Raw genomic sequence first — 118,609 nt, forward strand, 5'->3', positions numbered from 1 at the left:
GTACAAATACATTGAATGTACACTTCTGTAGAGTGAATTTTAGTAATGAATGGAAACAGTTTGCTGAAAGTGAGAAGCATAAGATTGTAAAGTCTTGGCCAAAGGGACTAGGTAGCCTTCTTTATAAATATTCTAAAGTTATTTCTCTAATAAATTTATTATGTCTAACGTGGCACATCTAAGAGGATAATGCAGTTTAATTTCCTTTATCCCCTCCCTACCCACTTTCAGGAGGTCCTATACTCACCCTTCTACTTTTAAGAAAGTGATTTTCAAAGTGTTATTTGTGGAATGCCTGAGGAGTACTTGAGACAATTTCAGATAGCCTACAGGTCAAAATTATTTTCATAATAATAAAGCAGATGTCTTTGATTCTTAAAGGCCTCTTAGACATTTGTAGTGAGGGTGCAAAAGCGAGGACAGTAAACTGCGGGTTCTTAAAAGCAATCGAAGAACGGCACGGCACAGACCTGTACTAGTAGTCATTGTATTCTTAACCACTGCACTCCCAGTTACACATCTTTATAATATTCAACATGAATATTAAAACTTTGAAGTGAGCATAAAATAATTCTGCTATATCCTAAGATTTTATAGTTCTCTTGACATGAAGGACTTGTGTAATTGAGTTGCAAGCAGCACTAGCTGATAATGGAACATCATTTTCACTTAAAATAATGTTTTGCTTGGGAGGCCAAGGTGGGCGGATCACGAGGTCAGGAGATTGAGACCATCTCTCTACTAAAAATACAAAAAATTAGCCAGGTGTGGTGGCAGGTGTCTGTAGTCCCAGCTACTTGGGAGGTTGAGGCAGGAGAATGGCATGAACCCGGGAGGCGGAGCTTGCAGTGATCTGAGATCTTGCCACTGAACTCCAGCCTGGGCAACAGAGCAAGACTGTCTCAAACAAACAAACGAACAAATTAATAATAATAATAATAATTTTTGCAGACAAGCTCTGGTTATAAAGACTTGCTTATTTAGTGGATTTTTGTGAATGAAGTGAGACTGTTACTCAAAAATAGCCAATTAATAGTAGTTGTTTGTAATGATACAATTCAACCTCTCAAAAGAAAATTAGAAATTTGGAAGACTTGTGTCTGCAACCATAAGCTTAGGAGTTTCACAGGACATAAAAACTCTTAAAATAATATCTGTGGTTATATTAATGAGTATGATTTTTGATACTACATATTAACATACCAGCATAACTCAATGGACAAATATTTTCCAATGATCAATATATGATGTCACAAAATAATGCATGGACTAAAGATTAATTCAAAGTGCCTGAGATCTCAATGTACTTTAAAGTAACAGAATATAAAAAGCGCATTGTTGTGATTTTAGATTCCACACTGCAACTAGCCTTTCAAAACCAATCATTTGTTAAGTTTTGGTGTGGTACCAAAGACTATCTAAAACTACCTAAAAAGGTCTACTATAATAATTCCTTTTTTTCCAACTATATATCTGTGTAAGGCTGAAAGTTCTTCATATCCTTTACTAAAACAACCTATTGTAAAAGACTGATGCAAAAATAGACACGAGAATTCAGCTCTTTTCTGTGAAGTCAGATAGCAAAGACATTTGCAAAACTGTAAAACAATCAATGCCACATAAATTTTGTTTTGAAACATATAGTTATTTTTCATAAAAATACAATTTAGTTTTATTTTAAATAACTAATATATACTTTTTCTATTTCTCATTTTAAATTTTGATTATAGTAAACATAGACATAGGCCATATAAGTAAAAGCTCTTTTAGATCCTCAATAATTTTTAAGAGTGATAGGATCCTGAAATCAGAAAATGAGAATCACTATTTTAAGGCCACTTTCTTAAAAGACTTTTTAGATGAAACTTTCCTAATTTCTTTTTTATTTCAATTGAAATAATTTAATGAGTTTTCCACAAATCTCATACTCTGGCATTAAGACAATTAATATTCATGAACAGCTACTATGTAACATAAACACAGCACTGCAATATGAACAGGAGGAAGATGACTAACCAAAGGCCTTAAACTCCAACACCTGCGCATCCTAGGCACGCGACATAAATAGGTAAAATAATCTCCAAGAACTAAGCCCTTTCCACTTTCTTTTTTTTTTTTTTTTTTTTGAGATGGAGTCTCGATGTGTCGCCCAGGCTGGAGTGCAGTGGCGCGATCTCGGCTCACTGCAAGCTCCGCCTCCCGGGTTCACTCCAGTCTCCTGCCTCACCCTTCCGAATAGCTGGGACTACGGGTGCCCACCACCACACTCGGCTAATTTTTTGTATTTTTAGTAGAGGCGGGGTTTCACCGTGGTCTCGATGTCCTGACCTTGTGATCCGCCCGCCTCGGCCTCCCAAAGTGCTGGGATTACAGGCGTGAGCCACCACGCCCAGCCACCCTTTCCACTTTCTTAAAACCTACCACATTATTTTTCATGTTATCATTTTTGATAGAGACTTGAATTCCAAGAATAATATTTTCATCTTGAGGCAACCATAAGTAAACAATAGAACAAGTTTCATAAATGGTCAGCTGCAGTACTGCCTTTTGGCTTTCACCCTGAGCGCAGAAGAACACTTTCTGGCCCTCCTCCAGCTCCGCCTCTCCGCACAGTGAAGAAGCTGCAGAGTCCAGGGGACGTGCCATTGGCAGCCTGCTCCCAAACCCCGTTTCACAAGCCTTGAACTCCAAAGTTCTCCCCCAAATGGGTTTGAAGTGCTTCGATGACTTGCGTGAGCCTCTTTTCTAGATTTGTCCTCCTGAGGCTGGGGACTGCACCCCCTTCCCACATGATGATCCCCAGACCTGAGAAGTAGGCACGAGGTCTTTGATGGCAGTGGACAGGACTTGTACAAGTAGACTGGGGTTTCTGGAACAAGCAGGAGTGCAAACCACAGTGTGAAGATGGGCTCTTCCTCTGGCACCACGTGCCACCCCAGAACTTTGAGAATCACAAATTTGAACTTAGCCTTCTGGGTAGTTCAAGGTAGAAGGATAAAACATATTTTATATAACAGTTTGTTGGCTTGGTTTATAACTTAATTATTTAAATATATAAAATGTGGATGTGTATTTGAAGTCCTTCTCCAAATCACAAATATTAAAGGATTAGCCCGGCTTTTGATGCTTGGCTTAGAAATGGGAAGAGCTGGCCACCTGCAGTGGCCCATGCCTGCAATGGCAGAACTTTGGGAGGCCAAGATGGGTGGGTCACCTGAGGTCAGGAGTTCGAGACCAGCCTGGACAACATGGCAAAACACAGTCTCTATTAAAAATATAAAAATATTAGCTGGATGTGGTGACAGGCACCTGTAATCCCAGCTACTTGGGAGACTGAGACAGGAGAATCACTTGAACCCGGGAGGTGGAGGTTGCAGTGAACCGAGATCACACCATTGCACTCCAGCCTGGGCAACTGGGCCATGAAGTGAGACTCTGTCTCAAAAAAAGAGGAAAAAAAATAAAAAGGACTGGGGGAAGAGGGAGGGAAGATGGCCATTATACTGGTATATTCTGTCTAAAGACTAAAGACTATAGACATTCTCAGATTCAGCTGAAGTGTGCCAGACATTCTGATTTTTAAAGGGGTATTAGGGATCCAAATTTTAACGCAGAAAATTATCATTTTAAAATCTTGACAACTAATTTTAAAAATTAACAGCTGGTAGCAAACACTGACTAGTCCAAATAATGTATTCCGTAGCTGAGAGCTGGCCAGAGGCCCACTAGCTTATAATGGTTTGGGCTTGAAGAAAATTTGTAATATCATGGAGTTTCCAATGCTCTTCTTTCAGTATCCTTACCAGCATCATGATTAATAATAATGGCTACCCATCATTACATGCCACGCGTTATATTAAGATTTTTGAACATGCTATTTCAACAGCATTCATACTTCCCAATGCTTTTTGTTTGTTTGTTTTCATCCATGGGAAAGCTTAGGAGCTCAACCATCCACTTTCACTTGTCCAGTCTCTTTTATAATAATTTGTAACAAGAAATCTGTTTATCCTTTTGCTCAGGAAGTACAGTAAGGATAAAGTATATGGTCATGGATTAGAACATTTACCTGGTCTGTGAAGAGATTAAACATTGGTGTGAATTGTAATTGAGTTAATCTGCTTCCCATATTGATTCCAAGTCTGTAATTCAATAATAGGTTCTGGGCAAGTGAAACTTGAACCTTCTAAGCAATATGGGCATTGGGTATAAAACTCTCCTGCTTCTGTGTTAGTAAAGTGTCATCTCTCGATTACAACTTCTTTTATAGCTTTTCCATAACTCCTTCAAATGGCCTTCTAGATGGGCTATAAAGTAATCAGAGTAAATTAAAATTTGTACTTAGTACTAAAATGTAAATTAATTATATGCTTTCCCCCAAATCTAACCATTGGAAACATCTGGTATGGATATTTTAGTGCTTCATTCACTCTAATGGTGATAATTTTAGCAAGTTATTAAAACTACGTCTCACTTCCCCAACATAGTAGTCCAAAGGATGCAGTTAATGTTTCAGCATCTCTTACAAACTCATTAGAGAAACAACTGGTCCTCTTTGGTTCGTCATAAAGCAAAATAGAACAGAATGTTATCATCTGTCCACTGCCCACCAAACAATGAAACCACTGTCCTTACTGTGAAAAAAGTTTAAAGTTTTCAAGAATCAAGGGCATTAAGTACAAACAATTAATCTTTTCACTGCCAAGTTTTATACTTTTGCATATCAATTTCCCCTAGCTGTGATAGTTTCTTTTATAACATCTGCTGGAGAGGAGGGAAGCAATGTGATTGTATTTAAGTACAGCAATAGTTTTTTGATGATTAAGGCCAACAGAATTATGGGAATTTTGTGACATGTAAATGGTATACATTATATAAAAACTAAAAATGCTCATTACTTTTAAATAAGTCAGGAAAGATTTTTCTGATGTTCTGAATAATGTGCATTACAAGTGACAGATAATAATTCATGCAAAGAGGATCACATATTGCATTCAGAATGTTCATATTTCACTTTTACTACAAAGCTATTTCTATTCAGTTTTCTTTCTCTTACTACTTCACTATCTCTATTTAGTATTATGTAGCTAAAATGACTAATTTTTCTCCCCAGAATTATTCAGTGTTCTACTCAATTATCTTTCTGGTTTGGTTTCTTAGACAGGGGAGACTTAAATGTTAATCCCTGTAATCCTGAAGATGGGGAGACGTAGTCTAGACAGATCCAGATAGGTCTACATTCAAACCACTAAATGTTCCATTTTCATAAATTCTTTTCTCTGGACTTTATTGAACTTGCCATTTGTTTCAGTTTCATATAGTCATGGTCTAGTCAATGACATAAAAACCAGCATTTTAAAAAAGTGGACAAATACACAGAATTAGAAATTCAGTAGTCAACAAATAGCCCCAATCTCTTTTGACCACAGCAATACATTAAAAGGACTGAATCAAACTTTTCCCCTTTTACTCTCTTTCACAGGGCTCGATGCTGCCTGTCTGGTTTCTAGCTCTGACTGATGTAGAGGGTAATGCAAACACCATAAAGAAGCCATAGGGAAGTTCATATAAGGCTGAAAATAAAGTATCTAAATACACATGCTAACTATTCTCCAGTGACTCAATTTACTCAGAGAAAAGAATGTAATACTGTCACTGTGTCAAAAGTTCTACCCCGCCCCCCCCCCACCCATCACACACAAATCTATTTGCCCCTAAAGCTTTTATTTTTTCTTTTTTTTTTTGTTTGGAGGCACACGGACTTTCACTCATGTGGTTGCAAGTGCTCAGCCCTTGGAGACTCATGATGGCAATAGAAGATAAGACACATGCCTTCTGGCATCTTCAAGTTTAGAGGACAAACCAGGAGAGACACATGCAAAATGGTAGACCATTAGCAAATAACTAGATGGGGATGTACTTATTAAACCAAGCTTTAAGTGTTTGATGTCTCATTGCCTTGCACTTGCTAAGATTCTACCCTCACCTATTCTGAATGTATCATCCCTCTGGGGCTTTTTAAACATTTTATAGCAACTGTATATCTAAATCTAAACATACAAATCTCCTTAAATGACAACTTTCACTGGGATTTATAGAATTAGAATTTTGTCTGAGTTGTCCTTTTCTTTATCTGGAAAACTTCTAAATCGGTTGGTGACCCCTAGCAACTAAGACATATGTTGAATGAATTCTAACTCCCTTACAACTGCAAGAGCATAGGCTCTGCTTTGTAACCCAGAACTCTGGGTTGTTTTCAGACCACTTTCTAAAAGAAATGCACCCCATTACAAACTGTAAAAGCAGGTGGGGTGCAGTGGCTCATGCCTATAATCCCATCACTTTGGGAGGCCAAAGTGGGTAGATGATTTGAAGTGGGAGTTTGAGACCAGCCTGGCCAACATGGTGAAACCCTCTCTGTATTTTTTTTTTATTATTATACTTTAAGTTTTAGGGTACATGTGCACAATGTGCAGGTTAGTTACATATGTATACATGTGCCATGCTGGTGTGCTGCACCCATTAACTCGACATTTAGTATTAGGTATATCTCCTAATGCTATCCCTCCTCCCTCCTCCCACCCCACAACAGTCCCCAGAGTGTGATGTTCCCCTTCCTGTGTCCGTGTGTTCTCATTGTTCAATTTCCATCTATGAGTGAGAACATGCGGTGTTTGTTTTTTTGTCCTTGGGATAGTTTACTGAGAATGATGATTTCCAATTTCATCCATGTCCCTACAAAGGATATGAACTCATCATTTTTTATGGCTGCATAATTAACCAGGTGTGGTGTCACACACCTGTAATCCCAGGTATTTGGGATGCTGAGGCAGGAGAATCACTTGAATTCAGGAGGCAGAGGTTGTAGTGAGCCGAGATGGTGCCATTGCACTCCAGCCTGGGCAACAAGCTCAAAACTTCGTCTCAAAAAAAAAAAAAAAAAAAAAAAAAAAAAAGAAAGCATAAGGAGTTGTTGAACTTTAATTTAGACCATTAGTTATTAAAATACATCTTTTCATTTTACATTCAGAGACTCAAAGTCAGTGAAGGAAGGTGACCTATGTAGTGGAAATAGCATTAGACTGAGAATCAGGGAACCAATGTTTAGTCATTAATAACAGTACAACCCAAGAAAGATACATTCAAGTCCTCAGTTTCTCATATGTAAGATGAAGGGTGTATGATTCATGCATTTGGAGCATGAAATGGGAAATCAAAACTTAATAAGGGTTAAATTATGGTGGCTAATCCTTTCTTACATATATAAGACATCTTATTGCAAATGGAAGTCCTTTAACAGTAAAATTTTATTTCCTTTTTTCTTAAATTATACTTAAAATATGTAAACAGAATATATATAATTAGTCTGTGTGGTGACTCCTAGAATAATTAAGGCAATGTTCTTGCCCTGTTTTGAAATTATTATATGTTAAATATATCTGCTGCTTACTACAAAATGGGCAAGAAGATCAAAGCCTTTTGTTTTTAGCATGAGTGTTAATCTATAGGCTTTTTTTCCTTAAAAACAGCTGTTAGTCTAATGGAGTCAGAATTGAGTTGCATATCTTTCAACACAGCAATCTACCAACACAATGCTTTTTAGTGCCTTTTTGTTTGAAGAAAAATGTATACCTACTTGTTAGAAATCTTGGCACCAACTCTTCCCTGTATGTAGAAGTTATAATAGCTTGACATTGAAAGAACCTAGCTTTGATGAAATATACCCATTATGTGTCACAGTTAAATTCTTGTTGGCAAAGGAAAAATGCATAAAAAAGAAAAGTGTGATTTCATAAGAAGAACTCAAATTAAGCCTTTTAAAATTCCTTTGGTCTTACTACCTATGTTTCATCAACCGTTCAGTAACAGACATTCATTATACCCTTTTATGATTCATTGCTACACATTTTTTAAATTTTAAATGTGTGTCAATTTTATCCTCCTAACTTGCACATGGAATGCTTTAGACCATTACAATATTTTAAGAGAAAACATCACCTTGTATGTTTTGAAGATGTACTTCAAAATTTGTGCTTAAAATATACTATGACAAAAAATTAAAATGTCTGCCACTTCTGCAGCTTGTGAAAAGTTTAGTATAAACCTCAATATAAAAATAAATATATTTTATCTTGAAAGGGTAGAAAGATAATTTTCTGAGCAAAAATAAATATTTTTTATTTTGAAAATGAAGGAAACATTTTGTTAATTTTTTGGGTAACTACATGGTGGATCTGTTCAGGTTCTGGTGTAGCATTTCACTTCGACCTTACAGAGGCATAATGAGTAGAGTTAGGGGCTACAGTAAGCTTGTTGGAGATGATAGGTATTTAGTTTCTGCTTTAGGGCATGCAGATGGACTCCCCAGAGCCCTGCGACACTGAGTCTTGTTCTACCTGCAGGCATTAAAGCAGGTGTGTGCGGCTGATGGGGCTGCTCCAAATGGAACAAACCACAGGTGATGCTAATTAAGGAAGCTCAGGGACTCTAACGGAGCACACAGTTTATTGCTGATGGTAGCGTGCCAAAGGTTAGTGAAAAGCAGGATTGTCTGCTGGCCTGGGGAAGATAAGAACACAAAGGGCACGGAAAAGGATTTGAATATAGGCACTTATCAGTGTGCCTTTTAAACTACATAATGGTGCATACATTGCTGTGCTTTTAGCAGTAAAATTGGGAGTTCTTTTATGAATGTACTAATTTATTAACATCAATTTGTGTTACCATTTAAGTAGTTACACTCTCATTTTTATTTTGTCTTAAAAAAGGAGCATCAAGAAAACATTAGGCCAACCTCAAATAAGCTATGATTAAAATAAATACCAGATGTACCATGCCATTACAAATAGTTTTATACAGTGCAATTTCACTTCCACATTAAGAATAAAAAAATTTTAATTTTAACAGTATACGAATTACTTTTTCATCTTTCCCTAATGTACTTGCTATTTTAAAAAATATTTATTTAGAGAAGTGAACACTACATTCCACAGAACAACAGAATTGAATTTTTATTGGCATTACAATCATATGGCTAATTCTAATAATTATAAACCAGAATTAATTTATGTTAAATTTATTGGAGATTTAAAATTTTTATATATGCTACTTCATTATTAATTGTATTTTACTTTGAATAAATTAGATTAATCCACAAGAAAGATGATCTAAAGAACAATGAATGTGAAAAACAAGGAAGGCATATAGTGTGAACATTACAGATTTCAGCATGGTTTACCACAGAGCAGCTAGTTGATGATATGCCATGCGTAGATCACCTAAAGTACATGTGGTATAATTGATCATTCTGAATTTAATTAGTGTCGTGTTTGTTTTTGTTATCTATTGTGGCTCAACAGACTAACCCACCATTTGATGGCTTTAAACCAGAACCATTTCATTTGCTTAAGATTCTGCGGGTCAGGAGTTTAGGGGGTGGGTGTGCTTGCCTGAGCATTTCCTCCATTCCTTGTCGTATTTCCTTACTCATTTGGCTGCATTCAGCTGGGTTATGAGCTGGAGGACAAGCTCAGTTGGAACACAGGGCTGGCTGGTGAATGAATTCAGCCACCTCTATGATATCTCAGCTTGAATGGCTAGAACAGCTCAGGGCTAGGTGGGCCCCTTACTCTCTATGCCTCTCCAGTAGAAGATGGATGAGAACTCCAAAAAACTGAATTGCAAGCTGCAGATAAGACTTGGCCTCGGGGGTCACACGCTGTCATCTCTACTGCGTTCTACTGGTCAAAGCCAGTCACTAGTAAGCCCAGATTCAAGAGGAATGGGATAATACATTCCAAAGCTTGATGTTGGAGTGGAATGGGAGATATTATTGTAGCCATCTTTAGAAACACAATCTAAATAAGTTGAATATTTTTTGTTTGCTACCAGAAAATGCCATATATTTCCTAGAATTAGCATTAATAATTATATTAGACCTTACAAATATTAAATCTTGAAACACAGGAAATATCCTGGAATACTTCCTTATTAAATATATAAATTTGAAACCATACTAAAAAATATTTAATAGGAAGTCAGAGTCTACACCCCCATTGCCCTGAAGCAGTGCAGCAAGGGCTGTTTCAACAGGGAACACATGTTCACCATTACAAAGCCAAACCTCAGTGCGCCTGGCCTCTCAAAGAAGTCTAAACTAGAATGAATGAGAAAAACTGTTACGGGTAAGAATTTTCGCCCACAATTTAGGAATGGCTGTCACTTAGAAACAAACTACTGGCATCTTGCCAGGCCATATTGCGACCTTACCTCATTGCACTTGAGCGCAGTCATTTCAGGGACTTTCTGGGACAGTATCACTGAAATCACAGTGGCACCAATTTCCCAAAGGGCCTAAAATAAGTAACTTCAACACCCACAGGGTGAAACATATTTTTGTCTAAGATTATTATAAATAATTGAACTAAAACAGTAACACTAATAAAGTAACTAAAAGTGACTGTAAGAAGAGAATTTGATGTTTATTTATTTTAACATTCTCACTTCATTGGTTAAAACAGTGAAGCTTTGAGAAATGGAAGAACCCACCAGTTGTCAAGCCAAGACACTTGACCTGATTCCTTTCTACCATCATATTGACTCATGCGACTTGTCTGTGTCTCTACATCTGGGATTGGCAAACTGTGGCCTGTTTTGTAGAGTTGTCATCTTAGGATGTTTATTTCTCTCATTTTTCAATAGCTAAAAAAAGGGAAAAGAAGAAAAATATTTTGTGACATGTTTTGTGACATACAAAACTTAAATATTAATGTTTATGAATAAAGTTTTATGGGAACGTTGTCACACTAATTTATGTATTTCTTGTGGCTGCTTTCAGACTACAAAGGCAGAGTTGAGCAGTTTGACAGGGCTCCCTTTTGGTTCAGAAAGCCTAAAATATTTACTATCTGGTCATTTGGAGAAAAGTTTCCCTATCCCTGCTCCAGGCTCTTCTTTCTTTTGATCTATTAATCTATTTGTTCTCTCCTTCCCTGCCCTTTCTTTCTTTTCTCTCTTTTGCAATTTCTCTTTCTCTCTCTCTCCCTTTTTTCCTTTCTTCATTTCTTCCTTTTGTTTCTCTCAGGCTTTACCTTTTTTATGGTAACAAGCTGCTCCCCAACTTTTCCCCTGACTTTTGCATATGCTTTTGTCCTATGCAGTGTTCTTTACATCTATTATACCCAAATGAAGACTTTGTCTGTGATTTTTCAAAATGGCACTCAACCTCTGAAGCAGACATTTGTTGCCATATTATATATATATGGAGCAATGCAATCAGCAGTCTCTTCCACATTGGAAAATTCACCTGAATCAGAAACATGTTAGGCTATGTCATGTTAACCAAAACAGAACAGTACTCACTCTTGGGCTTTAAGAACGTGTATGGCACAGTTCTTCACCTTCCCCAGCTCTTTGCTGAATGTATCCCTTTCAGCAACATCTTTCTTCACTACTTTATTGAAAGGTGCACAGGCCCCATTCTCTTTCTCCTTCCTTGTTTAAATTTCCTCCACTGTGCATATATCTGAAACATGAAACTAATTTACTTATTTATTTTCTTTCTTCCCCGCTAGAATGTGAGAGCTTCACAAGGTTAGGTATTTGGATCCGTTTTGCTAAATGTTATGACCCATTGCCTGGAACCAAACAAGCCCTCAATCAGTGTTTCCTTAATGAATAAAATAATTAATCTTCAGCTTATATGCAAATATAACAGTCTTAATAAATTTAAAAAATACATTACTTACTTGACTTGTCAAAACTAATAATTTTTAAATTTTAGAATAAAGCCCTTTCTAAAACTGAAAAATAAAATTACAAGAGTTAAGCCCAAAAAGCCTCTATATCTTCTAACTACACTTACATTTCCATTTCCTCAAGTAAAATAAAATAATACTGTATTATTTTGCTATATATTAAAATACTTAATGTGTTCAGGTGACAAGACAATCAATGCTTTCACATTTGCTCACTCATTTTAAATGTCAAGAAATAGCAAGAGAGGCCAGGCACGGTGGCTCAAGCTTGAAATGTCAGCACTTTGGGAGGCTGAGACGGGCAGATAGCTTGGGCCCAGGTGTTCAAGACCAGCCTGGGCAACATGGAGAAACTCTGTCTCTATAAAAAATATGTGTATTAGCTAGGCATGGTAGCGCACGCCTGTAGTCCCAGCTATTCAGGAGGCTGAGGTGGGAAGATCACCGAAGCCCAGGGAGGTCGAGGCTGCAGTGAGCCGTAATTGTGCTACTTACTGCACTCCAGCCTGGGCAACAGAGCAAGATCCTGTCAGAAAGAAAGAGAGAAAGAGAGAAAGGAAGGAAGGAAGGGAGGGAAGGAGGAAAGGAAGGAAGGAAGGAAGGAAAGGAAGGAAGGAAGGAAAGAAAGAAAGAAAGAGAAAGAAAGGAGAAAGAAAGAAAGAGAAAAGAAAAGAAAGTTAATGGATGAGAAGAGACTTGTATGATCTCAAACTTATAGAAAAACTAAAAGTACAGTGAAAATCAGTTTTTTTTTCTGATCTACGGCCCTAAAAATGTCTTTACAGCCAACATCAATTTCAGAGTCAGACATTGCATTTTGTTGTCTTACTTTGCTTCCTGGAACAACCTATACATTTTTATTTAATTTCTTACCTTGATAACTTTGAAGTTTACAGACCAGTTATTTTGCACAATGTTCCTCTTTTGGATGTGTCTAATGTATTTTTTTCATTTTCAAAATCATGTTATGTGCAGAAATGTCATATAAATGATGTTATTTTCTTTTCATTGCGTTCCATCAGGTGTCACCTGATTTCAATTTTCCCCCTTGTTGCGAAAGATAAATTTTGTTCACTTGTTTAAGGTGACATCTGCCAGCTTCTCCATTGTAAAACTGCACATACATTTTTTCTGATAGGTAAGAGTTTGGGGAGGGGGTTACTGTGAAAGCTATGCAAATATCTCATATTCATATTCCTTATCAAAGTTTTTAATTAGCTCATTTATTTAATCTATCAGTATGGATTTGTAGATTACTAATATAGTCATTGGGCTATAATCTATTAGTAACATTATTTGTTTTGATACCTAATGTGTTGCGTATTTGTGCAGTGAGAGCCCTTCAGGTTGGCTTTTGTACAGTTTTGATGTTTCCATCATCCTTTGAGCATGTCATTGCCTTCTGGCATAATAGACTACAGCAGGCTCATCTTGAATGTTCCCTATCCAAACCCTGGTATAATTTCTATCATTTCCATTGGGTTATCACTGTTTCCAGTTTCTCTCAGCAGACAGATCTAGGTAACATGTGTGTAGGTGGATATATACAAAATCCATGTTACCGTGGCTTTTCTTTCCACATGAGACTCTGCGTGTCCAACAAATGTGTGTTACTCCATAATTTGGTAACTATTTGTTCTTTTAGAGCTCTCAGAAATGCGATTAGTCACTATCACTTGCTCTTTCAGTAAAAGAAGTGAGTGGCCAATTTCACCTTCAATTAACAAATTACTGCATGGTTTCATTTGCCATGCTTGAGCCCATGTATTTTTAAACATTATTTGTACTGCATTCAAAACATCTAGAGGAATGTCAGGGACAATTTTTAGACCATAAATTAATGAATGTGAGGCAGCATATATCTTCTTGTAGAAAAGAAACTGAAAATTTAGAAATAAAAATAACAGCATATATACACATATATATTCTATATATTCTATATATATGTATATATATGTGTATATATAGTCTATATATGTGTGTGTGTTTGTATGTGTGTGTATATATATATGTATATATGCAGAATTGCAGAGTGGAGTATCAATGTCAACGCCTATAAAGCTCATTGGCTTCTGCAAGGGCTCTCATTTCATGGACCATTTATTGCAGTGTCTCCACTAAGTCAGCAGATTTTAAGAAATGAATATCAGTGCCCCATTTTCTTTTCTTTTTTATTTTTAAATATAGGTATACATGACCATTAGATAGATGATAGATAGATAGATAGATAGATAGATAGATAGATAGATAGATACATAGAAAAAGATGATCGCTAGGTTTTTAAAAATATTTTTTCCTGATAAATTTAACCCACAATTACAGTATTTCATTTTCAGTGAAAATCCCACCTCACCTGTACAATTGAAACAACTTATTTTATATTTAATATAGAAAGAAAGAATAATTGTTTTGCGGTTCCTCTTTGTTCTCATCCCTGTGTCCACCATGACCAAACCTAATTTCTAGCCTACAGGGTAGCCCATCTCAGTTATAAGATTTAGATTCTCTCATTCCAGTAACTTCTATAACGAAAGTGAGGGCATGATGCTATAAATGGTTAATTGTGCAAGGTAATGCTTGGACATTGCTGCCTTACAGTTTAAAGAGCAGCTTTGCTCATTTGCCATGTGATGAAATTTCCTTCATATGAGAAAAATGGGATTTGATCCACTGTTCCAGGAAAGTATGTGACGGCATGTCTTGGGATTGTCCATTCATTTCTCAAAGGGAAATTTTAAACATTACAGCAAAGGAGAGACGAAAGCACGAGATATTCTTCAAAGTCTTCATATTTAGCTCTATTTAACAAGAATTAGGGAACATTAAGACTTTGGCTGAAAGTATTCAAAAGCATTAAATTATTTTTTAAAAACGTATTTTTATCTTACATTTTATAAAATTACCAGCAATTCACTTTTTAACCGCAAAGGGTAGAAGAGTCTTTAGAATTTGCCTGATGAAGTCATGTTTGTTTGTTTGTTTGTTTGTTTTGAGACTGAGTCTCACTCTGTCACCCAGGCTGGAGTGCCCGGCGCCATCTCGGCTCACTGCAAGCTCTGCCTCCCGGGTTCATGCCATTCTCCTGCCTCAGCCTCCCAAGTAGCTGGGACCACAGGCGCCTGCCACGACACCCGGCTAATTTTTTGTATTTTTAGTAGAGACGACATTTCACTATGTTAGCCGGGATGGTCTTGATCTCGTGACCTTGTGATCCTCCCGCTCGGCCTCCCAAAGTGCTGGGATTACAGGCGTGAGCCACCAAGCCTGGCCAGAATCCATTTTTCCTCCCACACCAAAGCACCTGCCCTATGGGTGAAGCAGCCTGGAGCCCGGCTGCATAAGCTTGCACAGCAGGAGGGTCGAGGTGCCACTGCCTGGGTCCAGCTGAGAGGCTGCCAGGGAGGCCCGGGTCTGGCTCCCTGGTGCTGGTAGTGTCCTGTTCCCAAGATCTGCACATGGGGGTGCCTTTCTGCATCTCCCCATCAGTGGTAGGTGCTCCTCCAAGCCCCCTCTTGCCGGACTGGAGACAGTGGCATGCACCTCCACGCTATTGCATGCCAGTGAAGTGGAGCCCCCTGGGCCAAAAGCTCCACAGATGTTGACCCTGGCTTGACACCAGGCAGGGGGCACCGGGGCAGGAGCTGGCCGCCCAGCCCCGATTCTGTGGACCCGAGTGGCCCGTCGCTGATGGCCGCGTGCTCTGAGTGCCGACCAAGGAGGAGCAGGTGTAATGAAGGTGGGCGTCTTGTGCTCCGCGATTTTGAGGCCATTTGCATCCAGCTCCGCCGACCGGAGCTCCGAGCTGCAGCGCGACCACCCGCAACAGCACCACCACGAGTGTCTTGGGAGCTTTCTTCAGAGGAGGCTGTCAGCATCCTCAAGTTCCAGGCGTTCTAGCCCCAGTCCTGCTTCAAAAGGCTTTTTCCCACTGGAGGCCTCTCCTCAATGGCCCGAAGTCTTGGCCAACTCCCATGAAGTTTGCCGGGAACGCAAGGCTGTCACTGACATTTGTGGCGCCAAGACTTGCGCAGGCGGGTTGCACACATCGGCCACTGTCTGTGCCACGTGCAATGACACCGTGCACGCTGCCCTCCACCCGCGCCTGCCCGCCGCACGCGCATAACGGCTTGGCTTGCCTGTAACCGCTAGGCTTGGCTTTGCGTTCCTCGCTTGGCTTGGCGTTAGTCGCTTTGCCTGGTGTTTCTCGCTTGGATTGGCGTTTCTTCCCTCGCATTCTTTTACTGGACTTGACCTTTTCTCTGCTGGGTTTGGCATTCCCTTGGGTGGTCTGGGTGTTTCCTTGCGGGGGGGGGGGGGCTTGGCCTTTCCTGGGGTGGGAGTGGGGTCGCCCCGGGTGGGCGTGGGCTTTCCCCAGCTGGGTGTGGGTTTTTCCTGGGTGGGGTGGGCTGGGCTCCCCTGCTGGGGTTGGCAGGTTTTGGCTGGGATTGACCTTTCTCTTCAAACAGGTTGGAAACCCAGAGTTTCCTGCTAGTTGGTAAGACCGGTTGGTAGACGCGATCTGCTCGCTACTACCGGCCTCCCCTGGCTGTTAAAAGCAGATGGCGGCTGAGGTTTGTTCAAGGTCGGCTGCCTCCACTGTGAAGAAGCCATTTGGTCTCAGAAGCAAAATGGGCAAGTGTTGCCACCACTGCTTCCCCTGCTGCAGGGGGAGTGGCAAGAGCAACGTGGGCACTTCTAGAGACCACGACGGCTCTGCTGTGAAGACACTCAGGAGCAAGATAGGCAAGTGGTGCCGCCGCTGCTTCCCCTGCTGCGGGGGGAGCGGCAAGAGCAACGTGGGCGCTTGGGGAGACTACGACGACAGCGCCTTCATGGAGCCGAGGTACCACGTCCGTCGAGAAGATCTGGACAAGCTCCACAGAGCTGCCTGGTGGGGTAAAGTCCCCAGAAAGGATCTCATCGTCATGCTCAGGGACACTGACGTGAACAAGAGGGACAAGCAAAAGAGGTAACCGGGCCTGGCTGGGAGGAGGTCGGACGTGGGGGGATGATGGGGACATGCCCTCATGGCGCGAGGAGGGAGGAGCCTGGCTTTCTTGCCTCCGCAGGTGCCACACCACCCTGGATGTGGAAACCTCAGAGAGGTCAGGGCACAGGCCCTTTATGAACAGCAACACAAAAACAAAACTTTAGCTGATTTCCAATCCAATTATAATTTCCCTTATAGAAAACTAATCGACTGTTTTAAAGTGATTAAGTCGAAGCAGCAGATTATTTTTAATGTACACATTTTAAAACAATGTTCTATACATTATAGAATGGCGTATATTGAGAACTAAGTCCTATAATATATCAACTTCTGGGATAAATAGTCTTCAAATAAAATCCAGTATGGATTTTATATCAATGTACCCTATGTAAATATGTTCTTTACTGAGGAACCTTAGAAGGAAACTGAAATGGGAATGCAGTTCATGTCCTTGAATAGGAAGATTCATTTTTCTTAAGATGTGAGCTTTTTCTGTGTTTATCACTTTTATGTAAGCCAAATAAAAATAGCAAAGTTTTACCGATTGCACATGCTGTATTTTATTATTGTGATAAATTAATTTTTTAACCAAATGGAAAAAGACTTGCTTTTCCAGATATCAAAATGTGCATGTGCTATTTCCACAAATTGTTTACTAATAGCTGAAAAGACATCAATTAATAGAACAGAATAGGAAATCCAGAAATACCCAAATATATGTAAGAATTTAGCACTTGAAAATGGTGATGTTTCATATTGGTAAAACAAGATGAATTATTCATAAATGAAATGCATGCTGTTTGGAGAAAACTAGCCAGATTTTTATGTCACAAAAATAAGTTCCTGGAGTATATATTAAAATTTTTAAATATACAAAGGAAGAAAAGTACCAAAGGAAACACAAATGCCTATTTATATGCACAGATATATATATATATGTATATATATTTTTTTTTTTTTTGAGACAGAGTCTCACTCTGTTGCCCAGGCGGGAGTGCAGTGGCGGGATCTCGGCTCACTGCAACCTCTGTCGCCTCCTAGGTTCAAGCAATTCTCTGCCTTAGCCTACCAATAGCTGGGATTACAAGTGCCTGCCACCAGGCCCAGCTAATTTTTTTGTACTTTTAGTAGAGATGGGGTTTCACCATCTTGGCTAGACTGGTCTTGAACTCCCGTCTTCGTGATCCACCCACCTCAGCCTCCCAAAGTGCTGGGTTTATGGGCGTGAGCCACTGCACCCGGTCTATATATGCAGATATAATAAAATAAGCTCAATTTAAAATTGGGCAAAGTACTTTTTTGCATATCTACCAGTGACCTATGCACATAGGAAAACAGAGTGTTCCTGGTAAGAGAAGGAATTTAAGTTAGAAGAGGAATGAAATAGTGTTTTCTATTTAAGTTAGAAGAGGAATAATAGGCCGGCTGCCCGTGGCTAATGCCTGTAATCCCAGCACTTTGGGAGGCCAAGGCAGGTGGATCCCTAGGTCAGGAGTTTGAGACCAGCCTGGCCAGTGATGAAACCCTTTCTCTACTAAAAATACAAAAAAATTAGCTGGGCATGGTGACACACACCTGTAATCCCAGCTACTCAGTAGGCTGAGATAAGAGAATTACTTGAACCAGGGAGGTGGAGGTTGCAGTGAGCCGAGATCGTGACACTACACTCCAGCCTGGGCATTGGAGTGAGACTCCACCTCAAAAAAAAAAAAAAAAAAAAAAGGAATGAAATACTGTTTTCTATCCACAAAGTTTGTGAGGATGAAGAACAGTGGTACTTATATAGTTGTCTAAAGTTTAAGTTGCTGCAACTTTTTAAATAGACACTTTGGTGGTAAGAACCACATTTTAAAAAATATATATCATCAATTCCATTACACTGAAATATCTTTACGAAATAGATACATCTGTTTTTCTTACTATTGCCTAAAATAGCAGTGTATTGAGAAGAACTCATCTACAGATTTTATGAACAAATTTTAGTGCATCCATAGGATGGAATAACATGTAACCATTGAGGGTGTCAGTAAATACAGAGATATTTTGACATGCAAAGATGTACTTTGGTATATCAAGTGAGAAAAAAATCAGTTTGTTATACATATAGACAAACAGAATCTGCTCGTGTTAGCTGAAAATATGTAGAAAATATAATCAAACTTATTTCTGGGGATTTGTAAGTGAAGTTTTTCCCTTTCTCTTATCTGTGATTTCTGCAATGAACATCTGAAATGTTTTAGTTAAGATTCATTAGTAGTGAAATAATCCTTGGAAAGAGAAGGAATATGCTACTTGCATAGATACAAATAATTTCTCACATTCTATTATTTATTTTTATTTCTGTGGTTGGCTATCTTCTTTGAACTTTTACCCTCTTCATAAGTAGAGGGATTCTGTTTACCTGTTCCTGTAGATTTTATTGTATATACATTTTATTATATAATTATCTTTTCATTATATATAGATTAACATGTGTAAAAAGTATGGATTAATCATTTTAGTTTAGTTATATACTTATGAAAATTTAAAAAGAAAATATAAACGATTATTACTATTGTAAATGTATTGCCCTACTCTACAGAAGTTTTGTTTAAAATTATTGAGCTCCTAAGCTGTATTTTTCCATTCTTTCAATCCATTTAGTCATCAGACATAAGCCAGACACCTATTATGTGGCAGGCATATTCTACTATCTCTCAGGATCCTTCCATCTTTGAAAACTTCATGTTTACCTGCTGGGCTTGAGCAAGCTGAGAGATTTAAAATTGGGGCATTAGGACTTAATCTCAATTGAAGCTTTTCCTCCCTCATTTCAAACAAAACCATTTCTGAAGGTAGAATACGTAAAAGATAACATTTAACTGCCCTTTTGGAAATTTATAATTCTTGGATATAGACTGTTTCAGTTCTTTTAAGAACTAAAATGTGGTACATAAACAGCATGGAATACTACGCAGCCATTAAAAAAAGAATGAGAGCATGTCCTTTGCAGGGACATGGATGGTGTTGAAGGCCATTATCCTTAGCAAACTAACATAAGAACAGAAAACCAAATACCACATGTTCTCACTTATAGGTGGGAGCTAAATGATGAGAACACACAGATACCTAGACGGAAGCAACACACAATGGGGCCTCTCAGAGGGTGGAGGGTGGGAGGAGGGAAAGAAGCAGGAAGTAGAAGGAATGGAGACTGGGCTTAACAACTGGGTGATTAAATAATCTGTACAACCAACCCCTTTGGCAGATGTTTACCTATGTAACAAACCTGCACATCCTGCATGTTTCCCTGAATGTAAAAGTTGAAAAAAGCTCCACGAATAGTTTCATAAATCCAGTTTCAAAAGAGAAAATTTACAACAGTCTTAACTCCTAATATGAATGATTGCAAATATCTATGTACAGACATTGCATAAATCGAAGCATTGAAAAAAATGAGCTCATGCTATTAATTTGAATTCCAAGTTTTCTTTGGCTTAAAGCTTTTTGGAAACCAAAGTAATAATTAGTTTATTTTAGAAATTTGTTTTTGTTTTCACCTCAGCTCTCTTATTCCATAGTTCTTTTAAGAACTAAAATTTATCTAAATGCTGGTCATCTGACTGGAACCGCCCCAGACTTGTTATATTATAACATATTCTACTTAATGTAAGGCACCAGGCATTGTATGATGCCCCATTATTTTATGTCTCAATAAGAGAATTATTTAAATGCCACCAATTATAGTAAATCATGAATTGTAAGTGATATTTCAGTGGAGACAACATGGAGACAAGGATCATCTTACAATCACTAAAATACAATGTTACCTGTAATCTTTAAAACATACCTGCAAGTGTAGGTATAATTGTATCATCTCACTTAATTGAAATGTTGTCTTTAGTGGTATTAATAAAAATTATAATATCTAACAATTATTGAGCTGTTATTTGTGTTAGGAACTATTCTATATCTTTTGTGTAGAGTCTCATTTAAGCATTACAGTGGTTTCCTGTGAGAAAGCTACTATTTTCATTCCCATTTTATTGATGAGGAAATTGAGACCCAAAAAGGCTAAGCAACAGCTAGGAAGTGACAGAGCTTCAAGTAGGATTCCAGCCCAGGTTGAATGTCATCCAAGGGCTATGCCCTTTCTATTCAAATAGGCTGCTCTTTCATTAATACAGTGAGCAATGAGAGGTAATAAATGGTGTGCTTTTTTCATGGGAAAATTAAATGTCTTTTTGAAGGCAGAGTAATAGCAGGCTATTCAGTGTTTGCAATTACATGAATCATTGATGTGGCTGTAGCTAGTGCACTACAATTTCCTAAAAAGTCTTCTCACTCTCATAGGACTGCTCTACATCTGGCCTCTGCCAATGGGAATTCAGAAGTAGTAAAACTCCTGCTGGACAGACAATGTCAACTTCATGTCCTTGACAACAAACAGAGGACACCCCTGATAAAGGTATGCAGTAGTCAACTATATCAGCGTGAGGTGGGTTTGATTTCAATACATAGCATGAAAATGAGTTTTCTCATTTAAATATAACTAGTTGGTGAAAGCTGTGGAATGTTTATTTTGAACTCCTAGGATTTATAATTTGTTTTTGGTCTAATACTGACAGGCTGTACAATGCCAAGAAGATGAATGTGCGTTAATGTTGCTGGAACATGGCACTGATCCAAATATTCCAGATGAGTATGGAAATACCGCTCTACACTATGCTATCTACAATGAAGATAAATTAATGGCCAAAGCACTGCTCTTATACGGTGCTGATATTGAATCAAAAAACAAGGTATAGATCTAGCAATTTTATTTTCAAAATACTGAAATGCATTCGTTTTAACATTGACCTGTGTAAGGGCCAGTTTTCCGTATTTGGAAGCTCAAGCATAACCTGAATGAAAATATTTTGAAATGACTTAATTATCTAAGACTTTATTTTAAATATTGTTAGTTTCGAAGTAGCATTACAGGGTACTGTTTTTTTTTTAATGCACTTGTGGTAAATACATTTTTTGAAAACACTGAATTTGTAAAAGGTAATACTATTTTTCAATTTTTTCCTCCTAGGTTTTTTCCCCTAATGAATATAAAATGGCAAAATTTGCCCTGAAATAGGGTTTACATGAAAACTCAAGAAAACTTAGACCTGTTTCAGTGAATAGAAATCCTGATGCTTTGGCAAGTTCCTAAAATACAGTAACAGATATAAGGTGATGCACCTCTCAGTGGCAAGGCTTAAGATATTTCTGATTGCTCATGAGGCAGAAATGGAAAGGGAAAAAGAGAGCAACCAGAAATATCAAAGCCAATTTGGAAATTATGTAATAGAGGGAAAAGACCATGAAGAGGTTTTGTGTGTCTGTGTGTGTGTGTGTGTTGTTGTTGTTGTTGTTCATTCATTTGTTTCCTTTGTATGGTGAGCAAGATTCTCTTCAATTTTAGAGAATGACAGTTTTTAGTTTGGGAGAGGGAGTTAGTGAGTTGTAAACTGCCTAGAGATCAATTTTAGGAGACCTCTGAGGAATCAGATTGGCAGTGAATAGGTGGTAATGTAATGGGAAACCCTTGAGCAGAAGGACTAACAAGTAATTATCTGACTTAATATCCTATTCTGGTAGAAATGGCCAATTAGAGTGTCAAATTTGCTTTCAAATCTAGAGTGTCTGGATGGGAAGGTGGGAGATAAGGAGCTTATAAGTAAAAAGATCAAGTTGGATTTTGAGTTCACTAGACCCTGTTCTACTCTTACCAGGGAAAATTATGTGGTGTTTTCAGCAAATGGGTCTCTCTCCTACTCTTTCCTCTTTTTTGCCAAATCTTCAAATGAGAAAGGGAATTGGTCATGTGGGTGAGAAATGAGACTGAAGTAATTGTCTATTGCACTATAGCTTCAGCTAGAATTGTGCATCCCAGTAACCTGAGGAAAATTTTTAAATAATCAACAGGTCTAGGCTTTCCTCTGAAGATTTTGGTAGAGTAAGTCTAATAAAGCCTGAATATGTATGTTTAAAAATATTTCCTTGAAGTCAGGCATGGTGGTGCATGACTGTAGTCCCAGCTGCTAGGGAGGCTGAAGTGGGAGGATTGCTTGAGCTCAGGAGTTCTAGTCTAGCCTGGTCAACATAATGAGACCCTATCTTTAAAACAACAACAACAAATTTCTCAAAATCTGGATACACTCCTGCTTAAGAACCACTGAATACAAAAGTATAATAAGTAAATTTTTATATCTCAGAAACTTATGATATCACTAGAGGAGTTGGAGTTTGATATGTAACTCCTTTAAATCTTTTCTTTCCAATAACGTTAATCTGACTTTTTTTTTGAGATGAGGTCTCACTCTGTTTCCCAGGCTGGAGTGCAGTAGTGTGATCACAGCTCACTGCAGCCTTGACCGGCCCAAGCTCAGATGGTCCTCCAACCTCAGTTTTTGTATTTTTTTTTTTTTTTTTTTTTTTAAGTAGAGATGAAGTTTTTGCCATGTTTCTCAGGCTGGTCTTGAACTCCTGGGCTCAAGCAATTCACCCACCTCAGCCTCCCAAAATGCTAGGATTACAGGTGTGAACCACCATTCCTGGCCTAGACTGACGTTTATCTCTGTGGTTGAGACATTAAAATGAATATTATTGGCACTATCTATCAGCTTACAAAATAGTACCTTTTCCTTCCTACCATCAGTTATTCACTGCCATTCAGAATGTCTTTAGAAATTTGCAGTGAGTAGTCTTTCAATAAGTAGAGGATGGTCCTCTCAGGACTTTGTGTCTCTTTGTTATCACTCAAGTGCTTAGGTCAGTAAGTCATTGTTAAGAGCAGAGTTTTCTCAATTAGAATTCTAGCAAATTCTAAACCTGTTTTGTCAATCAAAGCTGTATTATGGACTATCCAGTGTGTCTTTTAAGTATGTAGAGCTTTGGCATAATCAGCATGGCAGTTTTAAACACTTAAAACCATGGAGTTATTAAGAATACAGATAGGAATTCTGTTAATTTTGTTTCAGTAGTCCTATGAACTGATTATCTATTTAGTTAACAATCTGGGAAAATTAAATACAAGTAAATTTTAAATAAATAAATGTTGGAAAAAATTTTGAAATGGGAAGTATGAGTCTTAATAGCAATTTTTGTTGCACATTGGAGGTTGAACTTTTGGTAAAACATGTGAAACTAAAGAAATATTTTACATGCAAATTCTTGCTTTATACACAACAATTTGTCTTAGGTTTGAGGATATAGAGACAAAAGATACAGCCCCTGCCCTCAAGAAGCTCTTTGTTTAGATGGGAAAATATTATCATCCAATAATACCATGCCAAATGCTAGGTTAGAAGCAAAGAGTCTTAGAACCAGTAAACATTTAAAGTGAGTTTTTGAGATAGTCAGAGTTAATGTGGTGAGGCAGAGAAGGGGTGTTTCCAAGGGAAGGAGCAGCATGTGGGAAAGCACAGAAGAGTGAGAAGGAAGCGACTAAATTTATTTACTTTCTATGTGTGTAAGTCCATAGGATCTTATATAAAGTTTCCACTTCAGTTGAGGAATATGTACTTTTTTGAATTACATACATTTTTGCTTTATATTGTTTTACAGCATGGCCTCACACCACTGTTACTTGGCGTACATGAACAAAAACAGCATGTGGTGAAATTTTTAATCAAGAAAAAAGCTAATTTAAATGCACTTGATAGATATGGAAGGTATAGTTATTTCTTTTAATCTGTGTGTTGTTCTAGATTGATAGCAGTCACTCAAGTCATAAATATTAAATTAATAAGATTAATGTATACTTACTGGGACATAGTCATCAGTATCAATACAAATCAGTTAGGTAGAAAAACAATTATTTGGACTGGGCAACATAAAAAACAGTTTTAGTAGAATTCATCTTCTCTTATTATATTAACTGATGTTGTTTGTTATGTGATGTTTTTGGTTGCAGGATCTTATGTTAGCTAAAGGGATTTCATATTAATTTTATGAAGTGTGAACTTTACCTTTTAGTTTGTGACTCAGTATTGAACTTCTTAACCCTTTCTAGTAGTTTTTAACCTCTGTGTCTTATATGATTTTCCACTAAATATTCTGTATTATACATAAATAGGAGTTGAAAATCCTTTTGTCTTTTCAATGACTCGGCTTTAAGTTGCTTTCTTTGAAGAATATTAATGTTAGCTTATCCCTACATGACAAATAATTGCTATTCCCACATACCGTGGGTTCAACAGCTTTTTTCCTTTTTATTTCCAGTGTATTTTGATATTTTTATTTTTAATTGGTATGGAGAGAGAGAGTGAAGATAGTTTTAAGTGGATACACTTTTCCTTTAATGAAGGCAAGCCATAGGTGGGTGATAAAGAGAAAAGATCTAGGCTTTGGATTCACACAAAACTGGGTTTAATTCCTAACTTTCTTACTTGCTAGGTGTGTGACCTTGGGAATGTTATTTACCACCAAATATGTTGTCATATGTGAAAACTAGGAGAATATATCCTTCAAAGTTGGCTGTGCATAAGTAAGATATAGATGGCATTTAATTCTGTGCCTAGCACATGCTTACTGGCATCATTAACTGAAACTCCTATGACTACTATTCTTACCATTATTATTAATATTACTACTTTCAGCATGCAGAGAGCTCCTATTTATTTGACACCCTAGCTGATTTTCTATTACAGCATATCAGTCTAGGGAAGCTGTGATGAAATCTTCACTTAAATCTTTGTCCACTTCAGATAAGTGGCCCTAGCATTGTTTCTTGTCCATCAAAGGACTTTAAATTAGTAGCTTCTGCTATGCAATACCCCACTGAGATAAGAGGTTTCCTGTTTGTCCCTTCCTTTTAACCTTGGTGGTATTTTACAAAGATGAACACTTGAGTACCCAAGATACTTATGTCTTTTAGTGCATGTAAATGTTTAATTCTGCATGGACAGGCAAGATGTTAAATTGGTAAAGTATATCAAATTAGCTTTTAAAGTAACTTTATTACAGTTCCTAAGGGAGAAACTATCTCTATCATTTTAGAACTGCCCTCATACTTGCTGTATGTGGTGGATCAGCAAGTATAGTCAGCCTTCTACTTGAGCAAAATATTGATGTATCTTCTCAAGATCTATCTGGACAGATGGCCAGACAGTATGCTGTTTCTAGTCATCATAATGTGTAAGTGTTTACATTAAAAGGCTAGCTAATGCTAAATTCAGGTTTAAAATAATTATAGCGATTGCATTTTATGTATCAGGTGAGATGTCATAGTTTGGTTCAGGTAGTTTTAGAGTAGCAGTGAGTTAGTCCGCTGCATTAGCCAGAAATCAGACAAAAGCAAGACAAGTTAGAAGTACCAATGGGTGCAGGATTCTTTATCTCAGGACTTTTAAGACCTTTATCCTTAGAGATCCCAACATTGTTCATTTCATCCAAGTATAACACCTATGCATGGGATAAAAAATGTGTCACATCTTTGATTTTTCTGATTAGTTATTTGGGTCTTGAAATGTCGTTTAGCAGAAAGTCTTGTACTGTCTTCTGGGGACCATCTCCTACATACTCCTTGAATTTTTCAAGAACTGAAGGGGTTCACTAAATCCAAAGAAGACAATCCCTTTTATCAAGTCAGAAGGAGAAAAAAGGACATTCCAATCATTCTGTTGTTTCCGTTGCTTCTGTTGCTGCATTGTTGCCACTCAAACTGGGCCTGCTGCCTGGTAATTGTTGGTTGACCTTTGACACCAAGATGCCCTTACTGATTCAGATCCCTCAAGTCTTCATGATGATTCATACAGTGACATTGAAATTACAACGGTTTTTAGTTCCCATACCTATGCTTTTATGCCATTGTTCCCAAAGCACCAGCACCCAGCTCTGGCCACTGGGCATCCTGACTTTATCTGCACACAAAGTGAGCAAACTGACCCTTCTCCCCATATTCAGAACCTAATGTGGAACCCTCATCTTAGCCAAGAATTAGCTGAGACCTTCATGGTAAGAGATCCTTTGAGGCCATTGTTGGTCTTTTCTCTAGCCGATATTAATTGGGCTTGTTCTAAAGGATCAGAGAAAGAGATCAGTGTTTGTTTCTTTTTCTTTGCTACCAGATCTGTACTGTGAGGCAACTTTATGTCCTATATAGAACCTTAGGCAGTAGAAAGTCCCATAGGAACCTTCCGGCAGCAGTGGCTCCCAGTTGTCCTTGGCCCCTTGAGTGATCTGATTTACATGATAATGAAAATCATCCAAGCTACTTCCATCTCTAGCTCAAGATTTTAAAATATTTTCAAACTCTAACTCACAGGAAGCCATTGAAGAGAATTCTCAGAATCTCAAGTAGGTTAGTTGGACTTAACAGAGCCAAGCCTTGTCCATGTGTAAAAGGAGGGCTTTGTGCTTGCTTCAGTGGCACATATCCTAAAATTGGTACAATACAGAGAAAATTAGCATGGCTTCTGCATAAGGAGGAGCACCAATTTTTGAAGCATTCCATATTTTGTGCAGTCACTGGAAGGTCATTTGACTATCTGCTGACTAGCTCTAAGGAAACAGTGTAAATCAAAGCAAAATGGGTGCCACCAAAATATTGAAATTGTGATTTATGCTGCAAAAATAGTCATGTAAGATGGTCTATGAGGTGACTTAGGGCTGAATAACATGTTCGGTGCAAGATATATTGTTAGTATGTTTGTCAAAAATTAGAGAATGTCAACTTGCAACTTCTTCATGGAAACTAAAAAAAATAAAAGTAGAGTTTTGGTCTCCCATGTCAGCTGGAATTGAACATCAATATAAAGCATTATCCTAACAAACATCTGCTGGCTGAGAGTTTGAGTCTGTAGAGAAAGATCATTGGTCCAAGCCAGGTCTTAACATCCATTGGTTTTTCTGCCCTTGGTGTGATTGTTCAACTCCATAGTAGTGGACAATCATATTATCTACTTTAATGAGATATTTATGAATAAATTTAGTTACAAACTATGACATAGTTGAGATGCCCTGAATTATAAGCCATAAGGAGTAGGACAACTAAGAAGAAAAATTAGTACTTAATAACATTTTCTGAAAACTACAACATTTGCATATTAGAACCTATGAACAAAATACACATTGGGTTTTATTTAGGACTCCAAGATAATTTTAGTCATAAAGTTTAGGAACAGACTATTCCATTGTTTTACTATTTCTCTGAGCATTTAAAAAATGTTATCTTGTTAAATCTTTATAACAACCTAGTGAAATAAGGCAGCAAAGTCCTCACTTTGTTGAAGAAGATGTTAAGCCTAAGAGAAGCAAGTTGTCCAAGAACAAAAAGCTGTTCATTATGGAGCTACAACTTATGCAGAGTTGGGACGCTTTCTGTTATGTCATGCTAATGCAAGTTAATTTACTGGGTCACAGTGCCCTCAATTTATGAGCATTTCACCTTACATTTTTTTCTTCTTTAACTAGAAGCTGAAAGAGAAGTTTGTAGAATGTACCCGTAAGTTGATGGGATAATACTGTTAAGTTCTGATACTATGATATTGTTTGAAATACTCTAAGAATTTTACATTTGGTAAATATTTTTTATATCAGTATTAAAATAGTAATTTGATTTATTATATTTTTATACATAGAATTTGCCAATTACTTTCTGACTACAAAGAAAAACAGATGCTAGAAATCTCTTCTGAAAACAGCAATCCAGGTAAGACTTGTGACAGTGAATTACTTTAGGTCAGTTGTCCCCAACCTTTTTGGCACCAGGGACTGGTTTTGTGGAAGACAATCTTTCCATGGGCTGGGGGAAGGTGGGGATGGTTTCAGGATTATTCAATTATGTTTCATTTATTGTGCTACTGTATTTATATTATTATTACATTGTAATATATAATGAAATAATTATACAACTTACCATAAAGTAGAATCCGTGGAAGCACTGAGCTTATTTTTCTGCAACTAGACGGTCTCATCTTGGGGCCAAGTGAAACAGTGACAGATCATCAGGCATTAGATTCTCATACGAAGCACACAACCTAGATCCCTGGATGGGCAGTTCACAACAGGGTTCATGCTCCAATGAGTATCTAATGTTATCACTGATCTGACTGGAGGCAGAGTTCACGTGGTAATAGGAGCCATGGGTTTGGCTGTAAGTACAGGTGAACCTTCTCTGGCTTGCCTGCTGCTCACCTCCTCCTATGTGGTGTGGTTTATAATAGTCCATGGACCGGTACCAGTCTGTGGCATGGGAGTTGTGGACCCCTGCTCTGGGAGGTCCTACCATAGATGAAAAAGTAAAAGTAAGGAATTTTTGATCACAAAAGAACACTGAAGCACAAGTCATGTTACATATGCTTGTCCCAACAAGGTCTCACTATTACTGACTTCATTCCTCCTCATTTGAAGTTAGAAAGACATACAGTTACTTTGTTGGAACAAGATGTGTTCTTCCACCTGCTGGTTAATTGTCATGATAACAGTACTTTTGTTAGAACAAGATGCTTGGCTACCATTTGCCAAAAGATTGTCATAATAAATATACAAATTGCCCAACTCTAGGCTCAGCAGATTATAATAAAAGAAGAAAAATGTTTCACACTAACAAAAATGCTAGTATGCTGCCTGGTCGTGGACACCTAATACATTGTATAATCCAAACTGCATGAGGACAACTTTAATTTAGCCATCTATTTATCAAAGAGCTTCTGTAAGTTAGGTTTTATAAGTTGCAGGAGAAAAAGATGGAATAAATGTGGTTTTCATCTTTAAGGTGCTCATAAAAGAGCTGTCTCTATAACAGAGACATAAAAGAGCTGTGCTTTTTCAACAGAATTTACAAAGAAAACATTTCTATTTATGTTTTCACTTGTCCACTTAACAAATAACTAACAAATGTCTTTTAGATACTAAGCATTTTTCTAATGCTGCAGAACACAAACAATTAAAAATAAAGACAGGAGCTTGTTATTATCATTATCATTTTTATTATTTTGCTACTTTATTCAGTGCTTACTGTGTGCTAGATGCCCACTGGAAGCTTATAATTATAATTTATTATATATTGATTATGCACCAGACATGTGATAAGGAATGAAAGTTTTGAAAAAAAGTAGGTATGATTTAAGGTAAGCATGCAGGGTGAGAAGAATTTTTCTAGGTAAAGAAGCAGAAGAATAAAGTTTGGCAGAAGGAACATGCAACGAGGTTGTGTGTTTGCCAGAAGGAACATCTAATGAAATTGCCTGTTTGGCAGGAAGAGCAACAACTGCAAAAGACAAGATGCTTGAGTGAACTTCTGAGCAGTTCACTTTTGCTAGTACCAAAAGTGTGAGACACAAGAGGTTGGGAATGAGGTGAATACTTAGCTAAGGCAAGTTTATGATGGACTTTTTAATACTATAGAAATGAGTAGGTCTTATCCTGTGGGCCATGGGAAATTAACCAGGTAGAATGCTTTGGACTGCAAATACTAGATGAACAGTGGCTAAAAGAGTAGGAACCAGAGTTGTTTTGTTTGTTCAGTGATACCCTAAGGATCCCACTTGTCCCTCTTTCAGCTGTGCCATTGGCAGTGTTTTATTCATGTCTCCTTTCATGGTTGGCTAATCCGCAGCAGCTCCAAACATCTTGTTCTCACAACACATCTCAAGGGCTGCTTTTCTTCACATGTGTCTTTTAAACAGGGAGAAAACTTAGAAGCATGCAAGGGGCTTCCCGTAACATTTCATTCACTGGGTCACACCGCACGCTCATTCCCAAAGCAGGCACTGGGAAGGCAAATATATGACTAGCTTAGAATAAACATTTATCTTTCTGAGGCTGAGGAGGGAGATTGGGGTAATAAATATCCCAATAGACTTGTGTTTCTTCTGCAAGAAAGAATAAGGAATGGCTATTGGTAGGGAGCCAACAATGTGTGCCGCAGGGGCTCATTGCAGAAATTTGAGCAGGGGAGTCACAAGATTAAACTTGAGAATTAAGGCATATTCTGGTTATGGTGTAAAATGGGTTAACAAGTTTTTTCTGTAAAGGAGAAGGTGGGAAATATTTTAGACTATGTGGTCTCTGTCATAGCTACTTAACCCTGCTGTCGTCTGCTGTTGTAGTGTGAAAGCCACCATAATGATATGTAAGCAAACAGGCATGACTGAGCTCCTATAAAACTTGATTTACAAAGGCATAAGGCAGATTGGATTTGGCCTGTGGCCTGTAGTTTGCTGGGATTGATGGAAGGTAACCATGTAGAGAAACCAGGAGACAAAGGAAGCTTTTGCAGTGGTCAGCTACAGTTTCCATGTCACACATCCTTGCACTAGTATCAATGTATTATAAGGTTTTCACCCATCCATGGTGAAATAAATAAAGTTAGGAATCTCAGTTACTCATTTTAATATATTGGCCATTTTTTTTTTGGTGTTAGGCTTTTTTCATTTGTTTTGCTTAATTTTCTTTCATTTAAGAAATAACATTAATAGTTGGCACTTTTTTAAAAATAAAAGCCATTTCATAAATGTTTATGTTCCCAGTGGCAGTGGAAATATAAAGCAGAGGCGGAAGAGAGGTGTAGTCAGTATGATTTAGCAATAATTGATTGAGAAAGGCTTGGGGGACAGAGAGAAATGTCAGATAATTTACAGGTTTCCACGTTGTACACTAGTATTTAACCTGGACATGAGGAAGGACTAGGAATTTTTGTGGTGAATACAGAAGGGCAAAGAGCAGCAGGTCAATGGGAATGACTAATTTTTTTCTATGCACGTTTAATGGAATATTTATGTAGGATATTTTGAGTAGGTAACTGGATAACCAGCATTTATAACTTGCATCCTACTAGTTTGACTCCATAATAAGACTTGTCAAAGATCCAAGAATCTGAAAGTTGATGATAAATGTCCATGTGTATCACCATCAATGATAGAAAGTCAGCATCCACAGAACACAGAATTGGGACAGATTAACCTAATAGATAAAGATTAATATCAGAGGTGTGTTCCTCTTAGGGAATGATAGTCTGCATGACCTCTGTGAGTCACAGCTGCCAGAAAAGAAAGAGAACAAGGAGCATATTAAAGAGGCACAGCAAATTCAGTCCTAGAGTTCCCTGCTTGACATCATGTCATAATTCTGACTTCTAAAATATCATTTTCTGCAAAATGTGCTTTGTTTTTCCCCCTCTTGCAGCCTGCAACCAAACAGAATCCCTTTAGCAGGGCATTTCTGTGTTCTTCATTTAAACAAAGCAACATATAAATAACAAAAAGAAGTAAGAGAAAGAGTGTTTTTTTGTATAGGCTAGTATTTAACATAAACTTGAGAGTGAGTACCAGGATTATACTTAGAATTTATGAACTTGGTAGGAAGACTAGATAGAAATCTAAAGATTGCTGACTCAAACACAATGTGGCTTCTTTGCTTTATTGTCACAGCTCTGAATTCACAACTATTAGTTATATTCATATGCGCTATAACTTTACAAAGCACCTTCCCAAACCAAATATTAAGTGATGTATTATAATGTCTATGACTTATTATAGAATTGACTTTCCAAGTATTCATGAGAATTATTATGAATTTGCTACATAGTATCATCTCAGCTGTGTCCACATGAGCTATCTGTCACCTTGTCTTAATGAATCATGGCTCACTAGGAATATTGGTTTTTGGCATTAAAATGATCTACATCTAAATGCAGATAGAACCAGGGACCACGCTTGAACATTAATGTCCAAGCTTCTTAATATTACACATAAGGATTTCATAACCTGACTTCTGCCCCACTCTTCATCTTTAGCCCTTTTGTCCCTGTGCGCCCTTTCTCTGGTGTTACTGAGCTGCTGGTAATGCCCTACTCACTTATCCTTCTATTGTAGGCAAATACTTTCACTCTTTCAGGCCTTGCTCATGCTCTTGCTGCTGCGTGGCATGCTGTCACCCTTTCCTGCCCTCTACCCCTTTTAATCTGGCTAGCCACAATACTTAAGTCTCTGCTTGGGCAGGTGTTCTAGAAAAGCCATCCCTGACATGCTTTATTTTCACTCTTTTTAAACCCTAACACCTAGCATGTATGTAGCAGGACTCAATAAGAAATTTCTGAGTAAAATAAAGACTGTTTTTACAAAGACGATGTTCAAGACTGTCCTCTGCAGTCTTGGAGCAGAGGGGACAGACATGTGCAGCAATAAAGTACAGTTCAGGTGGTAAAGGTACAGTAGAAAAATCAGTGAAGTACTAAGGCAGCCTCAAGGAATTGGGTACCTGTTTATCTGGGGAAAGACATGCAGAATCAAGGAAGACTTCACATAGCTTTGTTTTAAAAGATGAAAATAAGGCTGAGTGTGGTGGCTCCCACCTGTATTCCCAGGATTTTGGCAGGCTGGGGCGGGCGGATCACAAGGTGAAAAGATCAGGACCATCTTGTCCAATGCTGAAACCCCATCTCTACTAAAAATACAAAAATTAGCTGGGCATGATGGTGTGTGCCTGTAATCCCAGCTTCTCAGGAGACTGAGACAGGAGAATCACTTAAACCAGGGAGTTGGAGGTTGCAGTCAGCTGAGTTTGTACCACTGCACTCCAGGCTGATGACAGAGCAAGACCCCAGCTCAAAAAGAAAAGAAAAATGAAAATAAATTTGTCAGAATAGTGGAGGGAAACATTTTAGATATTAGGAAGGCATTGTACACTAATGTGTCAGTAATAATTTTGGAAACCATTTATAAGGTACTATTGTTGCAGAAAACAGGAGGCAGGAGAGACCCAGTGGGTGAAACAGGAGGATTTTATTTAGATGTGCACCAGCTCAGCGGATTTGCATCCAAAGCCTGAGCCTTGAACAAAGACAGGGCTTGACTTACATGGGGAAGCTTACAAAAGCAGAACAAAGGCAGTTAATCATATAGTGACAGTTTTGCAATCTCAGCATAGCTTGTTACCTTGCAGCTACATTGAAGGAAAACAGGAACTTGCAAAATATATGCATTTGTAAAAATAGCTATGAGTAAATGCTGAGGGAAAGGGGAGATAGTAAAGGAATTTGTTTTCTTAACCTTGCTCTGGGATGTCTGGAGCCCATATCTGTGGGCTCTGGCTTCTCAGAGAGGGTCACCACGACCTTTCCTGGGCCCTGCCTGTTGTTATCCTTAAAGTCAGAGTTGCTAAGTGCAGGAAAACTTGTTTCTGTTTAAAACTGAATTTCCTTTTCTTTACATTTACTGCTTCACTATTAGGAAGTGGAGAACAACATACTGTGTTACCTTATAAGTTTCTACTGTATTTTAAAGTTGTGTTTCTCGTGATTTTGTTCATTTATGTTGGGTGGATGAATTTGTGAGTGAATCACATCAGGTGTCTCCCCAAGTGATTTGTTGAAGTTTTGGAGAATTATTTCCTAAGTAACAATTTCATGAAAGACTAAACACTCAATTTATGAAATAAAATAAAATGTTGTCTTAAATCTATTTTTATAAAGGCACTAGTTTTTAACAGTTCTAAGTGGTTCATTTTAACTTAATATATGGATTTCTCAACAGAACAAGACTTAAAACTGACATCAGAGGAAGAGTCACAAAGGCTTAAAGGCAGTGAAAATAGCCAGCCAGAGGCATGGAAAATTTTAAATTTAAATTTTTGATTTAATGTTTTCTTTGATTTAATAATATTAGTCCAAATAAAATTACCTTTCAGACTAGGTTTTGAGAATCAATAGATTCTTTTTTTTCAGAATTTTTTAATAGATTCTTAAAATTTATTTTAATAAATTCAGCAATCTCATTAACAGAAGAATCAATGAATTCTAATTTACATTCGATATTTAACTTAAAAACATAACTACTATAAAATGTAAAATACTCTTATTTTACGTTATTTTATTTAAAATATTCTTATCTGTCTTTTTGATTAGCTTATAACTAATCTTTCCTTTTGGAATAGAGGAAAAACAAATTCCAGAACTTTGTTTGTTCTTTTATTTTTACAACACCCTAACATGATAAGGAAAGTAACATCAATTATTGGATTATATTATTAAGCAATAGAATTATGAACAATGTAACACTGACGGTCCCTGAGCTAGATTCATGGTTAAAGGGTAATCATGGCTAGTGGTTGAAAATCTACAGTTTTATATTGTCAGTCACTGATACCAAGGCTAAAGATATATTCTGCCTTGTGGTCTCTCAGTAACCTCAGCGTTTCTGTTCAGGGAGGGAACCAGGTCATAAAAGCAACCCAACTCCCTCTTAAAAGAATCATATCTTGCAGAACGGGATCTTTGGTGTTAGTGCACAAACACAATAACATTCTAACTTATTTTGGTTGCAGAAAATCAGTACATATTATTAAAAATTTTTATCCACTGTAATTAGTACACATTAGAATATATTAGAATTGGACTTAAGCAGATAATCTAGATACATAACACTATCATATTACAGCATTAATTTCAATTAAAATTTAAGAATTTGCATTTCTTTCTATTTGGTGTGGATTTTGGCTCCTAATAACTTAAAGTGTCCAGTTAATAATCTTTTATAAAAGCACTTCAGTGCACTGTAGGGGCTCACTACTTAGGGTTTCATGAGGTAAACTCTTTTCAAGTGAGGAAGCCTGTGGAATGCTACAAATCATCTGCTAATTCATTTTTGGTAGATTTAACACATAACAAATTAACTTCAGTCTAAACAAATGGTGAAAAAGTTAAGTTTGCTGGTTCAGGTTTTTCTTCTCCCTTTGGCTAAGGTTAATTATTTTTCACATGTTAGTCAGAAGCCAGTGATGTGGCAGTAGCTAAATGTAGATTAAAAAGTTAATTCTTAATTTTAATTATTTACTTAATTATTTTAACAGTTAAATTTTAATTTTAATTATTTTCTAATTTTTCATTGTCCATATTTGATTACTTAAGAATATAATTATTTTAAAAACATGCGTTCCAAAAGAGGAGACTTCCTGGAAATACAACAAGCAAATTAACCTTCTATTTTTCATCTGCAGAAAATGTCTCAAGAACCAGAAATAAATAAGGATTGTGATAGAGAAGTATACCTTTATATTCAAATGATTCTGTTGAATTAGATTTTTACGTTATGTTGTTTAACAAAGCGTAGTAAGTTTAGGCATACATGATCCTATCATGTAAGTTGCATACATCATCAGCAAAAAATTTAATACTTAACTCGGAAAGAATTCCATACGTTGAGTTTTAAAGAGATACAAACTGGAGATATTCTTTCATTATTATGGAATAATCCTGAATGGTGCCATAAAATGCTAGGTAATGCCACTTTAGGAGCTTTGGATCAATAATTTTATCTTTCTTGGTTTTAGTCTGATTATCAATAGATAATGTGGCTAAAGAAGATAACTTCTTATTCTGTTTATCTTCAAGCTAGAAAATTGTATAGCTATTGAATGTGAAACTTGGGGAGCATCTCATTTTCTGGAATTCCATGCTTGCACCTCAGTAGTTTCACTCTGCTCCTTGTGTTGTGGCAAACTTTGGTTCCCAGGTTTCAGTGAGCATCATCATGTTTTTGATATCCCAGGAACCAAATGAAAAAAGAACGATCAAAGGCAGTGGGGGAGAAGAATATCTTAGTGCAGAAAGGGAAAATCTTCCTTTCTATTCCTGAGGCCCCATCATGTCTCATCCTCTAAATCTGACTGTTTAATGTAAAATCTCGGTGGTAAAGACAGAAGAAGACTCATTTTGCATCTTTGTCTTTTTATTTGTGTGTTCCCATGAGTCAAATGGTGTAAGTACACATAAGATGCTGAAGAGTGGTTGGGAATAAAAGCACAAAATGAAGGAGGGACCTTTTTGAATTTTGGAAAATTCTGTTTTATTTACTCAAACAGAAATCAAGCAAACTTTACAAAAATTTCAATGATATACTAATGACAGGATAATTACATCTTAAAATTATATAGTAGTTCTGTATATATGATCAAATTTAAGTGTGAAATATTTCAATGACTAAAATAATGACAAACTGAGTCAATTGATAAAATCAATTAAAAAGGTTCTTTTTATTCAATAAAGTGATAACCATCCTTAATATCAAACTTCCACTCAAGGTTGAAGAAGAAATGGAAGTAATCATGTGGGATTCCCAGAAAACCTGACTAATGGTGCCACTGCTGGCAATGGTGATGATGGATTAATTCCACAAAGGAAGAACAGAACACCTGAAAATCAGCAATTTCCTGACCCTGAGAATGTAGACTATCACAGGTAAGCCTATGGCAACATTTAACAGGAGATGACTATGTGCTGTCAAACTAATCCTAATTTGGGCTAATATTCATGAGGAACAAATTTTATACTTTTGCTAGGATATTCAGCCTTGCCTGGCAATCAGAAAAATGAAAATCAGCAAACAATGAGTTACCATTTTTCCAGTCATTAATTTATTTGAAAAATAACCAGTATTGGCAAATGTGAGGGAAAAGGCATTTTCTTTTCTTTTTAGTGAACTTTTATTTTAGCTTCAGGGGTACATGTGCAGGTTTGTTATATAGGTAAACTGTATCATGGAAGTTTGGGCTACAGATTATTTCATCAGTCACATAATAAGCAAAATACTCAAAAGGTAGTTTTTTGGTCGTCTCCCTCCTGCCACGCTCCACCCTTAAGTAGACCTTGGTGTCTGTTATTCTCCTTTTTGTGTCCATGAGTTCTCATTGTTTAGTTCCCGCTAATAAGTAAGAATATGTGGCATTTGATTTTCTGTTCCTGCATTAGTTTGCTTAGCATAATGGCCTCCAGCTCCTTCTGTGTTGCTGCAAAGAAATGGTCTCATTGAAAAAGACATTTCATACACTGTTGGTAAATACATTTTGAACATTAATTTAGTAGCATATTCACACACATATATATAACATAGTAAGGATATATAATATATGTATGTTAAGGATATTTGTATAGATGTGTTACATATATACTTATGTATAAGGACATTTATTACAGCATTATTATATCAAAAAATGGATCCTTATCAATAGGAAATCATCATTATCAAAAGTAAATCCTTACCAATAGGAAGTATCTCAATTTTCATACCCAGAAAATAATGTAGTATGCAACCATTTTTTACATATGAAGTTAGATCTAGAGTATACTGATTATTTCACAATTAAAATGTATTTAAAGCATTTAGCTTGATAACACATCTTAAGATAATTTTGTTAGAATTCTTGTAATATCTACTGTGTTGCAAATGGAAGCTACATGCTACATTGACACTGTACCTTGTTAGCCACAAGATTGCTAGTTATTAAATTTTTCTTGTCAGTGCCTGAGTGCTGAAATATTGGACCCTGAATCTGAATATTGCCAGGGGATTGTACATGGGGATCTACATTTAATATAAACATTTCAGTATATTGGGTAAAACTGTTATTAAAATATATCAAAGGATCTTTCATCTACTAAACCAGGAGTTGGCCAGCTTTTTCTGCAAAGAGCCAGTTAGTAAATATTTTAGGCTTTGTGGACTATATATATTTATTTTTTTTTGAGACAGGGTCTCTGTCGCCCAGGCTGGAGTGCAGTTGTGTGATCACAGCTCACTGCAGCCTCAACTTTCTGGGCTCTAGTGATCCTCCCACCTCAGCCTGTCTACTAGCTGGGACCACAAGTGTGCGACAGTCACACCCAGCTAATTGACACTATAGACTGTAAAGTGAATAAGCATGGCTGTGTTCCAAGATTCTTTACTTATGAAAACAGGCAGTGGGCTGGATTTGGCCCACAGGTGCTAATTTGCTGACCCTTGTGCTAAAAGGAAGGTGCTGCTAATGCAGTAACTCTTATTTGTGAAAGTGCCCTGCATGTGTGACATTATCTTCCTTTGAGAAAAGGATATATTTCAGTATTCACCTCACCATGTTTTTCCACAGTGACTTCATATAATTTTTTAAATTTCATTTATAAAATAAGATTATTTTCTGCATTTCTCCCACTTTATTGCTGTTAATAGAACTCAATATTTTACTGTGATCACTTACTTTGCATATTTGATAAGTATCAACTATCCTAGAATTGGCTGATTTTTATCAAGTAAGAAATACTCTCCTTAAAACTTTTAGTATTTCTTGGTCTTTATGTATAAGCATGAACAAAATGATAATCAGCTTATGTAATCTACAAATGTTCAAGGTGACTTTTAGTTCTATAGTTTTAAGAATTTAACACCTCAGTCTGGCACTTTTAATGCCATATGTGTATAATTTTTATAACCTTTAAAATACATAATTGTTATATAAAATTTGAAAACTACACCTGTTATATAAAATGTGAAACTATTTGTCTATTATTTTTCTGAGACTGTGGAAGAAAATTACAATATTCTCAGTCATGACTCCTAAGTATGATGTCCTTAAAAGAACTAACTACACTCATGAACTCAAATTTTCTTTTCATTCACTCTTGATCTCATGCCAGTAAATCTTCAATTTCAGCACTCTTCCAACGTTGTTTTTCCTCAAGATTATCACTAATTTTTTTCTGTAATAAATCTAGGCATTTTTCTTCCACCTCATTTTATTTAATCTGTCAGCAATATTTGAGCCAATGGTGGACATCTCCTCCCTAATGGCATCTTCACTTGGCTTTCAGGACCTCACTCCCTCAGGCTTTTCCTCCTGCCTTTCTAGTCCGTTCTTCATGGTCTGTTTTGCTTGCTGCTCCTCATCTTTCTCCTTTTGGACATTGTTGTTTCCCAGGGCTCAGTCCTCAATCTTCTTTCTTGTGAACTTTTCTTTTTCTTTTTTTGAGACAGAGTTTCGCTCTGTCACCCAAGCTGGAGTTCAGTGGTCTGATCTCGGCTCACTACAACCTCCACCTCCTGGGTTCAAGCGATTCTCCTGCCTCAGCCTCCTGAGTAGCTGGCATTACAGGTGCACACCACCATGCCTGGCTAATATTTGTATTTTTAGTAGAGACAGTATTTCCCCATTTTGACCAGCCTGGTCTCAAACTCCTGACCTCAGGTGATCTCTCTGCTTTTGCCTCACAAAGTGTTGGGATTACAGGTGTGAACCACTGCACCCGGCCCCTTGTGACTTTTTCTGCTGTGTATATGCTAGTGATTTCCAAATATATGTCTCCAGCTCAGATCTGTCTCCTTAATTTCAGATTTCTATATCAGCCTGCCTACTTGACGTCTCTATTTGGTTAGCTATTGGGTGTCACACACTTGTCAGATCCGAAATTGGGCTACTGATGGCCTTCCTGAAATCTACACCTCATGTAGTCTTTCCTACTTTGGTTAAGGGCCACTCTTCCAGTTGCTCTGCCAAAAATCTCGGTGTCATTCTTGACTCATCTCTCTCTGTCTCTCTCTGACACCTCACAACTAATCTCTCTAAATCTTGTCAGGTCTACCTGAAGAATACGTCCAGAAGCCAATCATATCTTGTACATCTGAGCCACCCTCCTCTGTAGTCTAGATGAGTGTCATAGACTGAGAATTGATAGTCCTGGCTTTTAAAAACTTCAATTTTCATCAATTCTTAACTCAGTGGATGTATTTAAATCATAAGTCAAATTGTGTCATTCCCCTGCCCCAGCCCTTCTTATTGTCTCCCATTTCACTCTGAGTGCATGTCAAAGTTCCTCCTAATTATCTCCTTTGCTCTGCTTCAGCCACACTGAATTCTTGCTGTCACTTATCTACCCCTAGTGCTTAAAGACTCCAGGCACACCTCTGTACTTGGCAGTTCCCTGTGTCTGCAATGCTTTTTCCCCAGATATCCTCCTAGCTTAGTCTTTCCATTCCTCCAGTTCTTCATTTAAAACCCCCTTTCTAAGAAAAAGAAGAAAAAGGGTAAAAAGAAACACATTAAGGAACAACCACTTTCTGAGGAAGAACCATGTACTACCCAGACGCGTCATGCTTAAGATTCAACTGGGAGACTACCAGGGATGATCTCTAACGTAATCAAGGGAAGGTTCAATGAAACAAAGTGGTTTATCATCTCTAACTTCAAACCCATTTGTATCTTGACATCAATGCTGTTAACCTTATGTCATCATTTCTTAGAGTCTTTGATTTACAAATAAAAGGTTTTTTGTATTTAAAAAAATTCCCTTTCTCTTCAGTGACTTTTCTGACCATTCCATCTTTCCCACCACCCTCCCCATCAAACACATAAACATTGCATTTTCCTGCTTTAGTTTTTCTCCTTTAACTTACTGTATATTTTGCCTTATCTGTCTGTTGTTATTGTGTGTTTTTCTCACTCTCATGAATAGGGTTTTTATTTTTCACTACTATATCCTCACTGCCTAGAAAAAGGCCTAGCATATTGGACGTAGCTACCTAATAAATACTTATTAAATGAGTGAATGGAGCTTATCCTGGGTATACTGTTTGATTGATTCTCACTTTAAAAATGTTTGACATGGTTCACTCTAACACTTTTGCCTGGTAATTATATGCATTTTTAAAATTGTTTTGGCTCTTTATAATAAGCTACATTGTTTATATTAATTTTTTTTGTTTTGGGAGAAAAGCCCAATATTGTGGTTATTCACTATTTATTCTTTTACTAGTAATCATAATTGTAATTATGGTAAACTGAGTCAGAGGAATTGCAAACTTTACTGGTATTTTATTTTATTTTATTTTATTTATTTTTTTGAGATGGAGTCTCGCTCTATCGCCAAGGCTGGAGTGCAGTGGTGCGATCTCAGTTCACTGCAACCTCTGCCTAGTGGGTTCATCCATTTCTCCTGCCTCAGCCTCCTGAGGAGCTGGCCCTTGCATAAGGTGGCCACACACATTTTGGAAGCATTCCATATTTCGTGCAGTCACTGGAAGGTCATTTGACTGTTCGCTGACTAGCTCTAAGGAAACTGTGAATCAAAGCAAAATGGGTGCCACCAAAATATTGAAATTGTGATTTGCACTACAAAAATAGTCATGTAAGGTGGTCTGTGAGATGACACCAGAGCCAAATAATGTGTGGGGTGTTGTGTGCAAAATATATTGTTAGTATGTATGTTAAAAATTAGAGACTGTCAATTTGCAACTTCCTCATGGAACCTAAAAAAAATAAAAGTAGGGTTTTGGTCTCCCATGTCAGCTAGAGATGAACATGGATATAAAGCATCATCGTAACAAACGTCTGGCTCAGAGTTTGAGTCTGTAGAGAAGGATCATTTGTCCAAGTCAGGTTTTAACATCCATTGGTTTTTCTGCCCTTGGTGTGATTTGTCAACTCCGAAATAGTGGACAATCCCATTATCTACTTTAATGAGATATTTATGAGAAAATTTAGTTACAAACTATGAAATAGTTGAGATGCCCTGAATTATAAGCCATAAAGAGTAGAACAACTAAGAAGCAAAATTAGTACTTAATAACATTTTCTGAAAACTACAACATTTGCATATTAGAACCTATGAATAAAATACACATTGGGTTTTATTTGGGATTCCCAGACAATTTTAGTCATAAAGTTTAGGAACAGATTATTGCATTGCTTCACTATTTCTCTGAGCATTTTTAAAAATGTTATCTTGTTAAATCATTATAACAACCTAGTGAAATAAGGCAACAAAGTCCTCACTTTGTAGAAGAAGACATTGAGCCTAAGAGAAGCAACTTGTTCAAGAGCAAATAGCTGTTCATTATGAAGCTACAACTTATGCAGAGTTGGGACACCTTCTATTACAACAGGCTAATGCAAGTTAATTTACTGGTCAAAGTGCCCTCGATTTATGAGTATTTCACCTTACTTTTTTTCTTCTTTAAATAGAAGCTTCATGATAAGTTTGTAGAATGTATACCTAAGTGGATGGGATAATACTGTTAAGTTCTGATATTCTGATATTGTTTGAAATACTCTTAAGAATTTTACATTTGGTAAGCTTGTAGATCAGTATTTTAAAACAGTAATTTTATTTATTATATTTTTAGACAGAATTTGCCAATTACTTTCTGACTGCAAAGAAAAGCAGATGCCAAAATACTCTTCTGAAAACAGCAACCCAGGTAAGACTTGTGATAGTGAATTACTTTAGGTCAGTTGCCCACTACCTTTTTGGCACCAGGAGCCAGTTTTGTGGAAGACAATGTTTTCGTGGACTGCAGGAAGGTAGGGATGGTTTCAGGATTCTTCAGTCACATTACATTTATTGTGTTACTTTATATTATTATTACATTGTAATATGTAATGAAATAATTATGCAACTTACCATAATGTAGAATCAGTGGAAGCTCGGAGCTTGTTTCCCTGCAACTAGATGGTCCCATACGGGGGCAAAGGGAGACAGTGACAGATAATCAGGCATTAGATTCTCGTAAGAAGCACACAACCTAGATCCCTCAGATAGGCAGTTCACAACAGGGTTCACGCTCCAATGAGTATCTAATGCTATCACTGATCTGATGGGAGGCAGAGCTCAGGAGGTAATATGAGCCATGGGGAGTGGCTATAAATACAGATGAATCTTCTCCGGTTTGCCTGCTGCTCACCTCCTCCTGTGTGGTGTGGTTCCTAACAGGCCATGGACTGGTACCAGTCTGTGGCCTAGGAGTTGTGGACCCCTGCTCTGGGTGGTCCTACCACAGATAAAAAAGTAAAAGTAAGGAAGTTTTGATCACAAAAGAATAGTGATGCACAGGTCATGTTACATATGCTTGTCCCAACAAGGTCTCACTATTACTGACTTCATTCCTCCTCATTTGAAGTTGAAAGAGATACATTTACTATGTTGGAACAAGATGTATTCTTCTACCTGCTGATTAACTGTCTTGACAACAGTAATTTTGTTAGAACAAGATGCTTTGCTACCATTTGCCAAAAGATTGTCATAATAGATGTATAATTTGCCAAACTCTAGGGTCAGCAGATTATAATAAAAGTATAAAAATGTTTCACAGTAGCAAAAATACTAATATGCTACCTGGATGTGGACACCTAATACATGGTACAATCCAAACTGTATGAGGACACCTTTAACTTAGCCATCTATTTATCAAAGAGCTTCTGTAAGTTAGGTTTTTAAGTTGCAGGAGACAAAGATGGAATAGATGTAGTTTTGATCTTTAAAGTGCTCATAACAGAAGAACTGTCTCTATTTCATTTCTGTGCTTTTTCAACAGAATTTTCAAAGAAAATATTTCTATTTATGTTTTCACTTGTCCACTTAACAAATAACTATCAAATGTCTTTTAGATACTAAGCATTTTTCTAATGCTACAGAACACAAATGAAAATGCAGACAGAAGCTTGTTATTATTATTGTCATTTTTATTATTTTGCTACTTTATTCAGTGCTTACTGTGTGCTAGATGCCCACCGGAAGCTTATAATTATGATTTATTGTATGTTATATTGATTATGTGCCAGACATATGTGATGAGGAATGAAAGCTTTAAAAAGAAAGGAGGTAGGATTTAAGGTAAGCATAGAGAGTGAGAAGAATTTTTCAAGGTAAAGAAGCAGAAGAATAATGTTTGGCAGAAGGAACATGTAACAAGATTGTGTATTTGCCAGGAGAAACATCTAAAGAGATTGCCTGTTTGGGAGGAAGAGCAGCAGGTGCAGAAGACAATATGCTTGAGTGAACATGGCAGGGTTTCTGAGCAGTTCACTTTTGCTAGTACCAAAAGTGTGAAATATGAGAGGTTGGGAATGAGGTGAATACTTAACTAAGGCAAGTTTATGATAGACTTTTTAATACTGTAGAAATGAGTAGGTCTTATCCTGTGGGCCATGGGAAATTTACCAGGTAGAATGCTTTCGACTGCAAGTACTAGATGAGCAATGGCTAAAACAGTAGGAACCAGAGTTGGTTTTTTTTTTGTTCAGTGACATCCCGGGGATCCCTCTTGTCCCTCTTTCAGTTGTGCTGTTGGCAGTGTTTTATTCACATCTCCTTTCATGGTGGGCTAATCCGTAGCAGCTCCAAACATCTTGTTCTCACAACACAGCATCGCAAGGGCAGCTTTTCTTCACATGTGTCTTTTAAACAGGGAGAAAACTTAGAAGCATGCAGGGGGCTTCCTGTAACATTTCATTAGCTGGGTCACACCACATGCTCATTCCCAAAGCAGGCACTGGGAAGGCAAATACATGATTAGCTTAGAATAAACATTTGTCTTTCTGAGGCTGAGGAGGGAAATTGGGATAATAACTATCCCAACAGACTTGTGTTTCTTTTGCAAGAAAGAATAAGGAATGGCTATTGGTAGGGAGCCAACAATGTGTGCTGCAGGGGCTCATTGGAGAAATTTGAGCAGGGGAGTCACAAGATTTGAGAATTAAAGCATTGTGGTTATGGTGCAAAATGGTTTAGCAAGCTCTTTCTGTAAAGGAGTAGGTGGGAAATATTTTAGACCATGTGGTCTCTGTCATATCTACTTAACCCTGCTGTCGTCTGCTGTTGTAGTGTGAAAGCCACCATGATGATATGTGAGCAAACAGGCATGACTGAGCTCCTACAAAACTTTATTTACAAAACCACAAGGCAGATTGGATTTGGCCTGTGGCCTATAGTTTGCTGGGATTGATGGAAGGTAACCATGTAAAGAAACCAGGAGACAAAGGAAGCTTTTGCAGTAGTCAGCTGTAGTTTCCATGTCACACATGCTTGCACTAGTATCATTTACATTAGGTATATCTCCTAATGCTATCCCTCCCCACTCCCTCCACCCCACGACAAGCCCCAGTGTGTGATGTTCCCCTTCCTGTGTCCAAGTGTTCTCATTGTTCAGTTCCTACCTATGAGTGAGAACATACGATGTTTGTTTTTTTGTCCTTGACATAGTTTTCTGAGAATGTTGGTTTCCAGCTTCATCCATGTCCCTACAAAGGACATGAACTCATCCTTTTTAATGGCTGCATAGTATTCCATGGTGTATATGTGCCACATTTTCTTAATCCAGTCTATCATCGATGGACATTTTGGTTGGTTCCAAGTCTTTGCTATTGTGAATAGTGCCACAATAAACATATGTGTGCATGTGTCTTTATAGCAGCATGATTTATAACCCTTTGGGTATATACCCAGTAATGGGATGGCTGGGTCAAATGGTATTTCTAGTTCTAGATCCCTGAGGAATCGCCACACTGACTTCCACAATGGTTGAACTAGTTTACAATCCCACCAACAGTGTAAAAGTGTTCCTATTTCTCCATATCCTCTCCAGCACCTGTTGTTTCCTGACTTTTTAATGATCACCATTCTAACTAGTGTGAGATGGTATCTCATTGTGGTTTTGATTTGCATTTCTCTGATGGCCAGTGATGGTGAGCATTTTTTCATGTGTCTTTTGGCTGCATAAATGTCTTCTTTTGAGAAGTGTCTGTTCATATCCTTTGCCCACATTTTGATGGGGTTGTTTGTTTTTTTCCTGTAAATTTGTTTGAGTTCTTTGTAGATTCAGGATATTAGCCCTTTGTCAGATGAGTAGATTGCAAAAATTTTCTCCCAGTTTGTAGGTTGCCTGTTCACTCTGATGGTAGTTTCTTTTGCCATGCAGAAGCTCTTTAGTTTAATTAGGTTTCAATTTTGGCTTTTGTTGCCATTGCTTTTGGTGTTTTAGACATGAAGTCCTTTCCCATGCCTATGTCCTGAATGGTATTGCCTAGGTTTTCTTCTAGGGTTTTTATGGTTTTAGGTCTGACATGAAAGTCTTTAATCCATCATGAATTAATTTTTGTATACAGTGTAAGGAAGGGATCCAGTTTCCGCCTTCTACATAAGGCTAGCTAGTTTTCCCAGCACCATTTATTAAATAGGGATTCCTTTCCCCATTTCTTGTTTTTGTCAGATTTGTCAAAGATCAGATGGTTGTAGATGTGTGATATTATTTCTGATGGCTCTGTTCTGTTCCATTGGTCTATATCTCTGTTTCGGTACCAGTACCATGCTCTTTTAGTTACTGTAGCCTTGTAGTATAGTTTGAAGTCAGATAGCATGATGCCTCCAGCTTTGTTCTTTTGGCTTAGGATTGTCTTGGTGATGTGGGCTCTTTTTTGGTTCCATATGAACTTTAAAGTAGTTTTTTCCAATTCTGTGAAGAAAGTCATTGGTAGCTTAATGGGGATGGCATTGAATCTATAAATTACCTTGGGCAGTATGGCCATTTTCACAATATTGATTCTACCTATCCATGAGCATGGAATGTTCTTCCATTTGTTTGTGTCCTCTTTTATTTCGTTGAGCAGTTGTTTGTAGTTCTCCTTGAAGAGAGAACTTCCCTTGTAAGTTCACATCCCTTGTAAGTTGGATTCCTAGGTATTTTATTCTCTTTGAAGCAATTGTGAATGGGAGTTCATTCATGATTTGGCTCTCTGTTTGTTATTGGTGTATAAGAATGCTTGTGATTTTTGCACACTGATTTTGAGTTTGAGTCAACTTTAACCAGAAATTTTCGTTCAAATGTTGCCTTCCATTAACTATGTTCAAAATGAAACTTTTTAATATTCCAGAATTGTAAACTTAATTTTAAAGTTTTTGTTATGATGAATTGGTTAATAATAGCTCTCAGGAAGATTATTTTTTGATACATCGTCTTAATCAGAAGAGTTCTCTGTATAATTTACTTCTTAAAAATATTTGTTTTGTTTTTCTTTTTGGTATTCTTAACAGCTTTTGCTCAAGTCCTAACATAATCTCCAGTAGGAGATTTTAGTCTCTTTGTCAGTTCATGTATGTATACGGTAGTGATATTCTCTCTTTTTAAATTCCTTTTCTTTTCTTGTTCACTTTCTTCTCTGAACAATAATACTGATATTCTTATACATTTTTACCTCATTAAAAAATAGTTACAATTTTCTGCTGGCAAATCCATGTTTTTATATGTTTTGACTAAATACTAGGTTAAAAGTGAAGAAAATTTATCAGATTATTTTTGAACAAAATCATAACTAATAAAAATTGCTATTTTTGAATTATAAATAATGACATTTGGATATTTTAAAAGTAAGGATATCCCACCCCCAATATTTTGACTTTGTGTTTCCATGTAAATCTCATGTCAAATTGTAATTCCCAGGTGTTGAGAGAAAGATCAGGTAGGAGGTGATTTGATCATGGGGTACATTTTCTCCGTGCTGTTCTTGTGATAGTGACTGAGTTCTCACAAGAGCTGATGGCTTCATAAGGGGCTCTTTCCCCTTCACTTCTCTCTCTCCTGCCGCCTTATGGAGAAGGTGCCTGCTTCCCCTTCTCCTTCTGCCATGATTGTTAAGTTTCCTGAGGCCTCCCCAGCCATATGTAACTGTGAATCAATTAAGCCTCTTTCCTTTATGAATTACCCAGTCTTAGGTATGTATGTGTATGAATTACCCAGTCTCAGGTATGTACGTATGTATATGTGTGTGTGTATATACATATATATGTGAGATATATATATATGTGATATGTATATATATATTTACACACACATACATACATACATACATACATACATACATTTTCTTTATTCCACTCATCAGTTGATGGACACTGGTTGATTCGATATCTTTGCATATTGTGAATTGTGCTGTAGTAAACATATGTATGTGAGTGTCTTTTTGAGAGTACAATTTCTTTTATTTTGGATAGATATCCAGAAATGAGAATGCTGGATAAAATGATAGGATCTACTTTTAGTTCTTTGAGAACTCTCCATACTGTTTTCCATAGATTTGTAGGAATTTTTATTCCCACCAGCAGCAGTGTATAACTGTTCTCTTTTCACCACATCCACACCAACATCTTTTTTGATTTTTAATAGTGGCCATTCTGGCTGCAGTGAGGTGATATCTCACTGTCATTTTATTGTACATTTCCCTGATGATTAGTGATATTTAGCATGTTTTTATATGCTTGTTCACCATTTGTACATCTTCTTTAGAGAAATGTCTATGTATGTACTTTGGCCGCTTTTTAATGGAATTGTTTGTATGTTTCCTGTTGATTTGTTTGTGTTTCTTGTAGGTTATAGATATTAGTCCTTTGTTAGATTCATAATTTGCAATTTTTTCCCCATTGTATAGGTTGTTGGTTTATTCTGATGGTTATTTCCTTTGCTGTGCTGAAGCTTTTTAGTTTAATTAGGTCTTATTTATTTATTTTCATTTTTGTTGCATTTGTTTTTAGGGTCTTCATCATAAATTCTTTGCCTAGGCCAAAGTTTTCAGGTCTTAGGTTTAGGCCTTTAATCCATCTTGAATTAATTTTTGTATATTGTGAGAGATAGAGATCCAGTTTCATTCTTTAACACGTGGCTATCTTTTTTTCCCAGCACCATTTTTGAATAAAGTGTACTTTCTCCAGTGTATGTTTTTGTATCCTTGCTCAGAGTTCATTTGATTGTAGTGGCCTTATTTCTGAGTTGTCTATTCTGTTCCATTGATCTATGTATCTACTTTGATACCAGTACCACACTGTTTTTGTTACTATGGCTTTAGAGTATAATTTGAAGTCAGGTAATGTGATGCCAACATATTTGTTCCTTTTGCTTGATATGTCTGCTGCTATTCAGGCTCTTTTGTGGTCCTACGTAACTGTCAGCATTTTAAAATAATTCTGTGAAGAATGGCATTGGTACTTTGGTAGGAATTGTATCAAATGTGTAGACTGCTTTAGGCACTATGGTCATTTTCACAATATCAGTTCTTTCAGTCCATGAACATAAGATGTATTTTCTTTTGTTTGTGTCATCTATTATTTTCTTTAGTGGTGTTTTCCAGTTATCTTTAACACCCATCTTTTTCATTAAGTATATTCCTAGGTATTTCACACTTTTTTGCAGCCATTGTAAAAGGGATTGTGTTCTTGACATGACTCTCAGCTTGGTCGTAGTTGGTGTATAGTGGTGCTACTGATTGGTATTCATTTATTTTGTAATCCGTGAGACTTTGCTGAATTCATTTATCAAATCTAGGAGTCTTTAGGGTTTTCTAGGTATAAGATCATATCATTGGTGAAGAGATAGTTTAACTTCCTCTTTTCCAGTTTGGATGCCCTTTATTTCTCTTGCCCTGTTGCTCTGCCTAGGACTTCCCAGTTTTATTCTTAATATGCATGAAATAAAAGTAAAATAGAAAGTGATTAATGATTAGTTTATTTCACATCTCTCTCTCATACACAGATAAAATTAATTCAAAGTTCTACGTTAAAAGCATAATATTAGACCCTGTCTTGTTCTAAAAGGAATTTCTAAGTAGTTTATAAAATACATAGGAATCAAGAATATAAGGGGAAAGTGTTTCCAAAAAATAAACATAAAAATTGTGTGTTAACACATGGGTTCCCAATCCCCAGGCCATGGACCAGTACCAGTCCCTGGCCTGTTAGGACCTGGGCCACACAGCAGGAGGTTAGTGGCAGGTGAGCAAGCAAAGCTTCATCTGTTTGCAACCACTCTGCATCACTCACATTACTGCCTGAGCTCCTCCTCCTGTCAGATCAGCAGTAGCATTAGATTGTCATAGGAGTGTGACTCGAACCCTGTTGTAAGCTGCTCATGCAGGGGATTTAGGTTGTTCACTCCTTATGAGAATCTAATGCTTTATGATCTGTCACCATCTCCCATCACCCCCAGATGGGACCATCTAGTAGCAGGAAAACAAACTCAGGACTCCCACTGATTCTACATTTTGGTGAGTTATATAATTATTTCACAATATATACATTAATAATAGAAATAAAGTGCACAATGAATGTAATGTGCTTGAATCATCCCAGAACCATCCCCCACCTCAGGTTCCTGGAAAAATTATCTTCCACAAAACCAGTCCCTGGTGCCAACATGGTTGGGGAGAGCTGGGTTAACAAATGTGAGACCCCTTTGCCTTGTGTTGGATTAATGTGCAGATAGACATTGTGTGAATGCATCTGATGGCACCATCTGTCCCTCTAGATCATTTTAGGGACACCTCCAGTATTTCATGAAAATTAAAATTTCTTCTAGTGATGAACAAAATGATATTCAGAAGGAACTTTCCAAAGAACAGAACACTGGAATACTACAAGGTGAGATTCTGACAAAATCTGAACAAAAGCAGTAGAAGTGGCTGAAAAGAAAATGAATTCTGAGGTATTTTCTTTAGTCATTTTCAAATGTTTTTATATGTGCATATATTTTTAAAAAACTATGTATTTTAGAACTATAAAGGATTTTTAAGTGATATATCTATGTATATATTCTATATATCCTCGGTCATATATCTATATATGTACATATAGCATAAAGCCATGTTCTTAATTCAACTCTATTTGCCTGCAACAGTTGAGTAGTGACCTGCACAATGGCCTCAATCCAAAGGAGAAGCATTTGATATTTTTCATAAGAATTGATGATCTTTCCATATCAAAAATAAGTTTTGCTGCTAAAAACAAGTTTTCTAGTTTTTGGACATTAGCTTATTTTTTAAAAATATTAATAGAGAAGTCAACTGATTATTTTCACTGATAGGAAAGTAGGAAATTTATAGCTGGTTCAGAGGCCACACTGTGGATGTCATTATCCTTACTTTTGCGGAGAGGAACAGTTTGCTCCAAGTAGTTTCTCATTTCAATGCAAAGAGCTTTGAAAACAATGACATGCCATGATACACATTTAGTGATAATTTATTGATAAGTATTTTGTTCCTGGAGAAATGGTTCAGTATATTTCCCCTATTTCACACTTATTACTGTTTCAAATGTTATAAAGAGGAAAGAAAAGTTATTGCAATGGCAAATAATCTCATGATTTCTAAGAAAATTTCTCTAAGTTGTATCTTATTTACCATTTGTATTTTGAAATAAAAGGCTTCTTTTGTATTTATATATTTATACCACAGAAGTAACTGTGGTTTTGTGGAGGATCACTAGCAGTAGCATCAGCAGACCTGGGGAAAATCCTGCATCTTGTATATATTTTCTGACCTCTCCTTTTAAGAATCCTGATCTTAAATGAATTCAGTATTGCACGTAGAAGTGCAATGCTTAGATACAGATGTTTACAGTGTAGAAGGGTATGATGCTTAGATTTAACAGTTATAAATAAACATAATTTTTATAACTGAGTATAAAAATATTAGAAACATAGAATATCAGTAAAACATTCTTCAGAAAAAGGAACTGAAAGAACTTTGAGAAATTGCTTCTGTCCAAATATATGCATAGCTAAGGCTTTTATGATGGTGTGGTTGATAGGTTAGACATAAGACTGTAAAACCAATCTTAAAAATATAGTCAAATGTATTAATCTTCTATTTTATGCCTCTGGTTTTTTGTAACTCACAGAAAGGCTTTTTTAATTCTGAGATTCTAAAAAATCCTCTAGTGATTTATTTTTCATGGTCTTTAAATAAATATTTAAACTTTTGGAAATTTACACTCTATTAGGTTTGAAGTTTTGTCCAATATTTTTCCAGTTAAATATCCACTATGGGGATTGTTTCGTTATACCAATATACATGTTATTTTTTAATTTCAGAAGAAATCATGATATGTCATTCAACTGAGTGTTAACTAAAAGTTCCCTTTGCTTACTCAGCTTTCTCTTAGTCGTAAGAAAGAAAAAGATCTCTTGCTTGAAAATAGTACGTTGCAGGAAGAAATTGCCATGCTAAGACTGGAACAAGACATAATGAAATATCAGAACCAGCTAAGAGAAAAGAAATATTTGGAGGAAATTGAAAGTGTGAAAAAAAAAAGAATGATAATCTTTTAAAGGCTGTACAACTGAATGAGCTCACCATGGGTGATGATACCGCCGTGCTCGTCATTGACAATGGATCCGGCATGTGCAAGGCCGGCTTTGCAGGAGACAATGCCCCCCGGGCTGTCTTCCCTTCCATCGTGGGGCGCCCCAGGTACCAGGGCATGATGGGGGGCATGGGTCAAAGGACTCCTATGTGGGCATCGAGGCCCAGAGCAGGAGAGGCATCCTGACCCTGAAGTACCCCATGGAGCACAGCATCATCACCAACTGGGAAAACATGGAGAAGATCTGGCACCACTCCTTCTACAATGAGCTCCGTGTGGCTCCTGAGGAGCACCCAATGCTGCTGACTGAGGCCCCCCTGAACCCCAAGGCCAACCATGAGAAGATGACCCAGATCATGTTTGAGACCTTCAACACCCCAGCCATGTACGTGGCCATCCAGGCTGTGCTGTCCCTGTATACCCCTGGCCGTACCACTGGCATCATGACGGACTCTGGTGATGGGGTCACCCACACTGTGCCCACGTATGAGGGAAATGCTTTCCCCTATGCTATCCTGCACCTAGAACTGGCTGGCCGGGACCTGACTGACTACCTCGTGAAGATCCTCACCGAGCGTGGCTATAGGTTCACCACCACGGCTGAGCGGGAAATCATGTGTGACATCAAGGAGAAGCCGTGCTATGTTGCCCTGGACTTCGAGTGGTAGATGGCCATGGCGGCTTCCAGCTCCTCCCTAGAGAAGAGCTATGAGCTTCCCGATGGCCAGGTCATCACCATTGGCAACTAGTGGTTCCGCTGCCCCGAGGCGCTCTTCCAGCCTTCCTTCCTGGGCATGGAATCCTGTGGCATCCACGAAACTACCTTCAACTCCATCATGAAGTGTGACATGGACATCCACAAAGACCTGTACGCCAACACAGTGCTGTCTGGTGGCACCACCATGTACCCTGGCATCGCCGACAGGATGCAGAAAGAGATCACTGCCCTGGTGCCCAGCACAATGAAGATCAAGATCATTGCTCCTCTGGAGCGCAAGTACTCCGTGTGGGTCGGTGGCTCCATCCTGGCCTCGCTGTCCACCTTCCAGCAGATGTGGATCAGCAAGCAGGGGTATGATGAGTCAGGCCCCTCCATTGTCCACTGCAAATGCTTCTAGGTGGACTGTGACTTAGTTGCGTTACACCCTTGCTTGACAAAACCAAACTTCGCAGAAAACAAGATGAGATTGGTGTGGCTTTATTTGTTTTATTGTTTCATTTTTTGTTTTGTTTTTTATTGGCTTGACTTAAGATTTAAAAACAGGAATGATGAAGGTGACAGCAGGTGGTTGGAGCGAGCATCCCCCAAAGTTCTACAATGTCGCCAAGGACTTTGATTGCACATTGTTCTTCTTTTCAATAGTCATTCCAAATATTGTGAGATGTATTGTTTCAGGAAGCCCCTTGCCCTCCTAAAAGCCATCCTACTTCTCTCTAAGGAGAATGGCCCAGTCCTCTCCTGAGTTCACACGGGGGAGGTGATAGCATTGCTTTTGTGTAAATTATGTAATGCAAAATTTTTTAAATCTTTGCCTTAATACTTTTAAATTGTTTTATTTTGAATGATTAGCCTTCATGGCCCCCCTTTTTTGTACCCCAACTTGGGGTGTATGAAGGCTTTTAGTCTCCCTGAGAGTGGCTGGAGGCAGCCAGGGCTTACCTGTACTCTGACTTGAGAAGAATTGGATAAGAGTGCACACCTTAAAAAAAATTGAATGACGAAGCATTAACAAAAACAGTGTTTCAGTACAGTGGACAGCTTAGCATTTTGACAATTGGGAATAAAATGCTCAGTTCTGAACTGTACAATGTAAGACACAAAAAGGAAACACTGGAAATGGAAATTCAATTATGTCATTGTAGACTGGCTACTGCTCTACATGATTGTGACCAAAGTCAGAGAGCTGAAAGAGACTTCTTTCCAGAGAACAAGACATGAACAGGTTTATTTACAGAAAACAATGAATTCTCATATATCTAACCTAAAAGATTACAGATTCTTTCTGAACAAGTCTAATGTAGACAGTAAAATCAACAGGCTAAAAATTAAGCTCCATCAAACAAGATAAACTCTGAAAGAATAGCTGGGGCAGGCCGCCATCTTTCCCATTCAGGCAACTCAGTCATTCCAGCCTGAAGGCTTTGGAGAGTACAAACCGACCAGGGACAGAAGAGATCCCACAGCACAGCATAGCTGCTTTACCAAATCATGGCCAGACTGATTCTGTAAGCAGGCCCCTGACCCTGTTCCACCTCACTGGACAGGACCTTGCAACTGGGGCCTCCAGCTACCACCACAAGCATTCCTTGGCCAATGGAAATTTGAAGTGTTCCTGGGACAGAGCTCCCAGAGAGAGGGGCAGGCCACCACCTTTGCTATTTGGGTGACTAGCCATTCTGGCCTGTGGGCTTTGGAGAGCCCAAAGTGACAAGGAGTGGAAGAGGAACCTCAGCCCAGCACAGCCACACTACAAAAACGTGGCCAGGCTCTTGTTTAAGTCAGTCCCCAACCACATTTCTAATCAGCAGGTGAAGCCTTTCAACCAGAGTCTCCAGCTACCTTCACTGCTGTTCTCTGGCTGACAGAGGTTTCAGGTTTCCCTGAGTCAGAGCTCCCAGGGGGAGGACCAGACTGTCATCTCTCCTGTTAGGGCAACTCAGCCACTTCAGCCTTAGGGCTTCAGAGAGTCTGAGGCGACCAGGGGTGGAAGTGAACCCCAAGCACAGCACAGCTGCTCTAGGAAAATGTGGCCAGACTTTTTTTTAAGCAAGTCCCTGTTCTTCTTCCTCCTGACTAGATAAGACTTCTCAACTTGCCTCCAGTCACATCTTATAGGTGTGTTCATATTGGCAACAAGTTCATACCTCAGTGGTACAGAGCTCCCAGAGGAAGGGGCAGGCTATCATCTTCCCTGGAAAATACAAGGCAATTAGGGACTGGAGGGGATCCCCAGCATACCACAGCAACCCTACAGAAAAGTGGCCAGACAGTCTACTTGATGGGCAGGTCCTCCTGGCCTGGGTCTCCAGCCAGTCCACCATCAGAGCTATCAAGCGAGTAGCAACTCAGCAATTCCCTGGACAGAGCTTCCAGGAGCAAATGAAATTCTCTCTGCCACTGCCTCTGCAGTGGAACTGCCCTTGCTACCCTCAGAATATCAAGGGAGCAAAGACCCTAAGTGCCTTATCAACACCTCCAATAAGCTGCAGTTGACCCAATGAACAAGCCAGTCCATCTCCCATGGGTACCATACACCCCCCACTGCTCATCACCAGAGAGGGAACCGTGGCTTGGGCTCACAGCACAGACCCTCCATCCTGGGCTGATTACCCTAAGTGATTGCTAACTCACATCTCTCTGGGATGAAGCACCCAGGAGACAAGCAGAGTGGTGGAGCAGCAATTCAGGTGATGTGGAGCCCAGAGGGCAGGGACAGCTATCTCTCTAGGCTCCACTTGCCCTTGTGAGACACATTATCCCAGCACTTTAGGAATGCTAAGGTCAGACCAGCCCCATCTCATGTGCAAGATTGCCCAGCAGAGATCAGGTCTGAGAGTTCCCCTCTTAAAAAAGGGGATTTGCTTAAAAAAGAAGTCTGGCCATGTTTGTGTAAAGCAGCTAAGCTGTGCTGAGGGATCACTTTTGAGAGAGTTCTCTGAGATCTGATCTCTGCTGGGCAGTCTTGCACATGAGATTGGGCTGGTCTGATCTCAGCACTCCTTAGTCTGTTTGCCTCTCCCAGGACCCCAGCCTGGCCACACCTGCTTACAGGGCACTCTCAGATGCCCACACCGTAGCTTCCATGCTAGTGGACCATACCTGATCAGTGGACAGCTGCAGCAAGGTGGCCCCCACAGCCACGCACCAGCCTGCACATTACCTCTCCATACTGCAACCCTTTGTGTGGAAACTTCCTACATTACTTTGCTGTGTGTGTTTACACAAGTGGGTTTTGCTGTACTTGCCCTGACAGCACACGGGAGTGCAGCACACACCCCAACCCACACCAACTGCCATTGAAGACAGAGCCTTGGTGGGCACAGAACCAAGAACCCCACCCCTGCCAGCACCTCACCCTTGAGCTAATGCTGTGCAGAGAAAAAGGGACCTTCTTATACCCTGAGTGACCACTGTTGCTTTGAGGGGCACAGAGAAGGCACCATGGCCTGCACTGGCCAGCAGCCCACCCTGAACCAACACTACCTCCAGTGCAACAGCACACACAGCAGGGAACCCCTGGCTCACACCCCAGCTGTCTTGCCTCCAGCACTAGGTGAAAGCCCGCAGGGAGGCAGGGACTTTTGCATCTGCTAGCATTCTGCCACAGTTGCCATACTTTGGTCCCCTCAGTGCAGTGGACTCCAAACCTCGAGGAGCCAGAGAACAAAGATGGGACCCAACACAAGTTCCCCAGAGTTAAAGCACACGGTCTAGGAATAGGGAGATGCACATTGGCCCCCCTAAAATCCTCCAAAAACAAAGCCAGTTGGTTGAATCCACCTTATACCACAATCAAACCCTCAATATCATCAAATACAATAAAAGAAAAATACCCTGTCCAAAGGTCAGCAACCTCAAAGACTGAAGGTGGATAAGCCAATAAAGATGGGAAAGAATCTGTGCAAGAACACTGAAAACTCAAAAAGTCAGCATGCCTTCTTTCATCCAAATGACTGCATCAACTCTCCAGCAAGTGTTCAGAACTGGGCTGAGGCTGAAATGTCTGGAATGATACAAGCAGGGTTCAGGATATGCATAGGAACAAAGTTCACTGCGTGAAAGAAGTATGTTGTCATGCAATACAAGTGAGCTAAAAATCATTGTAAAACATTGCAGGAGCTAACAGACAAAATAGCAAGTATAAAGAAGACATAACCGACCTAATAGAGCTGAAAAGCACACTACAAGAATTTTCATAATGCAGTCACATGGTGATTGTGTGTGATTGCATTATGAAAATTATTGTAGTGTGTGGGCACCTGAGATTGCCCTGTAAGCAGGTGTGGCCAGGCTGGGGTCCTGGGAGAGGCAAGCAGACTAAGGAGAGCTGAGGTCAGACCAGCTCCATCTCGTGTGCAAGACCACCTAGCAGAATAGACAAAGCAGAGGAAAGAATCCCAGAGCTTGAAAATTGGCTTTCTGAAATAAAACAGGCAGACAGGAATGGGGGAAAAAAGAATGAAAAGGAATGAACAAAACATCCGAGAAATATAGGATTATATAAATGACCAAATCTATGACTGATTAATGTACCTGAAAGAGATGAGGACAATGGAACCAACTTGGAAATCATACTTCAGAGTATCATTCATGAGAATGTCTCCTACCTAGCCAGACAGGCCAACATTCAAATTCAGGAAATCCAGAGAACCTCAGTAAGATATGCCATGAGAAGATCATCCCCAAGACACGTAATCATCAGATTCTCCAACGTCAAAATGAAAGAAACAATGTTAAAGGCAGCTAGGGAGAAAGGCAAGGTCACCTACAAAGGGAATTCCATCAGACTTAGCAGACCTCTCAGCTGAAGCCCTGCAAGCCAGAAAAGATATTCAACTTCTTAAAGAAAGGAAATTTCAACCCAGAATTTCATGTCCAGCAAAATTAAGCATCCTAAGTGAAGGAGAAATAAGATCCTTTTCAGACAAGCAGATGCTGAGAGAATTCATTATCACCAGATCTACCTTACAAGAGCTCCTGAAGGAAGCACTAAATATGGAAAGAAAAGACCATCACCAGCCACTACAAAAACACACCAAAGTACACAGACCAGTGATTTTAAAAACCAACCACATACACAAGTCTGCAAAATAACCAGCAAAGAGCATGATGACAGGATTCAATCCACACATACCATTACTAACCTTAAATGGAAATGAGCTAAATGCTCCAATTGAAAGACACAGTGGGGCAAGCTGGATAGAGAACCAAGACCCATTTGAGTATGCCATCTTCAAGAAACCCATCTCACATGCAGTGCCATACATAGGCTCAAAATAAAGGAATGGAGAAAAATCTTTCAAGCAAATGGAAGACAGAAAAAGGCAGGTGTTGCACTCCTAGTTTCGACAAAACATACTACACCAATAAAGATAAAAAAAGACAGAGAGGGACATTACAAAGGTCATCCTGACCTTTGATAAATCTCATTATTGCTTGATACCAACCTGGGCTATCTTTATTGCCCAAACCAACAGGATAATTTGCTGAGGTTGTGGAGTTTCTTCCCTGAAGAGAGTCCCTGATCTCCCAAAATTTGGTTGAGATCTAAGGTTGATTTTGCTGTACAACTCCTTTTCTGAAGTTTTACTCATTTCCAATAAGGAAGGCAAGTTTTCCTGCTTCCATGATGATGGAGAGCAGGCACCTCCTTTCCTGAGTTTCAGCTTGCTTCTGACAGGGAAGGTGAGTGTAAGTTTTGTCCAGCTTCTAAGATGGCAGAGAACGATCACCAGCCTGAGCCTTATTTCCAGGTAAGTAGCTGAATTAGAGTTTTGTCTTAAAATTTTTCCTTAATGACTAAAATTTAAGATTACTCACCAGCTGCTTTTAATTTCTCCTTACCATTGGAACACTCAGTAATCATATGAATTGTGCATTTGTTTGTTTTGCTTAACTCTTTTTGTTTCTTTATGTTTGGGGTTTTATTGTTGTTGTTTCACTTTTCTCCCATCTCTTCCTGACTTGTTCAAATCCAAAGGAATGTTCCAAATTGTGGGGAGCAAGGCATCTGAATTGGCTAAAACTCCTATGGCTGCAAAACAAACAAACAAATAAACAAAAACAAAAAAAATTCCAGTTAGCAGAAAGTATTTTTTAAAACTTTTTTTTTACATAAATGGTCTCATCTACATAATAAGGCCATCTTTTGTGAACCAAGGCCAAAATGAAGAACTGAAGGAGCAGTGGTGACAACCCAATGTTAAGATTCTGACCTGTTCACTACAGAAACCTGAGTTTGGTTCCTAAGTCTAGTTCTTTCTGTTTGATATTTGTGTTACTTTTAAAATGTCAGCCATTTGTCCCAGCTGTGATGTGGTAGCAAAAGATTCAAAAGGATTTTCTTTACAAGTTCTATGATTAAAAGCTTAATTAAAAGCAAATTTCTTTTTTTTTAAATTATACTTTAAGTTCTGGGGTGCATGTGCAGAACATGCCGGTTTGTTACATAGGTATACACATGCCATGGTGGCTTGCTGCATCTGTCAACCCATGATCTACATTAGGTATTTGTCCTAATGCCATCCCTCTCCTAGCCCCCCACCCTGACAGGCCCTGGTGTGTGATGTTCCCCTTCCTGTGTCCATGTGTTCTCATTGTTCAACTCCCACTTATGAGTGAGAACATGTGGTGTTTCATTTTCTGTTCTTGTGTTAGTTTGCTGAAAATGATGGTTTCCAGCTTCATTCATGTCCCTGCAAAAGACATGAATTCATTCTTTTTTATGGCTGCATAGTATTCCATGGTGTATATATGCCACATATTCTTTAACTAGTCTATCATTGATGGGCATTTGGGGTGGTTCCAACTCTTTGCTGTTGTGAACAGTGCTGCAATAAACATATGTGTGCATGCGTCTTTATATTAAAAAGATTTATAATTTTTTGGGTATATACCCAGTAATGGGATTGCTGAGTCAAATGATATTTCTAGTTGTAGATCCTTGAGGAATTGTCACGCTGTCTTCCACAATGGTTAAACTAATTTATACTCCCACGAAAAGTGTAAAAGTGTTCCTATTTCTCCACATCCTGTCCAGCATCTGTTGTTTCCTGATTTTTTAATGATGGCCATTCTAAGTGGCATGAGATTTTATCTCATTGTGGTTTTGATTTCCATTTCTCTAATGACTAGTGATGATGTGCTTTGCTTCACATGTTCATTGGCTGTATAAATGTCTTCTCTGGGAAGTGTCTGTTCATATCCTTTGCCTACTTTTTGATGGAGTTGTTAGTTTTTTCCTGTAAATTTGTTCTTTGTAGATTCTGCATATTAGCTTTTTGTCAGGTGGATAGATTGTAACAATTTTCTCCCATTCTGTGGGTTGCCTGTTCACTCTGATGATAATTTCTTTTGTGCTGCAGATATTCTTTAGTTTAGTTAGATCCCATTGGTCAATTTTGGCTTTTGTTGCCATTGCTTTTGGTGTTCTAGTGATGAAGTCTTTGCCCATGCCTATGTCCTGAGTGGTATTGCCTAACACAAGGACATTTCTGTGCCTGAATGCCATATCTCCCAGAACCAGTGCTATCTCCATCAAGCTACCATTGACTTTCTTCACACAATTAGAAAAACTACTTCAAATTTCATATGGAACCTAAAAAGAGCCCACATAGCCAAGATAATCCTAAGCAAAAACATCAAAGCTAGAGGCATCACAGTACCTGACTTCAAATTATTCCACAAGGCTACAGTAACCAAAACAGCATGGTGCTGGTACCAAACCAGATATATAGACCAATGGAACAGAACAGAGGCCTCAGAAATGACACCACACATCTAAAGCCATCTGATCTTTGACAAACCTGACAAAAACAAGCAATGGGTAAAGGATTCCCTATTTAATAAATGGTGTTGGGAAAACTGGCTAGCCATATGCAGAAAACTGAAACTGGGCCACACCCATACACCTTAAACAAAAATTAAGTTAAGATGGATGAAAGAGTTAAATGTAAGACCTAAAACCATAAAAAACCTAGAAGAAAACCTAGGCTACCAACCTCAGGGGAAATGTACCTGTAGTGAAATGCATGGTACAAACACGCATTCCCTGCTTCCTTGAGTAGGTAAGGTTTGTGGCTAGTCCAACTACTCCAGGCACACTCTTGCAAATGCAGCTGGTTGCTTTTTGAGCCAGTTTGGCCTTGCCCGGCATACACAAGCCTCACTGCAACAACTGTGCTAAAAATGGAGCCACACAGAGGAAATGAGCAGCAAGCTTGGGAGCAGGGTATGCATTGCCTTTGGGGCTCCAGTCCATGCCTCAGGGCTTGTATGGCACTGCAGGATTCTTGGTTGCCAAGAGGCAGACCATAGACCCAGCTTGAGGAGGACTACACGTTCAAGTGCAGAAAGCAGCCAGGATTACCACCTAGGGGACTTGGCCTTCTGTGGCCCTGGCCAGACTTAAAATTTGGCCCAAGGCAGGACAAGCTCACTCGGAGCAGCGTGTCAGTAGCTGGGGCCTGTGCATGCCAGGCAAGGCCAAGCTGGCTCAAAGAGCAACCAGCCACCACTGCAAGTGTGCTCCTGGAGGAGGTGGAGCAGCCAGCAATCTCAGCTACACAAGGAAGCGAGGATGGCCAGGTTCCCACAGCCTGAATGGCTGCCGCCTGACAGCTGATTGAGCAGAGGCCTGAGGAAAAGCAGATGGCACTGGAGACCTACTTCTAGGGTAGAAGAACTGATGTGCCATGTCCAGCAGTGAGTGAGATTTGTGGCTGGTCCACCGGCTCTTGGCACACCCTTACAGAGCTGGCTGGTTGCTCTTTGAGCCAGCTTGGCCTTTCCTGGCATGCATAAGCCCCAGGTACTGACACGCTGCTCCAAGTGAGCTTGTCCTGCTTTGGGCCAAATTCTAAGTGGCTTAGAATTTGCCCAGCAAGCACAAGCCTCAGTGTAACAGTGGTGCAACAAATGGAACCACATAGAGGAAACGAGCAGCAGGCTCAGGAGCAGGGTGTGCGCTGCCTTTGTGGCTCCAGTCCATGCCTCAGGGCTCGTATGACACTGCAGGTTTCTTGGTTGCCTAGATGCAGACCACAGGCCATCTTGAGGAGGATTTTATGTTCAAGTGCAGAAAGCAGCCAGGTTTACCACCCAGGATACTCAGGCTTCTGTGGCTCTGGCCAGACTTAGAATTTGACCCAAGTCAGGACAAGCTCATGTGGAGCAGTGTGTCAGTACCTGGGGCCTGCACATGCCATGCAAGGCCAAGCTGACTCAAAGAGGAACCAGCCTCCCTGCAAGGATGTTCCTGGAACAGGTGGAGCAGCCACCACCTCAACCAATCAAGGAAGCAGGGATGGTCAAGTTCCCACAGCCCAAGTGGCTGCCGCCTGACAGCTGATGGAGCAGAGGCCTGAGGAAAAGCATATGGCACTGGGGCCCTACCCATAGGGTCAAAGAACTGATGTACCCTGACCGGCAGTGAGTGACGTTGGTGACTGGCCTACCTGCTCCTGGCACACTCTTGCAGAGTTGGCTGATGGCTTTTTGAGCCAGCTTGCCCTTGCTTGGAATGCACAGGCCTCAGTGCAATAACTGTGCTACATATGGAGCCACATAGAGGAAAGGAGCAGCAGGCTCAGGAGCAGGGCATGCACTGCCTTTGGGGCTCCAGTCCATGCCTCAGGGCTCATATGGCACTGCAGGCTTCTTGGTTGCCAAGAGGCAGACCACAGGCGGTCTTGAGGAGGACTGTATGTTCAAGTGCAGAAAGCATCCAGGATTAGCCCCCAGGGTACTCAGCCTTCTGTGGCCCTGGCCAGACTTAGAATTTGGCCCAAGGTAGGACAAGCTCACTCGGAGCAGCATGTCAATACCTGGGACCTGTGCATGCCAGGCAAGGCCAAGCTGGCTCAAAGAGCAGCCAGCCACCTCTACAAGGGTGTGCCTGGAGCAGGTGGAACAGCCACCAGCCTGAGCTACTCAAGGAAGCAAGGATGACCAGGTTCCCACAGCCTCAGTGGCTGCCACCTGATGGCTGATGGAGCAGAGACCTGAGGAAAAGTAGATGGCACTGGGGCCCTACCTTTGGGTAGAAGAACCGATGTAGCCTGACCAGCAGTGAGTGAGGTTGGTGGCTGGTCCACCTGCTCCTGGCACACCCTTACAGAGGTGGCTGGTTGCTCCTTGAGCCAGCTTGGCCTTGCCTGGCATGCACAAGCCTCACTGCAACAACTGTGCTACAAATTGAACCACACAGAGGAAATGAGCAGCAGGCTTGGGAGCAGGGTCTGCATGGCCTTTTGGGCTCCAGTCTGTGCCTCAGGGCTCATATGGCACTGAGGACTTCTTGGTTGTCAAGAGGCAGACGACAGGCCGCCTTGACTAGGACTTTATATTGAAGTGCAGAAAGCAGCCAGGATATCCACCCAGGGGACTTGGCTTCTGTGGCACTGGAAACAGAATTTGGCCTAAAGCAGGACAAGCTCACTCAGAGCAGCGTGTCAGTAGATGGGGTCTGTGCATGCCAGGCAAGTCCAAGCTGGCTCAAAGAGCAACCAGCCACCTCTGCAAGGGTGTGCCTGGAGCAGGTGGACCAGCCAGCATCTCAACCAATCAAGGAAGCAGGGATGGCCAAGTACCCACAACCTGAGTGGCTGCCACCTGACGGCTGATGGAGCAGAGGCCTGAGGAAAAGCAGATGGCACTGGGGTCAGACCTTTAGGGTCACAGAACTGATGTACCCTGACCAGCAGTGAGTGAGGTTGGTGACTGGACCACTGGATCCTGGCACACCCTTGCAAAGGTGGCTGGTTGCTTTTTGAGCCAGCTTGTCCTTGCCTGGCATGCACAAGCCTCACTGCAACAACTGTGCTACAAATGGAGCCACACAGAGGACCCGAGCAGGAGGCTCAGGAGTGGGGTGTGAGCTGCCTTTTGGGCTCCAGTCCATGCCTCAGGGCTCATATGGCACTGTAGGCTTCTTGGTTGCCAAGAGGCAGAGCACAGGCCGTCTTGAGGAGGACTTTATGTTCAAGTGCAGAAAGCAGCCAGGATTGCCATCCAGGGGACTCGGCCTTCTGTGGCCCTGGCCAGATTTAGAATTTGGCCCCAGACAGGACAAGCTCACTCAGAGCACAGTGTGGGTAGCTGGTATCTGTGCATGCCAGGCAAGGCCAAGCTGGCTCAAAGAGCAACCAGCCAACTCAGCAAGGGTGCACCTGGAGCAGGTGGACCAGCCAGCAACCTCAGCTACTCAAGGAAGCCAGGATGGCCAGGTTTCCACAGCCTGAGTGGCTGCCTCCTGATGGCTGATGGAGCAGAGGCCTGAGGAAAAGCCGATGGCATGTTTAACTCTTTAATCCATCTTAAGTTAATTTTTTTATAAAGCAGATGGCACCAGTCCATGCCTCAGGGCTCATATGGCACTGCAGACCACAGAAGGCCAAGTCCACTGGGTGGTAATCCTGCCTGCTTTCTGCACTTGAACATAAAGTCCTCCTCACGATGGCCTGTGGTCTGCCTCTCAGCCCTACCTTTAGGATACAAGAACTGATGTACCATGTCTGGCAGTGAGTGAGGTTGGTGGCTGGTCCACCGGCTCCTGGCCCAGCCTTGCAGAGGTGGCTGGTTTCTCTTTGAGCCACCTTGGCCTTGCCTGGGATGCACAAGCCTCAGTGCAACTACAGTGCTACCAATGGAGCCACGTACAGGAAATGAGCAACAGGCTCAGGAGCAGGGTGTGAGCTGCCTTTGGGGCTCCAGTCCATGCCTCAGGGCTCATTATGGCACTGCGGGCTTCTTGGTTGCCACCATGCAGACCACAGGCCATCTTGAGGAGGAATTTATGTTCAAGTGCAGAAAGCAGCCAGGATTACCATCCAGAGGACTCAGCCTTCTGTGGTCCTGTCCAGACTTAGAATTTGGCCTAAGGCAGGACAAGCTCACTCAGAGCAGAGTGTCAGTACCTGGGGCTTATGCATGCCAGGCAAGGCCAAGCTGGCTCAGAGCAACCAGCCACCTCTGCAAGGGTGTGCCTGTAGCAGGCGGACAAGCCACCAACCTAAGCTAGTCAAGGAAGCAGGGATGGCCTGGTTCCCACAGCCTGAGTGGTTGCCACCTGAAGGCTGATGGAGCAGAGGCCTGAGGAAAAGCAGATGGCACTGGGGCCCTACGTCTAGGGTAGAATAACTGATGTACCCCGACCAGCAGTGAATCAGGTTGGTGGCTCATCCACTGGCTCCTGGCACACCCTTGCAGAGGTGGCTGGTTGCTCTTTGAGCCAGCTTGGCCTTGCCTGGCATGCACAAGCCTCAGTACAACAACCGTGCTACAAATGGAGCAACATAGAGGAAATAAGCAGCAGGCTCAGGAGCAGGGTGTGCACTGCCTTTGGGGCTCCAGTCCATGCCTCAGGGCTCCTATGTCACTGCAGGCTTCTTGGTTGCCAAGAGGCAGACCACAGGCCATCTTGAGGAGGACTTTATGTTCAAGTGCACAAAGCAGCCAGGATTGCCATCCAGGGCACTCGGCCTTCTGTGGCCCTGGCCAGATTTAGAATTTGGGCCAAGGCAGGACAAGCTCACTCAGAGAAATGTGCCGGTACCTGGGGCCTGTGCATGCCAGGCAAGGCCAAGCTGGCTCAAAGAGCAAGCAGCAACCTGTGCAAGGGTGTGCCTGGAGCAGGTGAGGAGCCACCAACCTCACCCACTCAAGGAAGCAGGGATGACCAGGTTCCAACAGCCTGAGTGGCTGCTTCCTGATGGTTGATGGAGCAGAGGCCTGAGGTAAAGCAGATGGCACTGGGGCCCTACCTCTAGGGCAGGAGAACTGATGTACCCTGACTGGCAGTGAGTGAGGTTGGTGACTGACCCACCTGCTCCTGGCACACCCTTGCAGAGGTGGTTGGTTGCTCTTCGAGCCAGCTTGGCCTTGCTTGGCATGCACAAGCCTCAGTGCAACAACAGTGCTACAAATGGAGCCACGCAGATGAAAGGAGCAGCAGGATCAAGAGCAGGGTATGCACTGCCTTTGGGGAGCCAGTCCATTCCTCAGGGGTCGCATGGCACTGCAGGCTTCTTGGTTGCCAAGAGGCAGACCACAGGCCATCTGGAGGAATGCTTTATGTTCAAGTTCAGAAAGCAGCCAGGATTACCACCCAGGGCACTGGGACTTCTGTGGCCCTAGCCTGACAGAATTTAGCCCAATGCAGGACAAGCTCACTCAGAGCAGTGTGTCAGTAGGTGTGGCCTGTGCATGTGAGGCAAGGCCAAGCTGGCTCAAAGAGCAACCAGCCACCTCTGCAAGGGTGTGCCTGGAGCAGGTGGACCACCCACCAACCTCACCCACTGAAGGAAGCAGGGATGGCCAGGTTTCCACAGCCTGAGTGGCTGCCTCCTGATGGCTGATGGAGCAGAGGCCTGAGGAAAAGCAGATGGCATGTTTAACTCTTTAATCCATCTTAAATTAATTTTTGTATAAAGCATATGGCACCAGTCCATGCCTCATGGCTCGTATGGCACTGTGGGCCACAGAAGGCTGAGTCCCCCTGGGTGGTAATCCTGGCTGCTTTCTGCACTTGAACATAAAGTCCTCCTCATGATGACCTGTGGTCTGCCTCTCAGCCCTACCTTTAGGGTAGAAGAGCTGATGTACCATGTCCGGCAGTGAGTGAGGTTGGTGGTTGGTCCACCTGCTCCTGGCACACCCTTGCAGAGGTGGCTGGTTGCTCTTTGAGCCAGCTTGGCCTTGCCTGGCATGCACAAGCTTCACTGCAACAACTGTGCTACAAATGGAGCCATATAGAGGAAACGATCAGCAGGCTCAGGAGCAGGGTGTGGAATGTGTTTGGAGCTCCAGTCCATGCCTCAGGGCTTGTGTGGCACTACAGGCTTCTTGGTTGCCAAGATGCAGACCACAGGTCATCTTGAGGAGGACTTTATGTTCAAGTGCAGAAAGCAACCAGGATTACCACCTAGAGGACTTGGCCTTCTATGGCCCTGGCCAGACTTAGAATTTGGCCAAAGGCAGGACAAGCTCACGTGGAGCAGTGTGTCAGTACCTGGGGCCTGTGCATGACAGGCAAGGCCAAACTGGCTCAAAGAGCAACCAGCCACTTCTGCAAGGGTGTGCCTGGAGCAGGTAGAGCAGCCAGCAACCTCACCCAGTCAAGGAAGCAGGGATGACCAAGTTCCAACAGCCTGAGTTGCTGCCTCCTCATGGCCGATGGAGCAGATGGCACTAGGGCCTTACCTCTAGGATAGTAGAACTGATGTACCCAGACTGGCAGTGAGTGAGGTTGGTGACCGGTCCACCAGCACCTGGCACACCCTTGCAGAGGTGGCTGGTTGCTCTTTGAGCCAACTTGGCCTTGCCCATCTTGCAGAAGCCTCAGTGCAACAACTGTGCTACAAACGGAGCCACATAGAGGAAATGAGCAGCAGGCTCAGGAGCAGGGTGTGCGCTGCCTTTGGGGCTCCAGTCCATGCCTTGGTGCTCGTATGGCACTGCGGGCTTCTTGGTTGCCAAGAGGCAGACCACAGGCCGTCATGAGTAGGACTCAGCCTTTGTGGCCTTGGCCAGACTTAGAATTTGGCCAAAGTCAGGACAAGCTCACTTGGAGCAGCATGTCGGTACCTGGGGCCTGTGCATGCCACGCAAGGCCAAGCTGGCTCAAAGAGCAAACAGAGCATCCAATCTGGTGGATGAGCCAACCACATGGCCAGCTTCTGTGTGTGGGCACATTGCCACATCTTCCATCACTTTCTGATGTATCCCACCAGCACTGAAGAGACAGCCTCAAGAGAGTGCAAGAGGAAGGCTGAGAAGGATGAGATGGTGAGTGCTGGCTTCTTTCTGACCCTCAGCCCACCCCCAGTGGTGACCATCAACCTTTAGGGGTGGGAGAGCAAGACTGATGGCTTCAAATGCTTCCTCAACAAGATGGACACAGGACACTCAGCTTAACCTCATAGCCAATGAGTTGACATGCAAGCAGATGACAGTGACAGGCTTTTAGAAAGAGCATCAGAAGGTGGCCAGTTTTTCTTCAGGCTCAGCCAGGCCTTGGAGCTTGACTAGGCCATCCACTTCACCAGAGATGCCTTCAAGAACATCAGTGAGCTCTGCCAATCAGTCCAGGCAGGACCTGGACCCAGCCATGGACCTGTTAGTGCTGTCTCAGAGACACCAGACCAACATCCTGGACATCATCTTCATACATAAAGAAGCTCTTACCAAAGTCACGGAGAGCAGCCAACATGTGGCAGAAGGGAAGACAGAGGTGCAGAGGCTGATGATGTCATTATCACAGGAACAGGATTTCTTTGGCCACTTTGGCTGAGATTCACCACTTCCATCCAATTCAAGTGAGAGACTTGAAATCACAGATGGGGCATTTCTTGCAAGAAGAGATACTATTTTTTCAAAAAGTCACCTAAAATTTGATAGTGTTGAATGACTAGCTATTCGATTGTGGACTTTTTCCAGTTCAAGAGTAGTTTCTACAGCAGAATAATAGGAGTATCAAAGAGCTAGTGCCAGCTATCGGTGGTAGTACAAGGATGATTTTGTGCTCAACTGAAACCCAGCTGAATATAGAATTGCGTAGGAAAGTGTTAATATGGTGATAGAATAGAAACAGTAGCAAATGAACTAAATCATACTATGAATGCCTACACTACCATTGTAACTTTTTGAAGAATGATGATACCACTTACTTCATTGCCTTTTGAAGTAGGAATAGTTTAGTGGATATGCTATAGACCTCAAACCCTATAAATAGTCTCATAGAAGCTGGCTGGATAAAGCCTGCTGTGGGTGTCTTTATACTCAAAGATTGATGATGCAATTCAAATATGTGTCCCCACCGAATCTCACGTTGAGTTATACTTCCTTATGTTGAAGGTGGATCCTGGTATAAGGTGATTGAATCATGAAGGCAAATTTCTCATGAATGGTTCAGCACCATCCCCTTGGTACTGTTCTCACAATCATGAGTGACTTCTCATGAGATCCGGCCACTGAAAACTCTATATCACTTCCTATTCTCCATGATTTCCTCTTGCCATGTGAGACAATTCACTCTTTCTTTGCCTTGTGCAATGATTGAAAGATTTCTGAGGCCCCCCAGAAGCAGAAGCACTGTGCTTCCTGTCCACCCTGCAGAACCATGAGCAAATTAAACCTCTTTTTCAAAATAAATCATACCAAAAATGGCAAATGAGGATTGGAGCATTGCTGTGAAGATACCTGAGAATGTGGAAGCAGCTTTGGAACCAGGTAATGGGCAGAGGTTGGAAGAGTTTGGAGGGCTCAAAAGAAGACAGATGAGAACATTTTTGGACCATCTCAGAGACTGGTTAAATGGTTGTGACAAGAATGCTGACAGAAACATGGACAGTGAAGGCCAGGCTGAGGAGGCCTCAGATAAAAATAAAAAGCTTTCTGGAAAATGTCTTCCTTTTGGATATGGAAACCTTCCACAATGCCTGTACCATCACTGTACCTTAGAAGCAGTGAACTTGCTTTTTATTTCAGAGACTCACAGGCAAAAGAGAATGTAGCCATGACCCAGTTGAGACTTTGGACTTTGTAACTTTGAGTTAATGTTGAAATGAGTTAAGACTTTGGGAGAGTGCTGGCAAGGCATGACTGTATTTTGCAATGTGAGAAGGACATGAGATTTGTGGGGTCAGGGACAGAATAATATGGTTTTTCTCTATGCCTCTTCCAAAACTCATGTGAAATTACAGTCCCTAATATTAGAGTCGGGGCCTAGGTGGAAAAAGATTTAATCATAAAGGGGTGGAAGTGGATCCTTCACAACAAATGGTAAAGCACCAAGCCCTTAATGCCATCCTCCTGATAGTTAGTGAGTTCTCATGAGATCTAGTAGTTTAAAAGGCCATGGAACCTCTTTCCTCACTCTGTCTTGCTCCTACTCCTGCCATAGGAGATATCTCATTGCTCCTTGGCCTACTGGTATAATTAGCAGCTCCTTGACTCCTTCTAGAAACAGAAGACACTACGCTTCCTTCACAGCCTGCAGAACCCTGAGTCAATTAAACCTCTTTTATTGACGATAATACATAACATTAGAACTGCAGAGTGGAGCTGTGAAATGTCTTCAAGGCCTTTTTCCCTTTGTCTTGGATATTAGCACAGGGCTTCTTTGTATGCAAATTTCTGAAGTCTTCTTGAATTTTACCACTTAAATGGGGTGTTGTGTTATTGCCACATAGCCAGGCTGCTCTAGGGATACCTGAAAAAGTAGAAGCAGGTTCAGAAGTGGGTAGCAAACAAAGATTGGGAGGGTTTAGAGGTATTAGAGAATGACAGAAAGATGAGGGCCTGGTGGGTGTGATTTAATCATGGATGGGAGGGGGGTGTGGGTGGAAGGAAGAAGGGATGGGTAGGGTGGGGAGGAGTAGGCTGGCTGTAGGGTGGTGGGAGGGTGTGTAGTGAGAGTGGGGAGTAGCCTGCTGCAGAGGCAGAGCCTCATGGAAAACCCCTACTAGGGCAGTGCATCTGTGGCTTTGCAGGTTTGAGCCCCCATGGCTGGTCTCATGGACTGGGCAAGTGTTGAGTGCCTGGAGCTTTTCCACACTGAGGGTGCAAACTGTTGGTGAGTCTAAATCTGTGGTCTGGAGGGTGGTGGCCCCCTGCATGGGGACTCAAAGCCCATATTTTCCTTCTGCACTGCTCTAGCAGAGGTTTCCCAAGAGGCTCTGCCTCTGAAGCATGCTTCTTCCTGGAAACAGCATGAGGTGGTGGTGCAGGGTGGAAGCCTTCACCAATGGTTAAGCATTGTCTTCTTGATGCTGACCTTGTGATAGTGAGTTCCCATGAGATCTGGTTGTATAACAGGATGTAGGCACCTCTTTCTCTGTTTTGCTCCTTCTCCTGCCATATGAAACATCTCCTTGCCCCTTGGCCTTCTGGTATGATTGGGAGGTGCCTGAGTCCTCCCAGAAGCAGAAGCCAGTATGCTTCCTTTACAGCCTGCAGAACTGTGAGTCAATTAAACCTCTTTTCTTTATGATCATACAGAAAGTTAGTGCTGTGAATTGGAGCTATGGAATGCCTTCAAGGCCTTTTCTCCATTGTCTTGGCAACCAGCACTCAGCTTCTTTTCATGCAATATCTGAAGCCTTCATGAATTTTCCCCCTGAAAATGGACTTTTCTTCTTTTACCACATTGCCAGGCTGTGACAAAGAAAGCTGAGAATGTAGAAGCAGGTTCAGAAGTGGGTAAAAGACAGAGGTCGGGAGAGTTAGGAAAGCTTAGAAGACAGCAAGGTGAGGAGGAAAAGTTTGGACCACTGTAGAGAATTGTTAAATACTTGTGATCAGAAGGCTGACAGAAGGATGGACAGTGAAGGCCAGACTTAAAAGGTCTCAGATGAAAATGAGGAATTTCCTGTGAACAAGACCCAAGGCTACATTTGATGGGCCTAACAGAGAATGTGGCTGCACAGTGACCCTGCCCTCGAGATCTGTGAAACTATGAACTTGGGAGTGATGACTTAGGATGTGTCTGGTGGAATGAACATCTAGGCAGCATAGCACAAGAGGTGTCCTCTCTGTGTTGGACAGCCTGTGTTCTTATGTGTGACCTAAGAAATGACCTCAAGTTGGAATTTCTATTTAAATGAGAAGCAGAGCTCAAAAGTTTGGAAAATTTGCAGCCTGGCCAAGTGGTCAAAAAGAAAAGCTGATTTTCAGGGGGAAAATCCAAGAAGGCCTAAGGTATTTGCATAAAAAGGAGCTTAGTGCAAGTAGCCAAGACAAAGGGTAAAAGGCCTTGAAAGCATTTCAGAGACCTTTGTGGCAGCCCTTGCTGTCACAGGCCCTGGCAGAGAAGAATGTTTTCCTGGGTCAGCTCCATGGCCCCGCTGCTGTGTGCATCCTCAGGACACTGCTGCCTGCATCCCTGCAGCTCCAGCTCCAGCCGTGGCTGAAAGATGCACAGGTACAGCTTGGGTCCCTGCTTCAGAGGTGGCTCCAAGCCTTGATGGCTTCCACATAGTGTTAAGCCAGCAGGATCACAGAGCAAGAAGCTAGAGGCTTGGGGAGCCTCAGTCTAGACTCCAGAGGATGTACAGAAAAGCCTGGGTGTCCAGGCAGGAGCCTTTCCAAGAGGCAGAGCCTCATGGAAAACCTCTACTAGGGCAGCAAATAAGGGACATATAGGGTTGAAGCCCCCCCACACAGGAAGGCTCCAAACCCCAGATTCACAGATCCACCAACAGCTTGCACCCTCAGTGTGGAAAAGCTACAGGCACTCAACAACAGCTCAGCCCGTGAGAGGCAGCCACGGGTGCTGAATGCTGCAAAGCCACAGGTGCAGATTTCCCCAAGGCCTTGGGAGACCAGCCCTCACAGCCCTGTGCTGTGGATGTAGGATAGGGATTCAAAAAGGGTGATTTTGGAGCTGTCAGATTGAATGACTGGCCTGCTGGGTTTTGGACGTTTATGTATCCTGTGAGTCCCATCTGTGTTTTGTTTTTCTTTCTGGCAACTTTTTTTTCTATTGGTTAGGAATGCTTACCCATTGCCTGTACAATCATTGTGCCTTGGAAGTAGTTAACTTGCTTTATAATTCAGAAACTCAGGGGCAGATAGGACTGTAGCCTTGTCTCAGATGAGACTTTGGGCTTTGGATATTTGAGTAAATGCTGGAATTATTTAACATTTGGGGGACTGCGGGGAAGGTATCATTGTATTTTGCAATGTGAGAAAGATAGGAGATTTGGGGGACCAGGGGCAGAATAATGTGATTTTGCTCTGTGTCCCTACCAAAACTCATGTGGAATTGTAATGGGAAAAGTGAAAGACGGGGACTGGTGGAAGGTGATTTAATCACGGTGGAGAATGGAGGTTGGAAGGTGGGTGGGGTTGGGGAGGATTCGCGGGGATGACGGTGGGGTTGGGGGTAAAAGGCAGAGGTGGGGGGCAAATCCTTCACAAATGGTTAAACACCATCTTTTTAATACTGTCCTTCTGACAGTGAGTTCGCTTCATGATTTAGGAGCTTTGAGATTGAATGAATACTGGCCTGCTGGGTTTTGGATGTGCATTGGGCCTGTGGTCCCATTTGTGTTATTTTTCTGGGAAATGTCTTCTCTTTGGATTGAGAAAGCTTACTCAATGCCTATACCATTATTGTACCTTGAAAGAAAAGAACTCCATTTTAAATTCAGGGACTCATAAGTAGAAGAGACTATAGCCTTGTATCAGATAAGACTTTGAACTGTTTACTTTTGAGTTAATGATGGAATGAGTTAAGGCTTTTGGAAACATTTGAAGAGGCATGACTGTATTTTATTCTGTGAGAAGGACATGAGATTCAGGTGGGGGTCAAGGTCAGAATAATATGGTTTGACTGTGTTTACCTAGAAAAACTCATGTGGAATTGTAATCCTGAATTTTGGAGGTGGAGTCTGGTGGGAGGTGATTTAATCATGGATAGGAGGTGGGTGGTGTTGAAAGGAAAAAATTTGGGTAGGGTGGTGAGGAGTAAGCTGGCTGTAGGGTTGTGGGAGGGTGGGGGTAGTAGGAAGGGGTAGTATCTGCTGCAGAGGCAGAGGCTTGTGGACACCTCTACCAGGGCAGTGCACCTGTGGCTTTGCAGGATGTAGCTCCCATGGCTGCTCTCATGGGCTGGGCTGGTGTTGAGTGCCAGTAGCTTTTCCATACTGAAGGTGCGAGCTGTTGGTGGGTCTATGAATCTGGGGTCCGGAGGATGGTGGCCTCCTGCATAGGGGTTCCAAGCTCATATTTTCCTTCTGCCATAGTACAGGTTTCCTATGAGGCTCTGCCTCTGCATCGGGCTTCTGCCTGGAAAGAGTAAGGGGTGGAGTTGGGTTGGGGGATGGATACTTCACCAATGATTAAACACCATCTTCTTGATGCTGATCTCATGATAGTGAGTTCTCATGAACTTCCTCATAGTGTTAAGCCACTGGTTGGATGCAGCATGAGACTAGAGGCTTGAGAACCTCTGTATAGATTTTGGAAGATATATGGAAATGTCTGGGTGTCCAGGCAAAAGCCTTCCAGAAAGGCAGAACCTTATAAGAAACCTCTACTAGGGCAGTGCAGAAGGAAAATATGGGGTTGGAACCCCCATACTGGAGGCCACCATCATGCAGATCCCAGATTAATAGACCCCCCCAACAGCTTGTACTATCAGTGGGGAAAAGCTAAAGGCACTCAACACCAGCCCAGCCCATGAAGGCAGCTGTGGGGCATAAACCCTGCAAAGCCACAGGTGCAGAGCTGCCCAAGGCCTTGGGAGCCCAGCCCTCACATCCCTGTGCCTTGGATGTGGGACAAGGTTTCAAAAAGGGTGATTTTGGAGCTGTAGGGTTGAATAACTGGCCTTCTGGGTTTGGAGTTTCATGGGTCTTGTAAGTTCTTTCTGCGTTTTGTTCTTTCTGGCAAAATTCTTCCTTTTGGCTGGGAATGCTTACCCATTACCTGTACAAGCATTGTACCTTGGAAGTAGTGAACTTGCTTTATATTACAGAGGCTCATGAGCCTAAGGGTCTGTAGCATTGTGTCAGATGAGACTTTAAGCTTTGAACATTTGTATAAATGCAGAAATGATATAAGACTTTGGGGGACTGTAGGGAAGGCATCACTGTATTTTACAATGTGAGGACATGAGATTTGTGGAGCCAGGGACAGAATAATAAAATTTAGCTCTGTGTCCCTACCAAAACTCATGTGAAATTGTAATGGGGAATGTTAAAGGTGGGGCCTGGTGGAAGGTGATTTAATCATGGTGGAGAGTGGGGATTGGAAGGTGGGGGATAGGGAGAATGGGGGGATTGTGTTGGGGTTGAGGGGTGACAAGTGATGGTGGCGGGTGGATCCTTCACAAATGATTAAACACAATTTCCTCATTTCTGTCCTTGTGAGAGTGAGTTCTGTTCATGATTTTGGAGCTGTGAGACTGAATGCTTTCTGGCCTCCTGGGTTTTGGACTTGCATTGGGCCTCTGGTCCCATCTGTGTTATTTTGCTGGGAAACTTCTTCCCTCTGGATTGAGAAAGCTTACCCAATGGCTGTACCATCATTGTATCTTGAACGAAAAGAATGTCCTTTTAAGTTCAGGGACTCACAGGCAAAAGGGACTGTAGGCTTGTCTCAGATGAGACATTGAACTTTTTACATTTGAGTTAATGCTGGAATGAGTTAAGACTTTGGCAACTTTTGGCAACTTTTGAAAAGGTATGATTGTGTTTTGCTCTGTGAGAAGGACATGAGATTAGGAGGGGTCAGGATCAGAATAATATGGTTTGGCTGTGTTTCCCTACAAAAACTCATGTGAATTGTAATACTGAATGTTGGAGGTGAGGGCTGGTGGTAGGTGATTTAATCATGGATGGGAGGGGGTTGGGGTTGGAAGGAAAAAAAGTGGGTAGTGTCAGGAGGAGTGGGTTGTCAGTAGGGTGGTGGGAGGGTGGGGGGTAGTAGGAAGGGGCAGCAGCATGCTGCAGAGGCAGAGGCTCATGGGAAACCTCTACCAGGGCAGTGCACCTGTGGCTTTGCAGGCTTTAGCCCCCATGGCTGCTCTCATGGGCTGGGCTGGTATTGCCTGTTGCTTTTCCATACTGAGGGTGTGAGCTGTTGGTGGGCTTATGAATTGGGTCTGGAGGATGGTGGCCTCCTGTGTGGGGGATCCAAGCCCATATTTTCCTTCTTCACTGCCATAATACAGGTTTCCCAACAGGCTCTGCCTGTGCAGGAGGCTTCTGCCTGGAAGCAGTAGGCGGTGGTGTGTGTGGTGGATCCTTTACCAATGGTTAATTTTCTTGATGCTGATCTCCTGGTAGTGTGTTCTCGTGAGACCTGGTTGTATAACGGGCTGTGGCACCTCTTTCCTCTCTCTGTCTTGCTCCAACTTCTGCCATACGAAACATTTCATTGCCACTTGGATTTCTGTTGTGGTTAGGAGGGGCCTGATCACTGTGTGCCTGGTCAGTGGACCTAGGTCAGTAAGGCCTATTTAGTGGGATCGTGGTCAGCAGGGCTCTGCTTAGAGGGGGTCTCATTAGGGGGATCTAGTAGTGGGGGTTTTGGTGAGTGGGGACCTATTGGCTGCCAGTTGTTTGGTGTCTGGTCAGTGCAAACGTGGGCTGTGGGGCTTGATCAGTGGAGACCTGGTCAGCTGGGGCTTAGTGGTGGCCTGGTCAGCATGGGCTGGGGCACTGGTGACCAGGTCAAGGGGTGCTATTCAATGGAGGACTGGGAACATGGGACCTAGTCAGCAGAGCCTTGTGGGTGTGTCCTCATCAGTGAGGCCCTTGTCAGTGGGGCCCTCGTCAGGGCAGCCTTGTCAGTGGGACCTAATCAGTAGGGGCCTGGTCAGAGAGGACTTGGTCAGTGGTGACTTTTGTAGCACTGGTCTACGGGGCGACCTGGTCAGCGGGGATCTGAGCATTTGGTGCCTGTTCAGTGGGGTCTACTCACTAGGGTCCCTGTCAGGGGCATCTGGTAACCTTAGGCCTGGTTAGTAGGGGCCTGATCAGTGGCAGCCTGTTCCCTGGAGGCCTGGCCAGTGGGGCCTCATATTTGGGGCCAGGGAATGAGGTCATGATAAGTGGAACTTGATCAGTGAGGCCTTGTCAATAATGACCTAGTCAGTGAGGACTTCTCAGTAAGGACTTGGTCCATGAGGCCTTGTCAATTAGGTCCTGATCATTGAGGCCTTGTCAGTAAGGTCCTGGTCAGTGGAGTCCTTGTCATTGTGTGCCTGGCAGTGGGGGCCTTGTTAGTGGGGCCTGGTCATGAGGGTCTAATCAGTGAGGGTGTTGTCAGGGAGGACCGGATGTGTGGGGTCTGGTCAGCAGGGACCTGGTCAGTGGGGGCTGCTGAGCACCGCTTGGATAAGCCAGGTGCAATGTGCATTACTGAAGGCCCTGTGGACAGCTGGGATAGCCCAGTGGTGTCCAAGGGCCCAGTCAAAAGTGGACAAAGCATGTGTTTGGATGGACCTGAGAGATCATGCTCAGAGATTCTGACAGGACAAAAGTAAAGGAAGTGCCAGAGTGGCTGGAGAGATGCTCACAGTCTATGGGCTGCAAAGGATGGAGGAGGCCAGGGAACAAGCAGGGTGGGTAGCTGGGGTTCAGGGAGAGGCAAGTGCATGCTGGGAGGTCAGGCCCTGTGAGGGCTGTGGGGGCATCAGATGGGGTGGGCTCCAGGTGCATTTTGAGTGCACTGGGTAGGTCTCACCCCAGGCTCCCTGGACCCCAGCCAGATGATGTGGTCATTCCCTGGGGGACTGCTGTCAGGCCCTGGCCACCCACCCTGGGCAGTGCTGTCCAATCTCAGGACTGGACTTTCTCAGTTCCTGCAGAGGGCACAGCCTCCAGCCCAGGAGGGGCAGCCCCACGGTACAGCCTGAGCTCTCTATGGGCCTGGAACATCCCCTGCCAGCCCTGCACTCCCTCTTCTCCAAGGTCCCACTTTTCCAGTATCAGCCGTCAGGGAGTCCCCATCCTCCCTTCCCTATGTCTCCTGGGCTGAAACTAGCGGCGGATTGGGACAGGGATGGCGCTTCCCTCAGGCCCACTTAGGAAGGGGATTGGCTCCCAGCCTGGCACAGGTCCTCAGCTCTGCCTTGGTTGCCTTAGAGTGAGATGGATCAGTCAGTGTCCTGAAGGTGAAGGTGAGAGATTGTCCCTGCTGTGTGTGAGGCTGGTCTAGGGATGGAGGACTTGGCAGGTCCTCCTAGTCTGTCAGGCCTGGGCAGCACTGCCCTGTCTCATGACTCAGAAAGTCCAGTCCTGGGATGGGACGGTGCTGCCCAGGGTGGGTGGCCAGGGCCTGAGAGCAGTCCCCCAGGGAGTGACCACATCTCTCAGCCGGGGTCCAGAGGGACTGGACTGAGACCTGACCAGTGCACTGAGGGTGCACCTGGAGTCCACTCCACCTGACGTCCCCGCAGCCCTCACAGAGCCTGACCTCCCAGCATGCACCTGCTTCTCCCTGCACCCCAGCTGTCCACCCTGCCTGTTCCCTGACTTCCTTCATTCTGTCCAGTAGGAGGGGCTGGTCTCGGGGGACAGCCTGTGTGCACATTTGGTGGCAAGTAGGAGTGACACACCATCCCTGGGAGTCACCATGGTTCCTGCCATACCCAACCCCAGAACTCCATCCCTGAGGTGGTTTTACCAAACCCCAAACCCAGAACTGTGGTTGTGGCTCATGGGTCAGAACCCACTAGTGCCAGGACACTATTGGGAGGCTGGGACCTGACCAAAGCCCATGGTGTCTGTGGCCTGAGGGCAGCGTGTCTTGGGGCCATAAGGCCAGGCCAACAATGTCCATTGTGTCATAGGGGCTCAGCCCCAGTGTTTGTACTTCCCTGGCTACTTCTGGTTCAGTCCCATCAGGGCTCTGGAGCCCAAGACCCAGCATCCAAGGTCCCCTCCAGGAATCCTGGTGGCTCAGCTTACTTTATTGTGTTTCATCTGACAACAAAAATATCAGATTGGATGCACAGAAAAATGACTCAAAGTGCTTAATGACTAGAAGAAATCTAGGAGCAGCAAGAAGGTAATGTGGAGAGGGCGGGACTTCCACGACTGGTGTCTGCAGAGGCAGGGGTACAGGCACCCAGTGCTGTGGCCTGGCACCACCTGCCTCTCCGAGGGTGAGTGGCACACTGTCCTTACCCAGAGGACAGCAGACCTGGTCACCAGGTTTTGGCCTGTCCCTCCAAGCATCACGTTGCTGGAAGAGAATCTCATGCCCGAGCTTTCACCATCCCTAGCCCAGGGGTTAGGGGTTGTCTCTTGGTGATCTAAATGAAAAAAATAGGTCCAGATCCGAGCTCCCAACGCTGAGCACTCATCCACTGTTTGAATCGTGGGAGGGGAGTCCCGGTCCTCAGCTGCTCCCCAAGGGAGTCCCCTTTCAGGTGTGGAGCTGGGCATGGTCACTCCTGCTGGATGTCTAGAAGGTGGAAACCAAGGACCTAGAGAAATAGCAGGTACAGCCTTTCCACACTCATCCAGAGCAAGACAAACAGGCCAGGCTGTGTCAGGAGCCCAGGTCTCCAGCTGGAGGGACTGTCAACCCTGCAGTGGGAGCAGGGGCCCGTCGCACATCCTAGGCACAGATGGTAACATAGGCACCACGGGTAAGCTTGGCTTGGTACCCCTCCCTGGCTTTAGAAAGAAGCCAAACAAGGAGCTTTCTGCAGAATGAAACCTCCTTTCCTTCCAGAAGCACTGCTGACTGGTGGTTGTCATTGTGGCAGTGAGCCTTTTGTTCATTCTGAGGTTGGGCTGGTTTCTCCTTTTGGCCCTGCCCTACAGATCATAAAGGAGAACAGCAAGAGGTCCCCAGCAAACATCCACAGATGGCCCTGGAGATAAGTCACCTTCTGAGAAACATGTCATGTTCTGGGAGGGCTAAGGTATCAAGTAAGGCTTATGGGGTTGGAGGATCCCAGGGCTGGTGGGGCAATCCCGAGCCATGGGGGCTTCCTATGGGAATTGGGAGGTCCCAAGGCAAAGACAGGGGTTCCACAGGAGGAGTCACAGAGCCACCAAGGGCTCTCCTGGCCCAGGGAGCTGTCAACACCATGTACTGAACACCTGCTGGGCTCCAAGCTCTGGTCCAGGCTGGGCATGTGGGTTCCAGAGGGAGCTCAGAGTGGGAGGCAGAGAGAAGTGTGATCAGAGGGCACACATTTCTGGGTGCAATGTTGTCCTGAGATTTTGGCTGGTAAGTGCTTCCAGGGTTTCATATGTGTTATGGAGCTGCTTCCTCTCCCCAGCCTCACCCTGCAGGAATCCAGTGAATATATTTCCACCATCTTGGAGCTTAGTGCCCTCATAGTGTAACAGCACCAGCAGATCTTCCTGTGCATGGACTTCCTGTACTACCCATTCCTGAGGGGTGATGCTTCTACAGGGCCTGTGACTTGGTGCACAACTTCAGACACCATTATCCTGGAGCAGCAATGCACCCTCACTAGCCAGGGTGTTGATGACTTCCTCAAGGTCAAGACCACGTTCAAGATTTCAGACTTTATTGATGCACTTGTGATGAGCAAGGTGGGCGTCTCCGGGATCTTAATTGAGGAGATAGAATGCAGCTTGAGATCAAGTGTCTGATCAAAGAGCTTGAACTTGATCTGGAGGGCTTTGGCGAGCCATGGAAGGTGCTGGATAAGGGAGGGACAGTCAGATACGTGTTAGAGATGACTGTAGATGTCTGCCTGGAAGGAGTGAACAAGAGCCAGGAGACCAGGGAGGGAGCTTGTGGGGCAGGTCTGGAGATGGCAAGGGAAGGATCCTGCTTGGATGAATGGTCTCCAGAGACTGTCTCAGGTTACACTCAGGTGCCCTGAGAGCTAGTGTGTTCAGAGATCTTGTCTCCAGGATGAAAATGGGAAGGAGTTGTCAGATGAGGACATGTAAATGGAAGCTGGCATATTCGTGAGTGCCGGTGGTCCCGGTGTGGGGCTACTATGAGAACAGGGGTCTCTCCATCCAGCGACATGGTGGATGGACCCTACATCACTCCATTCTGCCCTTTCTTTCCCTCCTCCCGTTCTACCAAGGGCCTCACTGCATTGCCGCTGTCCATCCTGTGGTGCTGAAGCAACCAAGAGACCCAAGCCTGCATGGCTGCCTGTTAGGATATGACAGCACAGCCAGTGGCCTCTACTTGATCCTGTACAACCTCACAAGACACCTAGACACCAGGAGTGCTGCCAGCACGTGTTGCAAGAGTCCTGAGGAGCCACAGTCCTGAAGACATTGAATGGTGGGTGCAGAGCCTCATGGCCTGTTCCCCAGCCCCTCTCATTGGCTCTGCTCCAGGTGGTGAAGGGGGAAAATGTTTTTGTCAATTCTTCCATGATTGCCTAACAGGAAAAGGAGCAGAGCCCAGAAGCAGGGCCTGGTATGCAGCCTGCCTAGCAAGGGAGAATTTGTAGGCTCTGTGGACAGAAAGGTCTGGGAGTCCATATCTATCACCCACTAACTTTCTATGAGACATTAGTAAAATCAGTTTTCTTTTCTGAACTACATTTCTGCCACCTGTAAATTGAGGGGAATTTCTTCTACCTCACAAATCTGCTTGGGAAATGCCTCACAGTGAATGCAGAGCAGGTGCCACCCAGCAGGCATTTGGTGTCCAGACCACTCCTCTTCCCCCTTGATTTTGTGCCTAAATTTGCATTTTGTTCCCAAGACCTCCACTACCCTTTATTTTGCTCTTCCCTCTGATTCCCACCTTATCATCTATCCCATGGATTCACCAGGATATAAGTGGGTAACAGTCATGTATGCATGTATGTGGATGTACATATGCCCTGTGTTGTGTCGGAGTGTGGGGTGTGTGTGTGTGTGTGTGTGTGTGTGTTGGAGTCACTGAGTGACTGAAACAGTCCACACCAGCCTGTGTTCCTGCTCATTGCTTAGAGGTGCTGTCAGCTCCCTTGCCCTCAACCCAAGTTCTGACCCTTGCAGTGCAGTGCAGGCAGGGCGTTCAGGAGGAATCATGTCCTTGGAAGGAGCCCTGAGGAGTGACTGGTGGGTATTGGTGGATAAATACCCCAGCTCCCTGCTCTGGGTGGGATGACTCTGAGACACATGTTCTGTGCTGTCTCTCAGAAGTACCTGGCAGGGCTGAGTCTTGGCTGCCACAGTGGAAACTTTCTTGATGAGGGTCCCTTTAACTGCTGCATTCCTTTCCTGTCTCAGTTTCCCACTCCTCTTCTGGTATTTCCTGGGATTACCACCCTAAGGAAGAACTGGCAGTAGAATTACTGTCTGAGAGTCATCTCCAAATAAAATTTTTGTATCTGAATCTTTTCCTCTGAATCTACTTCCAGGAAACTCAAACTAAGACACACATTTTTCTGTCAGCTTCTACAATCCTCATAGACCTGTCATTATGCTGAGGATCAGAGGGAAAGTCACTTGCCCAAAGTCACACAGCTGAACAGTGGTGGAGTTCAACTTTGACCATTGCCTGTCTTGTCCCAAGGTGAATGCTTGCTCCTCTTGCATGAGACTCCCCTCTTATCAGGGTCGAATGAATGAATGGAGGATGTTAAAAGTTTCATCTCATACCTGTGCCAGAGGCTCTTGGCTGGCGCCTGTGTTCTCACTCTTACCTCATTAAGAGTAATAATGAAAAACATGCTCAGTGCTGACTGTGTGCCTCGGGGTGTTGTTGTAGGTGCTTTGCTTATTTAATTCATTTAATTTTCACAATAACCTTGTTTTTACTTTTAGTTTTTAGGTGAAAAAAAACTGGGGCAAAGAGCAATACAAGAGAGTTGCCAAAATTCATACTGCTGGTGCAGGTTTGAACCAAGCAGTCTGCACTTAGAGTCCTTGTCTGTAACCATGGCACCCTGGCTTCTCACGCATCTCATCCTGGAGTTCCACCTTGTGTCAAGCATGGCACTGAGCAGTTTCTTTTAAGAACATAATTTGTAATTATGTAGATTACTAATTCTACTTCAAAATGACACACAGTCTTCATGTGATAAAAGGAAACAATTGGTAAGTGTAAGCATTGAGAACAAATATTCTTTTTCCCACTCCCGACTCCATTCCAACGTTCGGACAGTGTTTTCTCTGTGCCTATAGGAACCTCAGTTCCTGTGCCGAGAAGCCTGGTCCCTTTGGGCAATGTGACAGTCAGGTGCTGGGAGGGACCTCAAAGCAGCTGAAGGGTCATTAAGAAAAACCTGTTTACAAAGGTGTGGGCAGGGCCAGGGGGAACCAGGAAGGATGGCACAGGGCCCTGGGGTTAGGGCCATCTGGAAACTGTCACCACCCCCCAGGCTTGTGGAGCCACAGAGAAGCTTTTTCAGGAACTCATAGGGAGAATCTGCAGCTGAAAGAGGAGGCCAGAGGAGACATCACTCCCTGTGCCCTTTGACTGAGTCCGGATGCCCCCGCTGACCATACTACCATCCCCTTATTAGACTGGAGAGGCTGCAGGGAGGGGTTCTAAGCCTCGTATTGTGGCTCACCTCCACCAGTGAGTCAGCAGCAGCCCCCCTAGCCCCACAGCCCAGGGTCCCCTTGGCCCCTCTATCCTGCATGGTCCCCTTTCCCGCTGGGAAGCAGATACCCAAAGGAGCAGCAGAAACCTGTCTCTCCTTGCAGGCCCCTCTGCTCCTTATGAGTGGTTTTCTGGGTCCCCTCCCTTGGTTTTGGATGAGAAACACCCTTTTCCCTTCCACAGGGATTGATTCTGTGGACCGTACCCTGAGTGTTTCCCTGGTGGGGTAACGGGCAGGTGGGAGTGGTGGTACCAACTCTTTAGAACCAGCAATGCCAAACAGATCCCACTTGGGGGAAGTTCATGCTAAGTGTCATGTGTCCTCTGGAATTTTCTGAAGCTTTCCTGTTTTTTTTCCCCCTAACCAGCTCATCTGATCTGCTGGGATCTCTACTAAGATGTTGACAGCCTGGTCAGCTGGTCTGGCCATGGATGTGCCTTCAGGGGCTGGTTATGCTTCATGACCTGTGTTGCGGTCAGTGGTAAGAAGCACCTGCTTCTAGCTTCACTGTTGGGCCAGATTTCATCCCCACCCCAGCTCTGCAGCACAGCTGCTTCTTGATTCCTCCATGGACCCTGTGCAAAATTGCCCCATGTTTCTCTTTGTGCACCACTGAGGAAGGAAGCATGAAGGACACACAGGTCAGGACATTTGATTGCCCACCTGGTGCTGGGTCTTTACAGCTGGGATGGCTCCAGGGGCTGGTCCTTCTCCATTGCCTCCTCCACATCTCTCAGGCTTCTGCTCAAAAGTCACCTCTTCGAGGGGTCTCTCCCTTTCACTGTGTTTGGAACAGCTTCCTCAGTTTTTCTAGTTCCTCTCAGTCTGGTAATGTCTTTTATTACCACCACCATCTGACCTGGTCTTATGACGTGTTAGCTTCCTTCATCAGACATGAACACCAGGATGGCAGGGGCCTCATCTGTCCTGTTCCCCCTGTGGCCTGGGTCCTGGCACCCTGTCTGGTACACTGTAAATGCTAAAGAGAAGTTTACTTTGAAGAACCATATACCTGGGAGATGTTACTGTTAGTCTAACCTGTATCATTTTGTAAACCCCCAGCCATTTTGCAGCCCCTGGTCAGAATGAAACGTTCCATGGGAACTCAGGCTGTGAGAAACATCCTTCCTAACCACGTGACTGCAGGAACATCCTTACCACATCCTCCCGGGCAAAGGCCCAACAGCCTGAATGCAGGGACATCCTTGCCATATCCTGCTGGGCAGCAAGCTCTACCACCCAGACCCCTCCCTCCCAGTCCCATGATTACCCCAGCCTGTGAGCGGCAGTTGGTGCTGACACTAAGCTGGTTTACCCCTCCACAGGGTTTTGTTGGCAATAAAGGTGTTGCTGTTGAAGCTGCCAACTGTCTTTCTCTGTCTTTCTTTAACCCTTGCCTTGCCTTCAAAACCTAACAATAGCTCTACCTCTCCATTTTACCAACGAAGATATGGGACTCAAGGAGAGCAAGAGACTTACCCAGTGAGTCACAGCACCTGAACTTGAACTCAGTTCAGCTGAATTCAGAACTTGTTTCTTCCTAAGAGTCCAGGAAAGGAAAGGTGGAACTGCAGCCAGTGGGCAGTGGGCATGCTTGTCTTAGGAGACCACAGGCGGGCTCCTGGGAATTGTGTCTTCATGGGCACAAAGGAAGAACTCCTTACCTATGCTGCATCAGCTAAGTGTCCCCATTGTCCAAATTGTTATTCGTTTTCAAAGTTTTGTTTTAAGAATTAAATTTATCACAGCTCGGTGTTGAAAACAAAGCACGCAGGCATGTAGAAAGTCGTGTGTGGGTTTTTCTCAATTTTTTTCCCAGTGACTATATGAGTGTACAAAAGAATACAAATATGGTCATACTTTTTATAAAGAGATGAGGCCATCCCACCCATATTCCTTTCCCACTATCCTTTCTTTTTTTTTTTTCCATGGGAGGACCACTCTTCCATTTCTAGTCCATGTGATTTGGGAAGGGCTGACCCACCCTGGGCAATCAGATCAGCAGAGTAATTCATTCAGGGATGGGCATGTGATCCAAGCTGGGCTCATGGAAGTCATCCCTGCACTTTTGATGAAACTGCCTTGAATGGGGTGCTTTCTTTTTATTGGAATAGCTACTTGCAAGGAAGTAAGTGATAAGAAATATATGGGGCCATCTTTGCTGCTCTCTCAAAATAGCCTGCCTGAAAAGCAGAGCTGACCCAGGAAATGAAGGGACAGAATGAGCCTTGGTTGAAATTAGTTGACCCCTGATCCCACTGAGCCAGAAGCCATCTACTCATGGACATTTTTAGCTGTGATCGACAAATAATTCAATGATCTGCTGGATCGGGTTAGGTTAAGTGAGTCAAGGACTCACTTGAAGTCAAGAGAGTCCTGCATAATATCGCTTTCTCTTATGCTTAGGTCCCACCTGCCAGAGCTTTAGAGCTGTAGAAAGGTTAAAGTGAACCAGGCTCCTGGCTAAGTGTGCAAAGGAACCCTGGAATTACTACCACTTTGGTCTGATAAGCAGCCTTGCCTGCTGCTTACCATACAACCATAAAGGTATTGCTTCCCTGAGCCCTTAGGCATTATACCTTTTTAAAAATAATTTTTATCTTAGAAAATGTTTTGTAGAGATGGTGTCTTGCTATGTTGCCCAGGCTTGTCTTGAACTCCTGGCCTAAAGCACTGAGATTACAGGCATGAGCCACTGTGCTTGGCCAGCACTATACTTCTATTAGTTGCCAATGCTTTCTTTGTTCTGTAGTTTCTAGTGTGTGCTTGAGCATGTGTGTGTATGTGTGAGTTTGTGTGTGTGTGAGTTTTTACTTTTATCTTGCAGGGTTATGGCAAGCATCAAGTGGGACAATGTAAGTGCAGCTCTCAGCCCAGTGCCTGGCACATACAGTGAGCTCTCTCTGTTCTCTTTTCTCCTCCTGATTCAGAGAATGACTGAAGGATCTGTGATGTGTGCCAATTTTCAAGCCCTGGATAAATAATGGGGAGTTGGAGTACTGTTGCCAGAAATTTGCACTAGCAAATTAATTAATTTTATCTGTTTAGTGTAAGATATCTCAAAATCACTGAATAAATTTATGTAACATATGTTTATACACATAAGTGTGTCTCTTGAGAGCTGACAGGCTGTTTTTGCTTTGTTCCCTGATGCTGCAGTAGAGGCCAATGTGTTTTTATTCCTGGAGTGATGGCTGCCAGCTCTCCAAGTGTCACAGTAGGTGAGGCATCCATAGGGACAAGCGTCAAGGATGACTGTGGCCAGTCAGAATCTGCAAGCCCATTTGGTTTGTTCTCTTTATTTTTACAATATGTTTTATTCATTTTTTAGATTTATCATTTAATCTCTTATAAACATCTCTCCTAAAATCGTTCTTAATTCTACAAGGGGTTAATTTCATGAAGTAAGTCCTGAAATAGTCCAGGGCAGCCATGGATACCCAACATGCCATTGGAGAGTGAGAAATTTTGTATTTTGAAGGTTTTGTTACTGGGACCATCATTCCAATGGCCTTCAAGGTGCTAAACCCGACTCAGGGCATTTCATCCTATTTCCAGAGAGCAGCAAGCAGAGAGAGCAAAGGGAACTTGGTGAAGAGAAAAGAGGAACAATAACTCTCCCCTTTCCAAACAGATTTTCAGAAATCCAAACCAGTGAATTCTGCATTTCACATTGGCCAGGACTATAAGCTCTGCTCACTGCAGTTATGAGAACAACTGGGAAACTCTTAAAGACATTAATCAGGGCCAGGTATGGTGGCTCATTTATGTAATTCTAGCAATTTGGGAGGCCAAGGTGGGAGGATCACTTGAGTCCAGGAATTTGAAACCAGTCCAGGCAAAATGGTGAGACCCAGTATCTACAAAAACAAAACAAAAGCTGGGCGTGGTAGTGCACACCTGTTATGCCTGCAGTCCTACCTACTCAGGAGTCTGAGCTGGGAGGTCACATGAACCCAGGAGTTCAAGGCTGCAGTGAGCTCTGATCATGCCCCTGCACTCCAGCCTGGGAGACAGAGTGAGACCATTTTTCAAAAAAATCATAAATTAAATGATAAAAGAAGGATAAATAAATAAAGGCATTTCAACAGTGCTCCTTTTAAAATGTGAATCTATGTTCCCTTAGTAAAGAAGATGAGAATAATGGATATGGCAGGGAAATGGACAGAACTGACCACATTAGACCAAAATGAAAGTCATAATGGGTACCCCAAATCGGTACCATTAAAACTGAGTACTCTGACCACAATGCAGTCAAATAGTGACCAACAAAAACAAACAGACAAAAAAGGTATCATGGAGCACACAATTTCTAAATCTAAACTGAATAGAGTTCAAAGAGGGCTTCACATTGAAAATGAAACCATGTGTATGTAAGTGAATTGTAACAAAACTACTACATAGCAACATTAAGGTGGTAGAGCTGAAAGGATGCAAAGACAGATATCCATCATCTTGTACCATTTTTTAGGAAAGGAAAAACTACAAAATTATGAATTTGAGTTCTAATTGAGGGATAAGACAACGATAACGGCATGGCAGGAACTGTTCACATTTACAGTGCTTCAGTCCTACCCTGTGCTCATTCATCTCCAATAAGTGAAGAGCTGGAACTGAAAGCTTTATTTATTCCAATTGTAGTCTCCCTCCAGGGTGTGGAATCATGTGTAACAGGAGGGATACATGTTTAAAGAGGTCTTTTCTACATTTTTTACTTCCATAAGAAGTCTCTGCAGTGTGACTTCTTGTATGAACTATGAGTCTGAGGCAATACTGAGGCTTTTTTTGTCATATTCCTTACTTTCATAGTTTCACTCCAGTTTGAGAACAAATATCTATTCAAGGTAAATGAAGATGAAAGGCTTTCCATAGACTTTACTTTCACAGGGTTTCTTTTCACACTTCTGTAAGATATGAGAGTTCAGGAAAGATGTTCTCATGCATGTTAACTCATTGAGCTCCCTTCCAGTATGTCCTCCTCACATGTTCAGTATGGTGAAAAAATTAATGATGATTTTCCCACCTTTCATTCACAGGGCTTCGCACTATTGTATCTCTTAAGATGATAGCTTTTAATTCCAATGACTTTGCAAAGTCTTTTCCACATTTGTCACATTTATAGGGTTTCTTTCCAGCATGACTCCTTATACGTGCATGTCTTGAGGGTTGCTGAAGGCTTTCCCACATTCCTTAAATTCATAGGGCTTCTCCAGAATGCTCTTTCTTAAATGTTTATTAAGGTGTAGGGAATATCTAAAGCCTTTCCCACTTTTGTTATATTCATAAGGTTTCTTTCCAGTGTGAATTTTCATATGTCTCATGAGAAATGACTGATAAGTAAAGGCTTTCCCACATTTGGGACATGTATGGCTTTTCTCTCCAGTAGTACTACTCCTATGGGAAGTGGAGTTTGGAGCAGGGGCAGAGGTTTTTCCACTTTGACGATTCTTATTCTTAGTCTCTACAGTACAGGACTGCATCTGCACAGCATGGATTGAGTTATTTGCAAAGATGGTTTCACTTTGAGTAAAATTATATGTTTTCTCCCTAATATGAGTTATGTGGGCCCTAAGGCATACATCCTCACCGCAGGCTATTCCAAATGGACTCCACTCCTGAATGTTTGCCCTCATATTAATTTTACTATGCATATGATGGACACTGTTCTGACTGCCTGTCCATGTGTTTGATTTTAGCTCTGTTTTTCTCCCATACAAAACCCAGTGAATGTTGCACCTCGAGACTATCATTGTTTTCATATATATTACCTTATTTCCATTGTTTTTGGGAAACAGGTGGTTTTTGGTTACATGGAAAAGTTATTTAGTGGTGATTTCTGAGATTTTGGTGTACCCATTATTCGAGTCATGTACACTGTACCCAGTGTGTAGTCTTTTATTCCTCACCACCACAACCTTCCCTCCAAGTCCCCAAAGTCCATTATATCATTCTCATGCTTTACAGCCTCATAGCTTAGCTCCCATTTATAAGTGAGAATGCACAATGTTTGTTTTTTTGTATTCCTGAGTTACTTCAATTAGAACAATCATCTCTAACTTTATCTAGGTTGCTGCAAATGCCATTATTTGGTTCCTTTTCAGGGTTCAGTGGTATTCCATGCTGTATACATACCACGTTTTCTTTATCCACTCATTGGCTGATAGACACTTAACCTGATTCCATATTTTTACAACTGCAAATTTTGTTGCTATAAATGTGTGTACAAGTGTCTTTTTCATATGACTTCTTTTCCTTTATGTAGATACCCAGGAGTCAGCTAACACAAATTTAAATAGAGATAATTATAAAATAAAGTAATGATCAAGTGAAAATTACTGTCTCTAGTAGTAAAAGAAAATACATTTAAGGAGTAAAATTTGAACATATTTCTGCTCACATAAAGACTATATAGAAAACTTCTGTATTTTGTGTAAATGATATGCTTTATCTCACTAGACTCATTCTGTGGTTAATTTGTGAGGAAGGGTTGGAGAAAATAATGTATCTTTAAATTTAGTTTCTTGATTCACATTTTTCTTCAAGTTTCAATAGCTCTCTTTTAGGAAAATGCCTCCAAGAAGATATTCAGATGCTTTGGGCTTTCTGTGGCCTGAAGACAAAGGGGAAGTGAGTCTCAAGTCTCTTATTGTCTTCATGCTGTTCTCGAGACCTCTGCTTTCTCTGTGGCAGAGGGTCTCTCTGGTCTGATTGCTGGGGCCATTGCATTGCTCTTCTCTGAGATGAAGCTTGCACTCTTGAATCAGAGTACAGTGGAATTCCCTTGCTTTATTAGCCTCTTGTTGGCTTGGATAAGATCTTCAGATCTCTCTGAGTTTTAGCATCCTGGTTCTTTGAGAATGTGTCTGGAATAGTCATATGTGGCCTTTTTGTCAGGATCATTTTGCCCCTTGGTGCAGTGGACCCATGTCATATATGCTAGTTTTCAACTCAAGTGGCTTCTTATTTACCTTTATGACACTTCCACATTGCATAGATTCCTAGGTCTAGCAGTAGGTCTTATATAAACCAAGCTTCCAGAAACAGAAGAATGCTCACACAGTAAGTCAGGCAAACCAAATTTATTACTCAAAGAGGGGCAGAAAGAATCAGCAAAAGCCTCAGTTCTATGGCAAGCCTGACCCTTGAGGTCAGAAAAGTTGCCCAGTGTTGACGGAGTCTCCTCTGCACATGCCCCACTGTGTACTGCAGCTGAGGAACCCCTAAGTTCTCCACTGTACGTTTTATACCCCATGTGCTAGTTGGCTCTCTGAGTTTAAGAGTTTCAGGAATATCCTGTTCTAGGAGCAACAAGAACAGAGCCCAGACTGTCCCAGACAGTTTTTCTCTTCATCTCAGGAGATTGTCTTCTTGGAACATTCTACAGCTATTCTGAGAATTAGGAGGTACAGAAAGCTAGTTTGTCAAGGACATTCAGGTCTTGTCCTCCTGTCCACATAAACAAAGTAGACTACCAAACAATAAGGATTATCAGAAATAATCATATTGCATTATGACAGCCATTCTTTATTATGATAAAAGAATTTATACACCAAAAAGTTATCCAAATTCTAACTCTGAATGAACCCAACAAACATAGATTTTGGTCTGTTGTTACACTTTAATACAAGATTTGCTAAACCAAAACAATTAATTAAATACATAAACTCTAGAAGTATAAGAATCACAAAGACTCATTTCAACAAAGCCTGGCATACAAAGTTATCAGACATGTAACAGAGTAATAAAAAATGCTGAAAATGCCTAGATAAGGCAACGTGAATATTATTAATATTCAAATCAACAAAGAAGATAGTAAACTCAATAGAAAAATGGGCCAACAAATTTCAATACATTATTAGCAATCTGAAAAACACAAATATGCACAAATACAATATTTTCACCACTTGCTTAGAGAATGTAAAAATCCTAGATAACATTGTGTTATGAGGATATGAGGAGAAACCACCTTTATGGGCAATGGATGGAAAATTAAATGGCTGCAAACATTTTGGAAAGTAACATGGCAGGACATATGAAAATATGCATACCCTGAGGCTGGGAGCAGTGGCTCACACCTGTAATCCCAGCACTTTGGGAGTCGGAGACAGGCGGATCACCTGAGGTCAGGAGTTCATGACCAGCCCGGCCAATATGGTGAACCCGTCTCTACTAAAAATACAAAAATTAGCTGGATATGATGGCACACGCCTGTATTCCCAGCTACTCAGGAGACTAAGCCAGAGAATCGCTTGAACCCCGGAGGCAGTGGCTGCAGTGAGCCGAGATTACACCATTGCACTCCAACCTGGGTGATAGAGCCAGATTCCATCTCAAAAAAAATAAAAATAAAATGCATGCTCTACAACCTATCTCAGTGATAGGTATATATCCCTAATATAGTTTGGATGTGTGTCCCCTCCAAATCTCATGCTGAAAAGTCATCCCCAATGTTGGAGGTGGGGCCCAGTGAGAGGTATTGCATCATGGGGTGGATCCCTTATGAATCATTTGGCATAGGAATGTCCAATCTTTTGGTTTGCCTGTACCACATTGGAAGAAGAATTTTCTTGGACCACACAAAAAATAAACTAACACTAACAATAGCTGATGAGCTAAAAAAAATCACATAAAAATATGTCATAATGTTTAAGAAAGTTTACAAATTTGTCTTGGGCCACATCCAAAGCTGTTTGGGCCTGCATTTGACCCACAGGCTGTGGGTTGGACAAGCTTGATTTAGCACCATTTCCTTGGTGATAAGTGAGTTTTTGCTCAGTGAGTTCATGAGAGATCTGTTTAAAACAGCCTGGGACCTCTCCCTCTTCTCTCTTACTCCCTCTCTGGCCATGTGACACACTGACTCCCCTTCAACTTCTGCCATGATTGTAAGCTTCTTGAGACCTCACCCAGAGTAGATGTCATTGCCATGATTTCTGTACAACCTGCAAAACCCTGAATCAAGATAAACATCTTTTCTAATTAAAATAAATTACCTAGCCTCAGTTATTTCTTTATAGCAATACAAACAGACTAACACAGCCCCTGACAAACTGTGACACATGACCAGTGTCTTCCTAAGGATACTATTTATGGAAGTGAATCTTTTGTTAGCAAGGTATCAATGTGAATTCTACTGCAAAACTGGATACGATAAATGTGGTTGGTTCATTTTATTGAAAACTATCCAGCAGCCACAGGGGAATAAACAAACCTAAAATAACCTACAGCAGTGTGGAGATGCATGAAGGATGTGATGCTCCATGGAAAAAACAGAAATAAAGTTATATTTAAGGCACAATACTCTTTAAGAAAAATGTATACATTCACGTACATACACATACACACACTCAGAAAACAACTTTCTTATTTTGTAAGATTTCTTTGAAAGTAAAGAACCTATATCAAACACATTAGAGTGCCTGTGTATGACAAGGGATAAGGAAAAAGAAAAATCAAATAAATATGTAAAACCAAGAGAAACTTGTAGGAAAGAATAATGATAATATCTCATGAAGTAAAGAATGTGATTAATTTTCTGCAACTATGATATAAAAACAGACATTGTCAAAATCAAACAATGAGCTTTAGCATAGAGATTATTGTAGGGCAAAAATCAAATTTTGAATACTTCTCTTGCATAGTTTGATGGAGGAATGGTCTTCTATGTGAGATATAAGATACACTAAACAATCCCAAGGGTGTATGGGAAGGAAATACTAAGAATACTACTTTTATTTTTCACTCATTTTTCCAACAGAATTTAGTATCTAAATGCTAGGGGAGGCCAGGTGTGGTGACTCACACCTGTAATTAATACCAGTGCTTTGGCGCAGGGAGGTGGGGGGGCAAGGCAGGAAAAACACTTGAGGTCAAGGGTTCTAGACAAGCCTGGGCAACATACTGGGTTTTTGTGACTACAACAAAAATTTAAAATTAGCCAGGAATGATGTTGTGTGCCTGTAATTCCATCTACTGGAGAAGCTGAGGCAGGAGAATCACCTGAGGCCAGGAGTTTGAGGCTGCCATGAGCCATGATCACTCCACTGCACTATAGCCTGGGTGACATGAGACCCTGTCTCTTAAGTGAAAATAAGTAGGTGCGAGACCACATGATCTTTCTAGTTTTCAGTCCCTATTGCAGTTCCCTGTAGATTAAATATTTTGTGTATTCCCAGTGTTCAGCAAATGTCCTCAGAGATAGACTCCACTGCTTATCTGTGATCACCCATAAAGGGCTTTTCTCTGAAATCTAGTCCACTGAAACTTTAGGCCCACAGTTTTTTGATGGCTTTAAACAAAAATATGGGTTTTTTAAAAAAAATTTACCCAGTATCTTCTCATTATGGCAGGAGCAATTACCTTTGGTAACTTTAATTGGAAGAAGGATCTCTATAACATTGGCATTGTAATGAGGTTTTTGGTCTTTGGCTTATTGGAACAATTAAACTCAATAGCATGTTCAAGGAAAAATTCTACTTTCAACTGAGTTAACAAAATAATTTGGAATTACAATGCCTTATTGAAATGCAACATTTTATGCTAACATTATTTTTCATTATTTTTCTGGTAATAAAACTAGTACATTTCGATTGTAAAAGTCTATTTCCCATCTTATACATGTACTGAAGGATCAAATGAGAAAATATATGTAGAGCGCATAAAGTGTCTAATGTACACTACTGATACACAGTTGTATTATGACCACACACTGAAAACACATGATCAACCAGATCACTTCCGGAGACCTAGAGCCAGGCTTTCCCAGTGATACTTAACTGTCAAATAATTCTATTCAACTTTTCAGTGGGGCTTAGGGTTTGGTCTCTAGACTGCTGACACAAACTGCAAATCAAGTATGTCAATAAGCATGCTCATTTATTCAGCAAACATATTTTTGTAGGAATAGTTACTAAATGAAAAAGTAATGTATTAATTTCTAGTAAAAGCTACTTCTCTCATTGTGAACTAGTTACAGACATTTCATACTCTCGCTATTTTGAGAAGCATTGATAGGCATAACTCAAAGAAGGTGAGTTAGCATTTGAGAAACCATGTACCTGCAAGAACTACACAGCAAGAACTCTTATTTCTCTATCTTCTTTTTGATAAAGTTTACAATCTCTTGGTAGTAAATCCAGATTCTGTGAGATGTACAAGACAATCCTCCATAAATTCAAATTTATGCCTATGAACACGTGTAATGAAATTAGCCCTCAAGAGCCAACTTGAGACGATGTTCAGAATGGAAGCTCCAGAAATCTATGGCAAACACATGAATATAAGATCATTTTAGACACAGACCTCAAATTACCTCTGGATTCAGTGGGAAAAAGTAACAAGGAACAACATTTAGGGCATCTAGGATAGTGCTACCTTCTCATGTCTAACGTAAGCAAATTAAAACCACAACCTAATGCTCTGAAGCCTAATAATAACTAGTAACATTTATGTCTGTGAAAAAGCCACTGCAGGCTACTGTTAAAACCAGCTATACAACCATGTGAAAGCCATTTTCCTCCCTCTGGTTAAAAACATTCACATGTCTACTGATCATGTAAAGGCTGTATCTAGATCTTCTCTCTCTCAGCAGGGAATGGTTTCTCAAATGCTAAAGTTTGACTAAATTCTTGCAGCCAGAGCCTATGCAAGTATTGGTAGATTGAAAACACAAAATCAAACCACTTCTCATAAATGATTCAACAATTATAAAATGAATGCAAGAAGCTGGTGTGTGTGTGTGCGCGCGCGCGCATGGGTATATTTGTGTGTGTATTCATTTTTGTTAACTTTATTTACTTTTGCCTCACAGGATTCTGACATTCTGTCATGCTAGGAAAAGTTAGATTCATGAAACTAGTAGCTGGACTGGGCCTGCCTATAAGGCTGTTACACAAAGGCTCCCTATTTTGTGCAACAAGCAGTTTCAAGATCCCAAAGATAGTGACTGACAGAGACAGGCTCTGAAGTCTATTTCAACTTCTTGGAATCACCACCCTATTAATGAAGACCAGTAAAAATCGAACTTTTCTGTGCCATTTATCAGATTACTTTTTCCATAAAAAGAATGATTTGGAAGGATAACAAGCAAGAAACTCCCTGTCCCTGCTTCCTCCTGAAAACAGGGAATATCTTCAGTTTTTGAGAGATGTATGGGTAGATCAATATTGCTTGGCTATTTATCCTTCCACTTGTGAAAGATTATCTTCTGCATTTTTCTCCTCAATCTCTAGAATCATGACTTATAGAAAAAATTATGTATTGAATTACTAATTGTATCAAAGTTTTTGACCTATTGTCAAAGAGCATGCCCAGATTTATTATACATAGTAATAAAAATATAAAAACATAAAAACATTATAACTGAAATAATCCCTACTACAGAGAAAAGCTATACACTGCTATGAAAGCCTTTTATATTTAGGGATATCAGGTAAGGCTTCCCTTGGTCTGGACAATTGATGAGCAAAATAAGAGTAAGAGCTAATTATATAAATATGGGATGGTAGTGGGAAAAGCATATGAATAAGAAGACCAAAGTCCAGGAGACAAAAAGTGTATTACATTTAAGGAATAAAATATTACCGAATTGTTTACATCAATGATGTTCATGCCACAAGAGGAGGGTAGAGAGAAATAAAAGAAACACATTTTGTACTACTTGAACCCGATATTGAACTCTTGCTACTTATCCTACTACCGATGTGAAGTCTTTGGGAGTTTTTAAAAGAGCAATGTACAATGTAAATTGTTATTTACATTTCAAGTAAGTCATTCTGGATATAGCACAGAAACCTTTTTTGGAGAAAGAATCAGGGAAAGCACTTTAGAGGTGCTCACTGTAGCCTGGGTGAGAGTGTGATGGGCTGGAATCCATGATGGCAATAGAGAAAAATTCATTGAAGAAACAGAGAAGGTAAAGCCTGACAACACTTGGTGATTGGAAATGGAGATGTGAAGGAGATGTCAAGAATTACACTGAGATGTCAGGTGTAGGTAGAGGTTGATACCATTTTCTGGAAAAAAAAGAATATGATTTTCAGTGAAAAAGACATCTGAGTTGCTTAAAGTATTATGAAATGAGACTTTTCCAAAATCATTCAAGTAAAAGGAAGGTTGAACACCTTGAGGCACAAAAGATGGTGACGGTGGTAACAGTGCCCTTGAGACAGGACCTATCCCAGTCTCTAGAAAGATTAGTATGATTTGGAGCAGATAGAGACTGGAATATTTGAGTGAAAAAAGCACACATGTATTCTTGGAGTCTTGTTCTATTTGAAAGAATGAATAATTGGGCCTTATTCAGAGTTGCAAATTTTGGTAAGCCCTAAAATGAACAGAAAATGTATAAAATGAAAGCAATTCACCAATTCTATTCACTAAACATTTATTGATTTTCTTTCAGCTTTAAGCATTATGATAGGCATTGTACAATTAATTATCGACAGCTTCTATGGTGTTTGTATTTATACAAAAAGAAACAGTTTTAAAAGTGTAGTACTGATTTCAGCTTACACCAATCCTTACCCATTATCCCAATTCATTGTATCAGATTGTTTCACTGGTAAGTTACATTTTGAAGTTAATGAAATATTAAAAAGTCTGTCATGATTTAACTGCTCATGTAGCATACGAAACACATTCGATTCATGTTGAACACAATTTCATCATAAAATCTTATCTATAAAACAAAAATTTTTCCACATCTATTTTCTTGCTTTCAGTTTCATTTCTATCAAAGTAAGTTAATTTCTAGTTTTTATCAACCATAAATGACAGCATTAATTTTTACAAACATTAATGATGAGCCATACTCACTCATAACTATTAATGTCTAAGTTGTCTTAGATGTATTGAACAATTTGAGTAACTAATGGCTAGTATTTTATTAATCTATGATGACAAATGATTTGGCAGTATCCAGGCTTCAGACACATTTTTGAAAACTCGTTTCTATATGGGTCATTTAAATCCGTTGTAATACATGATCCATTCAAATATATTCTCCAGAATGAGCTATTAAAATGAAATACCAAAGTGGTCCCCCAAGACACGAATTTATAGTGTATATGTGCAGTGCAGGGTTACTGAGCCAAAGCACAGTGTAATCAAGAGAATTTTATTTCCTGTCTTCTTTTTTCCTAATGTTTCTTACTTCCAGTTAGATAAAAACGTACAAGCAGAGAAAAAATTAACATAGATAGAAGTAAATACAAAGTATCCTCATATTGATATCAACTTTATGTATTAAAGGATATAACAAACTTGGGGTTTTCAGGATCTTGTAACTCCTTCACTGGAAAGCACAGAAGTTCTTCAGAGCCTCGAGTTGTATTTAATGCATTATTCAAGTAGGGTCCCAACCACTAGTTAGATAGCTTAGCACTCAAATAGCCTTAGAAATCTCTGTAGACGCACCTCAATTGAACAGACCTGGTAATTTACTGAAGCGTGGAGTGCACTAAGAGGTCGCTGGTGTACAATGTCTTTGCCTGTAGAGTGTTTTATGTGTTGATCCACTGGAGAGACAGTGGTGTCTGCGTGTCTGCGTATCGGTGGGTATGGGTGTGTGTGTGTGCCTGTGTGTAGCTGAGTCTGGATGTGTGCGGTATGTCTGGGTGTGTGCGGGTGAGTCTGGGTGCGTCTGGGTGTGCCCAGGTGTGCGTGGGTGTGTGCAGGTGTGCCTGGTGTGTGTGGGCCCTGGGTGTGCCTGGGTGTAGGTGGGTGAGTATGGGTGTGTGCTGGTTTGTGTGTGTGTGTTTATATTGTGGTATGTATCTGCTGGGTGCCACCATTAAGGATTTGCAGGAGTGAGGACCATAAACTTGTAAACATTTCTACGCGCTTGCTTCATAAGAAGTGTATCAAACATGGTAAAAAGTAACGAAACCAAGTAAACAAATTAGACATGAATTAAACAATGCTGGGCAGGCAAGAAGTATTCAAGGCCAGGTGGAGAAATATAACCAAATAAATGAAATTTTAGAATTAGTAGAATGAAGACAGGAGTACTTTTTAAAGTTTTTAATTTCTGATGAAAGTATATAAAACTAAGAATTATGTGGCTGTCAATTGACTAAAAACAGTACTTAATATTTCAGCTAGTGAAAGCCATATATGATCTTCTAATTCCACTTTTCTGTCTCAAGAATGACTTGTTTAAATAATTTTTTTGAACTGTTGCATTCTCATCTTGAAAGAGCTTCACAAAACTTACATGAGAATCTGGATTGTCATAAGAGTTCTGATTTTTTAATGGTATGTTCGTATTTCTGTTACGTACATCAATGTCAAACATTCATTTCCTGAGCTGTTCTCCAGAACACAATTTGACTTGTAATGAACACTAAATAAATGGTTGGTTGGATAATCAAATCAACACCTTAGTTTCATTGATTTTCATTTCATATAAAAGTGACTGATCTTCTATACTCATCAATGAAAGAGGGAGAGATGAGGGAGGGAGAGCAGTTGAAACTGAGAGGATGACAAACAGACTTCATCCTGCAGTGGATTTCCTACACTCTCCACTTCTGAATGCTTGGAAACACTTGCCATCCTCAAAAAATATTGGCATTTCCTAAGCAGAAAATGGGAGTTAAAAAAAGTCCATCTTTCTGTATTACAATAACTTACACTATAATACATGCATGACATACATTTCTAAGCTATTCAGTTCATAGAAAATGTGGATACATTTACGTAAGCAAGATGCAGAAGGGTTAATAATCAGGCTGTGTGATTGTGAGATTCGGTCTAACATCTTATACAATTCTTGTGTAATTGTATCAGCTGACGTATCTGTTGAAGTGAAAGGTAGGAGAGTTTTGTATGAGCTACTGAAGCTTCCTGCATGATGTTAGGAGAGAGGCTGGTCCATGTGATTAGACCAGGTGTGTTTGCTTAATTATGGCTTAGGAAAGTTAGGTTTCTAACCTCTCACAGAGACCGGGAGATAGGGATGCTAAATTTTATAACATTTCTATTTAATACATATTTAATAATACATAATAAAGTCTTTAAAAATGTCGATTTTCTTTTTTTTCCAGTTTGAAATATTTTTTCACTGCACCATTGTTTTCTGTACGTTTTGTGTATTTAAAAAATGTGCTGAAAATGTTAGACCATCTCCCTTTTTATCCTCTTTCCTTCTTACCCTTTACTGCCATTTACATCCACACATCCACACACACACATGCACGCACACACATGGACCAAAATTAATTTAGGTGCCAGTTCGAATTATATTTATAATCCTCCCCCCTCCTTTTTTTTCAGATGGAGTTTGCTCTTGTTGCCCAGGCTGGAGTGCGGTGGCATGATCTTGGATCGCCACACTCTGCCTCCCAGATTCAAGCGATTCTCCTGCCTCAGCCTCCCCTAGTAGCTGGGATTACAGGCGCCCACCACCAGGCCCGGCTAATTTTTTATTTTTAGTAGAGAGGAGGTTTGAACATGTTGATCAGGATGGTCTCGAACTTTTGACCTCAGGTGATCTGCCCACCTCGACCTCCCAAATTGCTGGGATTACAGGCGTTAGCCACCGCGCCTGGCCTTATAATCCTTTTAAGAAGAAAGAACTTCCTTCATTTTTTGAAGAGTGTTCTGTGTCCATTTTATAATTTTGTGGCCACTGAAAAACATCTGTCCAATCACAGACACAGTGAATGTAACAGGTGGTAGTTTCAAGTGTTGACTTTTGGTCGGGTGGGATTACATGCCTGTAATCCCAGCACTTTGGGAGGCTGAGGTGGGTGGATCACCTAAGGTGGGGAGTTCAAGACCAGCCTGGCCAACAGGGTGAAACCCTCTACTAAAAATACAAAAATTAGCCTGGCATAGTGGCGCATGTCTGTATCCCAGCTACTCGGGAGGCTGAGGGAGAAGAACCCCTTGAACCCTGGAGGCCCAGGTTGCAGTGAGCCAGGATCGTGCCACTGCACTCCAGCCTGGGTGACACAGTGAGACTCCCTCTCAAATAAATAAATGAATGAATAAAAATGTTGAATTTTTACAAGTCATTGTTCTCATTCTAATTTTCGAATGCAACCACAGCCTCTCACAAAAAAGCAGCCTTGTTAAACTAATTCGATGATATTAAATTCTTAAGTAAAAGGGGGATTCCACAGGAACTTATGTTGTTCTTTTATAAATCTCTTGAACCCAGGAGGAGGATGTTGCAGTGAGCCAAGATCAGGCCATTGCACTTCAGCCTGGGTGACAGAGTGAGACGCTGTCTCACACAAACAAAAAATTAATAAAAAAGAGGAAAAATCAGGTACAGGTATGCAGAGAAAGATGAAGCGAGTAAAGTGTCTAACCCATAACTCTGAATTCCAAAGCTTCAGCTAATCCTCCAAAACACAGGAAATGTCTAACCCATAACTCTGAATTCCAAAACTTCAGCTAATCCTCCAAAACACAGGAAATGCTATTTGCTTGTGAAATTATGTGTGCTTTTCATTAAAAGTACACAGTATTTGCACAGGTTTATGCAGTCCTGAAGGGCAGAAAAAAATCTGTCATTTGCAGATATGAAGACGGCTCAAGCTGTGATCCTGAATGTCCACCATTCAGGAGGGGAATTAGACCTGAGATCCAGGGCTGGATGCTCACTCAATTAGCCAGTCCCTGGGTCACTCAGGGGAAACTTATGCTGATTTCTGGAGCTATTTCTTTGTATAGTTCATTACTTTAAATGTGAGATGCTCACTTAGCCCTCCTAAAATAATACTTCTCTTTCTTCAACTCAGGGATTTCTCCAAGCTCTGTCTGGGTTCTGCTGTCAATGGTGTGGTCTAGTAAGTATCCCCAGACAGAAATAAGGGGCTATTGTAGGGCTTACATTGTTTATTTCTCTTCTCAACTGGAGAAAAACAGTCCTTAGTTGCTGATTGTCTAATGTTTGAAAATGATTGTTTTATATAATTTGTCTAGTTTTCTAGTTGTTTATAGTGGAATCAGTCATTAGCTCCTGATTATAGACAGAATCTCTCATCTACTGAACTTTTTACTTTCATTTAAAACTTTTTAAAATGTTGTATTTTAATTTTGTTACAAAATAGTAATACATTCTCCTAGTGTAAAATTTAAAAGGTAAGTAATACATAGTAAAAAAACAAAAACAAAAAAAAACTTCCTCCCACTTTCACTCCCAGAGGTAACTGATGTTACAGAATATTTCTGTCTTTTAGAGTTATTGTATGTATCTACAAAATAAAACATAGGAAACTAGCCATAATAAAATAATGGGGTCTAAAGGAATTAAATCACATAAAATGTTAGGTCAAATTTATTGTGAGACTGATAAAAATTATATTTTTGTTAAACTATTACTCTCGCAAAAAGCACAAAATGATTGTGAAGCTTGAAACTGACAGCACACATTACTGACTAGTGAATTGAGTAAACCCCATTGATTGTGAGGCAGTGACTTCCATGTTGCCTTCCCCATATCGTTACTTACAAGTCATGTGTAAGAGTCTCCTGTTTTATAACTTCTCTGACAGTTGTGATTGAAATTTTAAATTTTTGTCAAACTGGCTAATGTAAAACATCATCCTGTTCTATACTTAATAGCATTTCCCTGATTACCAATATTAAGCATTATATATTAACTGTCTATTCATGTTTTCATATTTTGTATAATGTCTGTATCCTTTGTTCACTATTTGTGTTATTTGTATTATTCTTTATACACTCTGGATATTAACACACTGCTGTTTATATGTTGGTTATATTTTACATTTTCTTCTAGTTTATGGGAAGTCTTTCTTCTTTTCCTATGACAATATATTGATAAATATAAGCTGTGAATATTAAAGTTATAATTAAAGTTATCAAACGTCTGAGATAAATTTATTCCTTAGCTCTTTAAGACTTGTTGGTTTTTTTCACATTAAATGAAATACATTCTTTTTTGTTTTTTTGATGTGAAGAACTTGGTGGAGGAATTAAAATTTCAGATGCAGAAAAAGCAGCAAGAAAATTGCTGGAATGATAGGCATGAGTAGATAACAGGTGTGATGGATAATACTGAGTGTCACCTAGATTGAAGGATGCAAAGTATTGTTCCTGGGTGTGTCTGTGAGGGTGTCACCAAAGGAGATTAATAGTTGAGTCAGTGAACTGGGAGATGCAGACCCACCCTCAGTCTGGGTGGGCACCCTCTAATCAGCTGCCAGTGCAGCTAGGATAGAGCAGGCAGAGGAACATGGAAGGGCTAGACTAGCTGTCTTCTGGCCTCCACCTTTCTCCTGTGCTGGTTGCGTCCTGCCCTCAAACATCAAACTCCACGTTCTTTCACCTTTCGGACTCTTGGACCTACACCCGGGGTTTGCCAGGGGCTCTCAGGCCCTTCGGCCACAGACTGAAGGCTGCACTGTTGACTTCCCTACTTTTCGGATTTGGGGACTCAGATTGGCTTTCTTGCTCCTCAGCTTGCAGACAGCCTATCGTGGAACTTCATCTTGTGATTGTGCGAGTCAATACTCTTAAATAGCTCATTTTATATATACATTTATCCTATTAGTCCTGTCCCTCTAGAGAATCCTGACTAATACAACAGGACACAGAATCTAGTTACAGTAAGGGATGGACATTATTTAGAAGCAAAGACCGTTCACCCATATGAAAAGAAGAGATAACAGAATGCAGGTATGGATATTATGAAGGTGAGCAGATGTAGCAACTGGAGATTTTGAAGTTTTTGTCAAATTACCACTTTTTTTTTGTTTTACAAGTGAAAGAGAAAACAAAGTCATCAGCAAAGAGTGAAAATGGGAAGGAGAGAAAATAAATATGAACTGTTACTCTGGGAAAGGATGAGAGTGAAGAGAGTGAATGGAGCAGGAAAATTTTTTTCTGAGAAATAAAAAGACATGAGCTTTGTGATCATGAATTGCAGTTGAAACAAATCAACCTGATTCCCTCTTAGTTACTGCATTTTAAATTTCAATTTTATTTAAAAATCTGAACATAATATCCGTAATTATAGTATCACACAGAAGAGTTTCACTGCCCTAAAATTCCTCTGTGCTCCCACCTGCTCATTCCTTTGTCCCCCATAACTCCTGGAAAACACTGATTTTTTTTTTAACTGTCTCCATACTTTTGCGTTTCCAAGAAGGTTCTGTTGCTGGAGTCATGCAGTATGTAGCATTTTCTGATTGGCTTCACTCAGAAACATGTATTTGAGTTTCCTTTATGTCTTTTTATGGCTTGAGAGGTCATTTCTTTTTAATGCTGAAAAATATTTCATTATTTGGATGTATTACAATTTATCCATTTACCTAACGAAGGACACCTTGGTTACTTCCAAGTTTGGCAATTACTATGACAAAGGGCTAATATCCAGAATATACAATGAACTCAAACAAATTTACAAGAAAAAACAAACAACCCCATCAAAAAGTGGGCAAAGGATATGAACAGACAGACACTTCTCAAAAGAAGACATTTATGCAGCCAAAAGACACATGAAAAAATGCTCATCATTACTGGCCATCAGAGAAATGCAAATCAAAATCACAGTGAGATACTATCTCACACCAGTTAGAATGGCAATCATTAAAAAGTCAGGAAACAACAGGTGCTGCAGAAGATGTGGAGAAATAGGAACACTTTTACACTGTTGGTGGGACTGTCAACTAGTTCAACCCTTGTGGAAGTCAGTGTGGCAATTCCTCAGGGATCTAGAACTAGAAATACCATTTGACCCAGCCATCCCATTACTGGGTATATACCCAAAGGACTATAAATCATGCTGCTATAAAGACACATGCACACATATGTTTATTGTGGCACTATTCACAATAGCAAAGACTTGGAACCAACCCAAATGTCCAACAGTGACAGACTGGATTAAGAAAATGTGGCACATATACACCATGGAATACTATGCAGCCATAAAAAATGATGAGTTCATGTCTTTTGTAGGGACATGGATGAAACTGGAAATCATCATTCTCAGTAAACTATCGCAAGAACAAAAAACCAAACACCGCATATTCTCACTCATAGGTGGGAATTGAACAATGAGAACACATGGACACAGGAAGGGGAACATCACACTCTGGGGACTGTTGTGGGGTGGGGGAAGGGGGGAGGGATAGCATTAGGAGATATACCTAATGCTAAATGACGAGTTAATGGGTGCAGCACACCAGCATGGCACAAGTATACATACGTAACAAACCTGCACATTGTGCACATGTACCCTAAAACTTAAAGTATAATAATAATAAAAAAAAGAAAAAAAAAGCTGCTATAAACATTCTTGTGCAGGTTTTTGTATGGACATGTTTTCAATTTCTTTGTGTAAATACTAAGGAGCATGATTGCTAGATTATAAGAATTTGCTTAGTTTTGTAAAAAGCTGACGAACTGTCTTCCTAAGCGGTGTAGCATTTGCATTCCTACAAGCTTCACCAGCATTTGGTGCTGTCTGCTTTTCATATTCATCAGCCTTCATCTTCATAATTTTTCTGCACTTACTTTTAAAATGAAAGTCTTCAATTCACCCCCTGCTTTGTTTATTCAACAATCTTGAATGAGTTCTTTAAAGTCTAAAAATCTCCAGAAAATAAAACCGTTAACTATACATTGAGAGCTGAAGGTTGCAAAGGAGTGACACTAAATTGGTGACAATATAAAAACCTCAGCTGAAAAATTCTAATAGCTAAAGAATTATTATGATATTTTCATATATATTTCCTTCTCTTTTACATGTTAAGTTCAGATAGTCTGGAGTACTGTATTCTTAGGAAACTCAGAACTCTTCAAAAAATTGTTTGTAATGTTTAGAAATTTAGACGTAACATTTTCATGATACAGACTAGACTTAGCTAAACAGAACCATTTATTAGCCTATTGTACATATTTAGACACATTTATTATATCATAAACTATGAAAGGAGAATAAAACAATGTAAAACTACTTTGAGGAGGTATCTAATAAAAATAATTACGGGATTTCTATTAACCACACTCAATTTAGAATACTAATAGGGTAATAAAACTCACTGGTATGCAAAACAACTCAGTGATAAGAAGCGTAAAAATATAGGTAAGCAAATTTCAGTAAAAAATATTAACATTCTTTAATGAGCTCAATCAAATGCTTAAAACCAAAGTACTTGGGTATCTTGAAGGTTGTTTTAAAGGTTTTTTTTTTGTGTGTGTGCATTTTGTTTTGTTTCTTGCCAGCAGCCTTCACTTATTAAAACAAAAGCAAAAGACATTTTATAGTTAATTAATGTTTATAATTTCTTACTGTAAATTATTCACAAAAATAAAAAACGGTGAATTTGAAAGGAATTATTAAGGAAAGTAGAACAAGTAGAGTTTACCTAAGTCATAAATTAGACGAAAAATATTTGCAACCAGTAGGAGTTCCTCAGACATTTCCCAACAGGAACAAAATGGGTATACAGTGTGGATAGTAAGTACCACAGATAGTTCAGGAGTCTGAGGTCACAGTGAGCTACGATGACACCACTGCACTCCAGCCTGGGTGACACAGACTCGGTCTGAATTAGAAAAAAAATAACCATGACAATATGTATATTCAACATTGTATCATTTGAACTAATATAATGCTTGTTGTGTATATATCACCTGTATGAACCTTGTCATATAATTCCTTAATTTGGAATTATTTCTGATTATCCTCCAGCTGTAAGACCCTCATTGTAAGATGCTGAAAGATTTGGATGGAAATTTGGTTTCATCTCCAACAACTTACAGCACAAATTTGTCTTATTAATAAAATCTAACCACTAAAGACATAAAACAAGTTAAAATATTAGCTTTATTGTGAACCAACAATGAAAATTTAATCTTAGTACATTTTGAATCATGTGCATTTTCTTTTGTTTTAATAACAATCCCTAAAATTAAAAAGAATCATGCATGGATATGTCAGTTGTTTAAATGACAAGAGAAGGGACACTTGTTAAAACCCTTTTTATATTTAATAATGTTTGCTGCTACTTAAAAATTACAAAAAATTATGTCTACAATAACTTAGTGGTTGCTTTAATTGTATTCTGGCAGTAATTCCACAATTCTTTTACCATGAATTGGAAAACACACCACTTATAGAAAGTGATATTTAGACATTGAAATACTCATGGAATAAAAAAGCAAATAAAGCTACACATTTTATTAGACTCGTTGAGATATAATTTTTTTGTTTTTTAATACTATATTGAATATTAAACTTTTCAGTTTGTGTTATATTTACAGCTGTGTCAGAATCTACTTGTATGGTTTGAAATGTTCCATTTTGTAAAACAACAGCAAAATAACTCATTGAACCAGTATGATGCTACATTGGACAGGAAACTATGTTATCTGTATACTGAATTCTTCTGGCTTTCAGTATAAACTTTTGACTGCTTCAACTATAAAGACATCCAAAGAATGGCTTTCATTACAGCAGATTTGACCTTTTCAAATTTAACTCACACATTTTGGAATGATGCACTTCCAAGATTAAAGCTGTCTGTGACTTTAAAAAAAAACCCTGTATGTCTTTGGTGGCTAAAATCATTTGGATGTAATAAAAGGTTGTGTGTCAAGGACGAGTAAATGATTTTCAGCGTGAATCAAAATCTAACAGTAAATGTAGATATTTTAGTTTCTGAATATAGTTTAAAACTCCTTTGGAAGATAATTTCTGCAATATGTAATTTAGAAAAGTCTTTATAAAACATTTTAATGGACAGATATATTTTATTTTTTATAAAGGGCTACCTAGTATAATTTATTTTATTTTTTTTTTGAGATGGGATTTCACTCTTGTTGCCCAGGCTGAAGTGCAATGGCACCATCTCAGCTCACCGCAACCTCCGCCTCCCAGGTTCAAGTGATTCTCCTGCCTCAGCCTCCCGAGTAGCTGGGATCACAGGCATGGGCCACCATGCCCAGTTAACTTTCTATTTTTAGTAGAGACAGGGTTTCTACATGTTGGTCAGGCTGGTCTCAAACTCCCGATCTCAGCTATCGGCCCGCCTTGGCCTCCCCCAAAATGCTGGGATTACAGGTGTGAGCCACCATGACCGGCCATCTCCTATATTCTTGTAATTAATTCACCGAGTTCTCTATAAAGTAAAACTGTGACTAAACATTGAAAAATAATCATGACTATTGCTGAAAAATGTACTTCTGATATTAATCAAATAGGTTTAAGAACTTTCTAGCATCACTTTCTATGTGAACACAGAAGCTTACGTGTGTGTTCATGTGTATGTATGTTTCTGTAGATTTAGAAGTACATAAACTGAAACTGTATCTTAATCCTTTACATGAATTTTTAAGATTTTTAAAAACGATTCAGAAGTTTGGATGTTTGCATATACAGGAGGTAGATTTGGTATGATCATGCAAATCAAAAGGATTTTATCCTTTTCCTGTGTTTAGCAGAGTACCTTTAGTATTTCAATTTTTAGTGCACAAATTGGTTTATTTAGAGAATGTTCAATTGTGTTTTCGCAAGTCACTCTTCCAGGTTGCAGGCAGCCCGTTATGAATAGAAAGATTCTATTCCTTACAACATGGAACTTCTTATTTCCTCTGTAACTTTCTCCAATCCCCTTCTCCCCCAGAATGACTTACTAAAAATTTGGCAATGAAAACCAGTACCAATGGGAGTTTACTTAAAGATGTCATTTTTCATAGAAGCTGTTTTTACTTCTGTTGAAATATAATAAGATCACTCAGTTCTATTCATTTGTGAATTTTCACCAAATGTTTTTGCTATATGTAGTTGACAATACTGAATCAAAATTGGTATTTTTTAGGTAGAAACATTTGTTGATGTTTGAATTCACTTTTTTCATGTTGTATGTACTTTTTTGTCTAATTTTTATTCTAGGGTTGATGATTAACATTAATGATATTTTAACATGTATATGTGATAATAAAATTAAAGAACTTTAGTTTAACCCAAATGCAATAGCAGACGGAGGAGAAAGAGCTTTTTTAAAATTATTTATACATAAAAAACAATTTTGAAAATAGTTACAATTTTGAACTATTTTATCTTTGTAAAACATAATTTTATCTATTTTATGATATTACATAAAGAGAGTACTTCATAAAACACTGTAATATATTTAGCATGAGAACATACTTATTAGCATGGGAACAGGTGTGAATTTTATTATAGATTTTAATTCATTGCAAATGATCTCTTTAATGTCCACTGACCCAGTTAGTTATTTTAAATGAGCATTTCCCCTAGGTATCATTCAGAATTACCAAGACCCATGAAATGTAAAATACTATTTATATTTCATAAAGACTCTTTGATTACCACCTCCCCATCAGTTAACACTAACTGGGTCTTGCAGTTCTTGAAAAACTGAAGAAGACGGGGGCAACTTTTGTGGTTTAGAGTGAGTCATCTTTGCTAGATTCTCTTTAGGGATTATTTGGCATCAGTAGTATCATGTCTTTTGTTTTTTACAATGAAAACTAAACATTTTATACAGTTATTTATAGATACCATGTTAGTTTTTAAACTATTACACGTACACAAACACATTTGTATAGAATAAGGTTTGCATGTATGCCAGGCACGGGGCCCCATGCCTGTAATCCCAGCACTTTGGGAAGCCGAGCGGATCACTTGAGGTGAGGAGTTTGAAACCAGCCTGGCCAACATGGTGAAACCCCATCTCTACTAAAAATATAAAAATGAGCCGGGGGTGGCAGCACGCACTTGTAGTCCCAACTACTCAAGAGGCTGAGGCAGGAGAATCCCTTGAACCAGGGAGATGAATGTTTCAGTGAGCCAAGATCACGTCACTGCACTCTAGCCTGGGCAACAGAGAGAAACTCTGTTTCAAAATAAATAAATAATAAAAATTAGGTAACGTGTATATAGGAAGAACATTTAAATACTGATATATTCCTTCTCCCAGTTAAATAGGACTTTACATTCTGCCCTTTGAGATCAGTTTAAAGGAAGAGGGTCCATGCAATATGGAGAAAGATTTATCATTGCATGCTAAAACATCAACACTGAATTTTCTTGTGATGATATCTCAGTACATGGTTGGAAAAATTATCATGAAACAAGTTTGGATCATTCCATGTGTTAAAGATATCACTTTCTGCTCATGACTGTAGTCCCAGCACTTTGGGAGGCTAAGGCGGGAGGATCACCTGAGGTCAGGAGTTCTTTGTATATGAAGAGTCACTTGTTTTCTGGCTTTGAATATTCTCTCTGTCTTTCAAACGTTTTGTCAGAATATGTCTTGATGTGAGAATATTTTAGTTTATCATACTTGGAGCTACTGAGCTCCTTGGATCTTTATAATCATAATTTTCAATAAATTTGAAAATCTGGGGTCATGATTTCTTTAAATATTCTTTCTGTCCTCTTCTATCATCTTCATCTGGGACTCTCACAATGCATATATTGCTCTGCTTTGTGGTTTCCCACAAATCGATCAAATTTTGTTCACTTATCCTCCAACTTTCTTCTATTCCTCAGACTCAATAATTTTCATTGTCCTCTCTTCTAGTTTGCTGATTCTTTATTCTGCCTACTCAGGTCTGCTTTTAAAATCTTCTAATATTTTTATTCCAGTTACTGTACTTTTTAGCTTCAAAATACTTTTTTTGTATTTTTAGGATTCTATCATTTTATTTTGTTTATACATTGCTTTCTTGATTTTCTCCGTCTTTACTTCTCTGAGCATCTTTAAAACAATTGTTTTAAAATCTTTGTGTAGTGAATCTCCTATCAGAACGTTTTCAAGAATAGTTTATTTGTACTTTTGAATAGGCCATTTATTTGTTTCTTTGCATCCCTTGAGATCTTTCTTGAACATTGAACACTTGAAAGTAACAATATGAAACTCCGGAAATTGATTCCCTGCTTCCTCAGGGCTTACTGATTCTGTTTTCATTTTTGTTATTTTTTATTCTTATGTCTTTTAGTGGATTAGTCAGAGGTGTAAACTTAATGTTTTCTGAAGTCACTTCCGAACCTGTGACTTCTCCTGGGCATGCATGGTAACTTTCGAAATGCTAGCCTTTATTACCTGGCTTCTGAAAGTTAAAAAAAGAGAAAAATAAGAGGGGTGGGGCACTGACCCTTTTAATTCCATAAAACTCACTTCAGCCAGTGGAGAGGAGCTTTCAACAATGGGGCCTAGTGTTTCTACCAAAAAATAAAATAGTATCAATTTTAATCCAGCATTGTTAACTACATAGGTTTGAGTGAAAATATTTAGTGAAAATTCACAAATGAATAGAACTGACTGATCTTTTTATATTTCAACAGAAGTAAAAATAGCTTCTGTGAAAAATAGTATCTTTAAGTAATCTCCCATTGGTACAGGTTTTCATTGCCAAATTTTGAGTAAGTCCTTCCTGGGGAGGAGGGCATTGGGGAAAGTTACAGAGAAAATAAGAAGTCCCTTGTTGTAAGGAATAGAATCTTTCTATTCATAACGGGCTGCCTGCAACCTGGAAAAGTGACTTGCAACAACACAATTGAACATTCTCTAAATAAACAAACCAATTTTTGCACTCAAAACTAAGTACTAATGATACTCTGCTAAACACATGAAAAATAAAATCCTTTTGATTTGCATGATCATACCAAATCTACCTCCTGTATATGCAAACATCCAAACTTCTGAATCATTTTTAAAAAACTAAAAAAATCATGTAGATGATTAAGATGCAGTTTTGGTCTATGTAATTCTAAATCTCCAGAAACATACACACACACAAGACCACACACAGAAGCTCGTATGTTCACAGAGAAACTGATGCTAGAAATTAGTTTTTAAACCTATTTGATTAATATCAGAAGTCCATTTTGCAGCAATAGTCATCAAAATTTTTCCTCAATGTTTAGTCATGGTTTTACTTTATAGAGAGCTCTATGAATTAATTTAAAAAATAAAAAAGATAAATTATACTAGGTAGCCCTTTATAAAAATTAAAACATGTCCATTAAAATGTTTTTTAAATGACTTTTCTAAATCACATATTGCAAAAATTATCCTCCAAAGAACTTTGAAAATATATTCAGAAATTAAAATACATATTTACTGTTAGATTTTGGCAATTAATTGTCCTTGATAAAACATTTTATTACATCCAAATGATTTTAACCACCAAAGACATACTGGATTTTTTTTTAAGTCACAGACAGCTTTAATCTTGCAAGTGCATTATTTCAAAAACGTGTGAGTTAGATGTGAAAAGACCGAATCTGCTGTCATGAAAGCCATTCTTTGGATGTCTTTACAGTTGAAGCAGCCAAAAGTCTATACTGAATGCCAGAAGAATGAAGTATACAGATACATATTTTTCCTCTGTCTAATCTACCATCAAACTGGGATTTATTCAATGAGTTATTTTGTTATTGTTTTACAAAATTGAGTATTTCAAACCATACAAGTAGGTTCTGATACAGCTCTAAACATTATAACACAAACTGAAAAGTTTAATATTTAATACGATAGTATTCAAAAGCAAAAGAATTATGTTGTAATGAGTCTAATAAAGATGTATAGTTTTTTTGCTTTTTTATTCCGTGTATCTTTTTTTTTTTTTTTTAGTATTTATTGATCATTCTTGGGTGTTTCTCGGAGAGGTGGATATGGCAGGGTCATAGGATAATAGTGGAGAGAAGGTCAGGAGATAAACACATGAACAAAGGTCTCTGGTTTTCTAGGCAGAAGTCCCTGCGGCCTTCTGCAGTGTTTGTGCCCCTGGGTACTTGAGATTAGGGAGTGGTGATGACTCTTAAAGAGCATGCTGCCTTCAACCATCTGTTTAACAAAGCACATGTTGCACCGCCCTTAATCCATTTAACCCTGAGTTGACACAGCACATGCTTCAGAGAGCACGGGGCTGGGGGAAAGGCCATAGATCAACAGCATCCCAAGGCAGAAGAACTTCTCCTAGTCAGAACAAAATGGAGTCTCCTATGCCTACCTCTTTCTACACAGACACAGCAACAATCTGATCTCTCCATCCTTTCCCCACACTTCCCCCTCTTCTTTTCAACAAAACCGTCATCGTCCTCATGGCCCGCTCCCGATGGTCGCTGTCTCTTCGGAGCTGTTGGGTACACCTCCCAGACAGGGCGGCCGGGCAGAGGCGCTCCTCACCTCCCAGACAGGGTGGCCGGGCAGAGGCGCTCCTCGCTTCCCAGACGGGGCGGCCGGGCAGAGACGCTCCTCACCTCCCAGATGGGGCGGCCGGGCAGAGGCGCTCCTCACTTCCTCCCAGCCGGGTGGCAGCCAGGCAGAGACGCTCCTCACCTCCCAGACGGGGCGGCCGGGCAGAGGCGCTCCTCACTTCCCAGAGGGGGCGGCCGGGCAGAGGCGCTCCTCACTTCCCAGACCGGGCGGCCGGGCAGAGGCGCTCCTCACTTCCCAGACGGGGCGGCCGGGCAGAGACGCTCCTCACTTCCTCCCAGACGGGGTGGCGGCCAGGCAGAGGCGCTCCTCACCTCCCAGACAGGGCGGCCGGGCAGAGGTGCTCCTCACTTCCCACACTGGGCGGCCAGGCAGAGGCGCTCCTCACCTCCCAGACGGGGTGGCCAGGCAGAGGCGCTCCTCACTTCCCAGATGGGGCAGCCAGGCAGAGGCGCTCCTCACTTCCTCCCAGACGGGATGGCGGCCAGGCAGAGGCACTCCTCACTTCCCAGACGGGGTGGCCGGGCAGAGGCGCTCCTCACTTCCCAGATGGGGCAGCCGGGCAGAGGCGCTCCTCACTTCCTCCCAGACGGGGTGGCGGCCAAGCAGAGGCGCGCCTCACCTCCCAGACGGGGCGGCCGGGCAGAGGTGCTCCTCACTTCCTCCCAGACGAGGTGGCGGCCGGGCAGAGGCACTCCTCACCTCCCAGACGGGGCGGCTGGGCAGAGGTGCTCCTCACCTCCCAGACAGGGTGGCCAGGCAGAGGCGCTCCTCACTTCCCATATGGGGTGGCGGCCGGGCAGAGGCGCTCCTCCCTTCCCAGATGGGGCAGCCGGGCAGAGGCGCTCCTCACTTCCTCCCAGACAGGGTGGCGGCCAGGCAGAGGCACTCCTCATCTCCCAGACAGGGCGGCCGGGCAGAGGTGCTCCTCATCTCCCAGACAGGGCAGCCAGGCAGAGGCGCTCCTCACCTCCCAGACGGGGCGGCCGGGCAGAGGTGCTCCTCACTTCCTCCCAGACGGGGTGGCAGCCGGGCAGAGGCACTCCTCACCTCCCAGACGGGGCGGCCGGGCAGAGGCGCTCCTCACTTCCCAGATGGGGCAGCCGGGCAGAGGCGCTCCTCACTTCCTCCCAGATGGGGTGGCGGCCAGGCAGAGGCACTCCTCACCTCCCAGACGGGGCGGCCGGGCAGAGGCGTTCCTCGCTTCCCAGACGGGGCAGCCGGGCAGAGGCGCTCCTCACATCCCAGACGATGGGCGGCCGGGCAGAGACGTTCCTCACTTCCTATATGGGATGGCGGCCGGGCAGAGGCGCTCCTCACTTCCCAGATGGGGTGGCTGGGCAGAGGGGCTCCTCGCATCCCAGACGATGGGCGGCCTGGCAGAGACGCTCCTCACTTCCTAGATGGGGTGGCGGCGGGGCAGAGGCTGTAATCTTAGCAGTTTAAGAGGCCAAGGCAGGAGGCTGGTAGGTGGAGGTTGTAGCGAGCCGAGATCACGCCACTGCCCTCCAGCCTGAGCACCATTGAGCGTTGAGTAAGCGAGACTCCGTCTGCAATCCCAGCACCTCGGGAGGCCGAGGCAGGCAGATCACTCGAAGCCAGGAGCTGGAGACCAGCCCGGTCAACACGGCGAAACCCTGTCTCCACCAAAAACACAAAAACCATTCAGGCGTGGCGGCGCGCGCCTGCAATCCCAGGCACCCGGCAGGCCAAGGCAGGAGAGTCACAGGAGCCCGAGGCAGGGAGGTTGCAGCGAGCCGAGATCACGGCAGCACAGTCCAGCTTCGGCAACAGAGGGAGACCGAAAAAAGGAGGAGAGGGAGACCGAAAGGGGAGAGGGAGAGGGAGAGGGAGACGAGGGAGAGGAGGAAGAGGAGGGAGACGGAGACGAGGGAGAGGAGGGAGAGGAGGGAGAGGGAGAGGAGGGAGAGGGAGAGGAGGGAGAGGGAGAGGGAGAGGGAGAGGAGAGGGAGAGGGAGAGGAGCCCGTGTATCTTTCAATGTCTAAATATTATCACCTTCTATAAGTGCTATGTTATCCAATTCATGATAAAAGAATTGTGGGATTTCTGCCAGGATACAATTAAAGAAACTAACAAGTAACTGTAAACATAGTTTTTTATATCATAGTAACAGACATTATTAAATATAAAAGGGGTTTTAACAAATGTCCCTTTTTTTGTCATTTAAACTGACATATCCATGCATGATTCTTTTTAATTCCAGGGATTGTTACTAAAAGAAAATAAAATGCACATGATTCAAAATATTACTGATTAAATTTTCATTTTCAGTTTACAATAAAGCTAATATTTTAACTTGTTTTATGTCTTTACTGGTTGGATTTTATTTACAAGACAAATTTGTGCTATAAATTGTTGGAGATTAAACCAAATTTCTATCCAAATCTTTCATAATCATATAAGGAGGATCTTACAGCTAGGGAATAAAATAATAGGAAATAATTTAAAATTAAGGAATTAACATGGAAAGCTTCCGAGAGGTGATACATGCACAACAAGCATAGTTTAAATGGTACAATGTTGAATATACATTATTCAACATATTATGTTGAATTATATCATGTTTAATTTTTTTAAATTCAGAGAGAATCTCTCTATGTCACCCAGGCTGGAGTGCAGTGGTGTCATCACAGCTCACTGTCACCTCAAACTCCTGAACTCAAGATATCCTCCCACGTCATCCTCCTGAGTAGATGGGACTACAGGTGTGTACCACCATGCACGGCTGTGTGTGTGTGTTTTTTCTTTTTGGTAGAGACAGCGTCTCATCATGTTGCCCTGGCTATTCTTTGCTCCTGGCCACAAGTAAGTCGTCTACCTTAGCCTTCCAAAGTGTTGGAATTTCAGGTGTGAGCCTCTGTGCTGGCCTGAGGGTTAATTTCATGTGCCAACTTGACTGGGTTAAGGAATGCCCAGACAGCTGGGGAAACACTCTTTCTGGGAGTGTCTGTGAAGATGTTTCCGTATTAGCATTTGAACCTGTAGTAAACAATCAGGAGAAAAAGAGGTCCACTCTCACCACTGTTGGTGGGCACCATTCAATTCATTAGGGGCTGCCCCAATAGAACAAAAAGCAGAGGATGGATTCTCCAGCTCACAGACAGCAGAACGTTGGACTTGTGGGCCTCCACAATAATAAATGTGAGCTGATTCCCATCATGCGTCTCTCCTTACGTATTTCTGTGTGTCCTATTGATTCTATTTCTTTGGAGAGCCCTGGATAATATACATATATATGTGTGTGTGTGTGTGTGTATGTATACATATACACACATACATATGTGTATATATGTATATAGTTTATTAAAATAAAATTTAAACAACTTATTAATTTAAGTGAGCTAATAATTTTTAAAAGCCCACAATGATGCAGAATTTCTCTCTCTAACCCTTGAGAGAACATCCACTCATCTATGGCCGATAGTCAGTCAGAGTTTAATAAGATAGTATGTCTCATTTATTGAGCATTTTCTATATTTCAAACCCTGCCCAAGTCCCATTATGTATGCTAATACACTGATTCTTACAACTTGATGAAATAGTTATGAATATTCATACTTTCAGATGAGAGGATGAAGTTGGACACGTTCAGTTAGCTGCTGGAGTCTTGTACAGTTAAATGATGAAATAAGAACGAAAATCCAGTACTGTGACTTCTACATACATACTTTTTGCTTTGTGCTTGATTGTCTTGGAAAATCAGTTCCCAAACTCCTCTATGCACTTTTAGAAAGAGAAAGACATTCATATGCTCTAAACCGAAGTACTACATTCCCGTATCGTACTACATTCCCGAAGTACTACATTCCCCCTATCGTGCTTTCCAAAAGGTACACAAGCAGGCGGTAACCATTCTTACTATCCACACTGTATACCCATTTTGTTCCTGTTGGGAAATGTCTGAGGAACTCCTACTGGTTGCGAATATTTTTCATCTAATTTATGACTTAGGTAAATGCTTATATTACTTCCCTTAATATTTCCTTCCTTTCAAATCACCCTTTTTTAGATTTTCATTTTGGTGAATAATTTACAATAATAAATTACAAACATTGATATTTAGCTCTACAAAATGTCTGTTTACAAAATTATTCATATGAATTTTCACTGGCCTCTGTTATATTAATAAGCAGAAGGCTGCTGGCAAGAAACAAAGCAAAACAAAACACACACACAAAAATCCTTTAAAACTCTGAGATACTGAAGTACTTTGGTTTTAAGCATTTGATTGTATGAGCTCATTAATGAATGTTAATATTCGTCACTGAAATTTGCTACCTATACTTTTATGCTTCTTATCACAGTGAGTTTACCTACCAGTGATGTTTATCACCCTATTATTATTCTAAATTGAGTGTAGGTAGTAGAAATGCCACAATTATCTTATTTTCTTGGATACTTCCTCAAAGTAGTTTTACAATTTTATTTTCCTTCAGTACTTTATTATCTAATATATCTGTCTAAAGCAGTATGTACAACAGGCTAATAAATGGCTCTGTTTAGCTAAGTCTACTCTAGTCTAATTACCATGAAAATGTTAAGTCTAAATTTCTAAACATTATAAACAATTTTTTGAAGAGCTCCGATTTTCCCGAGAATACAATACTGCAGACTATCTTAAGTTTACACATGTGAAAGATAAGGAAATATATATGAAAATATCATACCTCTTCTTTAGCTATAAGAATTTTTCAACTGAGGTTTTAAATCATCACCAATTTAGTATCACTCCTTTGCTCTGCAGTCTTTAGCTCTCAATATATAGTTGACACTTTCATTTTCTGGAGATTTCTGACTTTAAGGTACTCATTAAAGGATGTTTAAGAAATGAAGCAGAGGATGAAATGACGACTTTTATTTTAAAAGTTTAAATGCAGAAAAATTATGAAGATGGAGCCTGATGAATATGAAAGGCAGACAGCACCAAATGCTGGTGATGCTGGTAGGAATGCAAATGCTACACTGCTTAGGAAGACAGTTCATCAGCTTTTTACGACACCAAGCAATTCTTATCATATAATCTAGCAATCATGCTCCTTAGTATTTACATAAAGAACGTGACAGCACGTCCACACAAAAACCTGCACAAGAATGTTTATAGCAGCTTAATTAATAATTGCCAAACTTGGGAGTAACCAACGTATCCTTAATTAAGCAAATGGATAAAGTGTAATATATCCAAATAATGAAATACTATTCAGCATTAAAAAGTAATGACCTATCAAGCCATACAAAGAAATAAAGGAATCTCAATTACATGTTTTTAACTGAGTGAAGCCAATCAGAAAATGCTACATACTGTGTGACTCCAGCTACATGACATTCTGGGAAAGGCAAAAGTATGGAGACAGTTAAAAAAAATCAGTGGTTGCCAGGAGTTATGGGGGACAGAGGGATGAGCAGGTGGAGCACAGAGGAATTCTAGGGCAGTGACACTCTTCTGTATAATACTATAATTATGGATATTATGTTCAGATTTTTTAATAAATAAAACTAAAATTTAAAATAGAGTAAGAGGGAATCAGGTTGATTTGTCTCAACTGAAATTCATGATCACAAAGCTCACGTCTTCATTATTTCCCAGAAAAAAATAATATTCCCTGCTCCATTCACTCTCATCCTTTCCCAGAGTAACAGTTCATGTTTATTTTCTCTCCTTCCCATTTTCACTCTTTGCTGATGACTTTGTTTTCTATTTCACTTGTTAAAAAAAGTGGTAATTTGACAAGAACTTCAAAATCTCCAGTTGCTACATCTGCTCACCTTCTACATTGTTACCTCTCCTTTCCATATGGGTGAACTTTCTTTGCTTCTAAATAATGTCCACCCCTCTTACTATGACTAAGGCCTGCCTCTTGTTGTATTGGTCAGGATTCTCTAGAGGGACAGGACTAATAGGATAAACGTATATATAAAAGGAGTTATTAAAGAGTATTGACTCACACAATCACAAGGTGAAGTCCCACGACAGGCCATCTGCAAGCTGAAGAGAAAGGAAGCCAGTCCAAGTCTCAAAATCTCAAAAGTAGGGAAGCCAACAGCGCAGCCTTTAGTCTGTGGCCCAAGGTCCGAGAGCCCCTCGCAAACCACTGGTGTAGGTCCAAGAGTCCAAAAGCTGAAAGAACTTGGAGTTTGATGTTTGAGGGCAGGAAACATCCAGCATGGGAGAAAGATGGAGGCCAGAAGACTTAGCCAGTCTAGCCCTTCCATGTTCCTCTGCCTGCTTTTATCCTAGCTGTGCTGGCAGCTGATTAGAGGGTGCCCACCCAGACTGAGGGTGGGTCTGCAA

At 40.9% G+C, this 118,609-nt stretch overlaps 1 long non-coding RNA gene, 1 other non-coding gene and 1 pseudogene across 3 annotated transcripts; all 3 read left to right on the top strand.

Annotated features, from left to right (window-relative positions):
• The first annotated feature begins 15,893 nt into the window (after positions 1 to 15,893).
• On the top strand, positions 15,894 to 53,858 carry LOC100433277 (POTE ankyrin domain family member B-like; annotated as a pseudogene).
• On the top strand, positions 27,115 to 27,220 carry LOC134760360 (U6 spliceosomal RNA). The gene has a single exon (XR_010137688.1). It is a non-coding gene; the product is annotated as a U6 spliceosomal RNA (small nuclear RNA).
• A 24,390-nt stretch (positions 53,859 to 78,248) lies between the features above and the next one.
• Positions 78,249 to 84,325, top strand: LOC129051487 (uncharacterized). 2 transcript variants are annotated; one of them, XR_010137533.1, is made up of 8 exons: positions 78,249 to 78,644; positions 79,009 to 79,509; positions 79,873 to 80,152; positions 80,662 to 80,867; positions 81,940 to 82,094; positions 82,346 to 82,618; positions 83,495 to 83,608; positions 84,190 to 84,325. It is a non-coding gene; the product is annotated as an uncharacterized LOC129051487 (long non-coding RNA). The 2 variants fall into 2 exon arrangements; XR_008515770.2 differs by having other exon boundaries at positions 78,263 to 79,509.
• The last annotated feature ends 34,284 nt before the right edge of the window (positions 84,326 to 118,609 follow it).

The sequence above is a fragment of the Pongo abelii genome, chromosome 17 (assembly GCF_028885655.2).
Source record: "Pongo abelii isolate AG06213 chromosome 17, NHGRI_mPonAbe1-v2.0_pri, whole genome shotgun sequence".
Taxonomy (NCBI): Eukaryota; Metazoa; Chordata; class Mammalia; order Primates; family Hominidae; genus Pongo; species Pongo abelii.